The sequence below is a fragment of the Phragmites australis genome, chromosome 3 (genome assembly GCF_958298935.1).
Source record: "Phragmites australis chromosome 3, lpPhrAust1.1, whole genome shotgun sequence".
Classification (NCBI taxonomy): domain Eukaryota; kingdom Viridiplantae; phylum Streptophyta; class Magnoliopsida; order Poales; family Poaceae; genus Phragmites; species Phragmites australis.
The window spans coordinates 692,436-830,898 of NC_084923.1; the positions used below are offsets into that span (position 1 = coordinate 692,436).

Genomic DNA, 138,463 nt, shown 5'->3' on the forward strand with positions numbered 1-138,463 from the left:
CATATATGAGCAGGCTGCAGGTAGCTGTTGGCGATTCAACTGCTGGTCCTGGTACTGGTAGTACGTGCACGCCCACGCCTCCGACTCTCCGAGCTGGTTGACCAGCTCGCGCCGTGCAGTGTCGTCCTCCCATGGCCATGAGAAGCATGCATGCATATATGCGCGTACGAAAAAAAAGCCCTGCAGCGGCGTCTGGACGTTATTTATTACGATGTCGCCTCGAAATTTCTCCAAACGTGCCGATCGAGCATCCAAGTCATGGCTTCTCACATACGACGATGGTGCATATATAGCACGGCCGAACGTGTCGTACCAGGCATCGGCAACGTGTGATCATACTTTCCATACACAACTAACATAAATTATTTTATATGCAACCTGTGATCGGCAAGGTTGGACCGTTTACTAAAGAAGGACGTTGTGGTGCTGGAAGATATGTTCCGTCTCTCTCTCTCTCTCCATCTCTCTCTCCAACGGTCCAACCTTTATATAAGGCGTGTAGGCCGGGGGTGCATACTGCATAGAATAGAACGGTGGATGCGCCTCTCAAGTCTCAGCAAAGTCTAGTGTGTAAGCTGGGGGGAAAAGCTAAGGGATAGATAGGATCAACTGCTGCATGCTCTAGCCACGACGACATATATAGCTAGGCAGCAGGTTGGAGAGTACGTAATAGAGAGATGAGGCAATCGAGCCGGTTCAAGAGGATTTGCGTGTTCTGCGGCAGCAGCTCGGGCAAGAAGACGAGCTACCGCGACGCCGCCATCGACCTCGCCAAAGAGCTGGTGCGTGCGTGTTATATATATATAAGTATGAAGTTACGCTGTAGCTCATCGAGGTCTAGCTCGTAGCCTCGCAGTAGTGGTTTTGATAACTAATTGCTCTTCTTAATTCTGCAAGTGATTATTATAATTCTGATACTGCACTATGCATATGCATGCATGGTTCCGTTCTTTCTTTCCCCTGTTTCTTTTCACGTGCGGGACGTAAGTAGTTGTGGCACCGTAGTACCACTGTTACGCGTGCATCCATCTCTAGACTTGTAGTTTAGGATAAACCAGATCACTATATACAGCTATAGTACTCTCTTTCTCTCTATATATATATATGCTGTTTGCTTTCACAATCGCCGAATAATCAAAGGCATGCAGCACGGGTCAAAGTAACTTTTAGCACTACCGTACTACTTCCTCTTATCCCAAATACAAATCTATTAGGACATGGACAGTCATTAATATGACATTTTAACTAGCAACGTTTATAAAAATATATTATTGTAAATAAAAAAAGTTATATATTTAGAAAGTATTTATTATGATAAATCTAGTAGCATCAATCTTATGTTGCCAATCTATATACTATTTTTAAAAATTAATGGTCAAAGATATAAAAAAGGTTTGACTGAGGACAATCCTAAATGGATTTATATTTGGATCAAAGATATACAATGACTAAGGTAGTGTTTGGTTCGTGGGACGGGGTGGGACGGAGCGGATCCATCCCGTTTTTGAGCTGTTTGGTTGGAGTTTAGTGGAATGAGATGGTTCTGAATCAGAGAATATTCTTTAAAGATTCGAGACGGATCCGTTCAAAAAAAAGCTAAATGCAGCCATCCCATTTGTGACGGGTCACTGGTGAGCCCGAAATCTAAAATAGACTCGTTACATCCCACCCAATAAACAAACATCTGATTCTGAATCATCCCATCACATCTCTAAATACATAAATGAAATCATCCCATTCAACCTCGCTCTTCAACCAAACACTACCTAAGTACTCCGTTGTTCTTTGAGCACACTGTTAGGGATACCAATTAATTTGCTCGCCTACGTTACTAGGTAGCTAAGGTCGTACTCCTTTACTACGCCAGTCGTTTTGTATGCACGTATGTATATATACTCTGCCAAGGATCTTGCAATCTGACATAGAACGAGTATATATATATATATATATATATATATATATATATATATATATATATATATATATATATATATATATATATATTACTGAAGTACCATTTTGAATATTTAAGATTGACGCCGTTTAATTTAACAAGTTTATCTTTTGTTTGCAAAACATATATGCAAGTGAAATACACCTTTGCAACACATACTGTGGCTGATATTAGTGCTTAATTATGAAGACGGTTGCTGTGGTAGGAAAAAGAAAGTGCGCAGCCAAAGTGATAAAACTACGTGTAGCTAGCTTGGAGATCGATCACATCAATATCCCAAGCAACTTATGTTAGAGAGAAAGAGAGAGGGGACAGTCAGTTATTCAGCTGTTGGGCCTTTCGCGGATGGTGGGCCAGGCCTTTTTCTTCCCGACCACATCAATTTCAGCTTGCAGTTGCTGCCTCCCTCAATCATCCATTAATAATCCCAGCATTCTGAATAATCAAAGCTTTTCTACTACTTACTAGGAGTACAGTATGCTGTTAGGAGCACGTACTGCTTCTACTCACAGTACTTGGTAGCAGTACAATTTATCTCCTCACTGCGATGGAATTTATGAGTCTACTGTACCAGATCCACTGTCTCTCCTGCATGCAATGCATCCATCCATCCATCCATCCATCCATCGTAGCTGCGCTAGCTATACAGTGTAGTAGCTTGTTGCTGCTTGTCATCTGGTCTTTAGCAGCACAGTACCGCTCCTGCATACGTTGCGCGTTGCATCGCCTCGTTCCTCGCATTTGGATGACGCTGCACTGCATTGCAGGTGTCGAGGGACATTGACCTGGTGTACGGAGGAGGCAGCATAGGGCTCATGGGCCTCGTCTCCCAGGCCGTCTACCACGGCGGCAAGCACGTCATCGGGTTCGCATCCATCACACTCTTATATCTATCATTAGACCTCTAATTCCAATGGATCTTCATTTCATTGAGTAACTAACATCTTCTGATATAATGCCTACATTATATTATATTGTGTTCTGCAGGGTCATCCCCAAGACTCTGATGACCAACGAGGTAACAGGAGAGACAGTGGGGGAGGTGAGGCCGGTCGCGGACATGCACCAGAGGAAGGCAGAGATGGCCAGGCAGTCTGACGCCTTCATCGCCCTGCCCGGTACGTTGCGTACGTGAGCTACCGCTTCTGCTGCCTTTGCGTCGTATCAATGTCCCAGCTCAAGATATACTATATAGTACTACTAGCACCAGTCACGGCTCTGTCAACTGATGACCAACCTGATGTAATACGGCCCTGACACTTCTGCACGAGACAAACCTAGAAGCACTTGGTGCGAAATGTGATGCGATTAGTTCGTACTAGTTACATACTTCTTAGTACTAACATGCAAAATCGATATTTATTGTTGTGCGCGATAATATTACTGTGTATTGCTAGCTAAATAAGCCCTGAAGCTAACCAATACGAGCTGAAATACTGATTGATATTCAGGGGGGTATGGAACCCTGGAAGAGCTGCTTGAAGTGATCACATGGGCACAATTAGGCATCCACCGTAAGCCGGTAAGTAAGGCACCACCTCTATTAACCGATCTGATAAGATATTATTAACTGATATGTCTTCAGGTTGGTTTGCTGAATGTCGATGGGTACTACAACTCCCTACTGACATTCATCGACCAGACCGTCGATGAAGGCTTCATCAACCCTAACGCTCGCCACATCATCGTCTCCGCTCCCACAGCACAGGACCTCATGGACAAACTCGAGGTACCTAGGCTAAATTAAATAAATGGCAAACGAGTGATCTAGGCCACCGGCGGATCCAAAGCTAAAATTCAAGGGTCCTTCCTCTTCTTCTTCTCCTTCTCCTCATATTCTTCTTCTTCCTCTTCCGTGCTCATTTAAATTGAAGGGGAGGGGGGCAGGGGGCGGTGTGGATCCGTCGCTGATCCAGGCTGATGATTACTAAGCTAGCTGTTTCTGAAAAATATGCGGGAGTATGTCCCTTACTAATATGGTTACTAATATGCAGGAGTATGTCCCTTACTGGGACAGAGTGGCCTCCGGGCTGAACTGGGAGACGAAGATCATCTAATTAAGATGCTGCAGCTACTGATGATTCCGGAAGCATCTAGAGTTTCAGCACGACTCGGGCAGATCAAGATAAATTAAAGTGCCCATCAATCAGTCAAGCTTAGTATGCTAGTTGCATGTGTACGATCGATCGATCGATGTAATACTTGGCTAGCTAGCTAGCAAGTGTGGCAACCTTCATTAAGCTCGTTTAAATTTTGCATGAATTTCTTCCTCAGTTCAGTACGAATCCAAGTTGCTGTAGGCTCCTAGTAAGCATAGCACGGTACGTTGGCAACAAGTGGCGGGAAATGGGACGGAATCCATGGAGAAGGTACAGTGCCTTTCCAGAGGTTTTAAACGGAAACAAATCCTGTTGGGTCTGCTTAGGCCAGGCAGGGCCGCAGGGTTTCAGACGGTACTCCGAAGGTGCTGTGCAGCCCATTCAATTCAGCAAGGCCAAGGCGATATATACATTGAATGAGGATTCGATTGCGTCTCAAGTGATTTGCCTCATGACAACGTACGGCATACACTATAAACATCCAGAGCTAGCTTTAGAGTATGTTTGGATCTCTTGTCCCGTCTTCTCTAGCCTTGCTGGCAAATGATATGTGTTTGATTCGTACTGCCGAGCTTCCTTGCTTGAAAATCCCTGCCGAGCTTCTTCCACTCAAGCAAGGCAGGCACGTGCAACTAGGAAAAGCGTGTGACCAAAGGAAACATGCGTGAGTGTTATTTTAGCCGGCCTATCGACATGCCATGGGACCTGCTTCTTGTTATCGTATTATTTTGTTAGGGTTCCTTCATGCGGGTACGGAGGTCCAGCAAGGCGCCATTGTTTAACTGCTCAGTTGACTAGACTAGCTGCTTGCTGCGCCATCCATATTCGAGTATTACTGAATAACCATTGCTCGCTAAAGAAAGAAAGGAAGGAAGGAAGAACGAGAGAAAGGAAAACGGAGAAAAGGTAGCGCCATCCATTCTGGTGGAGAATAACGCAAAAGAAAGAAAGAAAGGAAAAAAGAGAAAAAAGCTAGCGCATAGCGCCACCTTATCATTGGGATCAATAGTCAATCTGCGCCGATCATGAGAAAGGTACGTATTCAGTTAGCAGGGAATGTGTGTTAATTTGGTCCCTCTTCTCTCCCTCCAGGGAGAAGATCCATCAAGCCCAAAGCCCAAAGCACCTGCACCTGCACCTGAGCTTAGTACTTAACCACCACCACCACCCCAATTATATATGTCGCTTTCGGCCTTGGCAAACACCACTAACGACATTTCATTATAAGAATTAACCCATGCGTACCCCCCCACAATTATTAATTGTTATTATTTACATCATCCCAGGTTAGTTCATAATTTCTGTGCATGGTCGAATTTCTTTTTAATAATATTATTTTATTGAAAATTACAAAAATAATACTTAAATTCAAAAATTGCAAAAATAGGAATACCGACAAGAGACATGTCGGTATTCTGCATGCCGATAGCGTACGTGACACTAGGCCCGGGGCCTGTCGGTACGCATAATGCTGACAGATAGTAGGCCTAGCTAAAGGAGTGTGCCGCGTAGAATATTCATGCAACGACCGGCCTGTCGGCATTTCGCATGCCAACAGGTGACACGTTATGACATGTTGGTACGTGGAATGTCAACATGTACCACGTTAGGCTCGTCGGCATTTCGCGTGCTGACATACCTTTATAAAACTCATGACTGTTGATTCTCTTCCACGTGCGACCGTATGCATCACGGGCGACAACGAACAGGCGATGACGACAAGCGGATGACGACAACGAACAAACGACAAGTAGGCGACAACGAACGAACTATTTTGGAAAGAGTCTTCTAGCAAAATTTTGCAAATATTTTTCACTAATAAAAACCTATTGCAAACTATTGTAGTATGAATGTTTCAAGCATAAATATAACCTTTGGTAAATTAAATGTACAAATTAATTTCTTCTAAATTTAGAAAATCTACAACTCCTATTTAATTCTAACAAAATTTTAACTATTGAGAAAATTTGAATATTAAGGTGTTACATGTCCGGGCTGACAAGGGTAAGAGCAAGATGTGCGCTTACGAGTTATGACGTGACATTCATGATAGATGCAAGCGTGAGAACGAATAGCGAAGGAGAAATAAAGATCCATAGCAGAAGAAGTGGAAACTGGAGTTGAAGATAGAAGCGCACAATGCATGCATACCATGGTGGGACTGCGGTATAATAGCAAGTCTAAAACTGTTCCTGCTTATCACAGTTTTCATAGAATTCCCTGTCATCCATGCAGAGACAACAATAACTCCTTCCTGAATTGTTGCATAATGAAATGATCACACAACGCATCAACTCTCACAAGGAATATCTGCCAAGCATCTATACCACAATTTTTTCAGCTTTCACAGAGAACCCTATGCTCTAGCTCCATCCAAATCCGTGCACTCACTCCATACATCAGCCCCCAGCCACTATAAATAACCCCACCCTTATCTATAGATAGATCACTTGTTCCCTAGCTCTCTCAACTGTAACGTCTTCTTCAGTTCCATCAAGTTCACCTAAGAAACATTGAGAGATTTTCATTCTATAGGGTGTCGAACCGCCGATGCGCTTATGTTGCGATCTTTATAGGCTTTGCGAGTCTATCTCCTTAACCTGTGGTCTACGCTTCTTCATCTGTGATGACTACCAGTATGACAAACCTCAACAGGGACTATATGAGTACCCACCGGCATAGCGACATAGATCACTCATGTGGACCGTATAGGATTTCTTGCACTCTCTTACTAATCTCCTCTCTTGTTTCTTTTATCCAGTCTCTTCTACCTATCTACAACTTCATGCAATGACTTGATATAGAGCAAAATGAGCACCAGAAATGCTGGGTGGATATGGAGATACGGTGGAGGAGGGAGCTTATGAACGCTGCGAGTACGAGTGACATCAGGAAGAACTACGAATAAAGCGTCATGATGAAGAGCGTATTAGGAACGCCGTGAAGGAGCGTGCTGCGGATCAAGCACACGAAGTGGAGATAGAAAAGAAGCGGTAAAGAGTCCGTCATGCTAAGACGGGGGGGGGAATGCAAAAAAAGGCAAATATCATAGATGTACTAAGTAGAGATCATCTATTATAACATGTCCTATTTTTATTCTCTAAAGCTTGTTAGTTTTACCAGCGATATACTATTAGATTAGTCTTTAGGTGTACCGTAAATATAAACATCTGTTGTCGTCATTTTTTATGGTTATAGTTTATTCGCGCAGTGACGATAAACCCCATGTCCCACATAATATTTACTAGCGTATGCAGCCTCTATGCCAGGTATTATGATAATTATGTTTCACAACTATTATTGTTCAAAATTTAGATATTACATCATCCCAACGCTATTTCACTAAAAAATTATTCACATAATTTTACATCAACTAAATAAAGAAATATCGATAAAATTACATCGAATCAATATCAGCAAAAAATGAACCACTCCGTGTTGCCGTTTGGACAACTTTTTAAACTTCTTTTATAGGATCCACATTGAATTCTGGCACTGTTTCATTAAATACATGATATTCTCCTAATTATTAATATAATTCTTTTAATAAATACATTATGTTTTTCTAATTATTTAAAAAATCAATTAAAATAGATAGCTATCAGGTTTTCGGCTATCCGCTACCGCGATACACTTGTCGGTGTCTACCCAGATGCTTGTCGGCACGCGAAATGCTAATAGACCTTTGGTCCGCATTCTGCGTGCCGATAAGCCCTCGGACCTAGTGCTACGTGGCCTATCAACATGCGTAAAACCGACATGTCTTTTTGCAATATTCCCTGTGTCGACAGGTAACAATTATTGTATTTTTTCGAAACTATTATTTTTGTAATTTACCAGTATAATAATATTATTTTAAAAAAAATCTGCATGGTCCATGCGCGGCAGTACTACTGTATACACCTAGCTAGTTTATTTTGGAAGCTTTGATTCTTGGAGCTGACGAGAGGTATGCATGGGAGGAAGAAGAAGCTTCACTGCAGACGCCAATGGCGTTTAAAAGAAACAGAGCTCGATAGGCGCTGGAAATTGGAGCCATGTGCCCGGCCGGCCTTCTTTTCTTGCGTGCATGCGTACGTGCGACCGAAGATACATTTTTTTACGCGCGCATGCATGCATCAACCAGCCATACCCCAACTTAATTATTCTACACTTGATTCAGATCGATTTATATAGCTGTTAGCTACTAATACTGTACTCTATTTGCTCATAAATAATTATGGTTTTGATCAAAATTCGATTAAACTTTTAAAATTTTGACTGTCAAAAATTTCTAAAATATTTAGTTTAGAAACATAAAAATTACTCCACCTATCTCCAAATAGATAATGTTGTAGAGTTGAACAGGTATTAATGTGAATAATAAAATACCCATATTATCCACTTTTTATACTATTTATTATATAGAAAATAAGACTTCATTAGAAAGAAAATTAATGGAGATAGTAAGATTGAAAAACTTAAAATAAAATGACATCAAAATAATAGAATATCACGTATCTGGACATTGCAAAACAAAGCTAAAACGCATAGAGATAGTATATGTGTAGTTTTTTTAAAAAATATTTTTATTAAATATTATAACTATATTCTAATATAAAATAATGATCAAAGCTACATATAGAAGAACATAAAAAAATCAAAAGATAAGTATTCCACGTGCGTGCATGTGTTTGCGGCTGCTAGTTTCTTGTGTTCTTCGGTCGGCAGAATTAAAATTCAGCTGACAGAATATACATATATAGTTAGATTATCCAATCTGAGGTTGGCATTATATTATATTAGCCAAAGCGTGAGTCTTTGCTTGACGTCGAATGGATGGCTGAACAAAATAATTCAGAAATACCTCGAAAAGAACCAAATACTCGTCACTGACTAGGCTACATTTGCTCTGCAGGATAAGCTAATATACTCCACTACTTTGGACAGACGAAAATGAAGCTTTAACTTTATAAACTAGTGCTGCAGCTGCAATCTACTCTACTCTAACTGTAACAACGTACTGTACTGTAAAAGGCACCATTTGAGCGCAAGCTAAGACTATTCCAACTATATTTCCTTCATTTCGTTCCCTTCCCGATTCCCTTTATTTCGTCTCATCTCCCACAGCTTTTCTTCGAAAGGAATCGTGAAGGGAAAGGAGAGAGAATCCCGTCCTAAAGAGAATAACCCTGGAAATCTCATCGTGAAGGGAAATCGTTGGGAGCGCTGAAAGGAACGAGAATCCCTTCACGACGGGAATCTAGCTGTGAAGAGAATCCGTGGGAGTAGTCTAAGGGCCTATTTGGCAGAGCTTCTCCTGATTCAAATTCTCTAAAAAAATTGATTCTCTGAGAAAGTGATTCTGTGACTGAAAATGATTCTTAATGATTCTTTAGGATAAACTCTATGAATCAGGAGAATCAGCGTGGTCAGCTCCTCAGGAGAAGCTACTTTTTTCAGCTCCTCAGCTTCTAGTTCATTTCAGTAAATCAGGAGAAGTGATTCACTCAGGGAGCTAAAAGCCAAATTCTACCGTTTGGCAGAGCTCCTCCAGATTCAGCTCAGAAGCTGAATCTGGAGCTACGCCAAACGGGCCCTAAGACTCCGATCCTATGCAGTGGAGCAGAGAAGCTACAGTGATATCCATTAGTATCACTTTTCAACCGGCGGATCAAAAGCGAACGGTCCGGATGATACAGTATCTGTGCACAGTAGGAACTACGATGTCACAGTAAAACGTAACTTGCTACAGTAGGGTGGTACAATATTAATGTAGGATACTGTTTATTATCTCATGAAACACTATAGCCTGTTCGGTCTCTTCCGCATAGACTATGCCAAAATTTAGGCGGAGGCTAAATCAAATTTGGCACGAGGCTAAATCTGAGCCGTACTGTTAAAATAACGTTTGATTTTAGATTAAGATAAAATATAACTGGTTAAAATTTTTGATGAGTGATTTAGTCGTTAGATTTACTTAGAAACACTATATAAAAATTATAACTGATCAAATTTTTTTGACACGATCAAATTTTGATTTCAAACCAAACAAAAACTAAAATTTCAGAATACGATTAAAATTTAACTTGGCTCTCTTTCCTAACCAAACAGCCCCATATCGGTACAGTGATCTACATTGACTCGTTCGGCACAGTGCCACTGCAGAGGATCGACCAGCTTTCTTCTTTTTACTGCCACACAGCACAGCGCGCGTGCCGCGGGCTAGGCCCACAAAGGAACCCGGGTGGTCCACACGTCGGTGGCACGTGGTCGACGTTGGCCTCGCAGCGGAACGGATGCGGGCGTTGCGACCCCTCCCACAAGGTGCGCCGGGTCCATGAAGGAATCCTCGGGCCCACCACGCTGCACGGTGCTGGAACACCAAGCCCACGCGCACCCTGATCCCCAGCCAGCGCAACCGCATAGGGGTGTTCCCGTCATTCCGCTCCTGATTTGAGCGCGGGACCCACCGGGCGCTTGGCTTCGTACACCTGTGGGCCCCGCGCAATTCGATCGGCCGAAAAGCTTAGCGCAATCACGCGCCAGCCGGTCCCTTCACCGTCCGGTGCGCCAACACCAACGCATCTCTCCCCTGCTCCTCCTCCTCCGCCGCTTCCCGTGCCTGTCCAGTGGAGGACCGAGCGAGCGTGCAGGTGCAGCAGTACAGTAGCAGGCTACTTCTAGTACCGTGGTGGCGAGCCTTGCCCCCCGCGCCTCTCTCTCTCTCTCCTCTCTCCCTGTTGCTCGCGACTGCACGCCGCTGCTGCTGCAGCAGTTCCACGTCTCTGTCTGTCTTCCGCTTTAAAGCTGTCACCTTTCCCCCTCGCTCTCGTGCTCTCTCCTCAATTACGACGCCACAACCAAATCCAAACCCTAGCAGTACTACGCGCCGGAGTAGGTGCGGTGCCGGTGGGGCTGCCTGTCCCTTTGCTCCGATCCGTCCCGGGTTTGTGCCGGCGATCGATGGGAGGCGCCGCGGGAGGCGGCTGAGGAGCGGGGCGGCTGTGAGGTTGGTAGGTGTGCTGTGCGTCTCGTCCGGCGGCGGCCGAGCACGGGAGCCTGTCGGTCGGTCTAGCCGCGAGGCGTTTGCTTCGTGTGCAGGTGACAGCTCGGCGCGGTCGTTTGCTTCGTGTGCAGGTGAGAGCTCGGCGCGGTCGTTTGCTTCCTTCGCGCGCGCCGCCCTGGGTTCCCGTTTGGTTTTGCATTTCTGGTGCCATCTCTTCTGCGGCTGCCTGTTTGGATCTCACTTTTGAGTGTCTGGGCTTATCCATTGGTGTTGTGGTTGTGGATTTCATCACTTCGGTGTGTGACATTTTGGGGATTTATTTTCGTTGTTTTTTTTTGGCGACATCCAGCACTAACTTTGTTCTCCATTTCAGCTTCCCTCTATTCTGGGAAGTGGTTTCCCCAATTTTATCACTTCAATTTAACCATCTTTGTTGCGTCCTCTTCGATCCCTCGCATTAATATTTTCTTTAGCAGAGTTTGATTCCCGCCAGTTTTACTAAAAATCCGTTACATAGCTTATTCAAAATTCTCCTTTTCCTTCTCGTCTCCAGGAATTTTCGCGAGCTAAAAGTTGAGCTAAGGCTAAGAGCCGCTGGTGAAAATTAGGTGCAGAGAACAGCTTAGAGGAACAATGGCTGCCGCGGTGGCGACGCGAGGGGGAAGCAGTGACAGCGGTGGGTTTGATAAGGTTCCCGGGATGGACTCGGGGAAATACGTGCGCTACACCCCGGAGCAAGTTGAGGTACTCGAGCGGTTGTACATCGATTGCCCCAAGCCAAGCTCCTCACGGCGGCAGCAATTGCTGCGCGAGTGTCCCATACTTGCCAACATTGAGCCAAAGCAAATCAAAGTCTGGTTCCAGAACAGAAGGTAAGAAAAGCAAACAAGTGAAGTCGAGCCAGAACTTGCTAGTTCTAGGAAAACAATGTGTTTCATGTTTTACTGAATGGACGAATGTGCCTGCCTCTTCATAGGTGTCGCGATAAGCAGCGGAAGGAGTCTTCCCGGCTTCAGGCTGTGAACAGAAAGTTGACGGCAATGAACAAGCTTCTTATGGAAGAGAATGAGCGTCTTCAGAAGCAGGTCTCTCAGTTGGTTCATGAGAATGCACACATGCGGCAGCAGCTGCAGAATGTAAGTTATCAACGTGCTGGCCCTTGTTGCTTTTACAATCATGTTGTTGCTGAAGTCTTCGTGATACCGTGATGTTATACTATGCTGAGTTGTGTACCGAAGTCTAGTTTCCTACCTTATTTTTGTAGATGAAGTATTGTACTGTACCTATGTACTAGTGGTGGATGACTTACAAAACTGATGGCGCCAACATTCTCATGTCAATGAGGATGTTGAGTCCACCTTATGCTGTTTTTTTGGGAGGGGGGGGGGGGGGGGGCGGTTGGTGCATTCAACACCTATTGGCACCTTGTTGTGCATGCGCATCAACTGGTGTATAATGTCCACAAATTGGCCCCTGGGTTAATAGAATGCCAACCATTTCATTCTACCTTTACATTTGCCTGATAACATTTATTGATTGGATGCAGACTTCATTGGCCAATGATACAAGCTGTGAATCAAATGTGACAACCCCTCCAAACCCTATAAGGGATGCAAGTAACCCTTCTGGGTAAGTAAATGATTCTGGGCATCCGGGCAAGGATTCTTGTTGCGTGACCTTGCTATTTCAAGACTGTCCTAACCTTAATTGGCTTTATTTACTTGTTTCAGACTCCTTTCGATTGCAGAGGAGACCTTCACAGAGTTCCTCTCAAAGGCTACTGGGACAGCTATTGATTGGGTCCAGATGCCTGGGATGAAGGTTACATGTTAACTCTGGATTTTCTTGTTCTTTGATTATAATACAGTTTTTTTTCACTCAGATGTTAATTACATTCTGTTTTGTGATACTAGCCTGGTCCGGATTCGGTTGGTATTGTGGCCATTTCGCATGGTTGCCGAGGTGTTGCTGCCCGCGCATGTGGTTTGGTGAATCTTGAACCAACAAAAGTAAGTATTTAAATTGTTTGGGTCTTCTGGCATTAATGGGGATTTTATGCCACCTCAAGAATATCCCTTTTTTCTTTTTGTTCTATTGAGTTCATCTGCAAGTGATTGGTGTACTATCTAAATATGGTTAGATTTGAGCAATCGCATACAAATTCTTCTGGGCCTTTTCCTTGACCACTTAGGCTGTATTATATGACCAAATTCCCTTGTATATTTTGATATTTTACCTGTCAACTGATGACAGAAATTTTAACTGTTAAGATTTGGTATTTGCTTTTAAGAAATTCTCTGTTTCTGATAGAACTGTGTTATGCAGGTCATAGAGATCTTGAAAGATCGTCCATCTTGGTTCCGTGATTGCCGAAGCCTTGAAGTGTTCACAATGTTTCCAGCTAGAAATGGGGGAACAATTGAACTTGTGTACATGCAGGTGGGCTTTTATTTTCTCCTTCATTAATGATGTTTCTTTAGCCTTTCTGGTGATGCGCACCACTCATTCTGTTGATTTTACTGTTTGTTTGTTTCCTACAGATGTATGCCCCAACAACTTTAGTCCCTGCACGTGACTTTTGGACATTACGATACACAACAACAATGGAAGATGGCAGCCTTGTGGTAAGTTTGAATCTGAACAGCAGTTTTACCTGTTTTTATCTTGATAATGAATGTGAGTTAGGGCACTATTCTTACTAATGTTCCTCCATCCCTAAGGTCTGTGAGAGATCCTTGAGTGGTTCAGGGGGAGGTCCAAGTGCAGCCTCTGCACAGCAATTTGTAAGAGCTGAGATGCTTCCAAGCGGGTATTTAGTTCGCCCGTGCGAAGGTGGAGGTTCCATTGTGCATATAGTGGACCATCTAGACCTTGAGGTTTGATTCCCACTTTATATTTATATTTGAATTGTTTGGTGTAGTTATTCTGTATTTTGTCCGTTAATGGTTCAATTCGGTTTCATCTTTCAGGCGTGGAGTGTTCCTGAAGTGCTTCGACCACTCTATGAGTCATCTAGAGTGGTAGCTCAGAAAATGACTACTGTGGTACATGCTTGTGGGAAGCTATTTATTTCATGAATGAAAAGTTTATGATTGTATATGTTCTGAAAATGATTATTGAGGGTTATACCATTGATTTTAGTTTAGTTCTGTAGTCATGTTCGGATAGTTCATTCTCGGCACTATACTTGCTAAAATTTACTAGCGGCTCTATGTATCCAGGCACTGCGCCACCTCAGACAAATTGCTCAAGAAACAAGTGGGGAAGTTGTGTACGCCTTGGGCAGGCAACCGGCAGTCCTACGGACTTTTAGTCAAAGGCTGAGCAGGTAATTTTCATTAAATTTTCATTCCAACTTTCATGTACATCTTGTTGTCCAGTTAAAAACATGAAAATTTCTAATGCTTTCCTTAGGGGCTTTAATGATGCCATTAGCGGTTTCAATGATGATGGCTGGTCTGTGATGGGTGGAGATGGCATTGAAGATGTAGTCGTTGCTTGCAACTCAACTAAGAAAATTAGGAACAGCAATGCTGGGATTGCGTTTGGAGCCCCTGGAGGTATTATATGTGCGAAGGCATCCATGTTACTTCAGGTAAGGGTGATCTCCAACTTGCGAAAATGTGTACAACTTTTCAGATCTCCCTGTTAAGTGATTGGTAGAGCTCCTGCCCACTTTGAAAAAAATGCTATTGATTTGAAGGTTTCTTACATGATTGTTCTGAACCTAGCTTCCACACATGCAGATGTTTTGTTTTAAGGAATCAAACATCTTAAATCCTTACACGTTTCTTTATTGGCATTCTAGAGTGTTCCACCAGCAGTACTGGTTCGATTTCTGAGGGAGCATAGATCCGAATGGGCCGATTACAATATTGACGCGTATTTGGCTTCAGCACTCAAGGCCAGTGCGGGTTCACTTCCTGGGTTGCGCCCCATGAGATTTTCTGGGGGGCAGATGATCATGCCGCTTGCTCATACAGTGGAGAATGAGGAGGTATGTTTGCGGTTGTTTCTGTGGAAAGCCTGCGTCTTTATGAGCCCTTTGGTACTATAACTGAGTCGAAATGATGTCCGTACTTAGTACTTGCTAAATAGTTTCATTCTCATCGATTTTGTTACATTTTACATTCCCATAGTTAGGAACCTAATTAGTTTCATTCTCGTTATTGTCATTGTTATATTAGATGTCCCATGTGGCTTTTTGATTATTGTCATTGACTACTGAATAATTTGCAGATTCTTGAAGTTGTGCGCCTTGAAGGACAGTCTCTTACTCATGATGAAGCTCTTCTTTCAAGGGATATCCACTTGCTTCAGGTAAAATATTCGAGTGCCATCGCTTTACTTTTGTTTCGAGGTCCTACATTGCCTCTCAATGGAGAGAAAAAAAAAGGCTAGTAGCACGATATCAATAGTTGTTTTGTTAAAAAGATGATGTTCTGTAGTTTCTTGTGATATGGGGTTTTTCAATGTTTGGTTATTTGGCTCTTTTACATTACAATCATTCTGTAAGCTCTTAGGATATAGCGGCTTGTCAATATTTGGTTAAACATCTCTTGCAGTACATAAGTGATCCAATTTGACTAATTTAAGAGTAACGGCTGGGCCTTGTCGTTTTAGTAAATACTAATAGGGATATTGAACTTAAAAAATGGAGACAGCATCTAAAAGAGGGTATCCTGAGCAATTGCAAGAAGCTTAATATTGTATTTTTGCTATTTGGAGTAAACAATGCGGAACTTTGTACAAGGCATCAAAATATCATATCCTGATTCAGTGTGTTTCTTAGAGTATGCTATTGCCATTATTTCGTCTGCCATTTGAAAGTTTTACCCATCCTGCAAACTATTGGTATCATGTATGAATTGCTAATATGTCCTTTGTTCTTTTAATTTTTCAGCTTTGCACTGGAATAGATGAGAAATCTGTGGGATCCTCCTTCCAGCTTGTGTTTGCACCAATTGATGAACATTTTCCAGATGATGCTCCGTTGATTTCTTCCGGATTTCGTGTCATACCACTTGATATGAAAACAGTTAAGCATCGTCAACAACAGTACTTTTTCCTTAGATCACTGCTTCTTTTCCTGGTTGCAATAATAGTGGATTATGGACGTCTATTACGTTTTGCAGTTAGCCTCAATAGTTCACAGATGTGCTATAACTTAATTCGGATCAAGTATGAATGTTTTTTTACTTAAAAATGTGAAATTGTTCTTTTAAAATGATAGTTCATTTGCCACAAATCATTAAGTGTTCTGGTCCTTCTTTTGATTCTGTTTCCTGTATGTCTTATTTTTCTCTTTTGCAATTCAAAGACTCACATCTCCGTTATTGGCCTACTGTATGAAGGGATTGTGATTTCCTTTTTCCTTTTCTTTTTAAATGAAAAATGCCTTCTGTTCTAGCTAACCATAATATGTTTGTTATCTATCATTTGGCCATCTGTTGCTAAGAGTTTTATTCTAATTTTCTAATATACAGAATGTTTGGTCCTACTTCATTTTTTAACCATTATATTGCATGCAGGATGGTGTATCCTCTGGTAGGACATTAGATTTGGCATCTAGTCTTGATGTTGGTTCTGCCATGCCCCATGCCTCAGGGGATGCATCTCCAGATGATTGTAATCTGAGATCTGTGCTTACAATCGCCTTTCAATTCCCTTATGAGATGCATCTCCAAGACAGTGTTGCAGCTATGGCCCGTCAGTACGTTCGCAGCGTTGTTTCTGCGGTGCAAAGAGTATCGATGGCTATCTCTCCCTCCCAATCTGGTTTAAATGCTGGACAGAGGATGCTTTCCGGCTTCCCTGAGGCAGCCACACTTGCTCGATGGGTTTGCCAGAGCTATCAGTAAGTGAAGTTGTAATCGTCTTTCAATGCTGTCTCTAATATGTCATCTGAATGGTTTGATGCTTGTCAATTCTAAGCTGATGGCTTTTTTTTTGCCCCACTACAGTTACCATCTAGGAGTAGAGTTACTTAACCAATCAGATGAAGCTGGTGAGGCTTTGTTGAAGACGCTCTGGCATCATCCAGATGCTATTTTGTGCTGCTCTTTTAAGGTATCAGAAGAGCTTGACACAAGTCTTCACATTTTTTTATATCTATTTGTCATGTTTATCGCTGTACAATAAAACTTCCCTGCTGCGTTTTGAACCTGATAACACTTTATAATTTACACGAGACTACATGAGCCCCGCACCCTGCCTCCTTGTTAAATGATCAACAGTCCTTGCATGTATACTTGCTTCGTATATGGTTTGCTGTGGCTTCTGTGAGTGCCATGGGAAGACTCTTGCTCATTTTTTTTGCTATCATGTGATAATTATTTATGCTATGTGATTTTATTTATGTTCTCGCAGCACAATTTTTGAGCATTGTATTTGTGATAATTATGTTTGGGGTGCCCTTTATTCTTTCAGGAAAAGCCTATGTTTACGTTCGCCAACAAGGCAGGACTTGACATGTTAGAAACATCCCTTATTGCCTTACAAGACCTCACGTTAGACAAGATCTTTGACGAGTCTGGAAGAAAAGCATTATTCTCTGATATCTCTAAGTTGATGGAACAGGTAGGACTGTTTTATCCACCCGCACCTCAAATTATCCTTCGGTTTGAAATGTCCATATACGATTACTAATTGTCGACTCATCTTTTCCCTTTGTGTAGGGCTACGTGTACCTGCCTTCTGGTGTGTGCATGTCAGGAATGGGTCGCCATGTTTCTTTCGATCAAGCTGTAGCATGGAAGGTGCTTGGTGAGGACAGCAACGTCCACTGCCTGGCCTTGTGCTTCGTAAACTGGTCCTTCGTGTGATGTAGTATCCTCCGAACGCCGACCTGATCTGTGTGATGTGCAGATCCATTTTTGTATGGTCCGGAGAAGGAAAATCTTCGACTGGTGGTCTTATGTTGCACTGGTCCTAGGTGTGGGAATCCAGTGTATTTGTGGAACTGGAGGTTATGCAAATCAGTGTATAGGCCGGCTGTTTATTTTCTATCTTCTTTCTTAATAGAAAGAAAATATGCAGCTCTTCTGGGAATTCGAGAAGTAAAAAAAAAAGAGCAGAAAACGAGACCAAGAACACACTCACCACATCCGCGGGTCGGTCGATCTGATCAACCAAACACAGCTCCAACAGTCCGGGCCGAGATGGACGGAAATGGGAGAGAAGGATGACATGAACGTATGCGCGATCGCCGGCAGAGGTGGACGCTTCGAGGCCTCCTCCAGCACCTTCCTGTTGGTATGGAAGGCCAGCGTCATGCGCTCGCGAGTGGAATAGTACTTCTCGATGACCTGGCGCGAGCGACGTCGTCTTCGTGCGCACGCGACCCATGGCTGCTGCTGCTTCCTCGCCTCCTCCCGGGCGGCTGCGCGTGATGAGAGAGTTTTATTTGTGGAGGCGGCGGATCCGATGAGCTAGGGTTTCCCGCCGTGCTCGTGGTGATCAGGAGTCTCTGGGCCGTCGAATTCAGGGCTGGACTTTGAGGCATTATTCGTAGCATGGTAGTATCTCAGTAAGACGGTAACAATTCACCATCAGAACTGAGCTGCAGTTATGCGCCTAGGGTGGAGTGAACCATCGAAGAATGACATGCACATACCAATGGTTACAGCAAGCTGCCATATAGAATGATCAAAAGATAAGATTTTCAGAACTCATCCATCTCACCAATCACCATTTGCACCTCAAGCCTGCAGCAAATTACAGCTCTCGGTGTTTCTTGTTATGAAAAAACACTTGCCAACGTGACATCTGTTGCAAAACTCGATTTCATTGTCAGACTGGAAACGAACGAGGCACGTCAGAGTTCATAGATGACCAGGTCTCTGGCATGGCAGATGGGACGAACAACCCTTCACAACAATAGACGAAGATACGAAACAAAACTACTATTCTTTCTTGTCTTCCGGTTCCGGTTCCTTCTCGGCAGCCTCTTCGAATGTCTCTCCAGGGACAAGCTCGGGGACATCATCATCATCCTGCGCAGCAGCAGCACTGGCGCCAGCCTCGGCACCAGGTACCTGCTTCTGGAACTGCTCAGCAAGCCTCCGCAGGTTGTCCAGGTTATCAGGGCCTGCAAAGAAGCAATTTAAGGTTAGGCAAGCAACAACAAGAGTTGTATCACCAGAAGCAGAGGCAATAATCGATACACATTCAACAGAACAATGTAAAGAGAGCCATACCCAGTTGGTTGATAATCGTTGGCAGCAGATCTTGTAGCTCTGTTCAAATAAAAAAGGCAAAGATGAGACTAGTTCACCATGATAAAGAATAATGCAGGACTAAACAAGGTCATGTAAGGTTCAGCTGGCATTAAACATTAAGAATTGCTTCACAGCAGGTTTTTATAGTATATACTTCAATCAAAGGAAGATCATGGAAAATACAAGGAACTAAGCTCGTAAAGTTAGAGGACTAGGCAATTTAAATTCAGGACATTAGTAGTCAATTGCAATCCTTGCTTTTACACCATGTCAATAATCATTTTAAGATATCAAGGTAAGCAGCAAGACCCACCATTTAAGCAGTGAATATCATATGCTTTCTGTATTCAGTGTAATGACTACCATGTGCCTATATGAGTGAAAAGTGGGCATAAGAACTAAGACTGGATCATAGACTGAGCAGCAAACCATGTCTCAGACATTAGCTACCTATTTGTGCTATTGTATAAACAGAAGACTACTTAAATAATGATCAGGCGTGTCTTGGTAGTAAGCCACTCACTTTTCGTCTGTGGTACTCCACTGACTACCCATGTATTTGCAGGAATGGATGCTTGCACTGCAGGAAACGAAGAAAGAGCGACGACGTTATACAAAGCAGGAAGTCAGTGGGTAGTTCTGTAGAAGTAATGTCTCCGCATGGCAAGATTTCACCTTTAGGATTCTGAAATTGGATAACAATGTCATCCTTGAATATGTTGACCTCCTCAATACCAGGAATAGTATTCACTCCAATTCTTTTCAAAGTGCTTTGAAGCCGCTTGTCATCAGTAGTTGTGGTCTTGTGAACTGCCTTCTTCTTCCTGCCAACAGTTTTTCCTCTTGTATTATTAGTATGGGGTCCAGCAGAGGCTCTATTAACAGATCATATCACAAAATGCAATGCAATATGCTAAGGTGTTTAGATAACTAAAAATGTTTGTGAAGGACTTGACAAGGATGTGTTGGCGCGCGACTTGCCAGAAAAATTAGCAGGAGGGTAGACATGTGGATGATTAAAAAGATGTTAATGAGCACAACTTAAAGTTTGATGCTGCCTACTTGCCATTGCCATTTTGGACATCAGCATGATCTCCAATACACACTTTGACTATTACCTTTTTCTATTCTATGGTACCAAAAATTACGAGCATTGTAATGATATGAAGATAGATACTTTTGATGACAAATATACTAATGTCATTTCCATGTGACAAGTCTAAACACTTCTATGTGTAGGCTTGGGAAAGCATCAAATAGCGAATAATAGCTGCAAACATGAAGTTTTCCTACTGACACATATAAAGAGCAAGAACAGGACAAGGAAGCACCTGCGCATGCTGCCCTTTCCACCGGTGCGCACAGCGACAGCCATCTTCTTGAGCTTCTCCACATCCATCTGCGGGCCAAAACACGAGCAGTTCAGTGGCATGACCCACACAGACAGAACACACGGACAGCACGAACGAGTCATGAACTCGTGATACAAAGTCAAACAGCACGAGGCAGCCGCGGTTCTGCAAATCTAGCAAAGGTTTCTCCTAATGGAACACCCCCAATACACCAAAATGGAAGACAGCGGCAGGTCGGGCTGCTAAATCGAATCTCACAAGCCCCAAGCCGCTTCCTTGAGGGATAAATCTAGGCACAAACTGGACAAAACACACAAGCGGCGCAACCCAAATAGCGCAGACTGATCGTATAATACCGACTAATCGTGAACAGCACACGAGCAGCAGCCGAACCCTACTGAACTGAAGCAAACAAACTAGAGAAGTCGCGACACAGCATGGGTACGAGCCTAGCGCCAGCACTCGTGATAGGCGCTGCGCGGGGAGAGGAGAGATGCCTGGGTCTCACCTCGGTGGCCGGCCGGCGGCGGCGGGTGGGGAAGGGGGTTAGCAAGCAGATAGGAGTCGGAAGAGACGAAGGCGTTAGGGTAACAACCGGCCAATCCTGGCCGTTCGATTTGCTCTGCTGCAATCCGACCCGATACTGCACTGCGCTTGCATGCATGCATGCATGTACAGATTGCGCAGCAAAGTTGAGCTAGTACAGAGCAAAAGTGTGCTTTACAAACTGCAACATACATTCACATTTATACAGTGATTTGCCAGCGGAAAAGCAGCAGCTGCATCATCCCATACCACTCAACTATGCCTATCTATTTTCTACTGGCCTTGATCAACAAACCCCTCTCTTGTGCTTAATAGTCATGGCAATTCCATGAGTATAAGATTATCTCTAACCAATTTTTGTTAGGGCTCAAAAAAAATTTCCGAAGGGATTTTTGTTTTTTTTTCACGGTTACCGTCATAAAGAGATTTCTAAGGTATTTTTTTCAGGACAGAATTTTCTCTTATTTTTCTTCACAAATCTATTTAAAATGAAATTGTTGGAGATGAGAGAAAATAAAGAAAATAAAAACGAAAAGAGAAATCAGAAAGGAAATAAAATAAAAAAAATATGGTTGAAGCGGTCTAACAACAAGGAGTGTATATGCTACGCAAGCAGCTCTGCGCATTCGAACAATACTCGGTGCTCGCTCGCAATTGCAAGGAGCAAAGAGCGGAGTCATAGTAGACAAACAACATGGCTCGTGCCCATTACAGGTGGGGAGAACGGGCAGACTGCTGTTACGGATTTACTTTTCACTAATCCCTCGGATCATTTTTGCACACATAATCTTAAAAAAATGTCACTTTTCATTTTTAAAAACTCCGCGTGTATAATCTCAATAGTCATCGCAATAACGACATCCAAAGTTCACAAAATCTGAGCCAAAATGACAATTTTTAGTGATTGGTGAGCGTGTATAAACCTAGCCCCTGCAATTTGGAGGACTAAATGTTCGATATAGAAAATTGCAATCTGATACATATTAATAATCAATAATCAGATAATTCAGATGGCAAAAGTATGTTGAAAACTACAGAACAAGAACAAGTGCAAAATATGTCGACTGTTGTGCTGGCTACCAAATTATGACAAAAGATACATGAACTAATGCCGTGTAAAGGGAATGTAGGACTAAAATAGAACCCTTCCCCTCATGACTTGAACAGTCAGAGCAAGAAAGAGTCAAAATTTCTCTTATGACTTAAAGACTCATAAGGAATCTAACAGCTATTCCCTGTAGGCAATGAACTTTGCAATATCATTAAGCCCAGCTTCTCTGTAACAGTCAGCAATCCGATCCACAACATCATCCCAGTTATCATCCACTGTTGCTAAATCCATCAGAAATGCTGCCTCATCAAGAACCACCTGCAGTGCGAGAAAAAAATACAGGTGATGGAGGGAGCTAGGTAAAACGGGCCTTTTATCACCAGAAGTTCAAAAGAGCTTGTCATTGGCGACCTGTTCTGGAGCTTTTCCTTTCTTCAGATCCTCACGCTTACCCTCCTCTGTTACCTTCTCTCTGATAAACTCGATCTGCTCATCCTCCCACCCGGCTAATTCAGCAGCCTCCTGTCTCATGAAAAATGGTACCCGTTATTCTTTGGTTTCAAGAGGAATGACCAAAATAAAATAGCGGAAATATTTGTTGGCTGCTAGGCATACAGGCAAAAAATGAAAAGGCCACACAAGCAGAAATCATACTTCGTAACTGCATCCTAGTGTCCACCACGGTGACTTCAAAGCAACTCGAGCTGAATCTTTGGCTTCTGATGTGCGTCCAACTCTTAAAACAACAAACCACCAAGCAAAATTACGATTAGCGAAGAACATAAAATTTTATTCAGGCCCTTGTGCATGGGACATACGTTTCAATTAAAACAGATGACACTGCAGTTGCAGCAGATGACGAACTGACCTTTTTTGAGGCCATACAGTTTAGAATTGTTTGAGAAAAAATTCCACATGTGCCCAAGTTTGCGTTTGTCTCGCATTGTGCAATAAAATCAACAAATCATACCACATGATCGTGCAAAGTGTAACTATGTAATGTATTGAAAGCAAATCCCAACACTCACCTAATAAATTCCCTAGATTCTATTGCTCGATGGCATAATATGTAATTACACTGCTCATGTTACAGCAATACCTTTTTAAAATCTCTGAATTGAACACGAAGGGTCTTCCAAATCCAGGAAATTGATCTCTAGTGTAGAATTCTCCAGTAATAAGAGCTGAGACCTGAATGGCAAAACCAATGCACATTAAAACTCATTATGTAAAGAAGATTGATGCATCTCTGGAAAGATTTAAGAGTTTTACATTATCTCCTTTTTCTAGATGGCACAATGTTTTCCTCTCTAAAACATCAGGGAAAAGTCCAACCTACAAAAAAGCATCAGTACAAAAGCTGCCCTCTAACTCAGTAATTAGGAACTGATGTATATCTCTCAACCTTCTTCAACAAATAGACATCAAGATCTGCCAGCTGCGACTCTTTGAAGTCACCTTTTGTGTAAAGGTTTTTACCAGCTTCTCCCACAGCATACCATAAATCCTCACCATCATCAGCACTAATATCAGCCTCAACAAGTATTCTGTGGATATATTGCTTCACCTAGTAAATATGAGTAAAAACGTGAACAAAATTTATCGCATGTGAGTTCACTTACAATAGCAAGAAGCAACACGAACTTACATTCTTAGCCAAAAGCCATAACCCGTGCTTACGAACTTCCACTACCGGCATTTCCATCCTAAAGGACAACCGAATATATATGTATACACGTTATTTAGATGCCATTTTCCAAGATGCAATAATATGAAGGGTTTTTTTTGCCATTGCAAATATCTCTAATCTGGAAAATGCCATCGCAAAATGGCTAATCCGAACCATGCCATCGTGTTGAAAAATCTTTGGTTTTTTGCCATTGTTGACCGGTCAAGCCGTGACGGAGCTGTGAAAATACTTCTTTGCCCCTGATTAGTCTTCCTCCTCCTCTTGCCTTCTTCTCCACGAGCAGAGCAACTTGCAGCATCCATAAATGAACTCCTAGTACTTCCATCATGCCAACCCAAGCCGATGGACACACTCCCCATGCTGCTACAAAACTTTAGTCGCGTTTTATTCACGATTCCTAAAGGGCTGGACCGGATCTGCAGCAAAGCAACGGGAACGTGAGCCCAAAGTCCGGCGCCGTCACGGATTTGGATCTTAGATCCCATCGCCGTTGGTGAGTTTTCGCAGTCCCGACCACAACCATAGTGTTAGTCTTGCCACGTTCTACAACCCTGCGTGGATCTCATTGCTCAGAAACTGTTTTAACATGGCGTTCCTCCCCCATGTCTTTTTCTGCCGCACCAGGCGCCATCCAGCAGCGCACAGAGCGCGATCCGATGCTCTCAGCCGTGTTCCCTCTGTTCTAGAGATACAATTGATGTGCCGTATGAGTCCAGTCATAGAACGTTGCATTCTATACCACATACCAGGACATTTTGGCCAGACCATCAACTACGCCACCGGAACACCGTCCCCAAACTTGTGCACCGCCGCCACCGTTGACATCAAATGCCGTCACACTCGGTGAGCCCCTGACCTCCAAACAACCCCCATTGGATTCATCTCTCCATGCTCTACGCCGTGCTCCCCTTAGTTCTTATAGAGCCATGCTACACCACCTCGCGGCCACCATCATGCCCGCGTGCTGCCCCTGCAGCGCCGAATAGTCGCACATCCATGCCGTGGGCACTGGCTTCTGCTGCCGCGATGAGCCCCCGAGGTGCTGGTGCAATGTCACGCCCACGCCATCCGGCCGGCACAGTGACAGGGACAGCGGTACCCGGTGATGCTGCTGATTCCCGGCGCTCAGGAGAAGAAAGCAAGAAGAAGGCATAGGTGGGCGGGCCCACTAGTTAGAGGGGCATGACTGGTATTTTTGAAGAAAAATTAATGGTCAAACCTAACTGCGTTGACAGCGATGGCAAAAAACCGAAGATTTGGCAACACGATGGCATGGTTCAGATTAGCCGTTTTGCGATGGCAGATTCCAGATTGGAGACTTCCGCAATGGCATAGAACAAATTATTCCAAATACAAATTCACAGCATATGGAGTGGCAATATACCCAGTTGGAGCAGTTGGCCATCTAAGTAGGGATGTCAAATTGCCTACATTTTGACTGATAATGTCAGGTAGAACCAGAGACTTCTCAACCTAGATCATAAATGTTTGTGATCAAGTGATTCATTCAATTTATAAAATGTCCTGACCTGCTGGACTTTCTGATAGGGGAACAACAACTGGAATCAACCCTCGTTTTGCCCCAGGAGAAACAATCTTTTCGCCTGCCAAATATTATTAGCAAGATCAAGATCGAGGAATCTAACCAAGAGCCAGGTTTTAACAGTATGATATCTGCAGTGACAATTCTAAACATGCACTATCTCATGCAAAACACAAGGTGTACAGGCTACTAAGATGATAAAATCAATGAATCAGATGGAATAGCTGCCCAACCCAATGAGCAAGGGTTGTCCAGCAAAATAGTTGGTTGGCTTGATATTTCCTGACAATTTACCACTCTATAAGGAAACTGCATGCAAGGCCCCCAATGCAGGTATGCACAACGAGTGGACAAGAGGGATAGATCTTAAGAGTCCTACCTCGTGACTGAAGCACATTCAACAGCGAATTGAGATGCTCTGGGGGTTCAGTTGCGGCGATTTCTTTAATGAATGATGCATGATCTGAATGTCAGTGGGAAAACAATTAGAAACTCAGTTGCATACTAATAAGAAAAATAAAAAAGATATATTGGAATTCCAACAGATGTATTTGAAATAGCGCGATTAAAGTTAATTAGACGGATTGTGCAAACGATGAGCATAAGAACGCACAACATAAAACTTAAGATCGATTGATGGGGAAAGCGCAGACTGGAACTTCACACCGGTTCAGCGATATTTATAAATTTTCTTAAACAACAGGCATTTCGCAGATTTATAAAGCTACAGATAGAGTACAGAACTGCTGGGGTTTCCAGTTTACTTCAGACTTAACAAAAGGGCAAAACCAAACACCTCAGTGCCTTCTTAAATTTTCTAAAACGCGTAGGCGAGGCCGAAAATGAGTTAATCGTGAGGTTGTTGTGGTCTCACCGTAGGCAGTGACGGTGGCGGCGGCCGCAGAGGAGGCGGTCGAGGAGGCGCAGCGGGCGGCGACCAGGGATGCCCCGACCGCGCGCGGCGCCAGCAGCACGGACGCGAATGCAGCCCTGCTCGCGGCGGGTCTCATCCCGTCCCGTTCCTATCCGCGCGGCGGGGCGGGGCGGGGCGGCTCGCTCGATCCGGTAGCAGCGGGCAGGCGGACCTCACCTGAACTGAGCCGTGGCTTGTGGACTCCGCAGCGACACGGAGCACGCGCACCAGAAGCGATCCATCCGCCGATTAGATCCCGCCATGCTGATCTGATCCGACGGCTGGGAAAATTCGGGGGAGGATTTGGCCTGGATGGGAAGGCTCCGCGGCTCGCGCGCGAGCTTCTCTCCCCACCACATTCTCCCTCGTCCTCGTCCTCTCCCACAATGACTCCACCCAATCTGTCTCTCCCTCCCCTCCTCTCCTCTCTTTTCTCTCTCATCAACGGACTTGCTGGGAGAAGCTGGAGAAGAAGAAGACGAGGAATACAAGGGACTGTCCAGGTATGTTTTGTTTAAATTTGTCCCCTTTTTTTTCTTCTTCCCTGCTAGTGCATTCTTTCTATTGAATCTGGACACGGAATTGTCTTCTTGGATTTGGAAGAACAGCTCAATTTCCTTAAAAAAAAATCATACCGTAACGTCGTAAGCATGCATGCTGATTGCTGAAATCTAGTAGGGGCTTGAACTGATAGGACTGGGTCACGCTTGCGAACCATGAGGTTTGTGCAGACCGACAGGTTCCGACCATTTGCGAGCATGCATGAACAATCATTTTTGCATGTGCGGTGATACAAATTCCAGCTCCTGAGAAATTGGCTTTGCTTTCTTGCATCCATCAGTTACAGGAGACACAATGTGCAGAGCGTTGTGATATGTTCCTTCCTTAAGGGTGCCTGCCGGTTTCGCTTCCTCGCTTATTAGAGGATGTATGGATTCACTCCGCTGATTGAATTCGTTCATCTTTGATTGTCACAACCTCTGTGTCGCAAAGTAGCATCTCACATAAATTTGGCAGTCTATCAAGCATGATTTACAGATAATTACAACATCATTATTTCACCAACTTGCATGGTAATAACTCAACAGCTAGTGAATATTAATGTCAGACTCATCCATGATTATTATCATGTCTTGATACATTTCTCTTTGATGCCTTGGGCAGACATTTCTTCGACCTCATACACCTATGCTGCGGGATGGAGGAAGCTAACATTGAAGGGACCAGCCAGCCCTCAATTGCTCCTGCATCTTCCGATTTGCCGGGAAGCCCGGCCTACCCGGCACCTATAGCTCCATCCAGCTCTCGCGAAACTTCTCAAGGCGGTCAGTCTCAGCAACGAATTGGGCAAGATGAAATGCAAGGGCAAAACAGCAGCTATAAAGCGTCAGAGATCGCTAGTCGCTTCATTGAGGTCATTGATGAAAAGTCGCACATCGACACCGCGGCGCCGATCGATTCCGTTAAAGGCGCCGTGAGCAAATTCGGAGGGATCCTTGATTGGAGAGAGGTAATGTGGAGACTTGTTTGTGCAATCGATTCCTCTTAAAATTTCAGCTGAGTGCTTAGCATTTTCTTCTACGCCTGGTGACACAGAGACGGAAGCAAGTCCAGGATGAGCTCGACAAGGTGCAGGCAGAGGTCACCGAGTACCAGAAGAGATCACAGGAGGCAGAGGCCGGCAAGGCGCAAGTTCTACAAGAGCTGGGCAGCACGGCGAGAGTGGTCGATGAGCTAAGGCTGAGCCTGGAGAAAGCGCAGACCGAGGAGGTGCAGGCGCGGCAGGAAACGGAGCTCACCGAGCTGCGCTTCCGGGAGTTGCAGCTGGGCGCCAGCGACAGCGCAGCGGCGAAGGCGGAGCTCGACGTCGTGATGGACCGCCGCGCGGCCGCGCTCGCAGAACTGCAGTCGGCGCGAGCGGAGCTGGAGTCGCTGGAGAAGGAGCGCACTGCAGCCGCGGCCGAGGCGGACGCCGTGAAGGCACAAGCGCGGGAGACCGCTGCGGCGTCACAGGAGGCCGGGAAGGCCGTCGAGGACCTCGCCGCCGAGCTCATTGCACTGAAAGGGGAGCTGGAATCTTCACGCGCTGCTCACGACGAGGCGGAGGCGAAGAGGATGATACTGGCTTTGGAGTTGGAGCAAGACAAGGCGCAATGGCAGACCGAACTGGAGGAGGCTGAGCAGGAGGCGAAGAAGCTGAGGGGTGAGCTAATGGCGGCCAATGATCTCGAGTCCAAGGCGGCGTCGGCTTCTGAACTGATGGCTAGCTTGAAAGCCGAGCTATTCGCTTGCGCCGTCGAAGGAACACTGGGCGAGGATGAGAAGCCGACGGTGAGCTCCCAGGCGATGCTGGAGAAGACCAAGAAGGAGCTCGAGGACGTAAAGGCCAGCGTCGAGAGGGCCAAGGACGAGGCCAAGTGCCTGCGCGTCGCCGCCGCCTCGATGCGCGATGACTTAGAGAGGGAGAAGGCGGAGCTCGAAGCGATGCAGCGGAAGGAAGGACTCTCGTCAGCGTCCATCCCTTCCCTCGAGGAGGAGTTGAGCCGGGTTACCTCCGAGCTCGCCGTGTCGGAGGCAAGAGCAAGGGAGGACAAAGACGAGAGCAAGATGACTGAGCAGGTAGGCGAGGCGCGGCGACAAGCGGAGCAAGCGAAGGCAAAGGCCCGATCGGCTCGCGAGGAGGTTACAAAGGCCAGAGAAGAGGCGGGCGTGTCCAAGGCCGCCGTCTGCGCCATGGAGGCTCGGCTGGAGGCGGTGACGCGGGAGATACTCGCCGCGAACACGTCGGAGGAGATCGCCACGACCTCAGCAAGCGCGTTGCTGCAAGAAAGCAAGCCGGCAAGAAGGTTGAAGAGCCTGGGCCTCGAAGGGGGCGTGACACTGACGGTGGAGGAGTATGACGAGCTGAGCCGGAGGGCGCAGGAGATGGAGGAGGTCGCCGGCAAGCGGGTGATCGAGGCGGTGAAGCTCATCAAGGAAGCCAAGGATGCGGAGGTGCGGAGCCTGGAAAAGCTGGCGCAGCTCGCGAAGCAGACAGAACAGAGGCGGCAGGCGCTGCAGGCTGCGACAGAGGAGGCCGAGGAAGCGGAGTTTGGCAAGCTCACGGCGGAGCGGGAGCTCAGGCAGTGGCGCGCCGAGCACGAGCAGCGGCGGCGCGTGGCCGGCGAGACCGACTCTCCCCGTACGGGCCTCGCCGAGATCTCCGTGCTCGACGACCCGGGCGCCGGTGACGGCCGCGGGAACCCCCACATACTCAGTCCGAGAGGGTACATGCCAAGGCCCGACGTGACGGGGTCGGCGGCTGAGGCGGAGGCGAGGCAGAGGAAGACATTCTTCCCGCGGATGGTCATGTTCTTGGCGCGAAAGAGAGCTCAGTCTTGGAAGTGATCCACGGCTCCGTGTCCTTTTGCTTCTCTTTTGATTTGTACATGGCATGCTCAGATGTCAGATCAGATCAGATGGATGATACGACATTTGTAGCTTGTATTGATCAAGACGGATCATAAAATTTTGACTCGGGGTTTCTGATCCTTGCATGGAAACAAGGTTTACCTGGCAGAGAACAGCTCCAGTACAACTACTCTTTTCAAAAGATGCACATATTTTAAAGCAAATCAAAGCTGGAGATTAGTTCCGGTTGTTTACGATCTGAAGGATAATTTAGGAGCCGAGACTTTGAGACGTCATGATCCAATCGGGTTGCCCGTTCGTAAGGCCCAACCCTCACCCAGCCCATAACTTGTATAAACCCTAGCTCCAACAGAAATACAACACAGTGGAGGCCTGTAATGGCGTCGCGGCGAGTAGGCGGAGAGCGAACGATTCAGGACCAGGAAGAAGCGAGGCCAGCGGCCCATCCGAGTCAGATGAGACGATGCCACAACCAGTGCTACGTACTGTGATGGTTCAGTTACAAGCAAGGGAACAATAATTCAGTGTCAATATCTATTATCTAATCCCCCTAGCTCCTATTGACTCTCCGTGTTGCTGCTAACCAATTTGGAGTATTTGTCACGCAAAAAAGATGGTGAGTCGTCGAGTGTGTGTCACGTTCCCAAATTGATCCAACACACAAATCACTCTCATAAGCACACAAATTAATCCCATTCGAGATCCTAAAGTCACATATGAGGCAATACTCGATCCGGGTACAAATACAGAGAAGAAGGGGTTTAGGTTAGGAAGAGCAAATAGATTAGGAAGAGGAGAAGGAAACTAAGTGTAGAAGAACAATAGGAAGGTTGAGGAATCGGAGAAGAAGAGGTTAGGGAGAAAGAGAGCTGGGCGGAGAAGAAGAGAGAGTGTTTTGTTCTTGTTCTTTCATGCCCTCCTGTTGATTATGTCTTATATCTTTATGCTTACAGCTGTCAGCCAAATCACACGACTTGCTGCAACCTAGTTCGGCCCAAACAGACCCAAGTCAGTGACAGTGTGGAGGATGGTGAGGTCGAGGCCTCTGAGGCTTTGACGAGGGCAATGCCAAAAGCGGTGGCTCGTGTTAAATAGTCACAATGGGTTTAAGATCGATCGCGACAAGTATTATCTTGATTTGGCTGATTCAACGACTCATGGCAACACTTGACATGTCATGCAATTAGGTAGATGATGATCTGGAGGCATATTGTTCACACTCAAGTGGTGCCTGCCTCTGAGTTAAGTTACACGTCCAAATCTAGCCTAGCTGCTATATTGTTGACCAAATCCTCTGAGTTAACCATAGTATACGCTACGACACAATAATAATTCATAAATACAAGGACCAAGCCGTAAAAACACCCTCGACTACGACTCCGATACCTAAAGCCAAGTCAAGCGTTCCCTTTCCCCAACTAACACTACTCCCTCCAATTCTCCCCAAATCCGCCGCGATGGCCGCCTCCTCCGTCTCCGGCCTTCTCCTCCTCGCCGTCGTCGCGGCGGTGTCCCTCATCGCCGCCGCCCCTGGTGCCGCCGCCCGCCCGTGCGCCCACGCGCAGACGCTCCTCATCTCCTTCTCCTCCGTCTCCAGGCCCAACCCCGACCCCACCAACCCCACCCCCCTCACCACCACCGTCGTCACCGTTCTCCGCGTCCGCCGCCTCGGCCCGCACCACCCGCTTCAGATCCGCCGCCCTGAGGCCCTCCCCGCTGCCTCCGCCTCCGAGGACCCCGCCTCGTCCGTGCAGGAGCGCGCCAAGGACATCCTCGTCGTCGTCTCCGGCCTCCTCTTCGGATTCGGCTGCGGCGCCCTCACCGCCGCCTCCATGTACCTCGTCTGGTCCCTCCTCGCCTCCACCTGCGCCTCCAGCTACGACGACGTCTACAGCGACGACGAGGACCAACTGTCCGACTCCGAGGGCCCCAAGAAGGCCGGATACGTCATCATCCACGACGCCGAGGAGTACGGCGCCGGTAAGAACTAGAATTGGGGATTCGTCTTCGGTCACCCCGAGGGCATGCGAAAGGTTTATAATAATATTGCATGATTACATGAAATTGTGCAGTATATACTGTATGCACTTATATGTGTTGTGTCTGTCTGATTCTGTCTACATGTGCCGTTGGGGAAAGGAAATTGAAATTGTGAATGAATACGCTCTTGATGTGTTCTTACATGGTCAAAGTGAAATGTGCTTACTTTGTTACGCAGAACATGTGACTTGTTTACTGGCTCACTTTAGCAAAGTTGTGGTATTACCTCTGTTCTCAAATAGATGTTGTCCTATAATGCGTGCAGTCAAACTTTAGAAACTTTGACCACTAATATACACAAAACTATTAGGATTTGGTACATGAAAATGATAGCAGTGAATTTGTCATAAAAAATACTTTGACATCATCTAATTTTTATCAACTTTTACCAAGAGGTAGTTATCAAAAGTAATGGTCAAACATGCCTGTTGGAGACCGGGTCGACATCCTAAAGGCATCGTGCAATGAATGGTTGTCTGTGCAATTGTATGTTAGTAAATGTGTAGAGTTTTCGCTGATGGAGTTATAATTGTTTGGTAGTCTGTCTATTTTGTCAGGATGAGAGATGGTGTGGATTGGTCTAGATGAATCAGAGTGCTCGTCCTCATAGTGACATGCTAATGTTTGGATCATTTTCTGTTGGAATTTGTCCATGAATGTGACCGTGCAACTTCTTCTGCAGATTCCTGAGTTATGAGTGTTCTTACTTTTTTAATGGTGAAGCATGGAACTTGCTGACTCGCAATTTATCAGAATTGTGGTATTTTACAAGCTATATGGTGAAATGTATGGTTTCCCACTTTGCCTGCTGCAGTTATGGGCCCGTAAAAATACAGAATTTTCTCAGTGAAGGAGTTATTTGTTTGGTAGTCTATCTATTTTATTGGGATGGGAGACGATGTATTGTTCTGAAGCAATCAAATGTTCTTTCCCATAGCGACATACTGATGTTTGTACCATTTCCTGTTGGAACTTGTCCTTGATTGTGACTGCATCTGAGTCTGTAATATTCCCGAGTTTGAGTTAGACAAGGTCAGAAGGCTGGGTACAGTCTCATTAGGTTGCACCGTTGCAGTGCGTTGAATTAACACTTTTTAATTGTGTTTTGGTCTTACGGAGACGCAAAGCTAACAATTCAGCAATAAGGATCCTATTGACAAACTGAATCCAGTCACTTGACCTTGGATTATTTCCTTGCCCTAGCCTCAATGTATCATGGAGCCTACTTCTGGGATAGACCTACATTTCAATGACTCTTAGGACCTGCTTGCATTGGAGTATTTTATTTGAATGTTCTGGGATCTGGTTCAAATTTGATCTATATCAAAAAACTTTGCAATAAAATGCTCCTCATATGAACACCCACCAAATATTTGTCTTTTACCCCCGATCCCTTTTAATAAACTCGGCAATCCTTTTGTTTGCTTTAATTAAGTGACATCATCCTCTTCTTGGTGCATTGCACACGTAGCTATCTAGAAGATGGTTGGATTTATTATTTTTAGGGAAATAGATTGTTGGATTTGATATGTTGCCAACTCTATATTATCTGGACTAAGTCAATTAGTTTCCTATTTTCAAATTTGTGGTTTTCCTATGTTCAACGACCTGGAGCAAACTGTAAGTTGCATTTTTGTATTCCTGAGCCCCTTTTATCTTTTCTGTATCGTGGATAAATAGTCATTGGGCAAATTTGTCCATTGTACTGGAATGTATATATGTAATGTTCGATTGCAGAACTGGTTCTCGATATGCAAATGGTTCCCCATTGTATATGTCGCCCGAAGCTTCACACAATTCTTGGTCTCGCATATTGATATTGTTGCTTATGATATAGTGTCTGCTGTTGTTCAGCTACTACGAAAGCCATGCTGGTGCTAATTTTATCTGCAGCGGTATGCATCACAAATTCTGCTGCTAATCGAGCATGCGAATTTGTGATAATATCTGTATGATGAACGATTGCGGAAGCCTGGAATAACATTAGGCTATCAGCAGAGCTTGCCGTCCGATGCACAACTGGAGTATCATTTTGGAGCGATGGTTACCATACTCATCGTTTCTCTTGCCAGCATTAGCCAAGTAGGCGCTGCTATGATGGCAATATGCTTGCGCTCATGTGTTCACGTGTTTGGTTTCGGGGCTAATGCAGGAGTTACGCAACTCCACTTCACCTCACAGAATTCTTAGAACCGTGATGAACGTCTGACACCGGCACGAGCCATTTTAGAGCTTGAAAGGTGAAAACATTAGTCGAGCTCTCTAACAAGCTTGAGGGACGTTGACAGTTAACAATCCTGTTAGGTTGGGTCAAATCCTTGTATGGCCATTTATCTAGGGGTTTCTGTGATTGTACGCTCTCCTCCTGAAACTAGATCAAAAGTACCCATAACATTCACAGCTAATGCATGGGTTACGACAACCAGACGAGCTAAAACAAACATATATTCTGAATTGTTTGCTATGAAATTTCTGGAGAATCTAGGTGAAAAAACTTTTGTGCTCAAACATGTCCGATGGGATGGGGAGGGGAGGGGAGGGTTTGGACTCAACCTGTTTCCTCTGTGTGCTTGCAATTTTTCAAAATGGATGCATATATTTACAAGTTTTTATTCAAAAATATAAAAAAATCGTTTCAAAATTATATGGCAGGGGGCCTAGAGGCAGTTCCGGGCCGCAGCCCATGCATCTGCCAGGCCCAGATCACCCTGCCTTTTCCCTCCTCTGTTCGCCGCCGCCCGACTGCACCCTCAACTTCGGCGACGGGACTAGGGAGGTTACCGGCGGTTCGGCGGCCGGAGCCGGTGCTCTAGGCCCCTGGTACATCTCGCCAAGCCGGCAAGCACTACCGCCCACCTCACCATGGCGGAGCCCTGGCCGCCTTCGAACGCCGGCCTCCGAATCCTCCTATCGAAGGACAGGCCGGCACCCTCCTCTCCATCCACCACAGTATCCAGCCACGCCGACCGCGACCGCATCATCGTGAGCTTCCCACTTATTCTCTCCCTCACCTCTCCGCCCTGTTCCTAAACCCTATCTGCGGTCATAGTTAAGCGTTTTGGCCGTACTTTTGCTAGCACGAGGGTTCTGTGCGTGTGGTAATGCTAGTGGACAAGCGATGCTGTGTGCATCTTCTGTTTTCTGTTTCAATTTTTCCTGCGAGAATTATCGGTTGCAAATCAGCATGAAGCTCCTGTACACTGCCATCAATTCGTATATCTATTTGTAGCACGAGGGCATTAGTAGAATGATTAGAGTATTATCCTGTGGCTATGGAATTGGTAGATCTCAAGCAGTGTGTGTTCCCATTGCCACGGCTGGTTCGACTGTTGCTAGGAGGGGTAGTGTGGAAGCTCGTTCTTGGGTGGGGTTGGATGGGGGGTCAGTGTAAGAGGATGGGGGACAAATGCTGCGGATTTTTCTGAAAATGTTTCTGTATGCTACCACAAGCTATCTTTTTGACCGGATGTGGTTTTGTTCTTTTTACAGGCAGTATTCCGGGATGCACTGTCTAGGATTGAATCCCCAGAAACATTCGCCCTTCGGACGGTTCAGGAAGCAATTAAACCTCAGGTATTGAACATACAGTCAGGCATATTTGCGGCTTTTCATTTGATCATGAGTATTTTGTTAGCGATTCATGGTATTATTCTGCTCTATTGTATCCGGTGGTCCTGAATGCATGCAGTTTAGCTTTTAGGTATGTTACTTATGTGATCCAGTATGCAGTTTAGATCAGTTATTCATATGATTTAACACACAATTTAATTCAGTCACTCATCTGATTTGGCAGAAGGAAACAGTACTGGTTCTAGAGGAGAATCAATCCTTGGAAAATGCTCTTCGAACATTGCTGCAGGAACTTGTAGTAAGCTTTCTTATGTGGCTACACTAAAGGTCTGTTTGGCAGAGCTCTAGATCCAAGAATTTTTGGAGCTAGGTATTCCTAGCTCCAAAAAATCGTGGAGCTAGAGCTATGGGTACACCAAGGGTACTTGTGTGAGCCATTTTGTTTCTACTTTAGTCTAAAAATAGAGAGTTAAACCACTTTATCTTAGCCTACAAATTCAAGATCTGGTATAGAGCTTGGAGCTGGAGTCCTGCCAAACAAGCCTTAATCTTTATTCTCACTTGATAATAAAGTGGTCATGGAGTGATGGAGGCACTTTCGTTTTCTAGGTCACCGCATAATTAAAAGTGGACATCTTAGTTGCAGGTCATGCAATCCTAGAAACTAATATTGGTTGCTGATTTTGTTTTATATTTGTATTCTTAGTCATCTGCTGTTCAATCGGGTAGAAAGATTATGCAATACGAGAATTCCTTGGATAGTGGAGAAAGTAATTGCCTGATAACTCGCCTTCTTGGTCAGTTACAGTTCTTCCACCATTCTCTGTACTTCAAATCCATATCTTTTTTAGGACCTTACGATATCAGCTTCTGATCACTATTTGGTGCATGTGTAGCGTTCATTTCTGTTCTGCGAAATAATACTTTTGTCCTGTTAGATATTGTGCTTTACCTTTGCGAAAGAGGGCATGTTGAGGGTGGTATGGTTTTCCAGCTGTTAGAAGATCTAACTGAAATGTCAACTATCAAAGACTGCAAAGATATCTTTGGGTATATTGAAAGCAAACAAGATGTACTGGGGAAGGTAATTGTGATATGCATTTCATTTTGTTTGGTTAGCTCTGGTGAGGTACAAAAGATGCATATTCATAATTTTGCTGATGGATTATCTTGTTGGGTTGTTTCTAGCAAGAGCTTTTTGGGCGTGGAAAACTGGTTATGCTAAGGACTTGCAACCAACTTCTTCGAAGACTATCAAAGGTTAGATTTAGTTGTTTTCTTGTGCGTACTCTTTGAAGTTTTATAGCTATAGTTATATTACAGTTTGAAATTAGCATATTTGTTTTATTTGCCAGCTGAATTGTCTTGTATATTAAACTGACGTCTCTAAACTGAACTGCAATGTGTGTTCAACAAGAATTTTGCTAATGACCATTTATTGTAAAATAAATGATCGATTGACCATATCACAAAAAAAATCTTGAACATTGTGAAGCCATGGTCATTTTAAATATTAGTGACCACCTTCAATGATCACTCTTTGTATCTATTGGAGTTTTGTCCGGCACAATTTTTTTTTTGCTGAACCAGCATTGATACTTCCTTCATTGTGAAATATTGCAGGCAAATGATGTGGTATTCTGTGGGCGCATTATCATGTTTTTAGCACATTTTTTCCCATTATCAGAGCGTTCAGGTTTGCATATTGTATCCCTCTTTTCACTCTCTCACCTAGTTGGCCTCTTATTGGTAAATTGTGTATAACTGTCTTCAGGTACATCATTCATTTTGCTTGTCTATTTTAACAGCTCTCAACATTAAGGGAGTTTTCAACACATCAAATGTAACCAAGTACGAAAAGGATGCTATGGATGGTGAGTATGACTCTTATGATGTTAAGAACACTGAAATGCTTTTTTTCCGTGTCTTGTCTTTGCAAAATTATTTCCTTTTTTCCTATCTTCACTTATTCAGAAACATGTCTTTCTAAACTATACTTCCTGATGTATACTTTTATGTTTCAGGAATATCTGTTGATTTCAACTTCTACAAGACCCTTTGGAGCCTACAGGTTGATATTTGGCACTTCCTGTGATTTTATGGGTTTGGAAACCGTCGTTAGATCTCCAACATGCTTCTTAATCATCAACATTGTTTCTCTAACACTCAAGTATTTTTTATATATATTTGTGTGCTAGGAGCATTTCAGTAACCCAGCTATGACTGCTACAAACCCGGCAAAATGGCAAAAGTTCTCTTCCAATTTGATGGTACATCCTTTATCCATTTTTCCAATTACATGGTCCGTTGCCCTTTTTCCAATTCAGTGTGTTCGTTCTAAACTTCTGATTCATACTAAGTTAACCAGTAATTTCATTTCAGGTTGTGTTGAGCACATTTGAAGCTCAGCCTCTTAGTGATGATGATGGAAAACTTAACAATCTTGTCCAAGAGGAAGATACCGCTTTTAATATTAAGTACTTGACTAGCAGTAAATTAATGGGTTTGGAGGTAAAAACTTTTGAGCTGTTGGCACTAGTTTTCTTGTTACTGTTCACCGTTGTCATATAACCATTCCACCTTTTCAGTTGAAGGACCCAAGTTTTCGACGCCACATCCTTGTCCAATGCCTAATATTTTTTTACTATCTCAAGGTAAATTAATTTGGCAATATGCAATGGTGGCATGCATATGACAATCATACAAGGGAACTCATGAACTAGTAAAAAGTACTTATGCCAATCTTCTGTATTGTACGTTTACTCATGCTTGCTATATTACATGCACTAGAATATTCCCTGTTTTCTTTATCATTACTATTTCACCATTATTCATTTCAACTGACTAGCTGTTACTATCGCTGCTGGTCTGGCTACTGACAAAGTTATGTTGTTCCTCAGGCGCCTGGAAAAAGTGACAAAGAAGGTCCAACCGGAAACATGGTTAGCACTGAATGACTTGACTGTTTATTTTCCTCATGCAGTTAATAACTCGTATACTTTAAGACCTGAACACGTGAGACTGTGTGCTTATCGACTTCTCATTACATAATTTTCTTTAGTATTGTGATATTTGCAATAGCTAACTTGCCAAATGTGGTATCAATTCTCACGAAACCCTTGGTTCTTTTTAGGCGTCTAATTATTGTATCAGCAAGACTGCAGACAAGACTTCTGCAGATATACACGAATTGGTAGAATTCATAGCTATCACCTATTAGTGTACATTTCACAACATGCTATTGGTCCTCCAATTATTAGTAAATACCGATTCATGGTTTGCACCAAAAAGTCGGATATATTTTTTATTGGAATAAAAGTAAGTTGTTCCATAGTGTGTTTGTGCCTGTAGTAATTCACTGGGTAACAATGTCAACATACCAACTGACCTAATACAAGGAAACTGGGCCACTGTCTTATACAAGAAATCTGGAATCCTGTGTCATATCAATCTGTGGTAACATGACTTTCTGGCCATGTCACGACTTGTCCTTTTATTTTGATCCACAAGATAATCTTCGATCACTCAGTTCTTTTACTTTGATGACTCAGACAATAATTCAATTGTGAATACGACAGTCTCATACTTCCCCTTTCAATCAGAAAGAAGAAATCAAAACATGTGAAGAGCATGTTAAGAAGCTTCTGGAGATTATTCCACCAAAAGGGAAGGAATTTCTGAACAGCATTGAACATATCCTTGAGAGGGAGAAAAATTGGGTATCCTTTTATTGCTGGTGGTACAAGTTTTTTAGCTTTATTGTAGGAACTTGCACCACCATTTCTCATCCCTTCGGTTACATCTTGAAAAGGTTTGGTGGAAGCAAGATGGGTGTCCAGCATTTGAAAAACAACCATTTGAAAAGAAATCAGGTCAGGCGGGAGTCAGAAAACGGTACGATACTATCTCCCTTTAGGCACTATTTGCTGCTAGTATGTGGTTGGCATCGTCTCTTTGAAATATAGTGCTTGAAATTTGTCCAGGAGAGGTTAACAAGAGAGAAATTACGTAGAAAAAACTGTATGTTCTATTAAATATCAGATGTAAACATACGTATTCCAAGAAAAACCATGTCTAATGTTATAGTTTTATGTTATGATTTCCTAAAGCAACAGAAGATGTAGGGATCTTTAGCACAAAATCTAACCTGATTGGTGACACATTTGATTGTTGACTATGAGGCAGTTATGGTATTTTATTCTTCGGTTACTGTTGTAATCTGAGACTCATTCGCGGTGTAGTTTTCTAATCCCTTTCTTATATGTCGCTTCCATTATCAGCAGTAAATGTGATTTTTGCATGCGTTGGTTCATTGTAGGAAACCGAAGTGGAGATTGGGAAACAAAGAACTTAGCCAACTGTGGAAATGGGCAGAACAAAACCCTGTATGTTTGTGTATCTGCCCACTTGTTTGTAATGAAATTGCACTAATTGATCAGTTTTTTGGGCCCTCGATAGTCGATAGTGGAAAAGGTTCTTATGTATTATTACAAGAATCGTGGTGCTTTAAATCCATATATGCATGTATATTGAAAATGCAACTGGTTTTGGTGCCAGTCTTGATGACACTTTAGTAGGACAGTGGCCTAGCACTTCTTTCTTTCAAGTTATTACTCTGTCAACTTTCCTTTGTGAATTCAAACTTCTTAAATATTCTAAAAATATTTGAATTATTATAGCATTGCATTGAATGATTGAAAATATTAAAGCAATAAATGAGTACTTATCCATTAATTTAAGTTTTAGCGCTTTATTTGCCTTGATTTAAAATTTCAAGCTATATAGGGCATTGCTCCCTGAGTTTTGAGTATTTATACATCTTATATTGAATTCCCTACCTGTGCCTTTCTCCCACTTATTTCGTCATCCAATTTTCTAACATTTATTTTGTAACTCACATCTAATTTTTATTTGAATTCTAGAATGCTTTGACTGATTCTGAGCGTGTACGCATGCCGTCAATTACAGAATATTGGAAACCACTTGCAGAAGATGTAAGCACATTGGATTTATTTTTCTTTACATGGCACTGTCCTTGATGGTTATCTTGCACATTGTTCATCCATCCTTTGGTTGCAAATAAAATGCTACAACAGTCCTCTGATGTCAATTTATCTATTTAAACTTGCAGATGGATCCATCTGCTGGAATTGATGAGTACCACCACAAAAGTAATCGGGTAATTTTGAATCCCATCGATACTTCTGCTGGATTTCTGGTTGTACTGAATTTCGATTTTGTGGATTATTTGTTCATATATGTGTCTTGAGTTTGAAAGGATTTCAAAACCTTTCTGTTGAATTGATCAAAGTGTACCCTGCATGCCCATTATGTTCAAATTGCCAGAGCCCTACGTGGAGCTCTCTCTCTTACAACTCCAAGCAACTTTTGTTAAAATTAAGTGCTACCAAACATTTTATATTATTAACATTATATTATGGACGTCCTCTGGGGATTCTTCCTTAGTTCTTTTAGTACAATCCATTTCTGAAGTAAACTGCCGTAGCAGCAATATTGTGCTTGCATGGTTCGAAGAGATGATGAAACAGGAATCTGTGCCTTCAATGAATATTACTTGTGCACATCTCTTTATGTCGAGTTTACTTGCACAGTGCTTACATGGGCTGTTATCTTTATTAGCAATTTTTTTTGCTGATGTAGTTACGGAAAACTGATTAGTCACTTGTCCCGCCCAAAGATTAGGATGGTTCCGGTCACATTTAAAAAAAAACAAAATATCTTAAGCTTGTCAGTGTTCATGAAAACGAGGTTGTTGTTTCATAGGCACTGATTTCAAGGATGCCATTTGTTTATGTTGCGTGCTACCTCCGTTTTCACCAGCTTTACTGTAGTAATTTTGACTTTGTTTCTTTTCCTAAAAATATTCGACGTGAAATATACTTCATTAGTATTGTATACTTTCAAGTATTCGTAATTTTTTCATAGAAAAATGTAAGGTCAAAATGACTACAGTAAAAACTGGTGATAAGTAAAAAAAACGGAGGTAGTATATTACAACCTGATGTGGGAAGCAGCATATCATGTTTAACTTGCATATAATTTCTATTTTGGTGTCAAGAGCAGCATTTGTGTGACAGGTGTATTGCTGGAAAGGGTTACGTTTTTCGGCCAGGCAGGACTTGGAATTATTTGCCCGAGTATGTAATATGCTATGAAGTCTTACAACATAGTTATTTTCATTCTTGTGTACTGGGGTGCCGGATTGAATGAGTACAGGCTATAATCACCATTTCCATTTCAGTTTTCGGACTACGGCATTGAAGGAGTTGTACCCTGCTGAAGTTAACGCCAAGTTTTCTTCTAAGCCTGCTGAAAAGGTTAAACGACCAAAAAGGGAAGATACAAAAGGCGCTTCAGCTCAACCCAAAGAGCAACAGGTACTCCAGGCATCTTCTGGAGCATACTTGGACAATTTTTTGTTATCAACGTTTATAACAATAGTCTGGACTCCTCTGTGAAGGTTGCCGCCACACCTGAAACCGATGGTGGCGGCAGTGGGGCTGACCCAGAAGAAGGGGCGGTGCCAATGGATTCTGATTATGCGGCGGCGGAGGATGGCCAGAAACGGAGTCCAGAGGAAGTCTCCGGGCCTGAAAGCGGACAGTGCGAGGCTGAAGCGGATGCTGATGATAACATGAAAACTGCAACTAGTAAGGACGCTTGAGCCGGGGAGAAAGAGAAGCTGTAAAGCTTCTCATTCAGTCAGGACGATGATTTACCTATCATTCTGCCAACATTTTTGGATTGAGATTGGGCATTTTTGTAGTCACCCCGTGACCCAAATTTGAGACATCTAGTTAGCACATCCTCTGATGTTTACCCAACGATTCGATGCCATGGTGTTAACTAGACATGTATATAGAAAGGCTGTTTCGTATCCATGTGTGTAAAGTGATGTCTTGCGTGGTAGCCCCTGTTGTGTGTGTGTGTGTGTTTAAACATTCAGTCTAGGCAGAGATTTCGTTTAATCGTATTTGCCATTTTTCAAATGCTCTGCCCGCTCTTCTGATCAGAGATCTGGAATTTCAGTTTCGAAACCCGAACGCTCAAAGCCAATTTCACAAAATACCAGATCCCGGCGAGTTCCTTCAAATGCTAACTGGAAGTCTGGAACTACTCGTTTGAATTTATCTTGTTGCAATAAACGATCGGAATAATGGCTCCCTTCGTAAAGTTGGTTGGTTGGTTTGTTGCATTCCTAGAAACTGCGTTGCGCCCAGTGAGTCAGCCACTCGACAAGCACGCACCTCATCCAGGCCGTTCGTTCTATTCGTACAGTACATCTGGACGGCTCAGATGAAGGATGGGACCCTGCATGGGGTCTCGCTCGGACGACACAGGTCACAAGGGAATCCGGTCCGTACCATAGCTGCTGCCTGCTTGCTATATATCGAGAGTACTCATCACCTCGCTCTCTCTTGTCTTCCAGTACAAGCAAGCAGAGTGAGGTCTTGTCACCTTGTTCACGCTCCACAGTCCACACAGATCAAAAGCTTGAGGAGGTCAGGTAGCAACTTGTCGCAGGGCAGAATGCCGCTCTCTCCTCCTCCATAGCTGGCCTCTGCCCTCAAATCTACTACTTACCTGTAAGTCCATCTTCCTCTACCTCTTCCTACTCATAGTAGCAGAGTGATCTCTCTCTCTCTCTCTGGCCCTCTTGTTCTTGCTGTCTTTACGGTGGCCTTTTGAGATCCTTTTCGGCTGGGATTGTCAATTAGCACCATTGACCATCTAGTATTCCATTTTGCGGTTCTCCTTGATTTTTTCGGATGGCAGATGATCTGAGCCTCTACATTTGCACCTCTGAATATAGCCATTTATGCATTCACCTGCACACCACCTTCCACAAAATCATGTGGTGGGGGGGGGGGATCACAGGAACTTTTACTAGTAGTGAAACTCCTCGGATGCACTAGAGGACACTAAATAATTCCACTGTCTGGCACTAGTGCTAGTACTACTACATGCTGCCCCCTTTTGTGTGCAAAGAGAAGGACATTATATTTATTTTCTTTCCCAGAGCCAGCCGTTCCAAAACTAGCCTTCTCCGTCCCACAAAACTCAAATTTTTTTACCACTTGAAACACACTGACGCAAGCACGGGCGCAGCAAGTCAAATCAGCTCGACTCATCGGTCTCCTCTCTCCTGTGCTGTACTGCCAACCCGCAACAGCGACAACACCACACCTCGCCTGCTGTGAAGTTTCGTCCGCCACTGTGGTTTCTTTCCTGTCGTTGCCTGCTGTACTTTGCATTCCTCCTCTCTCTCTTTTTTTCATTTTTACTCCGGCTACTGTTCAGTTTCTTTTCTTTTCAATTTTGAAGGCCGTGGCGGTGTCGTCGCTTGTGCCTTCACGTCACGTGTTACGCCTTTTCTGATAGAGTAGCTTACCCGTGGCCGTCAGGGGCGGCGCAGGCTATGGATCAGACGGAAGAGCAGCAGCAGCAGGCGGCTGCATCGGCGCCTGTGACTGTGAGCTGCTGCTGCCGCCCGCCCACTTGCCCACCATGGCTCCAAGCGGCCATTGCAGGTCAGGAGTTCCCTCCAAACCCCCCCCCCCCCCTACCGTTGCTTGCTCTCTTCTACCGTATTCTATTGCTCCTCCTGGTACTTGCACTTTCTTATTTTTACTTCATTCTCTTGGCTCCTGTCTTTGTGCTGTACTTTACTTGATGACAATGTTGTTTGGATTATCGTTACTAATCAAGATACGATGCTATCAGTACAGTATTAGGATTATCTGTGTACCTTGCTTGGTATGGTACTTTGTTCAGGATTTAGCAATTTAAACCTGTCTTGTGTCTACTGGTAGCAGCAAGAACACTGATCTCTCTGGACAATACTACTATAAACTTGAAAAAAGTAGTAGCAGTAAAATTAAAACGCGAAGGGTCTGTATGTCTTGTTTCCATTTTCTCTGAGGAGAGGCTCGGTTTGGTTGATTGCAGCCATGAAGACGCCTCTGTTTGGGATCACAGAGCCTGCATTTTAATGAATGGATCTAAAATGTGCGGCACCTGCAACTCTGCACTGCAGTGGAGAGTGCTGTGCTGTAAGAGGATTGCACTTGATTTGCTGGTTAAATTCGATCATCCACTTCATCCCGTCGAGCTGCTGTTATTCTCATCGAGAGGTCACGGGCGTCCTGTGGCACACATTTACTATGACGTGCAGTATTCTCCATGCTCTGGCTAGTCTCGTCTGCCTCGACTCGATATGGTCTTCTCATGCTTCTGCCATGCATGTCCTCGCAGCTGCTGCTGAGCTGACGCAGTATTATGCCCAACAGCACGTAGCTGTGCGCACTAGGGAACTGACTTTTGGGTTTTGAATTTGTTTTCTGAGAAGTTATTTTTACTTGCTCCCCGTGGTATCTGTACCGTGAGGGTGACAGTACATGAGACAGAGGGGGCAACGCCATGACGTGCGTGTGTTGGTTTTACCTTTGTTCAGGAGCTTCCTCTTGGAATCTTTCTCTGGATGCTCTTCTACTCCTGCACTTTTCACCCTTTGGTGCCTGCTGCACCTGCACTTCGAATTTGAAATTTGAAACCGACGTGCAGTTGCATACTTGTATCACTTGCTGGAGTACTAGAAGGTGACAAAGTTTAAGCCACCATAAGCATTTGTATGAATTCGTGCATGTTTGAAATTATTTAAATTTAAATTAAATTAAAAAGATAAGATCATATGAAATGATAAAATGCATATAAATAGAGTACTAAAGGGAACTTATTTTTTTATCAAATAAATTAGGGTTAGAAATATTTTTATAAACTAGTACATTACATGACAAGTGATTTTTTTCAGATTTTTCAAAAAATTATTTAAGGCATTAAAAATTGCTAGAAAGTACAAAAGTATGTTAGAGAATTTTAATTAAATATTGGCTTATATTTTTGGATGAAATCAATTAAAAACGAGTTGTTAGTGTGTTCTAGTTAACTTATAAAAATGTTTAGAATTTTTTTTTACTATTTTTGCACTTTCAAAAAAAAAATCAAAAGATAAATGAAAAATCAAGAAACCTTTCGAGCACACGTACGATCGAGCTAGCGAGCACTGGATCAGCTCATGCAGGATATACTTGTAATCTTTCTCTGGATGACCAATCATCTTGTGAACCAAACAAACAAACAAAAAACTTGTCATCCATCGAAGCAATCATCCATTAGGAGGACACGATTGACATGGAACTTTTTGTTTAACCTAGCTTTGATTAGTGAGCACTCATTGATCACTTTGAATTGCTGCCTGATAATGCATCATGCATTGCAACTGAACTGACGATGGTTTTGCTTTGATTTGAATGGACTGGCGCGCGCGGCGCAGACATGGAGCAGCGGGTGCGCGCGCTGGCGGTGGACGAGGCGGTGACGGAGCACTCCTTCGCGGAGCGCGCCGAGAACTACTACCAGAAGCGGCCGCAGCTGTTGGCCCTCCTCACCGACCTCCACAACCGTTACCTCTACCTCGCCGACCGCTACTCCCAGTCCCTCCTCCTCGCCAAGCCGCCCCACATCATCGACCACGCAGCTGGCGCGACCTCCGACTGCTCCTCCGACGTCGACGACCGCTCCTCCGACGCCGACAGCTCCCTCTCCTTCCAGCAGCCGCTCACCAGCGGCACTGTCACGGATGACGTCGCTCTATCCACGTTGCCCGCGGACGCTGATCTGCTCGTGGCGGAGCTGGTGCTGGCGTGGATGGACCGCGACATCCTGGCGGACGAGGCCGAGCGCCGGAGGACGGAGTCAGCGAGGAAAATCGAGCTGCAGGGGAGCCTCGTGGAGGTGCTGGAGTCGGAGCGTCTGGTGCTGCTAGGCGAGAACGCGCGTCTGGGGTTCCGCGCGTCGGCAGCCGAAGAGGAGGCCGCCGCGGCTGCCGCCGAGCTTGGCTACATGCGTCGGCGCGCGGCGGAGATGGCCCGGATGGTGGTGAAGCTGCGCGAGGACCACCGCATGTGCATGCTGGGCCGCAAGATGGAGGCGCTGCAGGCGCAGGTGTACGGGCTGGAGCTGCGGAACCGGGAGTGCTACGAGGAGATGGCGGCGTGGGAGGCCGAGCGGAAGGTGGGCGCCGTTGAGATCGAGAGGCTTCGCGCCGAGAACCGTCGGCTGGCCGCGGTGGCAGCGGCGGGGCGGAAGCGGAAGGGTAGGAGCGGCGGGTGGTGGTGGTGGTGGCCGAGGGTGGCGGAGTGGACGCCCGCCCCGTCGGCGGTGACGGTTAGGAAGGTCGGGGAGCAGATGAAGGGCAGGGACGGCAAGTACTACGGCGGTTGCTTCTGCATCTAGAGCCGTCGGCGCCGGCGTTGGACTCGTTTGGTTTCTGGTGGTATTATCTATCTAGGGAGATTTACCATGTACCATCGACTAGTAGTAGTGCGAGTACTTTTGTTAGAGAGAGAACGCGGGATGAAGAGGGAGGGTCTAGCAGCAGTGAGGGGTTACAGTATTAGATCATCACCAATTATATTTTTTTTCATCTCATTCCTTTTTTAATTCCTCCTCTGGTCCTATATCTTTTATTTTTTCCTCATCTCTAATACCTACCTTTTAAAGAGATTTTTGAAGGAAAACAAAGGGCCCAACTGTCACCGTGCCGTGCCAGGTCGGCCCACGGCACGGTCGGCACGATGGGCCCGGCCCGCACGATGGGCCCGTTCGGCACGATGGGCCCAGTCGGCACGGTGGAGGCACGACGGGCCCGACCGGCACGGTGGAGGCATGACGGGCCAGGTCGGCACGGGAAGGCACGACGGGCCCGGCTGGCACAGTGGAGGCACGTTCGGCCCGTCAGCACTCCGAAAAATAGGAAAAAAAATAATAGCTAAAAAAACAATAAAAATATAGAAAATAAATACATAAGATCTTTATTGATTGGTTGGCTCATTAAAAACCTTTCTATTAGAAGGAAAAAAGAGTACAACCTACGATTATGCTCCAAAAATTACATGATTTTATTAGAAACCCCAGAATTTTGCTTGCAATATTTAGTATGCTTCCTCAAGTGTCCCGTTCCATTTGGAGATCTGGCACCTATTTCTTTACTGCATATATTACACTTAGCAAATCTTACCTGTTCCCCGTTAATTTCTTTGAAGACCTTTTCAAAATGTTACCACACCCATGATCATGCACTCGAGTTCTCGGCGTCTTGATCCATGAATTGAAATATGTAATTGGTTTCTTGATGTGAAGTGACTACTGGCTACTTGGCTAGCAACTAGGAAAAGAGAGATGGGTAGCCGATGAGATTACATGGAGTTTGAGATGGAGTAGATGGTATTTATAGGTCACGATGAGAGGAGAGGTGGGTGGGGTGGGGCCGTGGGGGTTATTTTTTAAAAAAATAAACAAAAAACATAAAAAAATAAAAAAAAACTTAGAAATAATAGGGGCACACGATTAATTCTAAAAATAAGCTTTATTGATAGGTTGCCTTATTAAAAACCTTTCTAGCAAAGGAAAAAAGAGTACAACCTAGCTCAAAAAATTTGAAATTACACGTTCTCATCAGCATCTAGAAACAAATTTTGGAATGATTCTTCAAGCTCAGTATTTTCTGCAGTGTGTTGCATTCATGCTTCAGCTTGTTCCCAATCCTTTACTATGATGAGTATTTCAACCATCTCACTTGACAGATTTGTTCTTCTCTCTTCGATTATCCTTCCTGTAAGACTGAAGGCAGCCTCAGAAGAAACTGTAGATACAGGAACCGTTAACAAATCTCGCGCTAACAGTGAAAGCACTGGATAATTCGTCTTGTGCTCAGTATGTTGAAGTTTTCTTGTTGAAGTATGTTGAAGTTTTCTTGTTCGTGGCTGATAACGTCATTGTCGATGAAGTTAGTTAGCTCCCTTCTGGATGTTAGAATTCCGGTGCCTGTAGACGATCGTGACGAAGAGTCTGAACTTCTTGATGAAGAACCTGCACCAAATATTTTCCCCCATGTTGTCGTCTTCTTACTTGTTGTGGGTGCTAGTGGAGGTCGTTGCACGCGAACTCCGCCATACTTTGTTTCATATTTACTATAAACTTCGAATAACTTAGAACGAATATTAGTATAATAATTAGAATAATCATGGCCAAGAGCATCACCTAGAATTGCAAGAACTTTACATAAAGCTGCAATTTTAGCTCTAGTATCTAAAATAAAGGCAAAGGCGTATAACAAAGGAATTTCTTTCCAATACTTTAAGAATTTAAATTTCGTAGGAACTACACAATCTCTTAGAAGATTGTCATTTTCATAGTTGTTTAAATGAGTGGCAATTTCAACAATATTATGCACTACTAAACAAGATGTTGGATAATAAACTCCTGATAAACTCACAGTTGAATCATAAAAAAATTCAAGAAACTCCAGTATCCTTTCAGCAACATACCAATGCGCTTCCGTGAGTAAAGTTTGACCCCCATGCTGATGGTAATGTGTATGAATAAACACACCAAATGTGCTCTTATATGGTATAATATTTTTAAGCATCAAGAAAGTAGAGTTCCATCTCACCGGCATGTCCAGAGCACACCCATTGCAACACAATACTGTTTATATGCTGCAATTCGTTGGTTAGATGAGTTCACAAAAGATATTGCAATACGAAAATCGTCTAAGTATCGTGACAACCTCCTCAAACCGGATTTTACTATAAGATTGATAATATTACAAGCACAACGTTGATGTAACAAGAAAGATTCAGCATAAGTACTAAACAACAGAGTAAGAATATCCATTGCTCTAGAATTTGCACCGGTATTATCTAAAGTGATAGAAAATATTTTATTCGTGAGACCAAAGTCTGCAACTACTTGAGATGTTTTTTCAGCAATATTTTCATCGGTATGCGCGTTGTCAATAAAACGAAAACCTATCATTCTCTTTTCTAATTCCCAATCATTATTAACAAAATGAGCAACCACACTAAGATAATCCTCTCTAGTCCTACCTGCCCATATGTCCGAGGTCAAAGCAACTGAAAATGTACATGTTTGCAACATTTCTTTACGCTTGCTACGACACGTATTGTAGTATTTTACAATATCCCTACTAGTTGTCTGTCTAGAAACATACGTGAACCTAGGATTATGAGCTTGCTTAATGTAATCTTCAAATGCAGCAGACTCACCGATATTGAGTGGTAGATCTGCTCTTGCAATGAAGCGATATAGCTCTTTTCGAGCATTGGCAGAGTCGTACTCCCAATGATGAACAGAGCCATCGGGGTTGTACTGCAACACCGTCTGATTCATGGCTGCTCCACTCTTTCGCTTGCAACTTATGGCGTGCCTCTTCAAGTGCCCCGTTCCACCCGAGGGCTTTGCAGATAATTCATTTTTACAAATATAACACCTAGCATACCTGACACTTACCCCATCTTCCTCTTTATGATCCTTTCAAAGTCTTGCCAAACTTCGGAAGTACCGGCTCTTGATCTTTTAGACCCGCTGCTTGCTAATGTGTGCGCACTTGTAGTGCCTGACGATGGAACTGCTGCTGCATCACCTGGATCTGGATGTGAACCAACCGGAGGTTCATCGTCGGGTCCATCATCACCTGCAGCACTGGTATCAAAGGGGCCGTAGTCCCCTGTGAGTCCTTGGAGAAAAAAATCATGATCTATGGATGTATCATGATCACCGGCATCCATGATCAATGTTGAATGACACTTAAAAAATTGCAAATATTCAGAGTTAGAAATAATCAAGTAATAAAATTAATAATAAAATAAGACTCAACAATGATGCAAAAAAATCACCAAGATTTCTTCAACTTCAAGATAGCAAGTCAGCAGGATGACGATTTTGGAATTGCTTGGATTTTTTTTGCAACAATTCAAACTAATTTTGCCAAATTATCGCTAATTCTCAGGAACTTTGAGACAAGAATGAGAGGAGAAAACAAGAGAGAAAATGGTGTTGCTGGTGTGGAATGGAAGAACAAGGTGCTCCTCTATTTATAAGTGAAAAATGGTGATTTTTGTAATTTTTTCGAATTTTTTGGAGCTCAAACGGTCACAAAACGGCTATAAAATTCAAAAATATCGGGTTAAACGGGCTGTTCCCGGCCCGTTAACCCGTTAACCCTCGTGCCCCCTCCGGCCCATCGTGCCCCCACGTGCCGGCCGGGCCGTGCCCCCCACGGTGGGCCGTGCCGTGATGGGCTGGCCGTGCCCGGGCCGTGCCGTGCGGGCCGCCGCGTTCCCAGGCCGTGCCGTGCCTCCTGGGCCGCTCATTGCCGAGCCGGGCCGTGCCCGTGCCGGCCGTGGGCTGGGCCGTGCCTCGCGCTCGGCCCAGGCACGGCCCGTGGCCTCGGGCCGTGCCTACAGTTCCGTGCCTCGGGCCAGCCCAGTAGGCACGGTCCATTTGGACATCTTTACTTCTCGGCAACAGCAACAAGCCGTTGTCCTAGCCCCTGCCTAGGATCTTGGACACTGATGACCATAGGCCTCCGCATCTAGGGCCTCACCGATGGTGGCAGCGGTGACCCAACCTCCTCCTCCTCCGATGGGAAGGAGTATAAGCCGCGCTAGGTGGCGCGGTGGAAAAGTAGGTGAGATGGTACGGTGGCCCAAGAGCTAAGCACAGGGGAACCCTAACCCTCACCATCGCCCCACTCGCCTTATATTCGTTGCACACGCGTCTCCAACCTAGGCTGGTTGAAAGGCTGACAGGGCCCAGGCCCAAGTTGCCTTGGCCTGTCTTCCCCAGCGCCACACTCGCACTGGCTGCATGGGCTCAAAGGTCATAAGGGCCTTAGCCCAGGTTGCCTTGGACCCCTAGCGTAGCGCACTCGTCGAGCCTAAGGCCATTTTGCATAAGACCCCTGGGTTTCTAACAAATTGAAAGAGGTATACCTGAATAGTACTCTATGTCTGGTACTTTTCATGTTTTGACTCTTGGTGTTTACTGTAATTGTACACTATATTATTTACTGTTGTAACTTCAAATTATGGACCCTATTTTTCTGAAAATTTGTAATATTATGTGTGTTTGCTCTAATCGCATCCCTATAACATGCAATTCTAGTATCAACCTTGTTAATTTGTACAATCAACTTTATTCATTGCAAGTTTTACATTCTGTATTCATCTTAATTAAGCCTAATGTGCTCACACACCTAAAGTGCTTAATTCAAGCAGAATTACATACAAAATCATAAAAAGTGAGGGTGTTGAGGAAGAGGTCGTGCCAGCGGCTATAGTTGGTAGAGCTGATGTCAAGGACGATGAGGACCATTGCACGGAAGTTTTGCACGGCTACGGCCTGTGCGTGTAGGGCCGCCGTGGAGTTGGCGAGCGTAAAGGCATGGACGGCCGAGGTCTTAGCGTTGAGGCGAAGTTGCTCCTCCAGGTGCGTGGCCTCGGCGTGGCGCTCTGCCTCAGCGCGCGCAGATTCAACGCACTCAGCCTCGGTTAGAACCATGGCAGCGAGTGAAAGAAAGACAAGGGAAGGGAGAAGAGAGAGCGCAGAGAGATCTCGACGAAGTGGAAAGTGGACGTCTCGTGCAAGAAAGCAACGAGAAAGGAAAGAGTACCGGTGAACGAATGTCGCTAACGAATATTTGGAGGGATCAAAGTAAGATCGCAGAAATAAACCTATCTAACACCATGATAATGAAATGAATCAACGACGTTTTCCCACTGTCCTGCCGCTGAAGGTGTGATTCATTCCACTAACACTTAGTACTACAAATCAGCTTTGCTTAGCTGATGCAATAATTGATCACCCGTCTTTTAATTTTTCCTGGGCTCAGGTATCGATCCGATAGCTGCATACCTCAAGGACAAACAAGATGACCGTCATAAGTGACATGGACACCGTCGCGATTGCGAAGAAACTGAAGAAGATCAGGAAGATCGCATCGTCTTGGTTGGACACGCAAAGGAAGAGCAGAAACCGGAAAAGAAGGACGGGAAGAAAGAGGAGAAGAAAGATGACAGGAAGTGAAGAAAACTCTGAAGCCAACCGCATCACGCAAGCCGGCAAAAAAGCTTGACCCTTGAGCGATGTCTCCGGAATCAACCGCATCACGCAAGCCGGCATGCATATTATCATGCATGGCGCATAACCTGCTTTCTTGCAAATCCGGAATCAATCGAGTTTTTTGGGGCCTTTTGGACCAGCATAGATTTTGATGGGCTCTGACCGGAGATCAGAGGCGTTTCCCCTTTGGTAGGATATTCGGCCCACAAAGACGTGTTTGTAGCTCTGTACTGCTAATCTAAGACACATACTTTTTCTGGACTTGTTTGGTGATAGAGATGATGAAATGAATGCAATCCACGCAAAAGCCCAAAAGAGAGCCATCGTCAGTGCCTCGAGACTTGAGGTCACGACAGATCAACCGACGACGAGAGAGCGAGACAAGAACGGTGAGGGCATCAATGCCATGGTCTTTGTGTCACCGGCCAACGAGCAACCACCAACCTACTCAATTGACCTGACCTCCTCCATCGATGGATGGATCAGATCGGGTTGAATGCAGTCCACGCATGCCCATCACCCGGGCGCTGGCCCTAATCATGCCCATTAATCGTCTCTACTCGCTAGCTTGTCATGTTACTGCTACTCGAGTCAAGTCTGTAAACTAGTAGTACTTGTCACTCCTGTAGCACTAGTTCTAGCTTGCTGTAATTTCTTTGAGCTGCCGTCCGGAACCAACTGCCGACGACGGCGGGCTCATATCATATAGGAGTATGCAACTTCAACAGACCCCTGCATCTACAGTGATGCAACGACGACCTCTCTGATCTTCAGCCAAATTCGTGATTAATACAATTTGATGACTAGCGGACACGCAGGTGGCCAGATTGCAAAGCCTCCAAGATGGGAGTGAGCTCACGGGGATTCGAGCCTCCGTTTTGCACACCTAGGTAAAAGAGAGTTTGATCTAAATAAAAAGAAACAATTTGATAACTCACGGCAGTAGAAAAGAATCCGATCGACCGGACCAAGTGAAACAACTGACAAGACGTTCAGTTTAATTCCCCAATTGAAGAAACAGGAGCAGCTCGACCTCGTACGGTTGCCGGTATCTCTCGCTGCATTAACCCGGCCGGATGGGTCATACTACAATCATGTTGACATTCCCATCTGCTTCGGCACGGGTACGTGTCACCGGCCACCGCGAGCAACACATGCAAGTGTGCTTGCTATGTCCGTAGCTCCCGGGTCCGGTGCACGGCCGGCTTGGCTTGGCTATAAAATGCGCAACGACACCCGAGCCCCTCTTACACTCGCACCGCCGATCGAGTGAGCGAGCGAGCACTGTTGTAGTTGAGTGAGTGTACGTGATCGAGGCATGGCTACGAGGAAGCTGGCCGTGATGGCGGCGCTAGTGGTGGTGCTGGTGGCGGCGTCTGCGGGCTGGGCGTCGGCGGCGTCGTGCAACGCGGGGCAGCTGGCGGCGTGCGCCCCAGCGATCTCGTCCGGGGCGACGCCCACCGCGGCGTGCTGCGCCAACCTGAGGGCGCAGCAGGGGTGCTTCTGCCAGTTCGCCAGGAACCCCACCTACGGGCGCTACGTCAGCAGCCCCAACGCCCGCAGGACCGTCGCCTCCTGCGGCATCACCCTGCCGCGCTGCTGAGCCAGTCCTAGGCAGCGCCCGACGACGTGCTGCCGGCCGGCGGCTATCATCTCGTCTACTAGTTTTATATAATCACGCGCGCTCTCTCTCTCTCTCTATATATATATATGTACAAGCATGCATGCATGTATGGTCGGTCACTCGACTCTTGTAGTCGTGTGGTGCGCCGCTACGTGGAATAAAGGGTCGGTCGCGACCAGTTCCATTTCTCAGTTTCATCGTCTCTTGCTGGCTGGCTTGGGCCTTGGGCTCTGAAAACCGTTTGGGTGGGGATGTCAGCCTCACGATAACTCAAGCGTCGAATGTCGAGAGCATATCCTCTCACCCCTTCTTCTTGGTGTGCTCTCGTGCTCCTATTCTTTAAAAAGTTGTAAAAAATAGTCACGAGAAAATCGTGTTAGACAGTGGGTGATATGCATAAATATCACCAAAAATTTCAACACTCAAATACATTACTCCATCCGTTCAAAAATATTAGACCTATTTCTTTTAGACTTAGTCTTCAAAATTAGATTTTGCCTGCACAGTACAAAATCATTTCAAACTGTAAATCTTGTTATATAATTTTTATATACTAAATATTTTTATATTTCGATTCAATGCTAGTTTAAGTACACAAAATTTTATTTTTTTAAAATAAAATACGTCTACTATCTCTGCATGGAGGGAGTATATTTTAATAGAAAAAAAAAACGACAAATGTTAGTGAACAATGGCATTTCTCTTTTCTCCCTTTTCTTTCAATTTTAGGGTATCATTTTCGGCAGGATTTGTTCCTTTTGTTTCTCAGTATATACATCGACTATAGGATTGATTTTTTGTGACATGATAGATTGAACTTGGATCAATGTTGTCAAAATTTCTCATGACCATTCCCATAGCATTTTAAGGAGTGCGAACACGGGAGCGCACGAAGCGGTGGTAGCACAAGATATGTTCTCGTCAAATGTCGTAGGCAAAGGGTATACACAGAGTAGAGTAGACACACAGTGCACTGAATGCGTGTTACGTCCACGATTAGATTAGCCATTGATTAGACTTAGAGTAAGTCGTACCCTCTTTAAATACCGGTACGTACGTGTACGAAAGATGATCCTTTCTTTTCGGAATGTTACCTGCTCCACCACTTCACATATATGATGGCGCAACGCAGCCGGTACGCTGTCAAATTAGCGAAAAGGAAGAGCAGGCCGGTACGTGCAACCACTGTCCAGTCCATTCAGTATCATGGACTCTGCGCACGATCGATCAATTCCAAGTTGCCAACTAGCTGAGCCTGAATAGGGGGTCCATCCTCTTTAGTGGTATAAATAGTACTTAGGCTAGTTATTGGTGTTGAATAATCCAGTTTTTGTCCTCTATCTTCTCCTGTTCCCGGCAGTGGTGGCGTGTGGTGCTAGCTGAAGCGTTGCGGGGCTTGGTGTGGTGTCCCTACTTGGGAAGTAGTAGAAGGTTGTGGTGGTGTGGGAGTGTCAATCGAGTTTATCTATGTATGTGTGCAGCGGTTTGGTAGTAAGATAGGCAAATTAGTTTGTTAGGGTTACTTTGATGGCGTCGTTCCGACGGCCATCCATGTTTTTATTACTCCGAGTTGGCTTCGGTGACGATGACGATGGCCGTCTTCTCTTCGACGTCGATTCTTGGAGGCGTGTGAGTATTCCCTCGTTCTGTTCAGCTGGAGATTCACGCTATTATGTGACGGCACAGTGGCGTGTTGCATTAAGAATGAAGATGGAGATGTCAGATCGCTCATTGTCCGATGAGGGTACAATCGTTGGTCGTGTCGCGATGCCAGTGCATTCAACGTTGTCAAGGCCTAATTCTGATAGGCTGTCCCACGTGCTTCTAAATTTGAAGCTTCCTCGTCGGTTGAGAGATCAGTCTCTAGCTCCTTCCTCAGTGTGGTACTCTATTCTGCTTCGGCAAGATGACGCTATGTCTGGCTGGGTCGATCAAAGGTGAAATAAAAGCTAAAGTCTTTTCAGGGGTTGTATTGTAATTCCGATCTTCTAAAGGAGCTCCTCTGTAAACGATGGTTTATTCTGTTCATGTTCTATCTATGAAATGCAAACCCGTTTACTAGAAAAAAAGCTAGCTGAGCCTGAGTTGCACTGCTGAACGGATGTACTAGCTTCCGACAGATCAACTTGTGCTCCTAGCTAGAATGTTATTACTATCATCCTCTATACTCTCCAATTCGTAGCACATCTAAAAAAGAGAAAAGAGCTCATAGCAGTCTAACAAGAATGAGACTCGAGAGCTGTTGTGAACAGGCACGAGTCTGGTCGCAAAGCTTTGAGTGGGAGCTGAACCGGTGGGGTTCCATCCCCCGTCTGGTATCTAACTTCGGGCCTCCAATGAAGATGCTCCAATAAAAACGATGTAGATGAGATTGTACTGTAAAAAAAAAAAGACTCAAGAGCTGTTTGGTTCTGGCCTAAAAAGAAAGTTAAAATTTAGTCACGTCTAGTAAATTTGACTTTTATTTGATTCAAAGCTAAAATTTGGTCGCGTCTCGAAAAATTTAGTTGGGCAAATTTTTTTAATAGAAAATTTAGAAAAGATTTTGACGTTTAAAATGAGCGCCTTGATTTTTGACCTATCAAAATTTTAGCTTACCTAAAACCAAATACTACTTAGCATGATTCTAATTTTGATATGATCAAATTTTAGATAGGCTTCTAGAGGCGAGAACCAAACAACACCTAGTTTTTTATAACAGGATAATAAAACATATCCAGGCTCTGCATATGGTGATGAACATAGCTGACATTTATTATAAGTTTGTAAATGAAGCTAAGAAAAGCAAATGTTCACCATACTAGCAAGTGTCGAGTAGCATCAAGCACAAAGACGGTCGCCAAACCTGCACCATACTCGACGAAAATTAAACTTTACAGTCCGATAAGTAACAATACAGCATCTAATAGACTCAGCCTACATACTTCAGAGATAGGTTTAGAGCCCCAATAAATATCCTTTGATCCACGCTAACGTGAATCTATGAATCGCTCTCCCTAGTACGTGTGCTGGCTACCAAACAAATCATGCTAATGACCAGCAATACGACGCTAGTACGTGTGCTGGCTACCAAACAAATCATGCTAATGACCAGCAATACGACGCTAGTGTTGCATCTGCAGGCGGGGCCAAGGAGAATCTCCTATCTGTCACCGAGGATCAGAGCCGCAGCATGAAGGCAGCGGGGGCCGTATCATCACAGCTCCGATTCGCTGTCGGCCGTCGAGTGTCCCTGTCATTGGCCATGCACAGACCACAACGGTAGCTAGCTACCTCCTGATCATTGCTTCGTTTCTAATTAAGGTTGGAAAGAAACACACACAACGATTTAGGTACGATTCAATCATATTCTGAATGGTATAAAAGGAAGTTCGATTACAAGAGCAGTTTCAGCCGTCAGAATGATGCCTTCTTTCTGTGATACGTATAATATGTGTGGGTTAACCTGTTGATATCCAGCTGGTGGATCAAAGCTTGTCAATTTATCGATTATTTAGTCATACAAGCTGAGCTAGGCACTTTGACAAAAGAAAGAATGTAAGAACAGCTAACGAGGCACCACTGCACCTCATTCCAAGTAGGCAAGAAAAAGAGGGGCAATTATTGTCACAGGCAGTACTACCAGCTATAATTAGCTTAAGTTAATGGTTGATGATTCTCAGAAGAAAAGGCAACCTCTCACGAGTTTGTTTATCAGAGTTTCTTCCAACTCCTGCACCACCAGGACCAATTCGATGCGTAAAAAGAAGGTGTGAGCTGTAGGGTATGGCCGGCCGGCCGTTGCAACCTGGAACGTCAAGATGGCGGCTGTCCTTGGCCCCATGTAAGGTTGTGTTGAGTTGCCATGACATGCATCCAGCACCAAATAAGTCAGAAGCAACAATACGGAGGAGCGAAAAGAAAACAAGGCTGCCCAAGAGAAATTAGACAATTCCGCACTAAGAAAGAAAGAAAAATAGCTAAGTTAATTCAAGCAAGAAAGAAAGATAGCTAAGTTAATTTAAGCCGAAAAGGACTCTGAACTTGAGCGACGGAGGTGTAATCGCACGGATGCTACATACTCACAACGTACTGGAGAATCACGTATGCACCTTGAATAAAATCGACCGTGCATCTTGCCTCATCGCCTGCCTGGAACAGCCGCTGATGAAACACTTCTTGTTCACTAAGCCACCTTAGTTAAAGTACTATACTTTCTTTATATCTTTACATATACTCGGAGCTTTTCTTAGACAGTACAGTTGCCTCTAATTTGCCTGGGTCGGTGTCTTCCCTTGTCTATATATCGTCCTAGCAGCTAACTGTTGGAGCCCTTGTTGTGCCACCATTCTTCATTCTGCTGCTTGCGAGAGCTAGCTCTTCTAGTCCTACCGGCCGGCTTGCAGGGTGAGCTTCTGTTTGAGTGAAGACCGATCCGACTGGATTGAGCATAAATGGCGGAGGAGGCCAAGAAGGTGGAGGTGGAGGCGACCAAGGACATCGCTGAGGAGAAGGCGGTAGTGCCGCTGCCACCGCCGCCGCCGGCCAAGCACGACAAGCCGGCCGACGACTCCAAGGCCATCGTTCCTGTCAAGGGTACGTACGTAACTAAGAGTCCCGGATATCATCGTTATCGTTGTATACTTCTTTCTTTTATTTTGGCGAAACGTAGGACCTTTCTGCTATCAACTTAAGCAAATGGTAGGTGTAGTAGATGAACAGGACATAGATCCATATGGTTCGACATACTTCATGGTTTGATCTGATCTCCTCCAACCAAAGGTTGCATGAGGTTGTAAGACCATGCATGCATGGAGCACTTTCTACTTGAAATTTTATCTAGCTTCTACAGGGGAATCTTAGAAGGCAAATTTCAGACAAGTTCCCATGCCTTTCCCCGATACTGATTTTGCAGTTAAATTTTGACATTGAAAACAGAAAAATAAATAAATGGTTGATGCAAAGCTGAAAACAAAACAGATTATTCAAATGCCAGCTTTTTTGTGTAAATCGATGTGGTACAGAAAAGCACAACCTACTACTAGTAAATATTTTTACTAGTCACTCCAGCTACTACAAGCTATCATCTTAATTACTGGGTTAAGCACTGATAGAATCTGCTGAACATTATAGTTTCTCTCCTTTTTGCCAGATGCTGCTGAGAAACCTGCGACAGGAGGTTCAACTGAAAGAGGTATAATTTCGTTCAGCTAAATTCATTTTAGCCAACAAACAAGACTTCTCACCCATACTTATCACGTGCACATTATATTTCCTTTTCCTTTTTCTTCAGATGCTTATCTCGCGAAAATTGTATCCGAGAAGAGATTGACACTGATCAATGCTTGGGAGGAAAGCGAGAAGGCTAGGGCCGAGAACAGGTAATACTCAAGCTATATTTAATTGAGAGTTGCTTAAAAGTAACAGGAATTAATTACCAGTGTGCGTTACTCAGATAGCACATCACTCACTCTGATTAGATTAGATGGAGAGACAGATATCTTGTGATGCACTCAAAGCATGAAAGGAAAGCACACCTTTCATCTCCATTGCACGCAACTGACGTTTCAACCACACCAACAACAGATCGTACTATCTGCAACCAACTGATTTCTGTGTCGCTTCCGTTTGTCTGCAATGATCGATGACAGGGCCGCCAAGAAACTGGCCTACATCACTTCTTGGGAGAAGGCAAAGAAAGCGGAGATGGAGGCCGAGCTTAAAAAGATCGAGGTAGGAGAACAAGATGACAAGTCCCTATCACTGTAAATTTACAACAGGATTGCAAACAATTAGCGGTTGAGTAACAGTTAGTACTAATCGCCATGGCAGGAGCAACTGGAGAAGAAGAAGGCAGCGTACGAAGAGAAACTGAAGAACAAGCTGGCGATGCTCCACAAGTCGGCAGAGGAGAAGAGGGCGTTGACCGAGGCGAAGCGAGGGGAGGAGGTCGTCATGGCGGAGGAGATGGCCGTCAAGTACCGCGCCAAGGGCGAGGCTCCCACGAAGCTCTTCGGCCTCTTGAAAGCATGAGAAATGAGAAGGTGCCCACGATCTCTGCAGAAGAATATACATATGTCGGGATGGCAACTTGTAGATTTGGTGCGTCGCATGTTTGTGGTGTGTGCATGTGTATTCGAAGGCCATTGATGTGTATGAATCTTGTTGTTGGAAGGTTTGATGTTTGGTGCAGTTTGTAAACGAATTGACCAAATGCAATCCACTTGAGTGAGCTTCCATGAAATGCAATCGAGTTGGCTGCAATTGCCTGAAAGCCATCAAAAGCTCGAACGCCATTTCTGTCTTGTATGCTCATTTTGCTTTTCTTTTGCATCCCAGGGCATACGGTGGAATTGTAACATCTACCTAAATGCATACTCAGCATCATCCCTACTCGACCATTGCAAATAATAGAATTAAACAAAGTAACAAAGTCAGGGTACGTTTTTCTTTACACTTGGTTAAGATGAGAAACTAAGTTAATATGTGCCTTGATTTTTTATGAGTTATTGATATTGTTATTTATTTGGTTTGATGATCTTCGATTTTGCATGAGTTTTGATGTGATTTGAGATTTTATTTGAGTATAATGATTATGGACTAATTGAAATTGAAGTTGGAGATATGTGTTTGCTTGTCTCATGATGTACAGGTGATGGATGCAACTTGACGGTCGACGACGGGATGATCGGGGCCAAGCGAAGTGCTTGGTGTCTGACGATTAAGGAGGTCGGACGGAGTTAAGGGTGATCCTAGCTGAACACGTGGAGATCAAGCAAATCATTGAAGTCGGATGGAGACAGCGTGTTGACAAAGTCAAGCGAAGGAAATGCAAATGCAAATAACAAGGCGGCCCGAGGGATCGGGAGCGGGAGAGACTTGCCGACAGTCAAGATTGCATGACGGAATACACGCATCTACATCGAAGCGCTTGCTTAAGGTGTAAGCAAGGCGGTGAGTCACGCTTTGAGAAGCGTGCAGGCCGTTTCGCGGTTTGACCTCAAAACCGTGGGAGGATTAGAGGAGTATGTGGTAACATCGCGAAGCTTGCATCGAGGTGAAGCTAAGTCGTGAAGGCATCGCAGCCGTCGGATGAATGGAGAAGAAAATGAATAAAAATGCTCTCGATGGTATGTAGAAGTGCACTACAAGAGAGGGGTATTTTGGGGAAAAACTAGAAAACTTAAGGACCAAGTTTCCTAAACCTATAAATAGACGGGTAGGGTTAGAGAGAGCTTTGAACCAGCCCTTTGAGCCCTCTTGTGCCACTCATTTGAGAGCTTTAGAGCTAGATTTTTAGAGAAGAGAAGGATGGGTGCTTAGTCTATATAATAGGTGAGAGTTTTGAGAGATAAATATTTGTAATCCGCTTAAAATATGGCTAACCTCTTTGAGTAATTTAGTTTATGTTTTTGCATATGCTTGAATTCCCCTACTTCTAGTTTCCCTCTATTGGTTCTCTTGCAAGTTCGCAAGTTTTTCGGTTTTTGGTTTTGATTTTCGTTTTGGTTTTTGGGCTGAAATTTCAGCACCTTGTGAGATCATTCTTCTTGTTGCTAGAGGCATAAGAACTCACCTACGAGTATATGCTCATGGGTCTTGAGTACCATTGCATCTAGATCATCAACTTGGAGAGGTTTCTTGCTCGATGATCTTTTTCTTTGAGCTGCAATATTTCACCTTTGCAGGGTTATTTTTCTTGATGCTAGTGGCTTAAACACTCACATACTCATGTATTTGAGCGGGTCTTGAGTCCACTTGCTACTAGACTATTATCTTGGAGGATAACTTTGTTCGGTATCCATTTTTTTCTAGTTTCTTTGAAAATTACGAGTTTGTGTGCACAAAGACACATGAAATGATCTTAAATAGAACATATGGTTCATATTCTATCTGTGGAGTCATGTTGCTACGGAACTAGTCTTATTGCTTTGTCTTTCTGATTCTTTTGCTTCCGCTTGAGCGTTTTGAGGTGCGTTAGGTGAGAAATAGAAAAAGACCATCTATTTTGAAAGAAATTTGTTGAGGCGCCTATTCACCCCCCTCTAATCGTCATTCTCGGTCCTACATAAGGCTTAGATCTAGTTGCATTGGAAAGAAAAATATGCCTAGATTGTGTATCATACCCCACGGGGATGTCCTTGAGGTCGATTCTGGCTGTTGCTAACTGAACTAGCCTTGAACAACCAACATCACCACGGCATAAATGGTTGGAGAAGGAACAATAGTTGCTAATCAATAGACTAGGGGGCTGCAAGAGGGGCTACCAGATTGCGGGGGCGGCCGGTGGCACCGTAGCTGGATTTCGTCGTCGCCCAGATCAGGGGCAAAACGGTTAGATCAGTAGGCCCTGGGATGCATAAGAAAAGCAAAATGAGCATATAAGACAGAAATGGCGTTCAATCGACCCAAAATTCGCTTTTGATGGCTTTCAGGCAATTGCAGCCAACTCGATTACATTTCATCGTAGCTCACTCAAGTGGATTGCATTTGATCAATTTTCTCAAAAAGTTTTGTCTGTTGACAAATAGTTTATGCATTTAAAAACTTGCAGTTTTAGTGGTTCACTTTCGTTGTCGAAAGACATCACAAGAAATCACTTGTCTCACAGTGCTCCATTATGATGAATTGTAAGGAGAATATATGTGCAAGGCAAATTAAGAGCAAAGGCAATATTCTCACTGAAGACTTCATGCATGAATTCTCTCCTACCTAATGCTTCCTTTCATCCTGCATCGTTCCATCATCTCACGTCACCTTTCCTTCCGTGCTCCTTCTCCCCCTGCCCGTGATCTCGCAACCGCCCCCATGCCACCGCCAAGTCCATCCTCCGCCTCGCCTCCCACGACCCCTCCGTCGCGACGCACCTCCTCCCAGTCCTCCCGCCCAACGCCCTCGCCGACCTCCTCTCCTCGCTCTTTGCCGCCTCCCCCGTGAACCACCTTGCCTTTCTCCCCATGTCTCTCGCCCTCCTCTCCGCTCCCAGTTGGCCCTCCGTCACCCTCCTCACCATCTCAGCATAGAGTCACCACCCGCGTTCACTATCGGTCGCTGTTTTCCTTGACAAAGCGAGGCCGGCCATGGAGCTGCGAAGATGAGTCGGCCGCCGCTTTTGTTGACTAAGGACGGCTATCGCCCAGCCTTAACTCTCCCGGCCCTCTCCTCTCTCTCATTCTCTCACTCCCTCTCTTTCTTCTCGGTTGAGCACACCACACACGACACCGAGCAACTGAGCACGCATAGGGCCACCAAATCCGTCGTGCCCGAGCCCAAATGCACCCCAGCTGCGCCAAGAGAAGCATGGGGGATGGTCGCCGAGTTCTTCCTCGGACCGATTTCGGTGTTTCCCCACCGGACCGAGCTCCTCACTACGTTTTCCCCAACTCCGGTGAGCTCTGTCCGCACCTCACCATTGAGCCGCCCCCTCATGACTTAGACCCGCAATGAGCCTTCCCTTTCCTTCCCAAAGCTTTTTTGCACGCTACCTTAGTTGCGGTCCGTCGACGGTGCGACCGTCCGCGTGTGCCGACCGCCACCGTTCCTCTGCGCACGCCGCCGGCCATTTTTCGGCCGTGCCCATCGGTCGAGACATGCCCAGATGGATTCGCCATCGCATTCTAGAGCTGCCCGTGCTTTCGGTCGGTGGAATAATGCAGCCATTTGCTCTCGGTGAGTTACGCGGCCTCGTGCTCCTGTGCACGCCAGCGAGGCCAGCCTTCGCCTCTGGTCTTGTTGACTTGAATCAACAAGCCGGGCCCCGGTTCCACCAATCTGTGAGTATGGCTAGCTCAAAGTTCGGTGTAAAAAGGCCTCAGCGTTTATTTAATTGGTTAACTCAGAAATGGTAAAAGTTGACTTATTGTTCAATGGTTAATTCGACTGTAGCTTAGAAAAATTCATAGTAAATTGATTAATGATAAAAAAATCATGAAACCAATTTTTTTGCTTCGTATGATTATGCTCTACATGTTAAAAATGCTAGGCATCATGGTTTATGCACTGAAATTCACTCAACTAGTGAAATATGTTTAATCTTTATTAATTCATAGTTAATTAGTGGTAAATACAAAATTAGTGAAACCAATTTTGTTATTCTTTTTATGATATGCTCTGTTCATTAAAAATACTCACCCTCATGTTGTATCTAATTAACTTTCTATTTAAGGTTAAGTTTTGTGTTAAGCTTAGTTAATTTAGGAGATTAGTAACACATTTATTAATAATCCAATTTAAGGAATTTTTAATGCTATTAACCCATGGCATAATGCATTGCACCTCCTTAATTGTCATCCATTGTGAAACATCTCTCATCGTATATCATCCATATTTATTGTGATGCATTATTTTATTGTTAGACAACACTATTTCAGAGAGTCGCATGCTTGAGCTCAAAGACGAACCCGGGGAATTCGTGAGTGAAGAACATGAAGCAACAGGTAAGCATCTATGCGGGCTCTACCGTATTTTTATACACCTATTGATGGTTAATTTTTGCTAAATACTGCTATTATCGTATATTAATTTCTAGCGAGTCGATGTCAGGAATAATCGGATAGAGCCTTTTTGGATGCCTATACCCCTACCTTGATACATTGAGGATTTCTATCATTGTAACCTGGGTACATAATGTCAATGTCCAATTTAGCGATCTTGCTTTGTAATGCATAGTTCACCGGTAGCAGTCAAGCGGTGGATCGTCCATCGTTCGCAAGCTATAGAACTTTCTGTTAATGTTTGTTGTGTTGTTGTCGGTACTTTGCAATGATAAGGGGAAGGTGGGGGAGGACCAGAACTTTGCGATGATGCGGCTGCCGCCCTGGGTTCAGCACTTCAACGCTATCGCCTGCTCTTCCCGACTCCTTGCGTAGCTCGACAGCAGACCAGCAACAACAGCTCCTCACCTCCTCTGCTCCTTTACTCCTCGGCTCATTCAACGATGATGGCAGGTTTAGAGGAGTCAGCAATGTTATCGTGTGTAAATTTTTTACTCTCATTGCAATGCACGGACATTCAACTAGTTAGTGCAAATGCTGCCTGCACGAAATGAGACTTTCAGCTGAATTGACATATGGTATAGAGGGAACGCTTAACTTCTCTCTTGTAATGAAATTTTATCATTCTAAGGCATGGAGAAGAGCTCAAACTTTTCCAGTACAAGAAATTTATAAAGACCAATCCGACATACAAAGGAGAAGGTACTGTACCTCAAATGTAAGGTGGATCGGGGGCCTGTATTTTAAGCTGTCTCGAAGTCCTAATCTCGAACAGAATTAACTGAAGAACTTGTTGAAATACCAGTAGATGTGCTCACCGAGCATCTTCAGTCTTAGAAACCTGGACGAAGGACCAAATTATCAATTTCAACTGGTAGTGAGCAAAGTTACTCTTCAGTGGCATGATAATAGTGAAGTCATATATTTCTCACAAAAAACAAGATGATAAAACCATATAGATGACGAATATCACCACACATCGATTCTGTTTGGATCCGAGTCTTATCTACTCCATAGGTGTTAATTAGCTCATTGAAAATTACAAGTCTGTCAGTCGTACACTCACATCTCACAACATCAAAAAGTTCACACAATTAATCTATCAAGATAATACACGCGGGATATCACATACAACATAAAAAAGGCGATGTTTGTTGACGAAGCTGGGCCGAAACCTATACGTTAGACTTCAACTCGTGTCGGCAGTCGGCGACTGATGCCGGCGCTGCTTCAGCAGGCTCGGGCAGTACCGTAATCCATGGGCCGAAAATACGTTTCTTCTCTGGCAAAGCGTTTTGGATGATCGGATCGCGATTAATCTCTGATGCGGCATCGCGGGGCCCACCACGGCGCCGCCACGACCACCTACCCCACTCCGTCTCCCACCGCCGCACCGCACCGCTACAGGCAGCCTATGCGCTCGCATCCCGTTCCCACCCTGGCCGCCCGCCTCCTCTCCCTCTCTTCCTCCACCCGTCTCGTCCATCGCGCCATGGCCTCCACCGCCGCCGCGCAGGCAGGTAAGCGACGGACCTTACTTACACATCCGCAAAGCTTACGGTTGATGGTTGGTGCTGTAACGATTGATGATGGGGCATCGGATTGGACCGCAGGTGGTGTGGCGGCGGCGGCGGAGTACGAGGAGGTGCTGGGGCGCCTGTCGTCGCTCATCACGCAGAAGGTGCGCGCGCACAGCGGCAACCGCGGCAACCAGTGGGACCTCATGGCACACTACCTCAAGGTCCGTCCGTCCGTCCATTTCCTCCTCCCAATTCCTCATGCTCCAGTTCTGAATCGTAATAGCCTGGTAGGACGTTTGCTTCATTCGGGTGGATTTGGTTGTTACTGTGTGTAGATTCTGGAGCTGGAGGAGCCGATCGCGCGGATGAGGGTGATTCACGTCGCAGGGACCAAAGGAAAGGTAAACTAACTAACTAGCAAGTTGCTCGGGAGTTGGATGTTGTGTGATTCCTACTTTGATCAGAATGTGTAAATTTCAATTTTGTAAAGCAAAACTTCACCAGTAGCGGGTAAGTTTGGCATGTAAATGTAACCTGTGTACACCATTAAGCTTTACCAAATCTGTAGTTTAGAGCTATTTGTGTTGGTACTAGGATGTAATGCAATCAGCCCCGGAGTTGTATTGGCTAGTGAAAATGTAGAATGCCGAATATTGTGAAGTCCTTGGCTTCTTATGATGTGCCAGTTTAAGAAGACATTGATTGTACCTACAGGGCTCAACATGCACATTCACAGAGTCTATCCTGCGATCCTGTGGTTTCCACACTGGGCTGTTCACATCGCCACATTTGATGGATGTCAGGGAGCGATTCCGGCTAGATGGGTAATTCTTCTCCCATTGTTCTTTTATCGCATATCAGCTTCTGGTTCTGGAGTTGATAACAGTAGCTCCTTGTATGCTTCAGAGTATTTTTCTGTATGCAGACGTGCTGCATCATCTTTTTATGTTATCCTTATACTTAGGTATTATGATTGCACTGACCTAGCTCCTCCTTTCTGAGGGCATCAGGGCGGATATTTCTGAAGAAAAATTTTTGAAGTACTTTTGGTGGTGCTGGAATAAGTTGAAGGTAAATGTCTTGAATTGTTGTTTCATATAAAGTCACTCTGCGCTTGATGCCTAGAAGTGACAAAGCAGAAACTTTTCACATTTGTTATATAAGCCATCTGGTCCCATCATATTGCTTTCATTGTATAAACTGGTGAATGATGAAGTAATTGGGCTTACTTCCAGGAGAAGACTGATGATGATATTCCCATGCCAGCCTATTTCAGGTTCCTCGCATTGCTCGCATTCAAGATATTTTCAGCTGAGCAGGTAAAATAAACACAAACACTTCCTGCTCTTTTTGCCTGCTTTGCTGTTTTCAGTCATTACATGTGTGCTGTGTCTAGCCATGAAGATGATTGAAGGCATTTTTACTTGCATAACATTGTGTAAATCTATGATTTTAAGGTACCTTCAGAGACTTCGAATTTAGTTACTGTTTATACTTCTCGAGCTAAATGATTATTCTATCTTTTCTATTTCTAATATCTGCCCAATCATTTTCCCCTCCTTTTTCTTGCTCTAACAGGTAGATGTTGCTGTTCTCGAGGTTGGACTAGGAGGGAAGTTTGACGCGACTAATGTGGTATGTAATGTTCTATTCCAGGAATGTATAACCAGAGGTAGTGTATGAGCATTCATGTTGAGTAGTCAAAACCCAGAATAACTATGCCATTTTAGTCCTGAAAACTCTTGCACACTTATTTTTGTGAGCATTGTGTGCAAAGAGATAGGCTGGATCAGAGCGCAAACTCAAACCGTGCTACCATTTAGGACTAGGTCAAGCTATATGCTTGCTTCTTCTCTAGGATTCTGTCTTAACTTGGCTTTCAAGAAGATTATGTGTTTAACTTTACCTTGTGTTTTTCCTGAGCCTTCTCCCTCTTGAGCTCATTTATATTGCACATTGTATCTTGAACTATCAAAAGTTAAAGAGCATGAATGGTCTGTAAATTTGGGTGTCTGCAGGTTGAAGCACCTGTAGTCTGTGGGATATCTTCCCTTGGATATGATCATATGGAGATTCTTGGTAAGTCATGCAACTGACAATTGAAGTACCTCTATTTTTTAGAAGAATTGAAGTATCTTTATTATTAGAAAAAAAAGTAGCTTCATGCTGCTACGTGTGCTGTGTGGCCTGTGAGCAGGAAATACGCTTGGGGAGATTGCCGGGGAGAAGGCTGGGATATTCAAGGTTTTGTTTATTTGCTTTCCTAGAAAGCTATACTTCATATTTTGTAGTCAATTTTCTTAATTTTTTGGTTCCCTTGTGCCATCTGTTATTCACAGAAAGGAGTTCTGGCCTATACTGCCCCACAGCCAGAAGAGGCTATGATTTCGCTCAAACAAAGAGCTTCGGAGTTGGGTGTATGTTCTATAATCGATTACTTTTTTTCGTTGCTGCTACTCTAACCGTGATACTTAATGCAACATTGGTTTCTGAAGATTTCACTCCAAGTAGCTGATCCTTTGGAACCCCATCAATTAAAAGATCAACATCTTGGACTGCATGGTGAACACCAATATATGAATGCTGGCCTTGCAGTTGCTTTGGCTAGTACGTGGCTTGAGAAGCAGGGACATAAGGACATGATACCACTCAACTGTACTGTAAGTCTTATTAATCTTATTGTTTTTCCAAAAGAAAGATGTATGACAATTTGTTCTGCTATGATGGAATTCAGGATCCCTTACCAGATCATTTTATTAGAGGACTATCAAGTGCTTCTTTGCAAGGTCGAGCACAGATTGTTCCAGATTTACATGTGAACTCAGAAGAGGAGGACAAAGATTGTTCTTTGGTTTTCTATTTGGATGGGGCACACAGTCCAGAAAGTATGGAAATATGTGCCAAGTGGTTTTCCCATGTCACAAAGGATGATAGAAGACTACCATCTTCCGCGGAGCAGTCTCAGACTTGTGGTAACTCTCGAAAGGTATGTCTCACAGCATCTCTATTTTTGCCATACTTACATTTACCTGCTTTTGCATGTATTACATCTTAGGGGGGCCCTAATATGATAATTTTCTTTTGAGGCCCATTGCAGATCCTCCTGTTCAATTGCATGTCTGTGAGAGATCCTATGAGACTGCTTCCGCATCTCCTGGATGCATCAACTCAAAATGGTACCTTCAAAATACTCAACACTGAAAGTATTCCTGTGCAATATACCAAATAATGCATATCCTGTTTAATTTATCATCTAAATTCGGTTGACTGGAATCAATTGAATTCACCAACCACTTGAGTTCTGTGCAAAGTTACTGGTTTATTATTTTTTTAGGGGAAAAGTTACTGGATTGTTTACTATTGAGTTCACTTTCAAGTTTGATCTTTGATGGTTCTGGTTGAATGGATGCATTTATTGTTATCTAATTTTCTCAGGAGTCCACTTTGATCTGGCCCTATTTGTGCCAAACCAATCGCAATACAATAAGCTTGGTTCTAATGCATCAGCACCTGCGGAGCCTGAGCAAATTGATTTATCATGGCAGTTGTCGCTCCAAACAGTGTGGGAGAAGTTACTTCAGGATAAAGGTTCTTCCAAATTTGATTGATTTAGCCATTTATGATGCTTTTATTAGTGCCATATGTATTTTTCTTGAAACAAACATCGGCTGGTCTGGAGATCATGTAATAACTTGCAAGTGCGTGGTGCAGGCTTAAATAGTACAAATTCCAGAGAGAATACTCAAGTTTTTGAATCGCTTCCACTAGCAATTGAGTGGCTAAGGGAGAATGCCCGAGAAAACCGATCTACTTCTTTTCAGGTAAAAGATTTCAATAACATTACCTTTTAAAAATCCGCATATTGATATCTGTCCTACTGGTTGTTACCTTGGACCGCCCGTTCATTCATTACTAATCTGACGCACACTGTCATTAGTGCCGTTTCAAGTTCATCATCTCTGTTTTGTAAATTCTGTTGATCTTCTATCCTCTCATGGGATCGTGTTTATTTGTTTCTTTCTTTTTTACATGATTCAGGGACCATTATCTTGTCTTTTTCCTTTTATTTATCTTGCTGCCTTCACACTCGATGCTGATGTATTTGTGTCTGATGGCACTGAACTAGGTCTTGGTTACTGGCTCCCTGCATCTCATTGGTGATGTCTTGAGACTTATCAAGAAGTGATCAATTTTGAAATGATACACAACTTGAGGTTCAAACTGGAGCCGTAGATTATGAGCTATAAGCTGCAGCTTTTCATGGTGTATCTATGATATCTCCCACATGATATGCGAGAGCAGAAAAACTAACCAGGCTTCGAGCTTCTTGATGTCACATTGTGTGTTTTCAGGCCACCGTTGCCAACTTATAGCCTTTTTTACTCGGGAAACTGTTATGGAACTCAGAATGTAGAGGCATGAACAAGATGATATTGATCATGCCATGATTGAATTTAATTGAGATATCGACATGATTCTCGATCAATCTGTATACTTATCAATAATACATGCATGGGTGTTCTCCAAGTACATGCACTGCAATGAAACATGGAGCAGATCATATTGGCGAACGCGACTTTGGCGTGGCCGAATGGCCACCGCCCGGCGTCTCCGTCTGTCAATGGGAGCGTCACTTTCGTTGATTTCTTTTTCACCAAATTTTTTTTTGCACAGCGACAGGAAAGTTTGCAAGATGTCTCTCCACCGTACTCGCTGACTCACTAAATTTTCCTAGATTTTTTTTGGTTGGGAAGTGACGATTTTAGTGTTGCGCGCGCTGTCGTTGGTGACCCGCGGGAGACGGCGTGCACGCGAGCCGTCGGCGGCGCCTCGACCATCTCTCCAGCGGAAGGAGAGGGAACCATGAGCTCCAGGCAGCGGGTCAAAATGCCGTGGGCGGTGGAGCTGAAACTGCAGCTTGCCAGCGCGCTGTCCTTGAGGGACACGATTCTATTCTACAACGCGCGGGAGACGGCGTACGTCGGCTCGCCGATTTACCGACCACCCACGGCCGGGGAACATCCTGAAAATTCAGAGCTTCAAAGTCTTAGCTCTCACTGTTTGACTGCTGTGCTTTTTATGGCTTTGGGTGAAGTTGTGGTATGGGGGAAATTGTGAGAAGTAGGATTTTAAGGGTGCATACAATGAAGCATGCGCCTCATCAGTTCTCACCTTAAGCGGGTGGCTGGAGCTCACAGCACTGTCCTTTTCACAGGTTCAGATATTTGTTGCTACCAGTAGAGTTAGGAATAACAATTTGTGTTCAACGATGAAGTCAATAAGACAATATATAAGTACATAAGAATAAAAAAAAAAAGACTCCGTAAAAAATAAGAACTCTGTATTCTAAAACCTAAAAAGTAGTATTATTGCTTCTATCAAAGATATGTGCTTAAGGATATAGATCTCTTGTTGAGAAAAACATATTTGAAAAAGAAAACACGAGAATCGCCAATGCCACAAATTTGTGACGATTTGCTTTGATCATTGAAGGGGGTTAAAAATGGCCTAAATCACAGTGACATGAGAATTACAACAGTCAACATTCAAATCATTAACTAGTTTCCTCATAGAGCAAATGCTAAAAAAATCTGGAAAGATGGTAATAAATATTACACTAAAAAACTACATCCGCTCCATAATGGACTTCACAGAGTCCAGGATCCTAAAATAATGATAGAATAGGGCCGAATGCTCGCCCTCTAAGCCATCTCGGTGGTGGCGGTTGCTCCCAGTAAGGTTATTGCACGGGCTACCGCCGATCACCAGGTCAAACCCGCCAATTCTACGGATAGACGACTCTATCCTCTCAGAAGTTAGAGTCTGTACATCAGCAATCTCAATCAACGTGCCTGTTTGCGTTTGATCCCACCAGCTTTTCAAGATAGTCCTGTTGACTTCAGACTTCTCAACAGAAACCACTGTCTTCATGCGTATCCCGAGCCTGTGGAGAGCTACCTCCGCTCCTCCAATACCAGAGAACAAGGAGAGCACATTCATGCCATGTGGAAACATATCCTTAAGCGCTGAGAGATGGTAAGCAACGGTGTCCACTTGGAAGGAATTGCCAAGTGATCTGTAGCGCTCTGTCCTGCTGATTCCTCTGGTGTGGTCCTTTGGGAAGCCAAGCAGGAACTCCATCTCATCAGGCTCTAGAGGAGCAACTTTGTTCAGACCAACCCACACAAGGTTCCACTTCCTGCACTCTTCCAACACATACTTCTGAACTCTTAGAGGTGGTGGATCTTCACTATTTGAAAGAGCTAAGCGGATCCTTTCTGCCAATTTTGCACTAGCCACACAAGTCTGGAGGCAATTAAACTGCCTTCTTGGGTCCCATGAGGGCCACCACTTCTTAGTACGGGGGAAGGCCTCAGCTATTGTCTTTGGGGGTAAGGGAAGGAGAGGGGACCTGTTCTCGAGTGGTAAGTTATGTATATAACCTCTTTTCCTGGCAGCAGCACAGAAGAACTTCGAGTCCACAAATTCAGGCTGGATATCATACAAGAACCTTGAAATCGTTGTCCAGACACCTTTCGGAGCAAGCGCCACATTCTCATAGTAGAAGTACGGTGGCCCAATAGCTTGTGCAGGTAGCCATCTGTCCACTGACCTTAACCTCTCATTGGGCAGGTTAAATCCAACCATAGGGTTTGGGAGAGGCATTGGCTCATCATGGCTACCATCTAAGGCCCCTCTACTTCCTTGTCCTTCGCCTCCAAATCTCTTTCTCTTTTTCTTGTTCCCTTCCATGAGCCTTGTTTTCTTTCTTCCTCCGTAGGAAATATCCTGCAAAATTACAAACACAGTTCTATTGTTATTCAACAACAACAAAACATTTTGGCTCTATTGCTATTCTATTAAACTAAAAGAACCAAAACTTTTTGTTGATTCAAATGGACAGTTAAACTAAACGCTACCTCATGGTCGGAGAAATTGCCGCAGTAACCATCTCCGGCAGTCTGTGCAGCATATATTGAATCAACCAAAACAGAGATAGATGCATCCTGCCCTGAGTAATTTTAAACCACAGGAGACAGCATAAGATACACGATCAGTGGACAGGGTTTTAACTTGGTTTCTTTCAAATATTTATGAGCCTACTTCAAGGGAAGAAAAGGATAATTTTCTGGCATGCAAGAGTTCAATGATGCTATTAATAGTAAAGGCGTGGCTGAATTTCCAATGGAAGGAATTGCATATGCATGGAGTAACAAGCAAGAAGTGCCCTTACTAGAACAACTTGATTGGTTCTTTACACCTACATATTGGATAGATAAGTTCCTAAACACTCTATTTATTCCTCTTGTAAGACACATATTTTATCATATGCCTTACTCTGCAGAATTTGGTAGGCATGACTAAATGCTGTATTCAGATTCGAAAGTTACTGGTTCACCCTGACTTTATGCAAACAGTAAATCAAGCTTGGCAAGAAGCCACTAGATCAGGTTATCTCAGTTGAAGATGCAACCAAGACTACTGGTTTCAAGTTTAAGCACTTGAGGAAAGTTTTAAAAACTGAAGCAAAACAATTAGAAATTTGACACAACATTAAATATAGCGATGCTGTTAATCAACCAATTGATTCTACATAAGAACATAAAGACTACTTTCAAGGATGGAACTTAATCATAGAAACATGGTTTCTGAAAAACTTGCTTATTTTGCTGAGGAATCAAAGTCATTAGAAGGTGGGTGGAACAAGGTGATGAAAATACAAAATACTACCACACTTATGGCACTATAAACAAGATGAATGACAAGCATGAACACAAAGACAATTGCAGTGACTTAAATAGAGAGCATACCACATCTAGTAAGAGCCATTGTGGCTTCATCTTCAGGAAAACCCATTTTCAGTAAGGACTTGACTTTCTCGTCCTTCTGAGACGTTTCTTGTAAGAAATCCTGTGTAAAAAGAACAGAATTAGCAATACAATTTGGTTACAACATCCTAATCCTTAAATTTAATATTTTACTTGCAACACCACTGAAGAGAAGATGAGTTGCCTTCCAAAGGACAACTAAAATTCTTGAATCATCGGAACAATAGACGAGTCAGGAAAATAATTAGCTGGTTTCCTACTCTATTACGATTCATTCGTTTGAGAAAAAAAATGGTACTGGATAAAAAAGGAATCCCAGTAGAAATCCAATTCACCCAACTCTCAGCTGCATGGCCAAACTGGAAACCACAAGACAAGTTCACTGTTACATTGAAATATGAATGCTGTTGCACTATACAGCCACCATAGGAAAAAAGAGCTAACTAAAGATCAAGAGGACATGAAGCCTATGGCTGGGCCTGAAAACTAATTTAACAATCATATGGGGAATAGGTGACTTTACCTAAAGCAACCCCCACTCTCACCCACCCTAAAGAAGAAAAAAAGGGTACATTTCTAGTGCTGGTGCAGATGGACAGTTATGTAGGTAACATCTGAGGGATTAAACAGGGAATGTCATGCAGATATGAAACCAAAAAGGAAGCGGTGTGTGTAACATGACACAGATTCTACCCTACTGCGGTACTACCACAAAACTTTTTTTGAATCAAAACAGTAGGAGAGGACGCTAGTAAAGATATATTGGATTAAAAATAAGATAAAATTGTATGGATAAGTCTACAACACCAGAAAAAATGAAGAGGGGGGGGGGGGGGTCCAGCTAATCGGTGTCAAAAAATGAACAGCACAGACAGCCATAAGTGCTCAGAAATTCATCATTAACAAATGAGCTATGATTCAGGAATTCAGTTTGTTATTCCCCAGAGTCGTGTTATTCGAGAACATCACTAACACAGGAAACGTAGTTGCATGCATAAGACGAAATGCAGCAGCTCAAAGGTTTATGTGTCACACAACAACATTTACTACCAAAACGATCTGCTTACAAAATACAGATTTCTGGTTTCATGGTACTATGTTGTAAAAAAAACACATCCTATTTCTGGTACAGCTATTTAGCTAACACCTGTTTGAAAACAAAGGGAACCGATGCAAGTAAGAAACCATATAATTGTTTGGCGTGAGTAGTTGATTTACACGAGTACAAAAAATGAAAGGGTGTAGTCAACATGAATCCAGTGTAATGCATAAGTATAATTGATTGAACCACAAGTAAATGCATAACAGTCACCAAGGGGGAGCGTGAAAATACCTCATCACCAGAATCATCAGAGTTAGGACTCATGTTGCTGCTCCCACCAGCACCCTCATCATCCCAAATTTCAAGAATGCCATCATCATCACTGTCATCAACAGTCTGGGGAGCACAACCAGAAGCAGAGCCGTTACCCACTGAAGGGTCATCACCTATTGCCTGCATTTCACAACATCCCTTGTAAATGCAAATCCTCTTTCTCCCCATTTAATAAGACCATCAACAAATAATCAATAAAAAGCAAGCGCATAGACAAGTACCTTGTAGGTGAGAAGAAGCTCAAGTAATGACTCTGTGCTACCATCACCTGAAAGCAAAAGCAGCAGCCAAACAGAGTATGTAATATCACCTGCACCTAAATAAATAAGAAGAAATCAATTAATACTGTACTTACCATTCTGCTTCATGGCCTTCAAGATCATGTCCTCCGTGAAACCCATCGGCACAAATTGTTCCACCAAAGAGGCAGATGGCCCAGCCTTCCCATTAACAACCTTTCAGACAGTTCCACAAACAAACAGCACACACAGATCATAACCCCAAGAAACAAGGTAATAGTTATATGTGCTGAAGAACAACTAGCTCGTGAGTTCATGCATTGTAATAGTTACCAGTGTGGACGGGCCAGGAGCATCGATGTTCCTCGAGGCCGGTGCTGATGGACCGGCACCAGCAGCTTCAAAGGTCGGCGCCTCCTCAACGTCGCCATCATTGTCCGACTCGAACTTATCACTGTCATCGCTGACACTAATCCAGTCCTGTGACACGAGTTGATTGGTTTCATTTGATAATGGAACAACCAGAGCACCAGCAATCCCAAAATGGAACAACCAGAGTGCAAAGCTCTAACCCAATTCCGGCGCAAAAACCGCAGCTTGGAGTTTCATGCCATGGAACAAAACGAAGAGGGGGGCAGGAACGATTGCTAGTCTACCACTACACCGCAACAAACTTGCTCCTTGCAACATCACAAAACCTAAATCTAACGCGCGAAATCACCCTTGCAGAAGAAAATTTTACTACCCACAATTCATCAAACCAAAAAAAAAGATCATCTTTTAACAGTACATGGAAGGAAGAGAGCAGACGAGAGCAGACGAGGGAGGGGAGGGAGCTTTTACCGCCATTCTGGAACCTTCGCGAAGCGCCTCAGGCCACCGCTCCCCCTCGATCCCTCTCGTCTTCCTTGGCCCCGCCGCGGCGGCGACGGAGCAGGAGACTGCAACGGCGACCGCGCGGCGCAGGTCCTGCTCCGTGCCTCTCCCCACGCTTCCGGGTCTCCCCTCGGGCTACACCTCTCACCGCCCTCGGCCTAGGCGCGGTGGGGAGGCGGAGGAGGAGGAGGAGGAGGCTGCGCCGGCCTCTGGCTCCGCCCCTCTGCACCCAAAGTTTAGGCGAGGAGGAGGCGAGCACCCGCCAAAGTAGTGCGGCTGTGGACACGTCGCCGTTGATAGTTCACTGACCTGTGGATCCGCCTTTCTCTCGGGTAGGATCGTCAGTGAGGGAAGATGGGAACGGACGTCGTAGGCGTATGGAGAGAGGATTCTGTGTGACGGTCCACCTGTGGTCAGTGCTGTGGGTAGCGGTTCGCAGAGGAAACAGATGTGAGTGGGTCCCAGCTTTTCATTCGAATTTCTGGAGGCACACAAGTGGACGCAGAGTTGTCTGATGTAGCACATGTTTCAATGCAATGCAAGGGGCAGAAGAGAGAAAAGAGAGAACATCGGCTGGCGAGCACTAACTTTTGCTCGCCTTTGACCTTTTTTATAGTCATCATATATGAGACATTAAATATTTTTTATAAGAAAGTGATATTTTAAAATACGTGAAGTTAAATTTTAGTGGTAAAGTATAAACGTTTTTTACGATTATCACACGTGAGATATTAAATGTTTTTTTATAAAAGAATGATGTTTTAGATATAGACAGTCAATTTCTTAGTTGTGAAGTATTTAGTAGGAATATTGATCGTCATTTTGGTCAGCTAAAACCATATTAAAATAAAAACAAGGCAGTAGGGACCACCTTTGTGACTTTACATGTGAATACTAGAGGCCTAAGTGGAATGAATGATTTTTTTTTAAAAAAAAAAGAAGAGTTCATAAGTTTAATAGGAAATAATTCCGTAGAAATTGTGAAAAATACCCCTTATTCAAAGGATGCGCTAAATATACTATCGTGAAAATGATTGTGAACTTTAAGACGTAAAGATAGAATCCTAAAAATTTATAATTTTTTAATAAAAAGTACAACTTTTGATCTTTATATCAACCGGACATCAAGATACCATAGACATTTTATAAATGTGAGCACATGTATTTGAGTCTGTGACTGAAATCATAGCTCTTGACATGTTCCACTGTAAGTACCCTACCTCTGGAAATTTATGATGGAAACTATAGTTCTTGAAGGAGAATTATTTGTAAGCTTGTGACGGAATTTATACTTTACACCTTGGAATGTAAAGATGCATTCTGGATCGCTAAATTTAGTTGAAACTCTATTTCCTCACGGACACTAACACGCACAGAGTTTATTGAAACAACAACATAGTCAAGGTACAAGAAGACGCTGGCACGGCCAGGGCGAAACCCCTACTACCACATCGCACAGCAGCAGAGCACACACAACTCAGCCACGCACAAAATCTTCACTCCCACACGAACACACTGCATGCATAAAAACATTCTAGCTAGCTACCAACAGGACACGACCACGCTGCCCGAGCTGCTGCTTTTATTCGAAGGACGTTCTCCAGTACGTCTGCTACGCACTACGGCTGCTGCAGTTGGGCGCGGGCTCCTCGATGTCCGGGTTGATGACGAGGCCGGCGCCGAGCAGGGGTCCCGCCCGGTACACCCACTGGTTACCCCAGCGGCACGATTGGCGGCCCGAACGCTCGCGCCGTCGAACGGGCCGCAGGCCAGCACGTTGGCGCCGGCCAGGAGCCCGACGGCGAGCGGCGCCACCTCCCCGACGTGGCCGGCCCCTTCGCGGGTCGATCACCGTCGCGTAGTACGCGCACATTAGACCGAACGCCGTCGCCGCCTCCAGCACCGTACCGCCGCGTGCCATCCCTCCACGCCCGTGGCCAGCGCGTACTCAGGCAAATGCTGCATGCATCAATCCATGCAAACGTACGTCAGCGACGCAATTAATTAGCAAACCAAGGCAGCTTAAGTATGCATGCGTGCGTGCAAGTGACGTACCACGCCTCCGGTGGTGAGCCTGAGCAGGAGCGCGGCGGTGACGGCGCCGAGCAGCTGCGCGGTCCGGTAGACGAGCGAGCGGACGCGGCCGCCGAAGGTGATGGCCGGGTTGACGTGCCCGCCAGAGATGTTCATGGTGGACGCCAAGGCGGCCGCGAGCGCGAGAGCGTGTGCAAGCGCCACGGCCACCAGCCCGCGCACCATGCCCTGTTTCAATTCCCTGCAGGCACGCGCGCGCGTATATATATGCGTGTTATGATGACGTAAAAATTAATAGACACTTGATTTGTAGCCCGTAGGGTGCTGCCTGTGTGCTTAGTTACCGAGGGAGAGCGTGGCGCCCTCGGCGGCGAAGACGAAGATGGCGGTGGCGAGGAACTCGGCGAACGCGTCGCGGAGCGTGCCGGGGTCCGTGGCCGTTGCCAAGCGGCCGACGTTGAACCGACGCCTTCCAGCCCTCATGGCTCTTCGATCTGTCTAAACAATTAATGGATCAAAGCCGATTACTGCACCCAAATCAACACAGTTTAGGCGAGGCTTGTGGAGATGTTGGGCCGGCCGGCCGGCGAGGCGTCTTATAAGGCGGGGATCATCGGAAGAGACGATGAGGGAGTGCCGCGTTTGGAGCATGCCGTGCGTGGTGCCTCGTCATCGTATCCGTGGGGTCCACTTGCTAGCGAGAGACAAACGCGTGCGTGTGTGCTGGGTATCCCGTTCTGTGTACTGGCTTAAACAAGCACGGCGTGCGTGGTACACACTTCACCACCTTCATCAAGTCATAGGCTCCGTCGTCATGCGCTCCGACACCTCTATATTCGTCTTGCGCCGTGGCAATGACATGGCCTACCTCCTCATGTGCGTCAATAATATGGTGTTCACTGCCTCCAATAATGACCTCACGCTACATCTCATCACACACGTCACCACCAAGAGTTTGCACTCAAGGACATGGACCTCTCCACTACTTAGCCTCGCAGTCACATACTCGCCCGACAGGCTTCTTTCTCTCCTTAGTAAAAGTAGAGAGGGTTAATCTCTGATAATGATTCTAGGTGTTTCAGTTGATGGATGTATGAATGACGCTTACAGTGTGTATATATTTGTGATGATTTCAAGACACATGGATTATCTAAGTTTAGTCTTTCATAAGGATAACAGTCATATGTCATGTGTATTTTGTTATTAGTATTTGTGAACTAGTTACACATGAATTTTCTTTACTTCTACATCTCTCTCCCCTTACAAACTGGATTCTCCTTTCTTTATATACTAGAGAAAATGAGAACTTACAAGTGAACCATTTTTCTACTGACTCATACCTTAGTCAACCCTTCCACCCATAGACTCCTTTAAAATAGTCAGCGCACGTGTCCCTTTTGTTCTGATAAAGTTGTCGAGCACATCCCATCCGCTGGACACCTCCATGCCTACGTCACCCCAGTCAGTTGATCTGCCCCTTTCTATCACCGGTCACGTATGAACGTCTGTAAAGCAGTCTGACACGCCTACGAGCCCGTCCCGTAACGTTTAATGCTACGAAACGGGGCATGAAACCATTGCACTGGCCACGATCTGTTTGCTAGGGAGGAGTCCCTAGGGAAGTAAAACACTTGAGTGAAATGTATTTAATGAGAATAGATCAGTTTGATGAATACATATCCCGTGATCAGCTATGGCTGGTCACGGGAATCCCTTATGTGGTAAGGATCCTGGTCACGAAAATGCAAACTGATCACGCAGTGGAACCGTGGTCCAGGAAATAATCTTCTACCAACTGGTATTGATTGGTGTGAGCACTCAGAACATGATACCCCATATTCTATGCATTGACAGTAGCCCTAAGCTCCCTCACGGATGTGGTGGTTTGAGTAGTTCGTTGCATGATCGCGGATGGACATAGTTGCACCACCTGGGCCTCAGATCAACACGAGTTCATCTTGGGAGTGGCCATCAACACAATCCACTTTCGTGGTGGGCCCACGAAACCACATCCCGAGGGGAGGTTTTAAACTTCAAGAGAGATAAACATCATGAGAGAGAGACATTTCGAGACGATTGAGCTCTATGTGATGGTTGGAATGTCACACTGGCCCTATAAATTGGAAATTCAAAGATTACCCATGAATTTCTTCACCATTCCCCACAGCCTCCTAAGACCTTACGCTCAGAGCACATCGTCTCTATCTCCACTCGTGTTCCGTAACCACCCTTGCCACTCCCAATGGCGCCGCACACTGGTAAAGAGCTAGACTTTCTTAAATCCAAGTGCACTGCGGTAAAGCTAAAGCAGATGTACGGCAATCGTATGCTCCCTTGCCGCCTTTCTTTAGGGTACTGCCTGGGGGATGATGTGCCTGCTTCCCGCAAGGGGGAGATTGTGTTGTTTGTCTCTTTCTTTTTGCCAGTCTTGTGCCGTCATTTTTTGAATTCTTCACCACCGTCATCTCCTTCTACGATATCTGTCACCTCCACCTCAATCACAATTCCATCATCATGCTAAGCGTCTTTGCTCATATATGCGAGAACTTTATTGGAGTCGAGCCATGCCTCGATCTCTTCAGGTATTTTTACATAGCTTGGTTAAAGACTAGGTCGGCCACCAGGAGCTGCGGATTCCCCCTTCATGACGGCATCACGAGCTCCTACTTTGAGATGGGCCTTAAGTCATCGTGGTTGGGCTGGAAGGAAGAATGGTTCTATCTCAAGACGAAGGATTTCTTGAACAACATTTGTGTGCCAGTTCTGCCCTTTGCGAAAAAGAGCACATCGAGCATATATGTATACCAGGAGTGACGATGCCACTAGGAAGAGCTCTCTAGGTAACATCGTAACCACTTTTATGACGCTCTTTGTTTATTCGTGCGGTGTCTTAAGTATCCCTCTTATACATATCTATTTGACGAGTCCGTCGAGTCACGAGTCCAATTCCTTGTCCAAATAATATTCTAATTAATCACCAAGTCGATTATCTATATAATCACGACTTCAATGATTAAACAGAATATCATTAGGGTAGCCCTGACACGTGTTTTGTATCTAAGATCGGAACACACGCATTTCCAACATAAGCAATCACAAACAAACTTAACAAAAAGCGAGTAATTAAATCATATTACAAGTTTAACAATTTATAGTAAAAAAGAAAGATACTAAAATTGATCAACTTCTAGTCAAAAGAGAAATTACGCAGTGGAAACAAAAACTAAAGACAACAAAATATGAGTGAAGCCATATGTCCTTATGCTTCACCCTAAAAGCACGACCACTGAGTAGTTGCCTACTTATTCCTATCATTAGCATCAGCGGACGTAAAATAGCCAAATGCTATCTTTTTCTCACCTGTAAAACCTGTAAAGCAGCTGAGTACAAATGTACTCGCATGATTTAATCCATATAAAGTATATATAACTAACCCGCATCCAAGGATTATACATTATGCCATTAGCAAGAAAAAAGATCACAAAGTTGATTAAAACATATGCTGTTCAACCTAGACACAAATGTATGAGCATGTAAACATAACTAGCATATGATGACGGAAATCATATTAGTGTTAAGCATGCTATTGTTTTCTTTCATACCATTCAGTAGTTTATTGGCTATCTATTCAAGATTGACACATGTTTCTCCACTTATTATGTGACCTTGCTAAAAAAAATAGTAGATTCTTTAGCTTAGCCTTAGGGATTCCGTTAGAGTTTGTTACGGCTCCTCCTGTTGTACCTATATAAGTATGATTTTGATTAATAGAGAACACGCAAGAGTTTTCTCCATTGTTCAGAAACAAACATGGACCTGCCTCTCTTTATTCTGTTTTGCTTTTCTTCTAGTTGTTAATTTCCCAACTTTTGCATGCGTTTTATGTGAAGGTGTGGGCAACAGTATCCATATCCTCGGTTAAAAAGTCTTTGCATCATCTTATGCGAGTTTTACCCCCTTTTTAATTGGAAGGTAAGCACTCTTATGTCTGGTGCTTATCGATCGGGGTATGTCTGGTCATCCTAGCCAGCGAGCCAGAGCAATCTAGTGAGTTTCTCTTTTTTTTGGGAGAGAGATCTAGTGAGTTTCTCTTGTCGAGCGGTCCATTCTTTTCTTTATGCACCATATGTTTCCTTATTTTTTCCATTTTCTGTTTGTGGCCCAGCCCAGTCTTGTCATTTGGCCCACGGTTAAGATGCCGGTATGTACTCGGGACCAGGCGCCGCCTCCTCTCCAAGCTGGCATCGCAAACCATGCTAAACCCTGGGCTGCCTCTCTGCTCGTTTGTGCAAACACGTTAGTCTCTGTGTGCTTCAACATGCGCAACGTGCATGGAAAAAATATTGATCGATAAGGCTCATCAATATGGATATCAACCTGTTACATTATCTTCAAATTCAGCGATTGATTCTGTATACCCACAGGATATATCCTTTTTTTACAGGACCTGAAAGAATTGACCTGTTACATTGTCTTCAAATTCAGCGGACAAAATATATCCTTCTTTTCAGGACCTGAAAGAATTGACTGCATCTTAATTATCAGAGACAGTTGCGCCTCGACTTTCCGATAACTTCGATCGATATGTTCACTGCTCGATTTTATCATGCTTGGGACCTTGGCTAAAATGATGTAGGGCTTGATCACTTCTCCGAAGGGTTCACGACCCCTATATTTGCCTCGAGATCAATGCCACAGAACTTGTGACAATTTTAGGGTACATATAGGATTAGAGGAGCAATGAGCATTATTGCATTCTGTGCTGCTAAGGTGCACTGTGGAGTGTCTTAGAATTAGGTGGTAGCTAGTGCACAACAGATAATTAGGTGTAGGTGGGTCAAGTATAGAAGTTTTGGTGCTTCCCAGTGGCATTCATTTTGCTGGACCTTGGGCCAAAAGCGCAAAACTTTTCCAGACGAAGAGCATTAGTTTTGCATAAACACTCTTGGAAAAGCTCCTATGATATGATAGACGTCTTTGTTTCTGGTATGTATTTTCAGATGAATCAGTTAGTTAGGGTGCGTTTGGTTGGAAGTTGAGGTTGGATAGGAGGTGATCATCTCTGTTTTTCAGATAGGATGATTCAATTTTCTGTTTGGTTGGATGGATGGGGTGAGCCAGTTTTCTATTTAGTTGGTGGGATGAGAGTGGATAGGATGAGTCAGTTTTCTGTTTGGTTGGATAGATTGGATGAGCTGAGTTAGTTATAAATTAGTACATCACATGAGAAAAATATTAGTGATTTTTTAGATTTTTGAAAATTTATTGAAGGCAATAAAAAATGTTAGAAATTATAAAAGTAGATTTATTTAGAACTTTTTAATTAAATATTGGCTTATATTTTTTTAATCAAACTAATCAAAATAGGTTGCTAATGAGCTCTAGTTTGTCCATAAAGAATTTTTAGACCACACTTATAATCTAAATAAAATCGAGAGTTAAATAAAAAAATATAAAATCACACGTACCAACGCTCAGCAGACGAACGTGAATGAGTCCGTCCGGGTTTTTTACAGGATCGATTGATTCAGGATCTTCAACGAATATTCCCTCCACATGGATGATCCTATCCGTTTCTGATCTTGAACCAAACAGCCGGCAGGAGTAAAAAGGTGGATGGAGCGATCCCACCCAGCCTAAGACGATAAACCAAACGAAACAGCCGGCAGGAGTAAAAAGGTGGATGGAGCGATCCCACCCAGCCTAAGACGATAAACCAAACGCACCCTTAATGAACCCTACAGTTTTCCTGTGTTTTCTCCTTAGCTACTTCTGCTTATGTGCTTAAATTGTCTCCATTCCTGGAGATAGTAAGGGCAATATATACTCCAGCTTGTGGCTGGATTCCAGTGGCGTATACGTATGAGTTGAATAATTTTTTATTTTTTAACAGTGTCACTCTATCTGTACGGTCGTTATTGAAGTTCCGGAGCAAAAACAAAATGAGAGATCGAAACCCCGCTGAACTCAGCTCCATCGTGGAGCGTTGCCCCCGCGTGAAAGTCACAAAAATCGTTCGCTGAAGATCATACCCGGAGCTCCCAAGTGCTATTTGAACGAGCTGACCACTCGGGCCGCTGCTCGTTCGCTCGCTGGTGATCAGAAACAGCCAGAAGTTGGTGACCATTAGCGCCGCCGGTTACCATCTCGAGCTGCTGCGCGCCTCCATCAGCGTTCGCATCTTACTGCACCGCCGCCGACGTAGGCAGTGAACGCGGCGGCATCGTGGGTCCAGGACGAGCAGCAGGAGGAAGACCAGTTATGCTGGACCGTCCCAGCGGCGGCATGCATGTACTCTGGTGGGCAGGCGGCCGAGAGTGCGCCGACGGTTCAAGGATGTTGAACAGAAGTGTCGTGTTCTCCCATTCCTCGTCTACAGGTCACATTTTCTGCATTGCTGATGTTGCTATGGTGCTTTTCTCCATAATCCGTATCGCTTCGTAGAGATGAGATAAAATTCTTATGGCCGCAACACGTCCCAATTCTTAAGAAAAAGTCTTATGGCACCAAGTCGCTCCGGTCCATGTAAGGAGATGGATTGGGATTTGAGACAGCGGAGTTCTTCCTCAGTACTGTACTTCAGTAATTTATCTCACACGGTAGTTTTATTGAGACACAATTTTTTCTTGAGAAACCTCAATACAACATATGAACACATGCACATATACCAACACATATACGCACTCACACAACTTTTACCTAAAACTAAAAATACAGAGTTTGCAGATTGACCAGTCATCACAGATGTCTGCTATCGACAGATACGTCATCTAACACTAAAAAATTCCATCTTAATTAGACACGTAAGAAAAAACATAGTACTTGATCACAATAATAGAAAGATATAAGATAATTTCTAACCATATCCACTTTATTTTGTTTTCTTCTCGATTTTCCTGTATGTTTCCATTCCTTTTATTTTCTCTTATCTCTAACACTCATTCTCTTTATTCTCTCATCTTCAACATTATTTTTAAGAAATTCGTGAAGAGAAATAAGAAAGAATTCTGTTCTGAAAGGAAAGATCTTGTAAATACATTCGTGACGAAAATCGTAAAAAAACTCGTCAAAACGCTAAAAAGGAAAAAAAATAATTCGTAAAGAAAATTTGATCCATATCGGGAATCCCCCGAAGATGGCCTAACCACGTGGTAGAATTTGAAGTCCAGAAAAGGGCAAGGGCTTCTTGTTTTTTCCCCCTCCGCGGCATCAGAGACGAGGGAGGACAAGCGGGCTAAACCGTAGCGGGCCAAATCGCAAGGGGTCGAGCCCAAGCAGAGAGGAGGAACACGCCAAGCGAAACCTCTCGCTTCCCTCCCTGCTTCCTCCCCCACCCTTCGTCTCCGGCGAGCTAGGGTTTCCGCTCGCCGAGCGCCCGTCCTCCCCGGATCTCCAGCCATGTACGGCGGCGGTAAGCTCTCTCGCCTCTCCCCCTCGCTGCTGCTAAACTCTAAACCCCTGGAGATCTCACGCGCCCACCGTTCCGTTTTGTCTCCGCAGACGAGGTCTCGGCAATCGTCATAGATGTGGGCTCGTACAGCTGCAAGGCGGGCTACGCTGGGGACGACACCCCCAAGGCCGTCTTCCCATCGGTGAGAGAAATGCTCCTCAGCTGCCTCCAAATTCTAGATGTTCCGGTGTTGTGTTCGAATTACGCTTCGGGGTCGGATTGTGGTTGCCTCTGAGGTGTCTGTAAGTAATTTGGGGGAAGTTTCGTTGTGATGTTGCTGTTGTAGTTCGTGGAGCTTTTTTGGATTGGGGGTTTGGTGCTACTTTAGTGCGCAATGCAATTCCGGGAGTTTTTTTTTGGCTTGGCAGTTTTTTTTTTTTTTTGGCTTGGCAGACTAGCGCTCTAGTTTCAATTTTGCGTGTTATTTTAGGTTGCTGACATCAAATGCTTAGTTCAAACATGACAGCTTATTGTACCACTTCATTCTATACTGATATATGTCAGGCTTTCTTATGATTTTAGGTAGGTTGCGGGTCAATTTATGAATTTCGCAGCAGATATGAACCTGCACCTAGATTTTGACATAGTGCACGTAAAAATTTGGTTGACTGCAAAGTTAGTTCGTGGTTCAGCTTTTTGGTTGCTGCAAACCTTGAAGCATAGCTCGCATGGTGAATAGTTGTCAATATTGGCTCTCTGTTGGGCGTACTCAGGTATCTGCATCAGCAGTCAAATAATGCACACATTTTTTTTGTGCATGCGCTGGAAGTTTCTGCGTTATGGTTTTGTTTGGGCTTGCTACCTGTTGATTCTAGAGGCTAACTTCAGATCCCACTGAAGTGACTGACAATCCAAAGTACATCTTTTTGTGCAAGTTGTTAAATAGGATATTATTTTCTTTAGATTTTACCATGCGCCTTTTAGTCAATGGGCCTAATGAGTTAATCCTGTATTCCGGGAGTAGGTTGTTAGTTTTACTTTTTTGATGACAAAAATGGGAAGACAAGTCATGTGATGACGTTAAGGATTTTCTATGTGGTACAACAGTACAAGATGTGTTGCCTGAATAACATTATTAAAAAGGATTTGCATTTGACTGTTTAATACAAGTGTTGGGTGTTTAACAAATTTTCCTCTTCTTTGCCAGCATAATGGCAGTGGTCGGAAATTCTGTTGTGTTATTCCTTCATGGAATCGTGCCTGTGAGCTACCTAGTTTAGAAGCTTTTTTTTGAATAACATTATCTTACTGTGCTTTATATCTGGTTTGGCATGTCAAGGTTGTTGGTTCAATTGAACAAACAGGGGATACTGATGAAGCCAAGCCAGAGAAAGAGGTTGACTCTGCATCAGATTCTAAGAATGGAGCTAAGCCTATGGATGTGGACAGATCCAAGATAAAACGCAAACTTTATGTAGGTCAAGAACTAGAGTTCAGGAGGGACCATATGGAGGTTAGTACCTGCACATAAATAATGATTAATTTTGACGATCATGATTTTGTCAATTGACGGTATCTCTCCCCACTCCCCCTAAACAGGTGATTTCACCTATGAAAGATGGAACAGTTACTGATTGGGATGTTGTCAATAATATATGGAATCATGCTTTCAGGTAAATTTTATCTATCTACTCGATGTGGTTCCAGGAATTTTCTCCTGTTTAAACTTGAGAATAAGCATTGTGGTCATCTTGGCACTCTTTGAATCTGACATTGTTGTGCTTACCATTTTCTCTTTACTTGACATAATGTGCTGAGCGTGTTTCCTTGCAAAAAATAAAATAAAATAAAATAATTCTGATAGCATATATTGATTGTGAAGTTCTGTGGTATGCTTGCTAATAAGGTACAGACTGTTGTTTTTACATTGATTTATTTCATGGGGATACTATGATTTCTCTATAAGCCAATGCTTATGAAATTAAGATTTCCTCATTCTGATGTGGTTATGTAATTTATCTTAAGATACTGCTTTCTGCCCCTTTGCTATCACCCTAACTTGTTCCACATTTCAGACGGCGGCTGTTGATCAATCCTGAGGAGCATCCCATGCTCATAGCTGAACCATCTATAAACACTGCACAACAAAGAGAGAAGTATGTGCATGTGCATTGTATTTAAAATATTTGTATTAGCAAGTCTTATGAGTCGTGGAAGAACAGTACTGGTTTTGCCTAGATACTTTTTTACTAGATCACTAAGGATTTGGAAACATGGCTGCATAATAGAGGTCATTTGCACATTTCTTGTTGGGAATTGTTGTGTTGGTATTTCTGTCTTTGTTTACTCTGCTAGTTGCAATTTCATGTTGAGTCGAGGTTGAAGGATTTTTCTATCTTCTGGATGTGGTTGGGTGAATGAATATTTGGAGCATGGATTTATCCTAATGGACCCAAAGTTTTATTTGTATTTTATTACACACTCTTTTCATACGACTTTAGAAAGACTTAGGCCTTGTTTGTTTCAGTTTTTGGCTGGCTTCTGCTTCCCAGAAGCCAAAAGCTGAAACAAATAGGGTTCTGAAAAGCTAAAAAGCTGATGAAATGAACTAAAAGCTGAGAAGCTGGGTTTTTTGGCTTTTGGTGTGCTGATAACCTAAAAATTTCTCATAAAAGGCAACAGCCAAAAGCCAGAAGCCAGCTTTCAGCAAAAGCCCAAAAGCCTCAGCCCAAACAAACAGGCCTTGAACCTCCCTGTCTGACTGTTATTTCCATGTTTTTATAGGGCAGCAGAACTTATGTTTGAGAACTACAAAGTGCCGGCGCTGTTCCTAGCAAAAAATGCAGTATGACTCTGTCATAAGCAATCCTTGATTTAATTATTTTATTAGTTTTGATTGTTGATTGTGCTATCAGGTGCTCACATCTTTTGCATCTGGACGTGCTACATCTTTAGTGGTTGACAGGTGAGCATTTCTTGATTATATTTCACTCAGCAGCTTACCGTTTCTTATATCAAATGTAGCCCCATTTGCTCATGGCAAACCGGTTAATTTATTAACGAATGCATCTTCCTCTTTATGCAATTTTTTCTTCGCCTTCCTCTTTATGCAATGCTTGCACTGATAAGTATGCACATCGCATGGAAAAATAAAGAGAATTCAGAAACTCAAAGTTAAGGAATCAGGATCTTATTTTTACTACTGATTCAACTCCGTTCAGCAATTAGGGGTCCGTTTGGATGGCTGGACGGAGCCGTGTGGGACATGGCCATCCACGTTCACTTGTTGTTTGGTTGCACGAGAGAGCGGATGGGGCGGCCATGCATGGAGGAATATTCCTGTAGATGCTGGATGGCTTGATCCGGTCAAATCGGTCGGACAGAGCCACCCAGGCCCGCGTGCTCATCTGTGTAAATGCACGTTGCTATTTAACTCGCGATTTTATTTGGAAGTATAAAAGTGGTCCACAAATTCTAAACATTTTTATGAGCAATCTAGAGCTCACTAGCAGCCCGTTTTAATTGGTTTGATCCAAAAAATATGAGCCAATATTTAATTAAAATTTTCTAAAAAAGCCTACTTTTGTAACTTTTAGCGATTTTTAATGCCTCAGATAAATTCCAAAAAATCTGAAAAATTCACTAATATTCTTCTCATGTACTATAAATATGAATGTATCATCATGTCCACTCTAATCTCACCAACCAAACGGAAAACTAGCTCATCCTATCCAATTTAATCCCACCAACCAAACGGAAAACTAGCTCATCCTATCCAATCTAATCCCACCAATCAAATAGAAAACTTTCTCATCCCATCCATCCCAATCAAACAGAAAATTAGATCATCCCATCTAGAAAAACATGGATGGCCCTATCTCATCCAACCTCGCCCTCTATTTGAAGTGCACCCTACAATACTCTTAACAATACTCTTACTACGCTTCACTGATTGGTTTCAATAGTTTAGTTGGTTAATGCTATTATTTTATTTTTTCTCCATTTTGGTTCTCGGAAATTATCTTGGTTTTGAGCTTGGGTAGACCAATATTCGTTCATTTATCATTTTATAAAATGTGTTATAAGTGTCTCAATTTTGAGTTCTGCCGTGTGTTGGACTCTGGTGGTGTCGATTTTTGTTTTGTTTATTCATTTGTCTTATTTCTCACGGCCTTTGGGGCTTCATCATGAGAGACATAGCTGGAATATGACTTGTGGTCATGTTTGGTACAGTGGCGGTGGGTCTACTGTGGTTGCTGCCGTGCATGATGGTTTTGTTTTGCAGAAGGTATGCCATGCTATTAATATGTGATAAGCTCATAACTAATTGTGAAGGGAAAGTGCACAAAACAATACTTTCCTGTGTCTATTTATTGGGTTTTGCCTTTTTTGTTTGTTCAGTAGTACTTCCATTTGAAGCTTGGAAAGTGTAAATAACCAATGATGTTTTAGCACTTAATATGTTATGCTGTTAAGTTGTATAGCATGAACCCCTGCATATGTAATATTGATGTCTATCCGATCTCGCTCTGTTCTCAAGCTTACAATTTCCTTTATTTTGTTAACTTGTTTTCTGATGGCAGTCTGTGTCGACTTCTCCAATTGGCGGTGAATTTTTAACTGATTGTATGATGAAAAGCTTGGAGAGCAAGGGTGTTGTTGTAAGCTTCTCTCTTGCTTAATATAGCATACTGATCTTTGCTGTCTGTTCATTTCTTGTTTGTTCACTTCCCAGATTAGGCCCAGATATTCATTCAAGAAGAAGGAGATCAGTCCTGGAGAATATAAGGTGCTGATTCTTTAAATTATGTTGATATTTATATATTTTCTTTGTGTGCATGTAATTCTTTTGAGCCAAGGGAGAACTTCCCATACCATTGAAATGTACCCTTTTTATTGAAACTTAATAATTGCATGTAAGATGATCTGGCAATGTGCTTAAAATCAATACTATATATAGTTGCGCAACTAAAGAAAGACTTCATGGAGTTGTTTGATTAGTTGGAGATCCAGCCAGCATAAAAACTGAGATAGCCGGAGCCGTATCCTTACTCTTCCTTTTGGCTGACCTCATTAGCAGCACCGAATAGGTTTTATTCCTACTATATGGTTCACAAAAAAACTTGTATTCAGGCCTCGTTTGGTAGCGCTCCGTGGAGTGATTCCGCGTGGGAATCAGCTCCTGCGCTGCCAAACGCTCTGCCTGGGAGCGGATTCCGCGCGGGAATCACTCCACGATTTGTATTGCGAGGTGAGAGCTGAAAAATCTAGCTTCCACTTGATTCCCGGTTGATTCTCCTCGATTTCAACATAATATTATCTCAAGAATCACTTCCACCACTAGCATACCAAACGATTTTACAAATAGAATCACTTCCACCATAGAATCACTCTCACCACAGAATCAAAGCTCTACCAAACACACCCTCATTCGTATGGACTTTTGTTCGTGGTATTTACATGTGTCAGGCTGTCAGCAGAGTCTAAGAAACAAAGTTAGTTTAACATTTACAATTTACTAGCTAGACTTATGTAAGGCAAACAACCAGTATTTGTTCTGTGACTCCATGTTTTTCCTTTCAGATTGTAGATCTCGATTTACCAAACACAACTGAGAGTTACAGGTTGTCCTGCATGGTATGTTCATTGAAAAACACCTTTGATTCTCGTTTGGTGTTGTTGATTTTTTTCTCTCGATGGTTTTAATAATGATGCTTTGTATTACAGAGAGCTATCGCTAGTGACATCAAGGAGTCCGTTTGCAGAGTCCCGGATTCTGCCTTTGATGGTATACTGTCATATAAATACAATATTTTTGTGGTAGCAGTTGCTTTGAGTGCATGTTTAGCTGTACCTTATTAATGTACATGCTCGTTAATATTGTTTCTACCCTATGTAACTGTTCGTGTGTAACCAATTAGAGGGGTATTGCCATTCCTCGGAATAACTAGTGAATGTTCTATGCGGATATTACGATGGAGGGCTATTGGCTTCTTTTATGTGCATCTTTAGTGCCATAATATAATTTTGTTTGTTTCATTTATTTATGTGCTTAAAGCGTTTTCTTGCTATAATTTCCTGTTATGTTCTAGTGTTTACTTTCCCTGCTTTATTTTCATGCAGAAGTGGCATATGCAAATGTTCCGACAACTTCATACGAGCTTCCAGATGGACAGTAAGTTGGATACATAAATCTTTTAGCCACAGATTATATGGCAGCCATAAGGTCCTGGTGCATCTGTGCATCCCACCTCTGGATCGCATATAAATGGATCATGCAGTAGTCAGACTTGATAATTTTGATAAACAATCAATTCTACCATGCCACAGAATTTCAATTAAAGTTTGATGAAATGGAGGTTTAAAAATAAAAGGAAAAAGGACAAGTTATTGATAACTTAAATTATGCATGGAGCATTTGCAGATTGGTGGATCATCTCATATCCAACCACCCAAATCATTTTTTTCATGACCGTTTACATGCTCTGTGAGGTAGGATGCATGGATGCATTGAGGGGGTGGATGGCAGTGATATATCCCACTTTTCCCCTGCTCTTCTCTGCAGTTTCTCATTGTACTGTTTATAGGATTTTTAACTAATCCATCTGATGTTTGAGCAGAACTATTGAAGTTGGTGCAGATAGATTCAAGATTCCTGACATTCTGTTTAATCCATCTCTATCTCAGGTGAGTTGTGTGGAAAGGCATAGCACTTGCTATTAGGAGTGATTTGTAGCTGGTGCTCGTACAAGATTATGTTATTGCAGGAACAAAACTGGTTCATTGCTTTCTTGTTCAGTAGATGTTAGCAATGGTTTATAAAATTAAATCCTTTTGAACTCAGCAGACTTGCATCCACTCTCCATACCTTTCTGTCTCTGTCTCACACAATTTTTGTGATTGACAGACTATTCCTGGGATTGACGGGTTTGCAGATTCAATGTCAGTTCGTGGCCTTCCACGGATGGTGAGTTGAATATGGGTGTGATACTGTTTTGAATCGCTGGCTGTTCGTCATATAGCTAAAATTGCTAATACTTCATGTCTACCCAGGTCATTGATAGCGTAAATAGGTGCGATGTCGACATACGCAAGGAACTACTTAGCAGCATCTTGGTAAAGACATGAATTCCAGTTTGAAGTTTTCTCTTCACGTAGCATGCATGATCCCAGTGACATTAATCCTATAGTATAAATTTTCTTGATATACAATTTCTAACATCAGCAAACTTGTGTTCTGGATAGCTTTCTGGTGGCTCATCATCGATTCTGCAGTTGAAGGAGCGCCTAGAGAAAGAAGTACTAGAGGTAATTTCTACAGGAAAGTTAGGACCAATGTCATCCTAAATAAATTTCATCTGAGAAAGAGTGCAATCCAATTTTTAGCCCCTTAACCACCAGTATACACAGAAATATTTAGATTTTTCATGTTGAAACAATATTAGTGATTTTTTCATAAAGAAGTATTCGTCTCAGTATATTTTTATAATTTACTGACATTGAATTATAAAAAGTAATGGTCAAGATTGTACTAGACATTGTATCATTGCTTTATAACAATATGTATTTGGAAATGGGGTAATCATATTAATGTTAAGCATGCTACTGTTTTCTTTCATACCATTCAGTAGTTTATTGGCCATCTATTCAAGATTGACACATGTTTCTCCACTTATTATGTGACCTTGCTAAAAAAAATAGTAGATTCTTGGTTAAAAGAAAAAAGTAGACTGAAAAGATTATCTTTGATTTTGTTCTGGTGATTAGTAAGTACAGTGTAGTTCATAAAAGGGAACTTCTATGGTTGAAACTGTTGAAAATGGTTCCTTGGTCTCTCACTCTTTGTAAGGCTTGTTCTGATTTTTCACATTGAATTATTGCAGGAGTCTCCTCAAGCTGCTCGTGTGAAGGTTCTGGCAAGTGGAAACTCAGTAGAGAGGCGATTCAGGTTAGACTGCGATGTTATCTTGTCTTTGTAGCTTTTATCCTTCCCCGAGAGATCGGTAGGGAAGATTCTGCTTTGCAACCCCATGTTCTCTGTTTCTGTTGGGGCTAAAGCATGGCATTAATTGTAGTGTGAAAGCTGTTAAAAGTTTGAGTATAAAAGCTTGCTTATTACCTCCTCTAGTGAAAATAATCTTGACCAAACTGCACGGCCCACCTACCATGGAAAAAGCACGTGTGGTGTGTGAATGGGGTATGTGGTAGAGCGGTTTTCTGTGGACACGTGCACTGAGATTCATATGTAAGATGTGAAACATTAGATGACTGATTTGTTATGATTCGAGTGCAGTGTTTGGATTGGAGGGAGCATTCTTGCATCTCTTGGGTCGTTCCAGCAAATGTGGTTCTCCAAAGCAGAGTAAGCTTGAGATTTTAGGTGTGTTTTTTCTTGCTTGTCTTGGATACCTAACAAGTCATGCTACTTGTTTCGCACCAGGTATGAAGAGCATGGAGTTTCCTATATTCAAAGGAAGTGCCCATGAAATAATGGAACATGTACAACAATAATATGCCTTGCAAGCCCCGTGCTGCCAAAGGATGCGTGTGTAAAACAGTTTGATGCAGGCGATCACAACCACATTTCCTCGTTAGCCTGTGTAGACCATATCAGGCGATATTCATGGTAATTATGTTAGTTTGTCGGTGATGTGGGGGTAACGTAAGAACAATGTAAGTTAATACTTTAATGGCTAGTTCATGTGCTGAACTTGTCTCCCTGCCGTAGAATGAGATGGTAGTTTGCATCGTAGCTTACTTTCCGCCAGCAGTTTAGAGCCAGCTGATTGTTTCAAACTTCTAATCCTTGTTGCACTTCAATTTCAATGTTTTCCTTCTTATTTTTTTTTTTTTTACAAATCTCAACTTCAAACACCGTGTAGTCAGCAAGTAGACATAAACCATCACAATAAAAGGAGCTCAAAATGCTGTACTTTTTTCTTTAGTATCTGCGCTGAGTCTAGGATTTTGAGCCTGGGTGGATAGGTTTCACCACAAGGACTGTAACCATAGCTCAGTTCAAATGCCGTATACTTTGTTTGTTGCTTGGATTTGCATCCCGGGTTGTGACTGGTACACCTAAATTTGCTATGTTGGTACTTGTCACTAGTTGATTGCTAGTCGGCACTTGGCAGCAGTGGCACTTTCTAGCTACAGGTGTTGTAGTAGATCCAGTGTAGTTTGTCAGTTTGGCATGGCCGCATGAAGCTGGCCTTGAACCTAAATGACGATCTATTTCATTCGTTTGTTCGTTCTGCGACATTGAAATTTCATGAACTTATCGGAGGAACAATCTGTCGAAAATGAGGGGAAAACCTACACTGTTATATTTTCCCAAGGTGTACATTGTTCACTGTAATAATTATGATACTGGATTATTGGAGTACAACTCTATTTTCAAATAAAAAGGTTTTCACACTAAGATTCATCAGCATATTTACGGCTACCTATTTGAATAATAAGGTTAAAATCTCAACTTATACAGAGGAATGAGCAAAGCCATCTCTTTATTAGTGCATGGAAACGACACGCATGCTGCTTGTCGGTCACCTTTATTCCTATATTGTCTATCTGCAGTTCTGCACTGTGTACATAATAACCTTCGAAGGCTCAAATTAGCCCAAGTCTCTCATGCCTTTTAACTAGTATAATTTATAACGAGGAAAACAACTGCTGCTGCTTTGGCGCAGCGGATTCACCACAGTATGTATGTAGAAATTATCACGGTATCCATCACGTCCTTCCAGCACCGTCTTTGTAGGTTATGGAAGAAGCGCTTTCTGTGTTTGCAATGTCCACTCTTCCTTGTTTGGCTGGGGACTGGGGAGATATAAATCAACTCCTCCAGGCTCCAGGCCTCTCCTGCACCTCAACTAAGATCAAAACAAACCAGCGAAGAGTATGACACATGTAACCAAGCTATGAACCTTACTAATCTTTGGCTGCCTTGTTTCTCCATGCAGCAATTGGCTTTGGAATGCTGTCGAAAAGAGGCTTTGGGATGCCGTCGAAAAGCGGGAGAGGGAGAGGGAGGGTGAAAGCATCTGGTTTCAAGCTCCACTTGCTCTTCAGCCAGACGGAAGCAATGCTGTTGCTGTCTGAATCCTGGAATTCCGGACTGCTTGATGATTTCTTCACAGTATGCAATCCATCCCCGTCTGAAGGTATCCATGTCGCCACAAGATCTTGCTGGCTATTGTTCATATCTGGTCGACTGCCAGACTTTGATCTCAGTGCCAAGCTTTGCCCGGCCCTCGGCAGCAGGCTGCCGCCATTGTCCTCCCTTGTTGTCAACTCACCATCGGCTTTCTGGCGCCGCCTGATTGGCTTTTCAGCAACGTCAATCTCCCTATTGGCATCTCCATTTTCAAGTGAAAAGGCACTCGACAAGCTTCTAGCTTTCCTATGATGACCTGGAGGCGATTCAGAGTTCAGATTCAGAACTTAGTGGGTCAGTGAATCAGGAACCATCCAAGCAAACGGTTACAGATATACCTCTAGTGTATGTTGCCATCTCGGTGCCTTCATTAGTTGGGTTCCGCTTTGGAGGTGGTGTGAGACCATAGTATCCCTGCAAGAGGCTCATGGACGGCGAAATTGCGTTCCGCGGTGGTTTAAGAAGTTGATCCAAGGCATCAGCATTTTTGGGAGGGCGACGAGTAGTCCATTCTCTGAAATAAATCATATTGTTACTGCAGATAAAGAATGAATTATACCTGGCAAAGAGGTCCACTGAAATCAAAGACACTAGTCAGCATTGTGAAAACGCGTCACATGGTAGCAACATTAAACAAGAAAGGCAGGAGCATATGAAATGCCAACTGAGGGGAAGTACTAAGAATCTATATAGTGGAGCATCGATTAAAAAAAATGCTGTCCTTTACTCATTTAACAACAAAATTCATCGGAGATAAATCTCTAATGTTTTGTGACTGTCCAAGTTTCTAAAGATGCGCTCTGTCAAGAATAAAGCGTGTGCACTGTGCAGTGATATAGCATGTGGAGGCTGCACATCTGTTGCCAGGCAGGATTGCATTATTTTTCCTCACTGCTTTTCTTAGGGTGTCATCGTCCTGTAGCATTTGCAAACCCAGTGGCAGGTCCTTTTGGAAGATTCAGAGAAATGCACATCATGATTGCACTAGGTGCCCGGTGAGAGTTCAACGCACTCAACAATGCCTGCGAGTGTGAGTACTGCAAGAGGCAGTGGTTTCCTCACCAGTGCCCAAGCCAGACCTTCCTACCTCGCCGGGTTTTGACTTGTGTCCGTGGTGGAATATTGCCAAATTATGTACTAGTAATATACGTACCTACGAACAAGAATAGTGAAGGCAAAGTCAAAACGAAGCCAGATTTTCTTTGACAACTCGAGCCGCTGAGCATGAAAAAGAAGAACGCATGTAATGATACAGTGTGTCGACAAAAAAAGAGAGTTGCAATGTAAATTGCCCTCAACACAAAGCTGCAAAGTAATACTAGAGATTAGCTGTTCAGTTGCAATGCAATCACATTATCACAGGGGAGGGAGAGAAGAAAGGGACGCTATTATTGTTGGGCCGTGAATGTAAACGTAATCCAGTAACAGTAACTAGACAGGAAAGAAGCATGGTGTGCGCGGCGCGTCACCTGTTGTGATCGGTGTGGCTTGGGGAAGAGGACGGAGGGGACGCGGCGCGATTAGCGGGCGGGTGCCTTCCGGGGAGCGGAATCCTCAGCATCTTGTGCGCGAACATCTGGAGGTCGGTGGTGAGGCCGTTGACGCGCTTCACATCCGCCACCTGAACCAACCAACGAACGCGCAAGCAGATCACCAACCAAAAAGGCCAAAAGGATTGATCAACGAAACGGGGCGGGGGAGAAACGAAAGGGACGGGGGTGAGGCACGGACCTCGACGCCGTACTTGATGGCGACGCCGGCGAGGGTGTCGAACCGGCAGACGCGGTGCAGGATGTATCGTCCGCAGGACGACATGGGCGGCGGCGAGGGCGACTGCTCCACCTCCAGCACCGGGGCCGTGCTGCCCTCGCGCACACCGCCGCTACAGCAGCTGCTGCCGTCGTCGTCCCGCATGGGGCGGAGGAGGAGCGGCGCAGCCTGCTTGACGCCCATGGGTCGCGGCGGACCCGGCGCCTATTTTTGGCGGGCTGTCTCGGTTCCTCCCTGCTTTCCTGTGGCGTGGGTGCCCGGCCAAACGCGAGACTAGGATGACAATTTATACCATGAATATCCGAATAAGTTAAGATATATAGCTAATGATATCTACTGATATATTCGTAAATAAAAATTAATACCTGATAGATCAACAGGTACATATATGGATAAGATATATTTATACATATAAAATTCGTATAACTGTCATATAAATATCTCTATTTCAAACCCTAATATTCTACATCATATAAATATCTCGCTCTGACTCACCCTGCCATGCCACCGCCGCCCCGTCTTGCTATCGTTGCCCCGCATTACACCGCCCCGGTCCGTCCTGTCTCGCTGCTGCCGCCCCGTGCCACCCCGTGCGTGTCACCCCACCTCCCTGTCTCGCTGCCACCACCGTCACGCTGTCGTGTCAAGCCACGTCACCATGCCGCCCCACGAGTAAACGAGTATACCCACGAATAACGAGTTTGGGGCCGACTCTTTACCTGTGTGCGTTCGTGAATATACCCGCGGGTGGAAAAAAAAACCAATAATATGGATATAGGTAAGCACTATTCATACCCGTGATATACCCGTCATACCCGATTGACATCCCTACGCGAGACAAGAGGTGAGAGGAGTCAGGGCAACCGATTTTTTTGTGAGAGGACAAGTTGCACACAAGAACGTATTTATGCACACAGCACACTCACACTCACACCTATATGAGTACATAGACATGCAGAATAAGATAATAGGCACAAACTTATATAATATAGATACAAGTTTTAATTACTAGACGCACATACTTCTATTTTTTTTAAAAATTAATCTTAATAAAATATAAATATTTATACTAAGTCTAAGACTCAAACTCAATACCCAGGTTTTGGAGAATGAAAACTGTTTGGTATTCGAGGTTTTCAGTGGATTTGCTCTGGCTCGCAACGAGAAACCGTTTGGTAAACCGGACAAGTTAAAAAACTCAAACTGAAATTCAAACTTTTAGCAAAATTTATCTAAATTTTATCAGTTTTGATTGATTTTCGAGCGGTATTAGTGAAAACCGACAAAACCGCTGGGAGGGGCATTCGGTCGGCGAACGATTGTGTTTGGTGCGCTTGACGCGCGCGCGGGGCTCCCCTCCCCTCCTCCTTCGACGGGTGAACCACGACTCCACGATGGACGCAAGTGATTGCTGCGCGCCTAATTTAAGCCAGTTTTGCTTGCATTCTGGTCATCGGCCGAGCGTTTCGTTATTGGTTTTATTGATGTAATCCTGGTGGTTTCAATCGGCTTCCTTCGACTGTAACTGTGGATGTAGTACATTGCAATGCATCCATGGCACTTGGAAGCATTCGCAGACGACGTCAAAACCACGTTAAATTGTCCACCGGATCTATGTCAACTCTTGGCAAGTCTCACTCCTTTTATAATTTTGCTTACTAGAAATCTTTGATTGTTATGACTTTCGGGACCGACCCTACCTCGGACTCATACAATGAGTAAAAGATAAATGCAGAGATCCCAAAGTGCTGTGTCCCTTTGAATAACATTGGTTGTAATTGTTTGCTCTTACGAGATCTTAGCCCGTATTAATTGTAAATGTAGATTGAGAATAAGTAGATTGAGTGAAGTAATATTTATTAAAAACTATTTGATTGGTTATATCTATCTAGATATATTGAGATAAGTTTTTTTATTAACCGAATATGAGATCGTATGAGTAGATATAAGAATTGAGATTATAATTGGTTGCTCGTATGTAATTTTATGACGCTGATAAGTTAATCCGTCTGCATGAGTGAATGCTAGATACTGCATCTATCAGGCTAGACTCGGATACCCCCTCTGTCTCACAATATATGACGTTTTAGACTTGGGCACGGATATTAAGATGAAAGGTAAAATGATTATCTTACCTTTTTTTATTATACATTGGTCTATAAGTAATAATAATGTAGTATAACTGAAAATGAGATTTATATTGAAAGGAGGGATTTAATGGAGGGGTAAGACTAAAAAATGTGAGGTAAAGTTACCTCAAAATCGTAGAATATTATATATTTTGAATAGAGTTAAAAAAGCTAAAATATCATGTATTATAAGATAGAGAGAATATATATTTACATTCACCAATCAAACTAAAATAGTATATACAAATAACAAATACGTTCCATAACACACATGCCACCTCTTGTGGCTCACGCTCACGGTCCGTTCGGGTCCTCTTTATTGCGTAATTATAGGACTTGACTTGTGAAACTTTACATCATCTGGGTTAGATAACTGAACACGTGAGATGCATGTCATGCATCGAAGAGGTTAAATTACGGTTTGGTACGGCGAGGACATGTTCTGCGAAGTCCCTTTCTGAATGAATCCAGGAACTATGGTTTAGTTAGGTAGTCATCTCTTTCTCTCTCCCGTAGTCAAGTTGTCGCACAGTAAAAGGCAAAATAAAACAGATGCAACTTTCTGGTAGCTGTAGCATCGTACAACTATCTATCACTGCTGCTAATCAAGCAAATAGTTTTATCTCAGACGGTCCAAATTTAACGGCAAATGTGTAATATCAAAAGGAACGGATGGAAAATACGCAAATGGCCCAATAATACACTACACAAGTGCTCATGCCTGGGTTACGCACTGGATTCTGATTTATTTTGGATTTCTTTAGTTTTCTTCGGTATGACGTTATAGAACTAGTATGTGTGTGTATTAGGTGGGTGTGGGAGTGCGTGTGTGTGTGGGGTGAATGCGCGCGTTCATATTCAGATACTACAGCTGTATTCAGTGGTGAAGAGTAAAAAAAATACACTACACAAGTAGAGATGATCCTTACTCGTTCGTCGACACGTCAAAATGGGGCACTAAAATGCTTTCGTCCACGAAATATATGCAGTTGTTGTGCTACTCTATTAGAGTTTGTTCGGTTCCTTAAATATTAGATATCTTGGCTCATTTGATATGTATAATCTAAAAAAATAGAATATTTACTTATCTATATGTACTGTTGCTAATACAGAAGGGATGTGTGGTGGTATGCGTGGGGCTAGCTTGTTGGATCCTCTCCGTCCTCACCTCTTCTTCTCTCCGCATATCCTCGCAACGCCGGCAAGGAGTCCCCTCCATCCTCAAGTGAGCTCTCCTTCCGAAGCAGCAAGTAAGTCCGCATCCCTCTCATCAGATCCCTTTCTCTTAATCTCTCCTGTGTTTGTGCATATGTGCAGCTTTGCAGTAGTGCTTTAGTAGGCGATCCATGATCTTTTGCTCTGAATTTGCCTTGCTTCGGATGAGGTATCTCTACTGTTGTTGCAAATCTAGATTAGACACACAACCTCGCTCTCAAACATATATGAGAAGCATTGCTTTGCCTACTTCAATCGATCCATGTTCAGGGCCACATCTTTTTTTATGTCTCCTCTTCTTTCTTTTCTTCCCCATTCTTTGCTTAAGTAAATATAAAGTCATCATATACACGCATAGTCCTCCGTCCAATAAGAAAAAAAAGTCAACACATGAAAATTAACCAGTTTAAACAAGGATTACCTGAAAGGCTAAGTGAAATAAGCATTGCTTTGTACTTTGACTACAATTGGGTTGTAATGATGGAGAATGGAGAGGGTGGGAATTGCCATGTCTGTTTCCTTTTTCTCGGTGCTTTACTTTGAGGTTTTCGACTATTGGAATTCAACATCCTCACTAATATTTTTTTAGAAGAAACTTACCTAAATTTTAAAGGCACTTCTTTCAGATTTAGTGTTCCTGCAAGAACTTAGCTGGTACTAGCTGGAATCATGTGTGATTTTTTTCAAGATGTGATGTCTATAATTCTACCTTTTAAAGATGTGAACTCGGCATCCTCTTTTTGATTAATACACATTGTCACCACATGCCTCTTTGTGCTGTATGAAAAGCAAAGTTTTGAAGGTTTCCTCCCATATTTTTTTAGTGAAATTTCAAGTGTCACCCTTGTCTTGATGCAAATGCTACCTCTATTTTTGCGTGCAGATGTTAAATATACTAGTATGTTAATTTCACTAGTGGTTTGGTATAATATAATAGAACCATTTTTCCTTTTCATATTTGAATTTGATGTATATTTCTAAATCTAATTGCAATTTATGCTTGATTGAAATGTTTAGATGGATGATTTGGCTGTCAAGCAGTGTAAAATCATTGCTCATGCTGCTGGAGTAGTTGCTACAATATGTGCGTACACACTGTTTGTGTATAGGCATGCAAGCCGTACACCACCTGTCACCTGTGGTCTCTTAGTTGAAAGAGACAAGACTAGGATGGGAAACATTAGGTTTATTTTCTACAATAATGATATGCACTGTGTAGAACAGCTTCGCATGAGGAGAGCTCTTTTTTTCACTTATGCACACTGCTTAGGACAGGACGCTTGCTTAGAAACATGATTAATAGCTCGGTTGAGAAACAATATGACATGTTCCTATGAGTGGTTGGGCACAACTGTAGGAGGTCGTTGTCTTCAATGGCATGACTGATGCTATTAAGGAGATGGCTGATGCCATCAATGAAACTATCCACACTGAGGAACACCCCAAGGTGTACAATGCTGTGATGACCCTTCCCCGCTTCACCGAGGATGTCCTACAAGCTGCTCTCGATTGGCTCTACGACAACAAGGCACAAAGAATTGGTTTTATGTAGATGAGTGATGACCATCGTCGCAAGTGGATGAACCGTTGGATTACTGAGCACTACTTCAGTCCTTAGTTTGCTTCTCATTTAATCTTTTGCCTATTCAGTTGGTGGTTGATGTAGATTCCTTCCCCTGCAGGCACTAACTATTTTTGTAAGATGAAATTGTAGACATCTTTGTATTAATTAGCTTACCTTAGTATAGGAGGTGGCACTATAGGCAAATATGTGATGATGATGTGGAGGTCGCACATCCTTCTTTTGTACGTAAGATTCATACTTTGAACCTTCATATGATATGTTAAGTATGGGTCTTTATTATGTCTTGGTATTTTTTAAGTGTTGTTTTCATTTTTTTTCCTTCCAATTTTGATATATGTTGTTGATGATATGACTTCAGGAAAGGCTTGGATGTACCAAGCTTCAGGTTGTGCTAGTAGAATACTATACTGCTTGAAAGATGTTTAACATGCAGTGATTAAAAATGTGTAAATGCATGAGTTTACAGAAAAATTGCTTGGATGTCAACTGAATGTCAACTCTGAACCTATGTGTTTGAATTACTTGTAGTATTTATTAGTTCTTTTATTTACTCCCGGAGCAAACTGAATACCCTAACCGGCCTCTCATGCCTGATACCATCGACTCGCACGCAAAAAAGCCACAACTACAAAGGTATTCGACTCACGTGTCTCATATCCGGGTACGTGGCAAGTATGGAAAAGTGTAAAGCCAATTGTACTGACAGACGATCTTAAACGATGCAAGCGATCTACGATATTTGGGTTTCTCTCACGACCTACCCTAGGGAGCTCCACATTAGGGCAAAAGACACCCCTAACACCACCCTCATCTCACCTCATTCTCATAATTCATCCAACCATCGTCATCAACCCAATATTATGATCATTTTGAAAATAATTAATGCATATTCTCGCGAACGATGAAATATTTCACCGCTCGACTTCTATCAGTAACTTATGCATTGCTAAGCATCATGAGCAACTTTTAAGTTAGACAACGTCATATTAAACCTAGTTTACAAGAATATAGATAATCAATAATTCAAAGTGGAGGAAAAAATGCATCAAAATAAGCTCTACCCATGAAACTCGACATTGACTCACTAACATGCAAACATACATAAAGCACAATTTATCAATTAAGATAATACATGATCCAAAATAATAGGTGTAATATCCTTAGATACTCGCCTTTCTGCTTTTCTTCAATTCAGGATCAACGATAAACCCCTTCACGAAAATCCATTACACTCTAGTTAGACAATTACTAAAGAAAAGAATGAATCGCAATAAGCATATGATCAAATACCACAAAATATTCTTTATAATGCATGAAAACATTTTTCTAGTTAGAACAAGTCATAATAAGACTAGCAAAATTGGTTTCGCTAATTTTGGACTTGTAAAGAATTAATGGTAACTTAATGAAGCCTTAACATAATTAATTTATCTCCAAAATTTAATTAATTATTTAATAGCTAGGGGCATTTTTAATAGGTATATTAGGTTATTATGAAACAAAAAAATTAGTTTCATAATTTATGGAGCTACATAGAATTTATTATGAATTTTACAAGTTTTAGTAAACAATGAACTGCACTAAAATGTTTATGTCTGAGTTGATCACAGTTAGACCGCCAAAAGGGGCGGTCAGACCACTGAGAATGATGGTTAGACCATGAGAAAACATGGTTAGACCGTCGATGTGTAGAGGAGTTTGGGGCTAGTGGTCAGATCGGCCTGAGGGGCGGTCCGACTCCTGGAATGGTGGTTAGACCGCTAGAAAACACGGTCAAACCGATGTGCTCAACTGGGAGCACTTGGTGACCTCACCGGCGACAATTCCAGTGATGTATTTGGCCAAGGCTATCACCTAAACGCTCTATACAACGAGGAGAAACTATTTTAAGTGGTTTGAGTGACATTCATGTGACCAAAGCTAAGGCCCCATGGATCGACATCCATGGATAGAGAGCTCGGTTCCATGGCTATAGGGACTGGAAGAACTCGGGGGGAAACAAGGGGAAAAAGGGGTTGGGGAGCTTCACCTTGGTGTGGGTAAGTTTGTTTGTGGGTTGGCCAACTTAAGGGAAGCTCCGATGTGTGGATCCGCTCCATGGTGCTCCGACTGGCCTAAAGGAGAAGGAAGCGCTTCGGGCTTTCTCCGGCGAAGGGGTTGCTTGAGGATGAGCTCGGGGACGACGTGGGGAGGAGGGGAGGAGACTCGTGGGCGATCATCTCCTTGATATCTGGCTTCTGTTGAGCTCGGGTGAGGGGTTCTCCTTCTCTTCTCCTCTCTCTTTTCCTCTCTCTCTCTCTCTCTCTCTCTCTCTTTCTCTCTTTTCCTCTCTTGCTCGGTGGGGAGGAAGTGAACGTGAGGGGTGGTTGAGAGAACCGGTCGATGGACTTAGGTGGCGAGACTGGACAGTGGCAATCAGACTGTAACCTCGGACAGTCAGACCGCCCCGGGACAGAGGCTCTGGGGTTCTGCACACTTGTTACGGTCAGACCGATAGTGGCATGGTTGGACCGCCATGGGGGTCTTTTCCTGATTTTCTTCCTAAGGGTTTTGGGATTTTTTAACCTTCGCCAAACCATTTTCGAAACGGTTTTAAACATTCAAATCATGATTTTAAACACCATGATGCTTATTTTAAACACCACGATACTTATACAAGCTTAATTATGTAATTACGATTTTTAGGACATGATAAATCCTCCCATATTAAAAGAATCTCGTCATGAAATTCTGTAACTCAGGGACGAGGGAGATGGTGTTTGACCCATAAAAGATTCGGATGTGCAGCCCATCGCTACAAGGCGAGGGACAGTTACTCTGGTGGCAAGAGGGCTAAGGGGAAAATGCATGTTCAAGGGTAAAGTGCCGCATAGGCATGCATATTGAGCTAGGCAACATATTGTATGTGAACATCAGTAGTCAAATCGTTAACATCGCACACATTTTAATCGCACAACCCCAAACGATCTAACACACATGGTTACGCTTAGGGGCATAATATAGCTAGAAACGTTATATACCTCATGAACAAAGGTTATGCCCTAACCTTACGTTACTTAAGCTCAACTTACCTTACTTAATTACCCCTAGTTCCTACATGACTATTTAGCCTAACATCTCAGCATAAAAGATCTTTTCCTCGCGCATCTTCATTCGCATCTTTTCCTTGTCGGTAGCTCCCACCACTGCATCGCCAACTTTCCCTCACGTTCTTGCTTTCTTCATCTTAAGTGAGGAAAACACCAGAACTATGAGCGTTTCCAATTCACCCTTAATTAAGTCATATTAACAACACAAGCACAAGACACCTCTAAGAAAGGCAAGGAATAAAAGAAATCACATCGTTTGAGCGTAAAATTAAATGTTAAAGAGTTGTATTAGTGAAGTTGACATGTTTTACTTAAAGCCACTATACTACTCTAACATATGGTCAACCATGCTCTTATACCAAGCTGTCCGGACCCCTCCAAATTAATTCAAATTAATCACCAGGACAATCATTTAACAAGATGAGAGCTAGCACACGCATGCCTTTCGACGTGTCGCGTGTTAACCCTCATTTCACCACAACAATTGTAGCCACCGATGATTAAAGCGAATCTAATTCCGACAGTCCCAATATGTGTGCGTTGATAACTCCCTGAAAAGCTATTACCCACACATACCTCAATAACATAAATACCACAGCATGATGAAGAAACAGGATTACAAGAAAAACAAGTTGATACAAAAGACAAACGGCAAGGCTCATCTAGTGTAACTTACAACAAACATCGCAATGGAAAAACTAAACTAAACAAACAAAACCGGTGGTGCCATTTGCCCACAAGGCAACCAACCAGGGGCTAGAGTAGCCAACATCTAACTTCACCTAAAAAGAAAAATAAGCAGCGAGAGTATAAAGGTACTCGTAAGACTTAATCTATAGTGGGTACATATAAATAACCTGACTCTAAGAATTATGCATTTCGTTGTTAGCAAGAAAACAGCTACAAGGTTAAGTAAATTCATTATGTGAAAGCAAAACTTGACATAACTATGTGAGCATCTACACTAGAATACCTATACCAATTTATCCTGTAGACATCCACTTGAAACATAAACGTAATTAGAATCAAAATAAGCATAATTGTAAATGAAACCATAGTATCTCACCATAACCAACATACATTCCCACATTCGTGACTCTACGACCGATGCAAATGGATAGAAACGTGCTCGATAAACGAGAGCGCGACAATTCGAATTAATTTTACACCCTGTAGGGGTACTCCTGTACCAACATGACTCGAGGACCATTCGGCTTGCGTGACCCACTAAAGTCCACGCAAGGGGTACTCGTGTCAACCTTTCTCAATAAGTCAAAACCGTTTGATCATGTGCCAATATACGCGGGGTCATCTTGAACTATTGTTGGAGCAAACTGGATACCTCAACATGTCTCTCGTGCTCGACACCATTGACACGCAAGCCAAAAAACCGCAGCTACAAATGTATTCGGCTCACACGTCCCATATCCGGGTATGTGACAAGTATAAAAAAGTGTTAAAGCCAACTATACCGACGAACGATGCTTAAACGATGCAAGCGGTCTACGATATCTGGGTTCCTCTCCCGACCTACCCCGTAAAACTCTATATCAGGATAGAAGACACCCATAACACCGCTCACATCTCGTCTCATTCTCATAACTCATCTGCCGGAGGATGAACTCATCAAGCGGGGATCCGAAGGGACCCCCTTTGAGATTCGGCTGGTGGGATGGTTCTGAATCTACCTCGTATGTGAATTAAATGCGAGTATGAGGGATGCAAGCGGGACGGATGATCGGATGCTAGTGAGAGTAAATGCTCGAGAGATTTAGACAGGTTCGGGCCGCACGGAGTGTAATACCCTATTCCTGTGTGTGTGATATTATTGCTCTGAAAATACCTCTCTGTGAATCTCTTGCATTACAAGAATTTTTGTCTAAGTCTAGAGCTTCGTGTGTCCTGTCTTCGTTAGCTTGTTTGCTTTTCCAACCTCAACCTCCCAAACTTCTTGAACTTGTTTCGATCTGGAAAACCTTCTCTCCGTCGTCGGGGTGCACCCCCCTTTTATACCATCGAGGGGGGGGGGGCTTGGCGTGCCTAGAAAGGAGGGCACGAGTCCTCATGAGCCATAAATGGAAAGCAACCATTATGTGCTGCAACTTGATGTTACGGGGGCTTGAAAAGTGCATCCCCGGCCGGTCTTGTCGCCCATTACGCGCGACTTTAGCCGTTTGCAGGAGGGAGGCCCACCGGGTAGCCGCCAAACCACCCCGCATGCCCGCTCAGTTAGAGCGGGCCTGACACAGCAGGGGGGCAGGCGATAAGCCTCGAGCCCAGTGACGATATCTCTAAGCCGCGCAAGATGACGTGCGATGAGATCCATCGCATTAAATGACCCCACGCCTCTGCCAGACGGTGGCAGGGGCTGGCGTACTCAGTACGACTGGCGTGGGGGGGGGGAGTGGTTGGAAATGACAGGCCACACTCCGTCTTAAATGCAGTATCGGGCCTTCCACCGATTGACACCTCACCGTTGAGCCCTTGTGGGGTCCATCGGCAAGGGGCTTCTTAGGTCCTCGAGGAACTGTGGGCGCTCGAGAACCACTGTTCATGGCCCTGAGCGCCCTCTCCCGGAACTTGCGCTTCTCGGGTCCTCGGGGAACTCGGGTACTCGGGGACCACTGTTCGTGGCCCCGAGCGTCCTCTTCCGGAACTGTATCTTTTCGGGTCCTCGGGGAACTCGGATACTCGGGGACCACTGTTCATGGCCCCGAGCGCCCTCTCCCGGAACTGCCTTCTCGGGTCCTCGGGGAACTCAGGTACTCGGGCACCACTGTTCATGGCCCCGAGCACCCCTCCCGGAACTGGGTCTTCTCGGATCTCGGGGAGATAGTCCCCGAGGGATGGCGTCACGTGACATTCTGCTGTCCTGATCTCGGGACTCGGGGACCCCTGGTTCCTATGTCACCGACATCATCCAACCAATATTATCAACCAAATATTGTAATCATTATGAAAGTAATTAACACATATGCTCGTGAACAATGAAACATTTCATCGCTCAACTTCTACCGATAACATGTGCATTGCTAAGCATCACGAGCACCTTTTAAGTTAGACAACGTCATATTAAACTCAGGTTAAAAGAATACATATAATCAACATTTCAAGACGGAAGAAATAATGCACAAAACTAGGCTCTTTTTATAGAGCCGACATCGACTCACTAACATACATACATACATACATACATACATACATACATACATATATATATATATATATATATATATATATATATATATATAACATAATTTATCAATTAAGACAATACATGATCTAAAATAATATGTGCAATATGCTTAGATACTTGCTTTGCTACTTTTCTTTAATTCAGGATCAACAATAAACTCCTTCACGAAAACCTGTTACACTCCGGTTCGACGATCATTAAAGAAAAGAATTCATCACAATAAGCACATGATAAAATGCCACAAATTATACTTTATAATGCATGAAAATATATATTATTGAGTAATACAAGAACCAAACTAGAATTGTTTTGCTGACCTAGTAGATGTACTGCTTGGCACCGGAGTCTGTTGAAGTGAATCATTTGCATCGGCTTTTGTTGTGCTGTGATCCTCCATTAGAACAAGACAATCCTGCAGCCTCTGATTTGTTTTTCTTCTAGCTTATGGTACCTCCGGTTGTTTAAGCCTACTAGTAACCATGCACGTGCGACAAGCACGCGCGTTTTTTTATCTACGATTTCTAATATGTTTTTAGAGTATCAAAAATAAAAATAGATAGTCACGTGCAATTTTTGTACATCTACGGTTACTTATATGGTTTTAGAGCATCAAGAATAAAAATAAACGATACATCAAGTAATATATGGTTGAATAGATAGTCACGTGCAAATATAATATCACAAGTAATTTATCTTTGGAAACATCGAATGCCAAATGCTCTTGACAATTTTTCGTACAAGGAGGGGATGTCGTCTTCACATTCGTTCATGTTATATTTCAGTAGGTTTACCAAAAATTGCTTCCTTAGTTAACTGTCGTTACCATCCTACATGTGTATTTCATGTAAATAACAAGGATCCGTGTGAATTGTGCACCGTTGTGCGTTGGAGAAGACTTACTCTATGAATTGTAGGTTCTGGCCTTTTCTCCATTCTATGTGCGCTTGCACTCGAAAACAAAGAAACCAGAAGCGTTCCTACAGCACAATTAATTATTATATTTGCAATTCACAAACGAATCAATTATAGTGAGGTTAGAAGCAAGATATTGATCATGAAACCGAGGAACACCATTCCAATACATCTCTGTACACAATATTCTTGGTGCTTCTCCCCATGGCATCTATATCTTTATTTAGCTTAGCTAGAATCTGTGTTGACTGACGTGATACACCCCTTGATAATGCAACATACAGCTGTCCATGAGAAAACACAGGCTCGGGTAGATAAATACCAACATTAGGAATGATTTGTCCTTGAGCTTTGTTTATAGTCATTGTAAAGCTAAGGCGGATTGAAAATTGTTTCCTCTTGAATCTAAAAGGAAGTGAAATATCCTCTGAGGGGGACAAAGGGATCCTAGGAATGAACACCCTCTTTCCAGCATGTTGCCCGCCAACAATCTCTGCATCAATGGCATTACGTTGGCAGGCTCTAACCATTAGCCTTGTTCCTTTGCAGAGACCGTTGTGAGGATCAAGATTCCGAAGCAGGATGACTGGACAGTTGCTTTTGAGTTTAAGCAAATGTGGTGGCAATCCATTTGGTGTGATTGAGTTCAGAAAGTCAATCGGATAGTTGTTTCGTGAATCATCGTCGACAGAATCAAAGCTGTAGTATATCGTCTCCTTGCCTGGAAACCTATCTATCATAATTGCATTCAGCTCATCCACATGCTCATTCTTAGTTGAGAGGATAGCACGTGCACTCATGTAGTTCGCTGACGTAGAATTGTTCTGGAGATCTGGGAATACAAATTCAATGAGTTTGTCAATTGATTCTTCTGCAATACTGTAACCAACCACGATATCATTTGGGAGACGCACATAATCATCACCAATCGTCTCTTCAGTTCCATTGCCGATCCTAAGGAGGTATTCGGAGAACCATGGGTCAGACTGCGCCCTCATATTCCGGGTTAGCTGTATCTTACGTATCTTCTCCCATATATAAGACCTTTGTAGTGTAGCATCAGTGATCTGTGCCCTCGTACCACGTGTCACCACTAAAAGGACCTGCCTAAAGTCTCCAAATACCATGACCTTTCCACCAAAGAGCTGCGAGCATCCCATTATATCTTGGAGAGACCTATCGAGTGTTTCAACAGCTTGACGTTTGGTCATGGCAACTTCGTCCCAGATTATCAAGTGTGACCTGCGAAGTAACTCAGCGGTACCGCTCTGTTTGGTGAAATTACACATGTTGTTGTCGGAAAGCTTTATGGGGATCTTGAACCTGGAGTGGGCGGTGCGACCACCGGACATGATGGACGCTGCAATACCAGACGTTGCAGTTGCAATGGCTATCAGACCCATCGAACGAACCTTTGCAAGCAATGCCTTGTACAAATATGTCTTTCACGTGCCACCTGGACCGTCAACAAAGAATACATGGCTCTTAGAGTTGATTACGTGATCCATTATTTCATCAAACCCCGACCGCTGCTCTGTGTTCAGTGTATTAATAAGATTCAGATGTTCTACGTCTACGCCCACCGACAATTCCTCTAATATTTCTCTCGATTGATCGCTATAATAATCAGCTGTATGAACAATATAATAATAAAATATTAACCGAACCGTTAGGTAACATAACAAAATGTTTACAATACAGTGTTAGATACATAAGCACTGACATAACTATAAGAGAACTGCCATTTTGTTATGGTTTATTCACATCACCATATTTTAGCAATATAATTGAGCCTAATTATTTGTACATTTACCAAGGAAAATTGTTATATGTATTATGTAAATCATAATACTTTAGTCGACAAGTCAAGGTGTTATCTGCAAACCATAATTCATCATGGAGATCAACTGTAATGTATTTACCAATAAATCATGACTATTGACAAAATAAGCGGAAAAAACGTAAAACACTACGCAAGGACATCACCTGAGTCGTCAACCTCCGGAAGACTATAATTCCTTACATCCTTGCCCATTGAATGAACCACGTTTCTAATATCCCTAAGCACCAGTTGCTCAACCATTGCTGCATCATTATGTGTACGACGATAATCTTGGGACATTGCTTCAAAATGATTTTCCCATAAGCCACGGATATTTGTCGCCTCGCAGAATACAATAATTATCGCAAACAACCTTCTCAGTGCACAAGGCATGTGGAATGTAGTAGACTCAGCCAAGCATTCATCGAGGGATCTATCAGTCTCTACGAGCCCTATCATCTCGCATGCTTCTCTGAAGGTGGAACAGGTTTTCCCATGTACAGTACGAAGGTTCTCGTATGAAGTTATGCCTCTCACATGGTTGAGGAGCACATGTAAATAGTACCTCTCCCCTTCAGCAGGGTTTGCATACACAATTCTCCCAACCTGCAGCCTCTTTACCCTTGCCTACCAGTGCTTGTCGGACTTGATCCACCGAAAGTGCTCCGGGAACTCTTTGCATAACAATTTACGTGCCTTGCTATCCACCAGGTTCATCTTGAAATACTCAGTAAGCATCGACCTCTTAGATTTCTCCCGGTTGACCACATCATTCAGGTTATCAGTAGCTCTGTATGACACAAGTTGCATGTTTGGTAGATGTAGTTGAAGTTGCAAAACAGAAGGAGATACGACATACAAAGGGAAACCAAATATCCGATACACGACCTCGGGGGGAGTTATGAACCTTGCATCCCTGTATTGTCGAATCTCGTTGATTACTGTACCATTTTGATCTGGGGGATCGACTGAGAAGGATGCACGGTCATGACCTTTATAGACATATTTGTATAGGTACTTAACTGCCTTGATACTTGAGCAAACTTCGACATTAATATGGCAGTTATACCGCATAAGCAGTGTGGGGTTGTACGGAACCACCCATCTATTATCCAATACAGCACCCCTGGTCGCCACTCGACGGCCATCTTCCCTTCTCCTATATATAGGATAAGAGTCTTTTCCTTGCTGTGTAGCCGAACAGAATTGTCGAGGATAACGAAAACGGTAATGTTCGTCTATCATGCAGGGGCAATTTTTGTTGAGAGCACCACATGGTCCATGTAGCATGTGCTTGATAACTAGAGCATGCAATACAGGGTATTTGACAGGATCAGGAATCTCTGCTGAAATAACCTTGTCGTAATCATCAGGACTGCTTAACTTACTGTTAGGGGCCATAATCAATAAAAAGTGCTCATGTGGCAAACCCCTCTTCTGAAACTCTGTAACATGTGCATATGATGCGACCTCACCCAAGTGACTCTTCTTGATCAAAAAATCGTGTAAATCACGCAGCTTAGCCCGGTATACTCTCGCAACCAATTCTGGTCTATCTTGTGGTGTTTGGCCCGGTAATAGTTGCCTTGTTATCTCCACCCAATGTGGATTACAGGTCATTGTGACAAAGTAATCAGGCTTACCAAACCGGGTCACTAAAACCATTGCGTCAAGGAATCATGCTTGCACGTCTCGATCTCCTCCAGGAAAAGTCCGCGGGAGCACAATTCTTAGACCAACCTCAGAAGCACGCGCTTCACCAGCAGCAATTGTATCTATAATGCCATATCCAGTATTATAATAAGCAACACATCAGACAAAAGGAGGACACGTGTTAATGATACAATCTCAAATAAGTAGGATGACATGTAATACCTGGTACAAATCTGCACGTATGAGAGCTTGATTCTCTGGTTTCGAATACCAATCGAGCCTCATAGACTCTATCTTTATGTATATGTCAATAACCCACTGTTGGAAAAGACGGCGCCCATGTAACAGTATGTTAAATTCCCCAAGCCTGATCTGCAACTTGAAACAATAATATTCCCTAGCACTGACATGTTTGCTGGACTCGCTACAACCATCTGCAAAAAAACATAAACTCAATACCATAGTCACAAGGGGCTTAGAAAAATAGTTGTTCATGCAAAATTTTAAATTTGGGAAGGTAGGAAATAGCCTGCGGACCTTCCTCGTCACTGTTGTTATCATCATTGTTATCATAATTGTTTGGCCAATCTATTGGGTCAGGGCCTTCATAAAGCATCTTACGTTGCCATCCTGTTTCTCCACCAGGGAAAAACAAAGGATAGGCCAACGGATCGTAGCACCCATGGTATGCCCGAATATACCGAGGTTTGTCGGCTTTTCCATACACTATAACACTTCTATCGAAACATTTTTGTGGATCATTCCCTTCCATCCAGATAGCAGCAACTTGTGAAGCTGTGGGGGCATTGTACCTTCGTTGGTCCAATGCAATATCCGTGTTCAGCTCAATCCTATAATCATGGAGGTTAGGAGCAAAACCAACATTCTGAAAGGTCTGCACATAGGGGTTGTTCTCTAGTATCCTCCCAATCTTCCGGATCAAATTGATATCAAGACCAGGAGACCTCTTAGCTCAGTGTTTCATTGTCTCATCAGTATCATAGAAGTATAGCTGCAGGTGTCGTGGACCCTTCCCACCAGGTACTAGCTGGTCCAAACGGTGATATAGCTGACCATGTGCACGGAATGTATATATACCAGTTCCTGCAGCAGTGCTGAGTCGACGATCAAGTGTAACACCAAGACTTGTAAAGGAGAAATGAGAATTAAAATATCGTATGTGTTGTCTGAAGTATTTTGCATCGTCATCATCAAGGCTCGTATACAATCGTCGCAACTCATCCGGTACATCTGGAATGAAGATTTTAACCTTCCCTTTCCTACAACAAAAAGCAAGTCCCTCATATTGGAACCGTTTGGCTCCACAATACGGGCAGTTTTTGGCTTCCCTTAAAACATGATGCTTCTTTGGAAGATTTTGGTAGATGCAGTCATACGGATCATAACCTTGCATACCCATACTATCAGGACCTTCCACCACGTATGATTCAAAAACAACATCTGCACAAATACCAATATATTTATATGGAAAGGTTACATAATGAATCAAATAAACCAACATATATGTGATGGGACTGTAGATTGCATTGATGTTTTTACCTTGTCCACGATATAACCTCCATTCTTCATCATCGAAATCATCGGGAACATCCTGGACTGCCTCGAGTTTCTCTATGGGTCGAAAGAAGTAGTGTGAGAACACATCAAAATAGAGTACACTGATGGATAATGTGTTACCTTCATCCGATAATGTAGTTCCAGTGGTTCAAAAATAAGCGAATCACATAGTTCGTTATCAGGATCTGGTCGAATATCAGCATGATTCAAAGGATCAAGCGTTCCAATTGTGATGTGCGTAGTATTTGATTCCACTTCTTGATCATTTTCCACGAGTGCACCAGAGTTTTTATGTTGGCGGCTAATACGCAGGCTGTGTAAGTATTCCGCTCTACGCTCGTCTGACAATTTCGCGTACCATTGTCGACCCTTTTGACGTTTACGGTCTGACTCAAGACCAGAACCCCGATGGTCATTGCTCGTGAAACTTTCAATGCCACTACCGGCTGTAACTGTCAAATAATACAATCAAATTAGTTTCCCTATTAAATATATGATAGATGATTTGTGGTGAAACTAAATCGAGTAATTAAACCATCACCGTACATGTGGGATTCATTGGTTCACATGAAGAAGGTTCTCGATCATTAAGACCGAACACTTCATATTTCTTTTTCTGGCGGGCTAAACGCTTCTTCTCTAAGTATTCAACCTTCTTATCCGCAGACATTTGGGCATACCACGACCCATTATGAGGAGATGGATGAGCGTGATCTACGACACTTGCACCTAGTTTGTTTTCTGCACCCATCACAAGTTATAACCAGATCGAGTGTGAACACATGTTTTTTAATTAGTTCACGCAATATACGGCATGTTATTATACCTTTAATTAGAGTGTTTGTCGTGTCTCCAAACGGAGTACGTACTACGCACGACGTGTGATGTAACTTTGTGACAGTGGATTTTCCGGATCCAATTTGGTCGATGTCCAATGCTGCAATCGAACCATATGAATTATGAATTTTAGACCGTTGGTAGTTATCATTTCGGCGCAGCCAACAAGTATCATCGCCAGGAGCAACATTTTCCTTGTTCCATGCGGTGCAAGATTGCCCACATACACTTGGAATGCCTGCAGACACATCACAACAAAAAAATGTGGTATGCTTCAGTAGATCATCTAGAAAAACAGAGGTGTTGATGAAAAACCAAATAATGAATTCATGGAATTACCAGGTGTTGTCGAGATAGGATTCAATGTTTCATGGCAATCTGCAGTGAGAATTGTTGAACCATCTTTCTTATTCTTACGCCGCTCGTGATTCTTTCTGAGTAATTCTTCTTTCTTTTCTGCAGACATTTGCGCGTACCGCTCCCTTTCTCTCCGCCTCTTATGTTCTTTAGGATCTATGAGCGCTGGCTGTGTAGTGGATGTCTTGGATCCACCACCTGAGATGTATATGTTGGGGCCGTCCAATGAACAAATGAAACATGTAAGTACTGCTTTAAACATTGAACACTGCACACAATGTATTGCAAGTTAATGGAATTACCATGTGTTACTGAAAGTGAAGTCGACTCTTGATGGCATTCAACACTAAGAAGTGTCACATCATCCTTTTTTTGCTTACAAGATTCCCGCTTCATTTCAAGCAACTCATCTTTCTTATCTAAAGTAATTTGCGCGTACCTGTCCCTTTCCCTCTCACGCTTAATTTCAAGCAACTCATCTTTCTTATGTACATCTATTTGCATGATCCGGTCCCTTCTCCTTTCACTCTTTATTTTAAGGAACTCTTCTTTCCTATCTTCAGACATTTGTACGTACCGTTCCCTTTCCCTTTGCCTCTTACGTTCTTTGGCATCTGCGAGAGATGGTTGCGCACTGGACGATGAAGACCCACCCACACCGTTAATGTCGGATCCTTCTAATAAAAACCCAACAATATATTTGGTCAGTAGTTTACATATGAACTTCACAAATTATATCGAAAAAGCAACCACTTAAGAGAGCTATTTTTCAACATCACTTATAATACCGATGATAGTCATGTCATTAAACGTCGTGGTACAATCAATTCGCTTCGAAGACGACATTTGCGAGAAAAGGATATTTGACCGTCAGATTCAGAAAATTTTAAAATTTATTAAGTTATTATAAAGCGAATATTTCTCATCACACAATATAATGATGCTACCGCTAATGCCAAACTGAATAAATAACTAAAGAAAACAGCCAAGCAATCTTTTAAATGTCGTTAATCGTTAATTTGATCCGTCACTTGGCAGTTTGACTCAAGGGTTACTATCAGACGTAGCGGATGGACACGGTGCGCCGAACATTTAGAATCTTGGACCGGTTCTATGGTCTTTACTAATCTCTCTCTCTCTATACCACATCCATCCAGACAGAGCTGTAATCCAAGTGAGATTTCAAAGTCAAAATTCTGACTGATTCAAACCATCCCCTTGCCTTAAATGCCCCTACTTTTCTCTCACTCTAAAAAATATATAAATTTCCTTTGCATTTCTTTCTTTATTTTTGCTTTTCGTTCCTGCACTGTAGTATACATCATAGTACAACCATGGACTATGGTGCTGCAGCTGCATGCAACGTTAGGTAGGTGAGAGCAGCAGTCTAATTCCGGTCTAATTCGTTGTGACTCGAGTTGTTATGTTCAGAATTAAATTTGTAATTTTGTTGGGCTTCTAGGTCTAGAGGTACACCAGATGTTAGGCTTCTAGGTCTAGAGGTACCCAACTGAATGGCATGAATGTACAATGGAATGAAGCAGACAATGGACCTATGTTTGTTTAGGACGTGTTTGGATGGCTGCACACCTACGTTGTATGCACGGAGCCTGGCTCCTACCGACCTGGCTCGCGAGAAACACGGATTTTACCCGTATCCGCGGAGCCCGGCTGTACAGTGCTTTTGCATCTGCGGAAGCTATCTCGTGTGAGCGCGCGCAGCCAACCAAACGCCTGTCAAACTGCACCAGCTGCATGCGGGGAGTCAGCTGGGCAACCAAACACATGTACGAGCCTGTTTAAGCTGCACGCACAGAGCCAGGACGGCGGGAGCCGAGCAACCAAACAGACCCTTACTCCAAAACTGACACGATATTCTGGTAGAATTGTCTAAATGTTGCAACCAACTGCATTAATTTTCTCACTAAACTAAATAACATGCATAAATATATGAACGGGCAGATAAGAGACTCATGTCTATGTAGATCTAATCTAATACTGGCACTGGCAAGCAAACAATGCCCTACAGCACATCAGCACAATGAAGGAAGAAGACACTGGACAAATAGTACCATGCAGGTGCAACTAATGATGACAAATAGAACAAACCATTTAGTTATTAGGTGCACCTAATTACAAGATAATACAAATTTCAAACTGCCGGACATTGACTTTTTGGATTTTTTTTATTGCAGCATAAAGAACATCAAGGACATTGACGTTTGTTTGAAAACAAAGGCCACTAAGGCCAATGGTGTAATATCATCAGTTTTTTTTTGCAGTAGAACACAAAGGCATCGAGTAAAAATTAGCACTAATGATACACAAAGCAATCGAAATATACAGATGTGAAAATATGTCACAAACATATAGTTTTGTGTAGATTTAAATGAATAGAAAAAAATATACATTCTAATTTCCCTTTAAATGATGCAGAGGGGCAAAGCTACAATAAAGCTAATTATTACAGGATTTATCAAAATAAAGAGAAATGTTGGAGAAAAGGATTGCACATTATGATCATGATATACTCCCTATAAAATGGTATTGGGTGTGAAAAATGTAGATGCTGATAAAGTTTAGGATTAAACACCTGACCAAAACTGGCAGCAGCTATCGGACAATCTTCAAATTCTTTGAACACAACTTCAATTGGACAACCCATTTCCTTCTCAGGAGAAAATGCAGGTACTCTATCCTGCATAGAAGCCAAAAAAGGGGGATACGTCATGCGTACTTGTACATGGCTCTTATGAACTGCTTTGGTTTTTAGTTAATCCAGTACAAATTTGTGTCTTGTCATTCATCATTTTGATTTATGGTAATTTTGTCAGAGTGTTAGAGCAAAATCACCAAGAGGAATACAGAACAATGTACAAACAAATCTTGTCAGGATAAAAAAAGAACAGGAACCCAAGTTTAAAAAAAACTCTAGAAAATAGAAAACTAACAGAAACATACACCTATATGGCAAGATGGAAATGCAAAGTACCTGCAATTTTGCAAGCTCATCAACGAATTCCCTTGGAAACAAATCAGATCTTGTGGAGGATAACTGTCCAAGCTTGATAAATGTTGGACCAAGCTGCAATACTTGTTCTGTTAACCATGAAGCGGTTTTCCCCTTCGAATTTTCTGCGATATGTAAGGCCTGCTTTAGTCCATATGTACAGTACACAAATAATTTCCTTTTAGAATCCGAAAATGATGTGCTTCATCATGCTTTCACACTGCTACTACAAAAGATTCTCATATGCAGGCAACAGGAGTTAAATCCACCTATAAATAGATTGCCCCATTGAAGAATGGAAATGGCCAATTGGTACTCGATGTTTCCATTTCTGACTTACTTGGAACTACAGTATTACTGACTTCGTTGCATTTTTTTAGGAACATGACTCAATTGTACCTGCTTTTCTTCTGAGAATCCACCTGCATAGGCCCATTTTGCATTGTCGAATAGAACATGGATTCTAAGATAAAGCAAAAAAGACCATATATCTAAGCTCCTCTATCAAGAATAATATAGAAATCACGATGAAGCAAACATCCAAGGAAACAAATACAAAAATTTTATCATGTCCAATTGTAAACTACAATCATTAACACTATCTATTATTATCTGTTACAAAACTATCCTTCGAGATTAACTTGTAGCCATAAGTCTTCAATGTAGGTCACACCACTGTTGCCAGGTACGCCCACCTTTTTTCAATAAATCTGTTCACAAATCTGAGGTCCCTATTGCCCCTGATTAACGACCGCTGGAAGGCTGCACAATCCGAACAGAGACGTTTAAATTAACTATACTATAGGGTAAGTTGATAATTTCTAATTCAATAATTATGTTCATGTACAAAAAAAATTAGATGGCTATAGAACTACTCACCCTGCAGTTCACGACTTTCAAGATGATTTGAATTGAATGCAAATATCATGTGATCTGAAGTCTCCAAACACCCTATCATAAAGTGAACTTTCTTAGTTACTATGTAGTTATATAAGTAGAAACTATATCAATATTCTTTATCTTATCTAAACTATAAGGTGAGGAATCACTGACTGTGTCTCCTATTCAATTTCAGCATGGTCCCAATGATAACGTGTTTATTATTTCCCGCAGATTGCAAGCTTACCGCATAACGCTCTAAAAGCTCACACCAAATTCCAACAACTATCAGATTGAACCTACAATTTAACAATAAATAACATATGATGTTATGCATGAAATTATTATCTCTACTATATAAAGCTTGAGTTAACAAATTTTCGATTCATATCAACAAAAGTATACCTTGTATCCATTAGTATGACCTCTCTATAGGTTTTTCTGTGACCAACGTGCTCAAGTTCACACCAGTGCATAACAACTCCGGCTACATCTGTATGATTTATTAATTGTATCAGTTTATTAAATGAACACTCCTGCTTCTCTCAATATAATAGATAAAAGAAAATATTTTACACTTAATTCTTACCTACAAACGTCTTGTTTGGACGTCGGTACACTTCATGGATTCGCATGAGGTGCTTCGGATAGAGCGGAAATTGAATATGCAAGGTATACGGCTCAACCCTAGTGCGGTTGTTCAAGACACACTCGTACCGGTGCCCAATATTCCGAAACTCCACTGCCTCCTCCCAGTTAGGATCGAATCTCACTTCATGCAGGGTATAAACGCACCCTTGTGCGAGTAAAGTGTTGAATCTGTCAACATTGTTTTTCAATGCAATTGCTTCTATTTTGGATCCCTTAAAATTTAATAACAGGAAAGTTAGGTTGCGATAATATTTCTTATAAGACGATTGTTATCTCTATCCATTAGACAAGTGACTTACATTGATATCCATGGGAATGAAGTGTTGGCTATCACGATGACGAGAGAGGATCGGGAACTTGACATCTACCCTAACAACGACACTCCATAATCTCTCCAAGTCCAAATATTCAATGTCATCGAATAATTTGAATCTGTATAAAATTACATGTTAGCCTTATTTGGTTTATAATTTATTTTAGCTACATGTTGATAGGTGAATATAAACACACCTAGGCACCACTGGCTTGTGAGAGAAGTTTGCATATGTTCTCTTTCGGTTAAGATCCATAAGGCTATATGTTTGTAAAAAACAGACCATATAATCGCATAGGCCCCAAAAGAACACAGCAAACGTCAAGGATTCAGATAGCAAAATAGCGAGGTGGAAGGAAAAAACAATAGGGTAGTTGATTTGGGCCAGAAAGGGTACAATATCTCATATCTTGGATTCAGTCTGTACTCACATTCTGATAGTTTCAAATTTTCTTTTGAACTAAAAGTTTCAATAATTATTCATTTATTTTCCACACGCAAGTGCTAGAATTAGCCTAACTTTCATATACAATAGATAGTACAGTGGACAGATAGTCCAAACTCGAGAAAGATTTAAATTTTAACCGGCCACTACAAGTGTTAGAACTAATAAACCAATCTCCACAGAAAAAAAACTGACGCGAGCACAGACAGCCATGAACTTAATCTTGGTTGTCATGCACATGAGTAACATGTTACCAGAAAACTTTACCTACACGTGTCCAAAACATAGATGGAATTGCATTCATAAGCTAGTAAAAAAATAATATACAGTATTATCAAAACAGAGGGCTGATAATCACAATTTCCCCTCTCTTAAGTTTGCAAGCTTGGCTGAGGAAAGTGCCCATAAAACAAACATAGCTTGTCCTGAACTTTGCTATTAAAACAATAAAGCAGCTCCAATTTCAATAGGTAGTTCTACCAAAGTATAGCTCCCATCCTAAAGAGTGCTACTCGGATCAATAACTTTCTATATGAACAACACGGGAACAATTAGTCTAATCTGAATTAATCTGACTGTATCAATATAGAATCAATCTGCAGCAAACAAATTGCACAATGCAAATGGGTATCCTGTTCCTGTATAGAACTCAGGTGCGCTGAGCAATCAATTCCTATATGTAGAATCTCAATTGGAGAGAAGTAATTTCAAGTTACTTACCAACACACTAAGACTATAGAGAGGTTGAATACCAGAACCTACAATGCTTGCGGTCTGCCATAAAGAAAATAGTAAAGTTCACATTAGGCATGACGAATTGGTGACAACAGAACAAAACAAGGCAAACATACAGCACATTGTATGTTGTAATAAATGCGACAATTTGAGCATGGATACTAATATTCCATAATTAAAATAACAAGAACATAACAGTATAAAAATTATAAACATGATCTTACACGAATGTGCCAAAGGTTTATATGGAAAAGCATCATCCATTATGTAAAAGAGAAGTACTGGACAACAAATATTTGTAAGAAAATTTGCTCAGACAATGATAAACATTTGGCCCCAAGACTTTGAAAGTCTTGCTCCCTAATTGCCCTATAGAAATCATCATCAATTGGGTAATATGCCTAAGCATCCACAATAGAGCTTTTTCACATCAAATGCAGCTATTCCAGATTTCTGCACAGCATATTTCATAATATTTTAGAGATAATTCAGATAAGTAACTCTTTTTTTCCTAACAAGAAGAACCCCCCCCCCCCATTCCCATTGAGATAACAGATTACATCCTATTCAACAGCCTACTAAAGGCATTCTAATAACAAAGGTAGTGCATCGCACTGTTACAATGTCACTTTTCTCTGGGAAGTAGCAGTTTAATAGTATAATTTCTGACATCAAGTAGGCTAATATAGATAAAGAAGTCCTTGATAGGAGGTGAAAAGACATTGCATCTCTGGTTTATGTGCATATGTGACTTATAACAGAAATTATAAAGCCAAGCAATTCAATCATGAAAAGACTGTACAACCAGCTAAGTTCCAGGACTGAATAAACTGCTGTTATTATTTCAAAAAATCACTGTACAGCCAGCCAAGTTCCATTCAGCACTACCAGCAAGTCATGGTCAGTGCATGCCATGCAGCTAACATCGCAATCACCCACCAATTCCACCAGTAGCGAAAAAATCTTTAGTCAATATGCAAGTGCTAGAATTAGCCTAGGTTTCATATATAATAGATAACAGATGGCCTTACAGTTATGTATATCAAAACCTTTGTTCTTTAAAGCCTCTTCAAGGATTAAACGTCCAGGCAGAAATCACTCACCCAATATTGAAGTTTATCTTGCAGAAATCAACATAAAAAATAATTAATTAGGAAATTAAGCTATAAACAGAATGTTCTATTGAACAATTAGTCTTTGGTAAAGAACCTGCACAGCTTAGAGGGTCCAAACAAGAATACATGGTATCAAAATTGTAGATTCTGATCCAATATAGCATTGGCAAAGATTGATGTCGGTATCATATTTTTATGACATGGTAATGAACTTCAGATACATATAGTAAAATAACATTTCTCATTGCACTAAGAAAAAGGATATGAAATGTACCAATACAAGATAAGAAAAAATGATGCACTAAAGAGTGTTCTTTTTATCAAAAAGACAAAAAAAAAATATCTATATATTATGCATAGTTTTAACACATGCACATTATTATGCATAGTTGTAACACATGCACACTATATATAAAGAACTGTCCATTTCGCCCATATATATTGTTTTAACCATTGCATTAAGGAATCATAGAGTTACACATTGATGAAACCAAAACAGAAAAGAAAAATAGCTCGTACAGGGGTCAATCTATAGGTATGCACATTGCATAACACCTATTGATAAAAAGAATCATGGATGACACAAAAATAACATCATATCATGCAATGGTGGTTGAAACAACCTTGACATCAAACTAATGAGAAATGAGACCTAGCTATCATGGTAGCTGTCCCCTTTGGCTTCATGCACATAATACATGCAAAAATAAATTCATTATATACATTCTCTGAGTGGAGGCCTGCTAGATCATTTCCTAATGATGCTAGCAAGCAACATGAACCATAGAAGTATCGTATATAGGTCAAAAGGTTCAGAACAATCAAAGATTACTCAAATAGCAATTGCTAGGTGCAACAAGACCACTTACAATAACACCCTTAAACGTATGTATTGCACAGTATAATACTATCTGCGGCCTCCTTTATTCAAGAACAAAAGGTCTGCATACAGAGAATTCCTTACAACAGCAGTCGACTTACCACACAATCGCTAGTCCCTCTTCCTCCTCCTCGATGAAGTGCACTCCTCGGTGTCCTCTTCCGTCCTCCTAGTTAAGGCGCCTTCCCCCTCGGCGTCCTTCCTCATTCCTCCTCGAAATACAAACAAAGAAACACCAAAAGGTAAGATTTATACTGTCATCAGCTGGCAAAGTAGCAAAAAAGGAAATGCAAAATACGGAATCACTGTTATCGAAGGAAAATCAACAAAACAGGAAATGCAAAATACGGAATCACATCGGCAGGCATAGGCAGCCATGTCCGCCAAAAAGGAAGTGCGCCATACGGAACCACCTCGGTTGGAAGGCGGCGGCAATTTCCCCATATATCTCGCCTGCGTGGGCCCAGATCGTGCGCAAATGGCGGGAGGAAGAGCACGGTGAGGAGTACCGGAGGCGAGGAGAGGGTTCGGGGAGGAGGGTGGGTTGGGCCGTCGGAGAGGGGATCGGAGTGAGAGGCTGCGTGGGCCCAGATCCCACGCGAATGGTGGGAGGAGCACGGTGAGGAGGACCGGGGGGCAGGAGAAGGGTCGGGGAGGAGGATGGGTTGGACCTCCGGCGAGGGGATCGGAGTGAGCGGCGGGGGGGGGGGGGGCAGGGGCGGGAGCGGCGCGACCATCGCGTGCGTCGCCGGTCAGGGCATCTATGTGAGTGGCACGGGGGGAATGGAGCGGTCTGATCTGCGTGGGGGAAGGGTGCGGCCCGGTCTTGCAAATGAACGAGCCGGCTGGGTCCGGTTTTTTGTTTCGATTTCCTATATGGATATTAGTTTTGTCCGGTTTAACAAGGTGGGAGGGTGGGTTTTATCCGGTTTTCAATTAGGTGGGAGTAGGAGGCAGGAAACAGACCGAGCAGAACACGGTGGGAGGGAGGGGAGCTGTTAGATTGGATCTGGAGGGTTGAATGGGGTGCTCGACACCAAACGCATTAGCACCTTTATAGTTTAGAAGGAAGGAGCGATCTGCTGCTTTGGCGCCAATAGAGAGTGTCAGATAATGTTTTCCCGCTCAGAAGTTGACGGGTAGTTTTTACCAAAACAACAAATCCATTAATTAGGGGGTAATTAATGGGGGATTTGGCCTGAGGATTATCAACAGTGTAGGGCTTTTAATACAAAGCCATCGATTTGGGAATGAGTGGGCTGGATTGAGGCAATGTGCTATATGATGTTAGAGGATATAAGTCCCTTCAATATACATGCTACAGTTACATAGCGATAAATCTTTCCTTATTACTTTGTATGAAAATTGGTAAGAGACTCTACTATTTACTGAAGAAGAAGAGTAACGGCCTATTCGAATTTAAGCACATATTGCCAACTTTTTTTACCATTGTCGTAGCATGCCACAATTTATTGCGAAGATTTTTTCGTATAAGTTAAATAAGAGTTGGTAATAAACTACGTATATGATAGATGTGGTATTACATAAGGTTTTGTTGCGTGTCGAAGGTGTGGTGCCAAGCCAAATACTAGATAAGTTTAATCAAACTTGGCTGCCTAGCATGTAGCAAAATGTGTCTATAAATAAAACCCCCTAAATAAGCTGACTTGATTCTAAAAGTTAAACTCGATTGGGAAGATTAGATCCTTTTCTTTGGTACAAACAAAAAAAGCTAGTAATTTAAATAGCTTCCTCACACAAAATAAAAATTTCTTCTTCGGTTCTCTGATCAATAATGTATAGAGGTAATTACAAGTTTGTTGCCACTAAAAATTAAAAAATACCAATAAAACTATCGCTCGAGTGATATTCTAACAAAATAAAAAATCAGTGATAATTTTGCAAATGACCCTAATATATAACTATAACTTATTTGAACCCTATGAATTTGTAGGTGGCTCAATACAAACGCTTCAAGAATTTGTTTGTGAATCCTCAAGCCTAGCTTGTGCTGCTAAACAGAACAAGAGAGGGGGGAGATCCAAAAATTCAATCACGAGTGGTCAGCCCTCCTGGACGAGTTTAAACTTCAACCCGATCATTTTTTTTTTCCTCGTCTCTTCGCGGACGCAATAAACCTTCTAGATTACCAGCGAAAAAGCGCCCCAATCCAGCACACGCACACACCCCGCCGAGGCAGATCAGCGCCCTTCCCACCTACGACGACGACGACGACCGCCGCGGCCCAATCAAAACCCCTCCTCCCCGCATCGCCAAGCCGCCGACCCATCCCGCCGCCCCCGTAGGGTCCTGCTCCCCCAATCCGGGCGCCAGATCTCGCGCGGCGGCACGCGGATCTGGGGTTTCTCTAGAGGCCGCGGCGAGGGCGGCCGGAGGAGGAGGAGATGGCGCTCTCGGGGATGCGGGGGCTGTCGGTGTTCATCAGCGACATACGCAACTGCCACAACAAGGAGCAGGAGCGCCTTCGCGTCGACAAGGAGCTCGGCAACATCCGCACGCGCTTCAAAAACGAGAAGGTCACTCGCTTGCTTCCCTCCCCTTCCTTCGAGGGTCGTTAGGTGCAAGCGCATTTGCAGAATTGAGGTGTGGTGCGCTCAGGGCTTTGCTCCTATTGCCCCGCTCCATTAGAATCAAAGAGCTGCGTGTTGCTGAGCTGAATTGGTTCTTGGTAGTGACTTCGGGGGATGCTACTAGTTATTACTTCTTTACCTTGCAGTATTTTATGTTGGACTAGCACAAATAATTCTACACCTCATGTTAGACTGTTACTAAATATTTGTCATTCAACCGTCGCTGAGGTCTCCCATCCACACCTTTGACCATCAAATTTTCTGGTTAAATGTTAGTAAAACTTGTTCTTAAAAAATAATGTTAGCAAAGTTTGACAAGTTTGATTGCCTATATTCTAAAAAGACATCCATGTAGTAATTGCGGGATTAAGAGTATAAATGAACTTATAAATTTTGATGTGAAAAGTCCAATAACAATGCTCTACAACTTGTTGTATGAATTATATGTTTCCGGACAAAGGCTCAATGCTGACTCAGCATTGAGCCTTTGTTGTCTGGAAACATACTTGCTGACACATGAAATGAAACTTTGCCATGTACAGATCTGCTCATATGCATGGCTCTGCATTAGGGAGCTCTGTAGTTCTATACCAAAAAACGGTACCACACTTTGCTATACTACCTTAACTTAACCGTGTGGGGTTATTCATCTCATCAAGACGACAAGACATGTAAAATGCCCCATATACAAAGATACACAAATCCATTAACTTGTTTTCCTGTTCACAACAGTGTCCTCGTGTTTTCCTCAATGTTTCAGATGTTATATGGACCATACTAGGCAATTCATGTTAAACTAGTGGATAATGCCAAAGATAACCATTTCCATTCAAGATAAAAACTTCAATCACCAAAGGCATTGCTTTTCCCTTGGAGTAATGCTGTTAAAAAATGCAGTTGCAGCCCTCCCCTTGATGTGCCTGAAAAGAAAACCCCTTAAATGATCGACAAAAGGTTGCAACTGTATTATAAATCACTATGATTTCTTATCTTGCAGAGCTTATCACCATACGAGAAGAAAAAGTATGTATGGAAAATGCTTTACATATATATGCTGGGGTATGATGTTGATTTTGGGCATATGGAAACTGTTTCTTTGATATCTGCACCAAAGTATCCTGAGAAACAGGTAAAACCTGCAGTTTCAATACCCTTAGTCATGGCATTCTTTTTCAAATGGTATACTCAAATTTTGTGTAAAATCGTCAAGGCGATCATGTGTACCTGTTTCCTTATTGCTATCCTTTGACCCATGCTGCAGGTTGGGTACATTGTGACATCTTGCTTACTGAACGAGAATAATGATTTCCTAAGGATGGTTATAAATACAGTACGGAATGACATAATAGGACGAAATGAGACTTTCCAGTGCTTAGCACTGACAATGGTATGCCATTCTGTCTTCCCGTTCTACTCTGTTTTTTTCCCTGCTGACTTGGTCAAATACTTTATTCTGACGGCAAATCAAACTCAGGGTATTAATCAGCATCCTTTTCTAACTGTAAAATACATTTGATTTATTGATACCACTTGTGTTACTGAAAAGTATTTTGTGCTTTAACAAGGAGTTAAGGACAACAAAATGGCACGACCACCATTAGGGAATATAGGCAACTCAAACCTGAAAGCAGCGCCAAAATTTTACAGCATTATGTTAAGGCTCTTTACTCTAATATAGGCAATTTCTTGTTATTTAATGGTTTCTATTTCTGTAACTTGTACTTCTTTACTTTATTTATTTTTGTTGTAATATAATGGCTTCTGTTTTTTTAGCTTAAGCGTCATATTCATTTTATGAAATAGCACATTGCACGCCTGATAACATAACCAGATTTAACAGTGTAGTCTATTTAACCAGCTGTACTGGACTTGAGAGTCTAGCTCTTACCTGATTCTTTTTGCAATTAGCATATTTTTCTGTTCTTTATGTGTTATATCTTTAACTAAAATATTTTGCAGGTAGGTAATATTGGTGGGAAAGAATTTTCTGAGTCACTGGCCCCAGATGTCCAGAAACTTCTTGTAAGTGAATGTTATTTGCTTATCTTCCCCATTCATCGTTTTGTGAATGGTTGTGTTAATGAAACATCTTATGGTTGTCAGATTTCAAGTAGCTGCCGTCCTGTTGTCAGAAAGAAGGCCGCTCTATGCCTTCTGCGGCTTTATAGGAAGAATCCTGATGTCGTAAATATTGATGGCTGGTAATATTATAGAATATATGCAGTGTTATATTCTATTTTTCTTAATGAATCAGCTAATTGATTTTGTCTATCAGGGCCGATCGAATGGCACAACTTCTAGATGAGCGTGATCTAGGTGTGCTGACATCTGTCATGAGCCTTTTTGTGTCATTAGTATCCAATAATGCTGAAGCATATTGGAATTGCCTTCCAAAATGTGTAAGAATATTGGAGAGGTTGGCAAGAAATCAAGATATTCCACAAGAATACACTTACTACGGAATCCCATCACCTTGGCTTCAGGTACTTCCCTTTCCGTGCCATCATCTTCATTTAGCTTGATTTATTATTTAAGTTAGACCAAATCAGTATTTCATTTGTGTCCTTTACCTTCTAGTATGCTTGACCGATAATTTCAGTGAGTCAGTGAGTGAACATGTGTAAACAGCTACACGAGCAATCAGTCATGTCATATAGTTTAATAGTTCCTATATAAACCCTCCAGCAGAGTTACAGTTTGTAAATCTGAAGATACAGCAAGCTGTGATGCAGAGCTGGTTTTCGTAAGTTTTTAAGTTAGAAATCCATGTTACACATTCTGTTCTGTGAATAAGAAGTAACCAGCCACATGAATTCATTGCTGAAACAGTGAAACTCAAACAGGTGGAGTTGCTATTGTTTTTTGACGCAAGTGGAGTTGCTATTGTTGGAATGTCTAGTTTTTTTATGGTCCGCACATCCAAATATTACTCAAAATAAAATTTTATTTTTGCAGGTTAAGACAATGAGAGCTCTTCAGTACTTCCCTACCATTGAAGATCCCAATGCAAGACGAGCTTTGTTTGAGGTACAACTTTTTTGTTTTAACTATCGTACTCCGCATGTACTAAAATGTGTGAACTATAATGATATCTTATCATTCTTTAGGTTTTACAACGCATTTTGATGGGTACTGATGTTGTTAAAAACGTTAACAAGAACAATGCCTCGCATGCTGTTCTATTTGAAGCTCTTGCTCTGGTGAGTTTATAGGACTTATTATTTTTGTTTGTAGCAATTTGGCCTTACCATTTCCTTTTCTGCAGAACCTTCATGTTCATGATTTGTCTACATAGACTCCGATGTTTCACTTTACCAACTGAGTTCAAATTGATAGTTTGGTGTCTTTTTTTTTCCGTTTTGCTTGAATAAAGTTTGTTTGCATATACAATACTTCCAGGTCATGCATCTGGATGCTGAAAAGGAGATGATGTCGCAGTGTGTCGCTCTTCTTGGGAAGTTTATTGCAGTCCGGGAGCCAAATATTCGGTATCTTGGTCTGGTAAGTGCATTTCTTCTGAATGTAGTTTTACTTGACTAATGCCTTTTGCTGGCAATCTTGCATCCACATAAAGCTGTGCAAGTGGAAATTGTATCATATTGTAACAGTAATCCATCCATTTTCACAGGAAAACATGACTAGGATGCTGTTAGTAACAGATGTGCAGGATATCATCAAAAGGCACCAGGCTCAAATCATTACTTCTCTGAAGGATCCAGATATCAGGTTTCGAGGCTCTTCCAGTTTGTTATTTTTGAGTCTTTACCAAGAACTAAACAGAATAATATGAGTATCCTTTTTTTTTCTCCCTATAGACGGTATTCGGAACGATCTAGGGTGGCTTCTACATTGAGTCCGCACTTTTAATTCCAAATGAACCGCTTAAATGTATATTTATTATTCTTTATTTGTAATGATCGATCCAATCATTGATTTTTTGGTGTAGTTGAGTACTCCCTCCATTATCTTGTACTTGTGGTCCTAGAATTCCTGAAATCACTCGAAATCTCTGGCACTCAGGAGTTACTTTGGATGGTAGTAAATGTTAAACACTAAGAATAAAAAATGCTTAACATTTTCATTTATGAATGATGTAATCTAGATTAGCTCTTCCTCTTAGTGGATTCAATTCATTCTGTTCTTTTGTAATGCTTATTCACCTTTTGCTGCAGTCTGTACTTCACATATATATATTACTGCCTTGCAGTATTAGAAGAAGGGCTCTTGATTTACTATATGGCATGTGTGATGTTACAAATGCGAAGGAAATTGTTGAGGAGTTGTTGCAGGTAACTAATCCTGTGATAGTGGTCCTGCAAGAAAAAAAAACCTTAACCGCACTGCCCTGTTTTTTATTCATGCTACCTGTTAGGCCTGTTACGGGGTTCCTAAGACTGTCATGTTTTCTTTTCGCTCACAGTATCTTAACACAGCTGAGTTTGCAATGCGAGAAGAGCTTTCTCTGAAGGCAGCTATTCTTGCGGAGAAGTTTGCTCCAGATCTTTCGTGGTAAGATTTTGACTATGGGATCAGCCCAATTTTCCAGTTCCTGTGTTGTGAATTGTCATTTATGTCTGATAAATGTGGCATTTCAAACTATGTTAGAGCATGTCTGCATTGTGGTTTGCCTCAGCTGTGCAATGACCAACCTGATATTTATTTACTGTATTCCTACATTTCATGCAGAGTAACAACTGTAGCGAATGGTATCATAGTTGAATGTGCATTTTGATTTGTGAAGTTTTTGCTATATCAAACTTCTATTTGTGTAGGTATGTCGATGTTATTCTTCAGCTTATAGACAAAGCAGGAGATTTTGTAAGTGATGATATATGGTATCGAGTGGTGCAATTTGTCACCAACAATGAAGATCTGCAGGTTTTCACATATATCTAGTTGCACAAAATCTTCTCAACTTTGTATGGTGAATTTACAGTTTAACTTGCAATTTTATCAGCCATATGCTGCAGGAAAGGCAAGAGAATATCTTGACAAGCCTGCTTTGCATGAGACAATGGTCAAGGTATTTTTCATCAGCTGAAATTGTTGTATTAGAGGAATGAATTTGCAGAGCTGCTAGATGATATTAATTTTCAATGGAACCTGGTATACACTCCATTGTACAATATGCTTTGCCTTTATGCTGAAAATATGCCTATTTTATTACATGATATTGCCTTGATTGAACTGGAATCTTTATTGCAAGTTGGGGTAGGCTTTACATTTTCATGCTTGCTTTACATTGTCCTTTCACACTTATATAGGTGAGTGCTTACCTTCTTGGGGAGTATGGTCATCTTTTGGCCCGAAGACCTGGTTGTAGCCCTAAGGAGTTGTTTGCTATTATAAACGATAAACTTCCAACAGTATCGTAAGTTGTGAAAGCACCTATTTGAGTAACTTCAATGTCATTTTCTATCCTGTCGTAATGTATGTATTATCATGTTTTCATCAGGACAAGTACTGTTGCCATTCTTCTCTCAACCTATGCCAAGATATTGATGCACACTCAACCTCCTGATGTGGGACTGCAGCAACAAATCCTGACTATATTTAAGAAGTAACAAATGTTTCTTCCAGCTTTGATGATATGCTACCATTTTATGTGTTGTTAAACTTTTGTTTCTCTTGTTTATATTTCATTCCAGGTATGAGAGCTATATTGATGTTGAAATACAACAGAGAGCTGTTGAATATTTTGAACTAAGCAGGAAAGGCTCTGCTTTGGCCGATGTGTTGGCTGAAATGCCAAAATTTCCTGAACGTGAGGTAACTTACACTGCAACCTGTCACCTCTATACTCATATTTAACTGGGCAATGCTCGTATTTTGGTCAATTTATTCCATTTGAGAAGAATATTTTTCCCTAACTATGGGTTTACTTGTCAAATCTAGTCTGCTTTGTTGAAGAAGGCTGAAGATGCTGAAGTTGACACAGCAGAGCAGAGTGCTATAAAGATACGAAGTCAGCAACAAACTTCCAGTGCTCTTGTTGTAGCTGATCACCCCCCTGCAAATGGATCAGCAACAGCAGCTAATCATCTCACTCTTGTGAAGATGCCAAGTCAAACTATTTCGGATATTCAGGAGAGCAGTGCAACTTATGAAGAACCTCCCAAGCCTCCCATTGAAACTCCCAAAGAAAATGGGTCTCCCCTCGAAGTTGAGAGCAAAGCTACAAACATTACCGAGGTCAACATTGAGAGTAAAGTTGAACCTCCTTCTACATCCCATCCTGCTTCTCCCGCAGATCTCCTGGCAGATCTTTTGGGTCCTCTTGCGATAGAGGGTCCTCCTGCTGTAGAGCAACAACCTGCCCAAGGATTAGAGGCTAACCAAAGTTCAGTAGGTGACTTGACACTAGCTACCCTTGAGGATCAGTCCAACTCAGTTCAGGTACTAGTGTACTCATATTTCCTTTATCGGTCTGTAAGCTATTTTTTGTGTACCTTTTTGTATTGTGGATGATCTCTTCTATTGGCACCTGTCAACTGAACTCTGCTTTACACAGCCAATTGTCAATGTTGAGGAGAAGCTTCATATATTGTGCACAAAAGATAGTGGAGTACTGTATGAGGATCCTCACATTCAGGTTTGCATGAGTTGATTACTTTGCATCACTTCCATAACTAAACTTTTATCCTCATGTTGCATATCTGCCTTGCCTTAACCTTGTACACGAATTTCCTTTTCGTACTGGACCTTGTTTCTAGATTGGTTTAAAAGCAGAGTGGCGTGTCCATCATGGTCGTCTTATTCTTTTCCTGGGGAACAAAAATACTTCACCTCTTATGTCAGTGCGGGCTCTGATTTTGCCTCCTAGTCACTTAAAAATGGAACTCTCGTCAGTTCCTGATACTATTCCTCCAAGAGCGCAGGTATCTAGTGATGCAGTATAATGATTTTGCATCTTTCATGTTCTCTTCCAATTCTTTCTTCAATTCTTCATTTGTTATTTTCTCTAGGTGCAAGTTCCACTAGAGATTGTGAATCTCCGTGCAAGTAGAGATGTTGCTGTTCTTGATTTCTCGTATACATTTGGAACTGCACTGGTGATTGTTCTATGTCATCATGTTTTTCCTGAGTGTCCAGGTGTTCCCTTTTTTTTCTGATCAGGTAACAGTAATGTCTTTGCTTTGCTTATGCAGGTGGATGTAAAACTTCGACTCCCTGTTGTATTGAATAAATTTTTGCAACCTATAACTCTTTCCCCTGAAGAATTTTTTCCCCAGTGGAAAGCATTAACTGTTCATTCACTGAAGGTCCAAGAAGTGGTAAGGCCTCGATTGTTCTGTGAAGGATAAGTGGAGTTCAAGAGAAGGGTTTTCTACATGATAATGAAAGATGCTCGTTATGATTATTGGGTTAAGTGGTGTTTGGAACAATCTTTCTAATGTCCAGCTTATTATGTGAACAAACAGGTTAAAGGTGTGAAACCATTGTCTCTTCCTGAAATGGCTAATCTTTTCATGAGCCTTCATTTGGCGGTCACTCCTGGACTTGTATGTAGTGTGATATCTTTCTCCCCATTTTGAGCCTTTTTTTTCAAACTATTGAAGTTCTTGTTCTTTTAGGATAACAACCCGAACAATCTGGTCGCGTGCACTACATTCTTTTCTGAAGCAACACGTGCCATGCTTTGCCTGGTAAGCATGATGAAAAATTGTTTTTTATTCTTGGTTTTGTAGCATGGCAGCTTTCCTTCTGTGAAGAAAGGGATGATGAAATTGTGCAGTTGAATGCAGCTAGTTTGCCTAATATTCTTTTGGAGCTATTCTGGCATTCGGCCATTTAACAATTAATTGAACCCCAACTGAACCCCAATCCAACCTACTTCTGTAGATTGGTTATACAAGATCGACAATACCCTGATACCCTCAAGGCAAGCTTACTCCTGAATCTTAGACCTACTTGTAACTGACAAGCACTATTCGGTTAGATTTGAACCCACCCCAGTTTGGTATACATGCTGGTTTCAACCCAAGCAATTTTTCTTTAAGGTTTATTTTTATCTGCCATACAACAGCTCACTAGACTAATTGTCCAGTTGGATCAAGGGTAGCGTGAACTTTGAACACAGCAATATATCTTAATGGTTTTCATAGCCTCTGCTGACTATTAATGCAGCAAATCTTTATGCATGCATGCTGCTCTGTCCTTTGTACTTGTTAGCACAGTGGAATTAATTGATACAGTAACTGTGCATTAGCTGACTACCAACCTTAAGAAAATGCTGCACCTGAGTCTTTTGTCGGATGTACTGAGCTGTAGCTAAGCTGAAATATTCAGTTTGTGATCCTTGACAGAATATGAGTGCCTCTTTGCAAGTATATTGGAGTGGTCATATATATGAAAAGCAAAACAATATGAGAGTTGAGTGGAAATCAGTGAAAGCTCAAATGTCTTCTGTTCTGTTTCCCATTTTAGTACTTGCTAATCTTTTGTAACATGCAACTTTGTACATTAGTTGTTATCCCTTTAGGGAGACTTGTATGTTTTTTGACATGAGTAACACTTTGGGCGCTTGTCTTTGACTATTTGCAGGTAAGAGTTGAAACAGATCCACAAGACAGGACTCAACTCCGGCTAACAGTTGCTTCGGGAGACCAATATTTGACATTCGAGTATAAGCTTACTCCATCATTTGCACTGTACAATAATTGTTTCTTGCTAATGGGAATAGAAAAGTTGATTCCGAATTTTGCTGAACAGGTTGAAAGAGTTCATCAAGGAACATTTAGTCGATATCCCAAGGACTCAGGCAACCCCGACTCTTGCTCCAGTACCACCACAATTGCCTGCTGCAGCACCTGCCACATACAACGACCCTGGTGCCATGCTTGCTGGGTTGCTATGAGAAATGAAGAAAAGGCAATAGCGTTTTGATGTACATGGCAGTTATTTAATATGAGGATCTAACGTCTCCACAAGCATCTTGCTGCCTAAACAACATGTGGTTGAAGATCGATGAGGAAAGGGCTGGCGGAGTCAGCTCCAGCTGGTTTCTTCACCGGGAAAGCGCTAAATTAGATTCTTTTGGGCCATTGCAAGGCCTCTCCATCGAGCAGTTGCCATATTTGCTAGATTCTTTCTTTGTTGTTTCTCATTATCTTGCCCTTTTGCCCCATTTGTATGACTCGTATTGCCCAGGTCTGGTGGTGGATATCAGTAGTTTTGTGTGTGTTGTATAAGGTGCTAGGTTTTCCACCAAGCCGATTGTAAAGTTGCCTTGATGCGCATTGCATTACAATTTGTACCAATAAGGTTGGAATAGTGAAAAGAAATTAATAGGTTTTAATTTGTGCATGGTGCGCAGTTGCATATCTCCTATGCTTTGGACTGGGGATACACATCGGCGCATTATTATTCCTTCCTTATTACAGTGGTCAGTGTTTAATGGGTTTCTATAGCTCCTCTGCTGGTTTTATTCTAATCATCAGCGGTATTCTGTCGTCTGGACACAGCCGGTTGATATTCTGAACGGCCTAGGCCCTCGATGTGACTGCCGTTGGGCCTCAGTCCAAGGTTTACAAGGGCCGATTGCATAAACTGGTTGGGCCTTTGCCAAACTTTTTTTTTTTAGAGAGAGAGCCAGTGTACCAATGTCGATATTAGTTGTTATTTGTGCCTCTCGAAAATAACTTCCGACTTGTCACTGTGTGCTTGTATTTTCTGCTGAGACGATATGATCATACGGCGGGTGTTGATATGAACTATGATGCATTGTTGGATGGATTGCCGTACCGCTCCTAGCGATTCTAAATGTAGAAGCCATGAGCGCGATGGCATCCAGGGCATCTGACATCAATGCAACAGTTGCCAATTGCGATGGTAGGAGTCCGATGTACCTGCGTCACGGGCTACACGTAGCTTTCATCGGCGAGACACCAGTAGCTGTTGGCTGAACCTTTGGTGATTTGCTGGTTTTTCTTGTCCACACCCGGAACAAATTCTCAAGTTGGCAAGAGACACGAGTGCGACGGCACATGTGACTTCTTTTCGCGGTCATGCTGCCACAAGAGACGCCATCGCGATTGACGCTTCAGCTTATTGATCCCAGGCGTCTGGCCCTCGCAACACGCCAATACGTCGACACGATTGACGCGGCGTTTAGTAATAGCACTAGTGGAAGTGCATTGGCGGTATGCATTCCTTGCCCGTGGCATAACGTTGTGGGGCACAGGACAAGCACACATATCTAAAGTAGTATATGAGGTAATATAAGTAGTATATGAGAGGAGTATATGTAGTATAATGGTATTTTTGGGAAAAAAATAGTATGGTAGTTATATCGTGCAAATTCATAGGTTTAATGTTTAGACTGGCCTGAATACTGATTATTTGGTTGAATAATTATTTAGGAATTAGGTAAAAAAAGATTGCAGTGACTGTTGGTGGATGAACACCGCAAGCGGGATCTCGAGGGACCCTTCGAAATTCGGTCGGGGGGCTGATTCTGGATCTACCTCGTACGTGGGGTTAATGCAAATGTATGTGATCTAGACGGGACGAATGATCGTCGGTTACTAGGAGTAAATGCACAAGGGATTTAGACAGGTTCGGGCCGTATAGAGGCATAATACCCTACTCCTGTGTGTCTGGTGTGTTAATAATGCTCTTGGAATGCCTTTCTCTGGATCTCTGTGTTACAAGATTTTTTTTTCTATCTATCAAGTCTTGAGCTTCAGTCTTCAAATGCCGATCTCTCTTAACTTATGTGGAGGTGAGTTTCGATTAGCCTAAACTTCTCCCTTCGCCTTTCTACGAAGTCCTCCCCCTTTTATCCTACCGAGAGGAGGCTCGACGTGCCCAGAACAGGGGCACAAATTCCCGTAAACCATAAATGAAAAACAACCATTATAGGTCTACAATTTGATGTTACAAGGGTTAAAAATACGTCCCTTGGACGGTCCTGTCGGTCTTTACGCCCCAACCTTAGCAGGTGCAGGGGACCCACCGGCCAGCCACTGAATATCCCCACATGCCCGTCCGGTCAGAGTAGATCTGACACGGTCTGACGCAGCAAGGCGACAGGCGATACGTCTCGAGCCCATCGACGATATCCTCAAACCGTCTTCTTTTATGGGCCCCGCGGGGGGGACGTGTGATAGGACCCGTCGTATTAATTGTGCCCATGCCTTCCTACCAGACAGTGGCAGGGACTGACGTACTCAGTACGACAAGTGTCGGGGGAGTGGTTGGATGTGACCAGCCACGCTCCCCCTTAAATACAGCATCGGGCTTTCCACCAATTGACACATCCTGTAGAGCCTTTGCGGGGTCCACCGGTGAGGGGCTTCTCAGGTCCTCGAGGAACTCTAGGTACTCGGTGACCAACTGTTCTTGGCCCCGAGCATCCCCTCCTGGATCTGTCTCTTCTCGGGTCATCGGAAAACTCTGGGTACTCGAGGACCAACTGTTCTTGGCTCCGAGCACCGCCTCCCGGACTTGGCTCTTCTCGGGTACTCGGGGAACTCTGGGTACTCGGGGGCCAACTGTTCTTGGCTCCGAGCACCCCCTTCCAGGTCTGACTTTTCTCGGGCCCTCGGGGGGATGGTCCCTGAGGGATGGCGCCACGTGGTACTGTGTTGTCCTGGCCTCGGGACTCGGGAACCCCCGGTTCCCATATCACCGACAACCGCCATTGCCATCGTCAAGAAAGATAGAGATACAAAACCTCCCGCACCGCGTCAACGCGTGCAAGCAAACCTTAGTCTTCATAGCTCCAATAAATCACCAACACAACAGCTCCTTCACACAATCCCTTCATAGACTAAGAGCGTGTTTGGTTCCTCTGCTCCGC

General features: G+C 43.1%; 15 protein-coding genes and 2 pseudogenes across 23 annotated transcripts; 11 read left to right on the forward strand and 6 right to left on the reverse strand.

Moving 5' to 3' along the window:
- Window positions 1-495: 495 nt before the first annotated feature.
- LOC133911369 (probable cytokinin riboside 5'-monophosphate phosphoribohydrolase LOGL3) lies at window positions 496-4,554 on the forward strand. 2 transcript variants are annotated; one of them, XM_062353583.1, is made up of 7 exons: window positions 496-782; window positions 2,722-2,819; window positions 2,942-3,072; window positions 3,406-3,476; window positions 3,540-3,683; window positions 3,949-4,027; window positions 4,064-4,554. In XM_062353583.1, the coding sequence occupies exons 1-6, from the start codon at window positions 678-680 to the stop codon at window positions 4,009-4,011; spliced, it is 612 nt and encodes a 203-aa protein (XP_062209567.1). In that variant the 5' UTR covers window positions 496-677; the 3' UTR covers window positions 4,012-4,027; window positions 4,064-4,554. The 2 variants fall into 2 exon arrangements, with proteins under 2 accessions (XP_062209567.1, XP_062209566.1); XM_062353582.1 differs by having other exon boundaries at window positions 497-782; window positions 3,949-4,554.
- Window positions 4,555-10,591: 6,037 nt separating this feature from the next.
- LOC133911370 (homeobox-leucine zipper protein HOX10) lies at window positions 10,592-18,046 on the forward strand. Of its 3 annotated transcripts, none has more exons than XM_062353587.1 (19): window positions 10,592-10,729; window positions 11,595-11,913; window positions 12,018-12,177; window positions 12,588-12,670; window positions 12,772-12,862; window positions 12,955-13,050; window positions 13,367-13,480; window positions 13,582-13,665; window positions 13,762-13,917; window positions 14,011-14,085; window positions 14,263-14,369; window positions 14,456-14,636; window positions 14,850-15,038; window positions 15,281-15,361; window positions 15,945-16,079; window positions 16,573-16,898; window positions 17,005-17,110; window positions 17,471-17,620; window positions 17,719-18,046. In XM_062353587.1, exons 2-19 carry the CDS (start codon window positions 11,675-11,677, stop codon window positions 17,863-17,865), a joined length of 2,520 nt encoding a protein of 839 aa, XP_062209571.1. In that variant the 5' UTR covers window positions 10,592-10,729; window positions 11,595-11,674; the 3' UTR covers window positions 17,866-18,046. The 3 variants fall into 3 exon arrangements, with proteins under 3 accessions (XP_062209571.1, XP_062209569.1, XP_062209570.1); XM_062353585.1 differs by lacking the exon at window positions 10,592-10,729 and adding an exon at window positions 10,736-11,172; XM_062353586.1 differs by lacking the exon at window positions 10,592-10,729 and adding an exon at window positions 10,736-11,136.
- A 639-nt stretch (window positions 18,047-18,685) lies between these two features.
- LOC133911373 (nascent polypeptide-associated complex subunit beta-like) lies at window positions 18,686-21,301 on the reverse strand. Of its 3 annotated transcripts, none has more exons than XM_062353590.1 (6): window positions 21,121-21,301; window positions 20,592-20,659; window positions 19,936-20,084; window positions 19,784-19,840; window positions 19,240-19,278; window positions 18,686-19,130 (listed from the first exon to the last, which is right to left on the reverse strand). In XM_062353590.1, the coding sequence occupies exons 1-6, from the start codon at window positions 21,274-21,276 to the stop codon at window positions 18,946-18,948; spliced, it is 654 nt and encodes a 217-aa protein (XP_062209574.1). In that variant the 5' UTR covers window positions 21,277-21,301; the 3' UTR covers window positions 18,686-18,945. The 3 variants fall into 3 exon arrangements, with proteins under 3 accessions (XP_062209574.1, XP_062209576.1, XP_062209575.1); XM_062353592.1 differs by having other exon boundaries at window positions 21,062-21,125; XM_062353591.1 differs by lacking the exon at window positions 21,121-21,301 and adding an exon at window positions 20,969-21,113.
- Window positions 21,302-22,117: 816 nt separating this feature from the next.
- On the reverse strand, window positions 22,118-26,579 carry LOC133911372 (protein IN CHLOROPLAST ATPASE BIOGENESIS, chloroplastic-like). The gene is made up of 11 exons (XM_062353589.1): window positions 26,317-26,579; window positions 25,822-25,905; window positions 25,429-25,503; window positions 25,284-25,326; window positions 23,858-23,915; window positions 23,615-23,776; window positions 23,482-23,544; window positions 23,309-23,400; window positions 22,864-22,945; window positions 22,621-22,731; window positions 22,118-22,527 (listed from the first exon to the last, which is right to left on the reverse strand). The coding sequence occupies exons 1-11, from the start codon at window positions 26,450-26,452 to the stop codon at window positions 22,387-22,389; spliced, it is 1,047 nt and encodes a 348-aa protein (XP_062209573.1). The 5' UTR covers window positions 26,453-26,579; the 3' UTR covers window positions 22,118-22,386.
- Window positions 26,580-26,710: 131 nt separating this feature from the next.
- LOC133911371 (protein WEAK CHLOROPLAST MOVEMENT UNDER BLUE LIGHT 1-like) lies at window positions 26,711-29,871 on the forward strand. Its single transcript, XM_062353588.1, has 3 exons — window positions 26,711-26,858; window positions 27,520-27,865; window positions 27,952-29,871. Exons 2-3 carry the CDS (start codon window positions 27,554-27,556, stop codon window positions 29,740-29,742), a joined length of 2,103 nt encoding a protein of 700 aa, XP_062209572.1. The 5' UTR covers window positions 26,711-26,858; window positions 27,520-27,553; the 3' UTR covers window positions 29,743-29,871.
- Window positions 29,872-31,134: 1,263 nt separating this feature from the next.
- LOC133911374 (uncharacterized) lies at window positions 31,135-31,947 on the forward strand. Its single transcript, XM_062353594.1, has one exon. It carries the CDS (start codon window positions 31,224-31,226, stop codon window positions 31,755-31,757), a length of 534 nt encoding a protein of 177 aa, XP_062209578.1. The 5' UTR covers window positions 31,135-31,223; the 3' UTR covers window positions 31,758-31,947.
- Window positions 31,948-34,466: 2,519 nt separating this feature from the next.
- On the forward strand, window positions 34,467-42,386 carry LOC133911375 (THO complex subunit 1-like; annotated as a pseudogene).
- A 388-nt stretch (window positions 42,387-42,774) lies between these two features.
- On the forward strand, window positions 42,775-46,848 carry LOC133911376 (kinase-interacting family protein-like). Of its 3 annotated transcripts, none has more exons than XM_062353595.1 (3): window positions 42,775-42,983; window positions 43,723-43,928; window positions 45,731-46,848. In XM_062353595.1, exons 2-3 carry the CDS (start codon window positions 43,817-43,819, stop codon window positions 46,690-46,692), a joined length of 1,074 nt encoding a protein of 357 aa, XP_062209579.1. In that variant the 5' UTR covers window positions 42,775-42,983; window positions 43,723-43,816; the 3' UTR covers window positions 46,693-46,848. The 3 variants fall into 3 exon arrangements, with proteins under 3 accessions (XP_062209579.1, XP_062209580.1, XP_062209581.1); XM_062353596.1 differs by having other exon boundaries at window positions 43,803-43,928; XM_062353597.1 differs by lacking the exon at window positions 43,723-43,928.
- A 6,767-nt stretch (window positions 46,849-53,615) lies between these two features.
- On the forward strand, window positions 53,616-54,198 carry LOC133911377 (non-specific lipid-transfer protein 2P-like). The gene has a single exon (XM_062353598.1). The coding sequence runs from the start codon at window positions 53,702-53,704 to the stop codon at window positions 53,984-53,986; it is 285 nt and encodes a 94-aa protein (XP_062209582.1). The 5' UTR covers window positions 53,616-53,701; the 3' UTR covers window positions 53,987-54,198.
- Window positions 54,199-58,249: 4,051 nt separating this feature from the next.
- On the forward strand, window positions 58,250-60,230 carry LOC133911378 (remorin-like). The gene is made up of 5 exons (XM_062353599.1): window positions 58,250-58,582; window positions 59,139-59,180; window positions 59,280-59,367; window positions 59,638-59,719; window positions 59,819-60,230. Exons 1-5 carry the CDS (start codon window positions 58,441-58,443, stop codon window positions 60,017-60,019), a joined length of 555 nt encoding a protein of 184 aa, XP_062209583.1. The 5' UTR covers window positions 58,250-58,440; the 3' UTR covers window positions 60,020-60,230.
- A 5,605-nt stretch (window positions 60,231-65,835) lies between these two features.
- Window positions 65,836-70,529, forward strand: LOC133911380 (folylpolyglutamate synthase-like). The gene is made up of 16 exons (XM_062353601.1): window positions 65,836-65,999; window positions 66,093-66,220; window positions 66,335-66,400; window positions 66,714-66,823; window positions 67,010-67,070; window positions 67,235-67,318; window positions 67,578-67,634; window positions 68,018-68,078; window positions 68,197-68,243; window positions 68,339-68,416; window positions 68,495-68,659; window positions 68,734-68,985; window positions 69,097-69,175; window positions 69,435-69,587; window positions 69,711-69,820; window positions 70,126-70,529. Exons 1-16 carry the CDS (start codon window positions 65,894-65,896, stop codon window positions 70,183-70,185), a joined length of 1,617 nt encoding a protein of 538 aa, XP_062209585.1. The 5' UTR covers window positions 65,836-65,893; the 3' UTR covers window positions 70,186-70,529.
- Window positions 70,530-71,447: 918 nt separating this feature from the next.
- Window positions 71,448-76,590, reverse strand: LOC133911381 (DNA (cytosine-5)-methyltransferase DRM2-like). Of its 2 annotated transcripts, XM_062353603.1 has the most exons (9): window positions 76,286-76,590; window positions 76,015-76,164; window positions 75,776-75,922; window positions 75,559-75,658; window positions 75,425-75,471; window positions 75,162-75,323; window positions 73,811-73,910; window positions 72,920-73,011; window positions 71,448-72,788 (listed from the first exon to the last, which is right to left on the reverse strand). In XM_062353603.1, exons 4-9 carry the CDS (start codon window positions 75,602-75,604, stop codon window positions 71,625-71,627), a joined length of 1,611 nt encoding a protein of 536 aa, XP_062209587.1. In that variant the 5' UTR covers window positions 75,605-75,658; window positions 75,776-75,922; window positions 76,015-76,164; window positions 76,286-76,590; the 3' UTR covers window positions 71,448-71,624. The 2 variants fall into 2 exon arrangements, with proteins under 2 accessions (XP_062209587.1, XP_062209586.1); XM_062353602.1 differs by lacking the exon at window positions 76,015-76,164 and having other exon boundaries at window positions 76,286-76,589.
- A 1,021-nt stretch (window positions 76,591-77,611) lies between these two features.
- On the reverse strand, window positions 77,612-78,835 carry LOC133911991 (probable aquaporin TIP3-1; annotated as a pseudogene).
- A 6,731-nt stretch (window positions 78,836-85,566) lies between these two features.
- Window positions 85,567-94,452, forward strand: LOC133911382 (actin-related protein 4). Its single transcript, XM_062353604.1, has 20 exons — window positions 85,567-85,763; window positions 85,853-85,944; window positions 87,082-87,255; window positions 87,342-87,415; window positions 87,818-87,898; window positions 88,527-88,587; window positions 88,658-88,707; window positions 89,976-90,030; window positions 90,326-90,403; window positions 90,478-90,531; window positions 91,326-91,379; window positions 91,470-91,530; window positions 91,866-91,917; window positions 92,363-92,429; window positions 92,650-92,709; window positions 92,796-92,858; window positions 92,988-93,050; window positions 93,626-93,690; window positions 94,036-94,104; window positions 94,183-94,452. The coding sequence occupies exons 1-20, from the start codon at window positions 85,751-85,753 to the stop codon at window positions 94,226-94,228; spliced, it is 1,332 nt and encodes a 443-aa protein (XP_062209588.1). The 5' UTR covers window positions 85,567-85,750; the 3' UTR covers window positions 94,229-94,452.
- Window positions 94,453-95,245: 793 nt separating this feature from the next.
- Window positions 95,246-97,925, reverse strand: LOC133911383 (uncharacterized). The gene is made up of 4 exons (XM_062353606.1): window positions 97,630-97,925; window positions 97,368-97,519; window positions 96,237-96,412; window positions 95,246-96,154 (listed from the first exon to the last, which is right to left on the reverse strand). Exons 1-4 carry the CDS (start codon window positions 97,849-97,851, stop codon window positions 95,673-95,675), a joined length of 1,032 nt encoding a protein of 343 aa, XP_062209590.1. The 5' UTR covers window positions 97,852-97,925; the 3' UTR covers window positions 95,246-95,672.
- Window positions 97,926-109,934: 12,009 nt separating this feature from the next.
- Window positions 109,935-111,197, reverse strand: LOC133912035 (uncharacterized). The gene has a single exon (XM_062354571.1). It carries the CDS (start codon window positions 111,195-111,197, stop codon window positions 109,935-109,937), a length of 1,263 nt encoding a protein of 420 aa, XP_062210555.1.
- Window positions 111,198-126,082: 14,885 nt separating this feature from the next.
- On the forward strand, window positions 126,083-135,983 carry LOC133911384 (AP-2 complex subunit alpha-1-like). The gene is made up of 26 exons (XM_062353607.1): window positions 126,083-126,606; window positions 127,658-127,789; window positions 127,922-128,047; window positions 128,620-128,682; window positions 128,764-128,861; window positions 128,936-129,143; window positions 129,616-129,687; window positions 129,768-129,860; window positions 130,060-130,161; window positions 130,289-130,386; window positions 130,868-130,949; window positions 131,081-131,169; window positions 131,433-131,538; window positions 131,618-131,683; window positions 131,925-132,031; window positions 132,116-132,220; window positions 132,309-132,429; window positions 132,556-133,056; window positions 133,172-133,252; window positions 133,374-133,538; window positions 133,626-133,712; window positions 133,809-133,934; window positions 134,082-134,162; window positions 134,235-134,306; window positions 135,205-135,284; window positions 135,373-135,983. The coding sequence occupies exons 1-26, from the start codon at window positions 126,475-126,477 to the stop codon at window positions 135,515-135,517; spliced, it is 3,138 nt and encodes a 1,045-aa protein (XP_062209591.1). The 5' UTR covers window positions 126,083-126,474; the 3' UTR covers window positions 135,518-135,983.
- Window positions 135,984-138,463: the final 2,480 nt, after the last annotated feature.

Bases quoted from the DNA above. Each gene is read 5' to 3' on its own strand.
- LOC133911369 (XM_062353583.1), top strand. From the start codon at position 678: ATGAGGCAATCGAGCCGGTTCAAGAGGATTTGCGTGTTCTGCGGCAGC. The intron at 783-2,721 runs GTGCGTGCGTGT...ACTGCATTGCAG, and splicing joins TCGACCTCGCCAAAGAGCTG to GTGTCGAGGGACATTGACCT. The intron at 3,073-3,405 runs GTACGTTGCGTA...ATTGATATTCAG, and splicing joins CGCCTTCATCGCCCTGCCCG to GGGGGTATGGAACCCTGGAA.
- LOC133911370 (XM_062353587.1), top strand. From the start codon at position 11,675: ATGGCTGCCGCGGTGGCGACGCGAGGGGGAAGCAGTGACAGCGGTGGG. The intron at 15,039-15,280 runs GTATGTTTGCGG...AATAATTTGCAG, and splicing joins ATACAGTGGAGAATGAGGAG to ATTCTTGAAGTTGTGCGCCT. The intron at 15,362-15,944 runs GTAAAATATTCG...TTAATTTTTCAG, and splicing joins GGGATATCCACTTGCTTCAG to CTTTGCACTGGAATAGATGA.
- LOC133911373 (XM_062353590.1), bottom strand. From the start codon at position 21,276: ATGCATGCAAGCGCAGTGCAGTATCGGGTCGGATTGCAGCAGAGCAAA. The intron at 20,660-21,120 runs GTGAGACCCAGG...TTTGGCCCGCAG, and splicing joins GCCGCCGGCCGGCCACCGAG to ATGGATGTGGAGAAGCTCAA. The intron at 19,131-19,239 runs GTATGGCTCTCT...GCTTCTTTGCAG, and splicing joins AACGATTATCAACCAACTGG to GCCCTGATAACCTGGACAAC.
- LOC133911372 (XM_062353589.1), bottom strand. From the start codon at position 26,452: ATGAGACCCGCCGCGAGCAGGGCTGCATTCGCGTCCGTGCTGCTGGCG. The intron at 25,906-26,316 runs GTGAGACCACAA...ACTGACATTCAG, and splicing joins CGCCACCGTCACTGCCTACG to ATCATGCATCATTCATTAAA. The intron at 22,946-23,308 runs GTATTGCTGTAA...TGTTGTTTTAAG, and splicing joins AATTCAGAGATTTTAAAAAG to AGTTGGACGCACATCAGAAG.
- LOC133911371 (XM_062353588.1), top strand. From the start codon at position 27,554: ATGGAGGAAGCTAACATTGAAGGGACCAGCCAGCCCTCAATTGCTCCT. The intron at 27,866-27,951 runs GTAATGTGGAGA...CTGGTGACACAG, and splicing joins GGATCCTTGATTGGAGAGAG to AGACGGAAGCAAGTCCAGGA.
- LOC133911374 (XM_062353594.1), top strand. From the start codon at position 31,224: ATGGCCGCCTCCTCCGTCTCCGGCCTTCTCCTCCTCGCCGTCGTCGCG.
- LOC133911376 (XM_062353595.1), top strand. From the start codon at position 43,817: ATGGATCAGACGGAAGAGCAGCAGCAGCAGGCGGCTGCATCGGCGCCT. The intron at 43,929-45,730 runs GTCAGGAGTTCC...CGCGCGGCGCAG, and splicing joins GCTCCAAGCGGCCATTGCAG to ACATGGAGCAGCGGGTGCGC.
- LOC133911377 (XM_062353598.1), top strand. From the start codon at position 53,702: ATGGCTACGAGGAAGCTGGCCGTGATGGCGGCGCTAGTGGTGGTGCTG.
- LOC133911378 (XM_062353599.1), top strand. From the start codon at position 58,441: ATGGCGGAGGAGGCCAAGAAGGTGGAGGTGGAGGCGACCAAGGACATC. The intron at 58,583-59,138 runs GTACGTACGTAA...CCTTTTTGCCAG, and splicing joins GGCCATCGTTCCTGTCAAGG to ATGCTGCTGAGAAACCTGCG. The intron at 59,368-59,637 runs GTAATACTCAAG...GATCGATGACAG, and splicing joins AAGGCTAGGGCCGAGAACAG to GGCCGCCAAGAAACTGGCCT.
- LOC133911380 (XM_062353601.1), top strand. From the start codon at position 65,894: ATGCGCTCGCATCCCGTTCCCACCCTGGCCGCCCGCCTCCTCTCCCTC. The intron at 68,244-68,338 runs GTTTTGTTTATT...TGTTATTCACAG, and splicing joins AGAAGGCTGGGATATTCAAG to AAAGGAGTTCTGGCCTATAC. The intron at 69,176-69,434 runs GTACCTTCAAAA...TAATTTTCTCAG, and splicing joins GGATGCATCAACTCAAAATG to GAGTCCACTTTGATCTGGCC.
- LOC133911381 (XM_062353602.1), bottom strand. The intron at 75,659-75,775 runs GTAACTATTACA...ACTGTCTGAAAG, and splicing joins CTCCTGGCCCGTCCACACTG to GTTGTTAATGGGAAGGCTGG. The intron at 75,472-75,558 runs GTAAGTACAGTA...TTTTGCTTTCAG, and splicing joins GAAGGCCATGAAGCAGAATG to GTGATGGTAGCACAGAGTCA.
- LOC133911382 (XM_062353604.1), top strand. The intron at 91,918-92,362 runs GTAAGTTGGATA...ATGTTTGAGCAG, and splicing joins TACGAGCTTCCAGATGGACA to AACTATTGAAGTTGGTGCAG. The intron at 92,710-92,795 runs GTGAGTTGAATA...ATGTCTACCCAG, and splicing joins TTCGTGGCCTTCCACGGATG to GTCATTGATAGCGTAAATAG.
- LOC133911383 (XM_062353606.1), bottom strand. From the start codon at position 97,851: ATGGGCGTCAAGCAGGCTGCGCCGCTCCTCCTCCGCCCCATGCGGGAC. The intron at 97,520-97,629 runs GTCCGTGCCTCA...TGGTTGGTTCAG, and splicing joins CCATCAAGTACGGCGTCGAG to GTGGCGGATGTGAAGCGCGT. The intron at 96,155-96,236 runs GTATATCTGTAA...AATCGCCTCCAG, and splicing joins GATGGCAACATACACTAGAG to GTCATCATAGGAAAGCTAGA.
- LOC133912035 (XM_062354571.1), bottom strand. From the start codon at position 111,197: ATGGGTCTGATAGCCATTGCAACTGCAACGTCTGGTATTGCAGCGTCC.
- LOC133911384 (XM_062353607.1), top strand. From the start codon at position 126,475: ATGGCGCTCTCGGGGATGCGGGGGCTGTCGGTGTTCATCAGCGACATA. The intron at 133,057-133,171 runs GTACTAGTGTAC...TGCTTTACACAG, and splicing joins ATCAGTCCAACTCAGTTCAG to CCAATTGTCAATGTTGAGGA. The intron at 133,713-133,808 runs GTGATTGTTCTA...TTGCTTATGCAG, and splicing joins ATACATTTGGAACTGCACTG to GTGGATGTAAAACTTCGACT.